Consider the following 144,179-nt stretch of genomic DNA (forward strand, 5'->3'; position numbering starts at 1 on the left):
TTATCCCAAGTTCACAGGAAACACAGATATAAACATACCCCTGACCAAAAATGGAACAAGAGAGAACAACACACCAAAGTACATACTAACGCACCACCACACCCGAGTGTGGGGAGACGCGCGTGCGAGGGAGGCGACTCTGGCGATGTGCTGAAGAGCCGCGCCCCTTCGCGACCGTCTGGGATTCCTCATGAACTCATCTCAGATAATGGATCTCATTTAAAGAAAGAGGTGATAACTCTTTGCCCAGAGTTCAAGATTAAGCATCACAAATCCTCACCCTATCGGCCGCAGACTATTGGAGCGGTAGAAGCTGCAAACAAAAATGCCAAGGCCATCATTAGCAAAATGTCAGAAACCTATAAGGATTGGTTGAATAAACTATTGTACGCCTTGTGAGCCTACATAACATCAATTAGAACTTCAACTGGGACAACTCCCTATTATCTTGTTTATGGGATGGTGGCAGTATTACCTGTTGAGATCCGTGTACCTTCGCTCCCAGTGTTGACTGAAGCAAAGTTGTCAGAAATTGAATGGGCAGACGCAAGATATAAAGAGTTGAACATGCTATATGAGAAAAAGGTTAAAGGCGCTTTACCATGTGCAGGGTTACCAGCGCAAAATAGCCCGGGCCTTCAATAAAAAGGTTAAGATCAGAGATTAAGAAGAAGGCAATCTTGTCCTGAAAGAGAACCGAGCACCAGTGTTTGACCCAAGGGGCAAGTTCAAACCAAATTGGTCAGGACCATACATTGTGGACCAAATCTTACCTGGTAAAGCCGTCAAGCTCCGTAATTTAAATGGAGAAATATTACCAGAACCAACAGACCTTGATCAACTCAAGAGGTTTTATGCTCGAATACTAGAAGGCCATCTTTTGGCCGAATAAATCCCAAATTCATAGCCCAAGATAAAAAAATAAATAACCTTTTGCGAACCCTTTTGAGCCTAAATAATATTTTTCCTTTGAAACCCAATATACTCGGGCATCCGCCCTGAACTACGCGAGACCTGATCCCTACACTGGGGTACGTAGGCAGCTCGGTCAAACCGAGTTCAGTCATTTCAAAAGAAAAACTTCAATTGTTCAAAAGAAAGAAAAAAAGAAAAGAAAAATCAATTTATCTTCAAACTATGGGCATTTGCCCTAAACTACACGCGACCTGATTCCTACACTACGATACGTAGGCAACCTGCTTACAGGTTCGGTCAAAAATTTTGCAAAACTTTAAGCCTTTTCTCTGAAAAGCCCTTCCCCACCTATAAAGTCCTTTTGGTGTTCAAGTAAAGAAAAAAATGAAAAAAGAAAAAGAAAAAAATAATGGAGCTTGAAGATCCACTAGACTGAAAACCTGAAAGGGCGGTCTAGGCAAAATTTAGGATCATTCCCCTGCTAAGTTGAAAACCCGAAAGGGTAGCTTATGCAAAAGTTAAGGGGGTGGTCTGCTGAGTTGAAAACCCGAAAGGGCAGCTTAGGCAAAAGTTAAGGTCAAGCGGTCTGCTAAGTTGCAAATCTGAAAAGGGGAACTTGGTCATGGTAAGATTGGGTTCACGCTAGAAGAGTTACACTGATTACTGAAATGCAGTAGATCAGGCAAAGCTAATATTGATTCCTGAAACTAGGGGCATTAATTTTAAGCAATCAGAAAGTTGATAAAACAAATACATGAAGTATTACTGTTTTAAATAATAAGTGAAGGTGTTTATTAATGGAGAAACAGTCTTTAAAAGAGGCAAGACTAACCCAAAAGAAAATGTTTATAAGTCAGAAGCATCACGAGATTACTTGAGTAATCTTTCTTATATTGTCATTTCATTTTAAATGTTTGTGTCTTTTAATTTTTTTGAAATGAAAAGTATGAAGATTGTTGTAGGGTGCAATCACTCTGAAGACAGGTTCATCAGCAGACTCTGAGAAACCTGAAAAAAGCAAGACCATCATTAATGACAAGGATTTTTTAAAAGAACCAATTTTCGGTAAACGGTCAGAAGAAGAGGTAACACTTCAGGTTTCGGTAGGTTGTCAATGAGGTAGTATCTCGAAATTGTGTCTTGAAAGTTCATTCTTATATGGCATTCTTAAGTCCTTTGTTTTCTAAAAATTAAGTCAGAATTTTGGTTTCTTATTCTGATATTAAATCACCTCGTTTCTTACTCCGATCAATCTTTGAAAGGGTTAATCAAAATGATAATTCAAGTCAAATTTCTTAAAATCAAAAATTTCTGAAAATATAATTAGCTTCGAGACCCGTACAACTATGGTGTCTCATTCTCTTCGAGTCCATACGACTATGGTCTCTTATCCTTTTGGGCCTGTATGACTACAGTATCCTATTTCCTTCGAGACCCATACAACTACGGTGTCTCATTCTCTTCGAGTCCATACGACTATAATATCTTATTCTTTTGGGCCTGTATGACTATAGTATCCAATTTCCCTCTTACCTTCTTTGGGCCCGTACGACTACGATTTTCCATTTCTTTTGAGTCCGTACAACTACGGTGTCTCATTCTCTTTAAGTCCATACGACTATGGACTGCGGTATCCCATTCCCTTCAAGTCCATACAAATACGGCCTCTTATCTTGATGTGACATTCTATTTAAAAGTGGAATCTCATTTTCTCAGTGCCTGTTGGAAAAAAGCACTGCATCATGATTATTTTTCTAAGCTGCGTGATTTTCGCTCTTAGATTGAATCCATTTCTCCGTTATTCTGAACTACCAGGTCATGGTGTTTAGAATAAATGATTTTTGATAAAATTTCAATTCTAGGACATCATCTAGGATCTCGCATTAAGTTATGTTGCATGTGTCTGTATTTAGGTTGCATTTCGTATAGAGTCGTTAGTGCTTTGTCGGCTAAAGCTACACAAAATGATGTTGTCTCTTTTGCTTTAGCATACGGTGACTATGTCACCTCTGCCAAAGAGGGGCATCTGTAGACACCCCATCTTGCTCCACTTTAGCTAACAAAGGCCTTCATTCTAGTCCGTGTGTTTTCCCATCACCTTCCCTCTATTTTTCCTCTCATGTCTTATTGTCTAAGGGTTCGTTCTTCATGGAGAATTAGAAAGAGTGTGAATATCTATCGATCTGTAATGGGGCTCACTAGTGCTTTAAAATCTTAATTTTGGGGAGTGGGTATTCAACCAATTTACGTTGTGATCCTCCAAATGAACAGTTAAGATCATCTTTGGGAAATCATTTGAGGGCACGGCCAATTGACATTGCTTCCCATCTTTTGAGCGGTTCGGATCACCCCACAAAAATTGGTTTGGGCCAAGTCCATCAAGACTCACTATTTGAATGGACCAGATCATCTCATTGGAACTGTTTAAGGGATGTGGTGCAATCAATTTATCTGCTGTAGATTCATAAAAATGAATGGCCTGGATCAATTTATGTAAATAATTGGAGGAACGATTATTTATGGCCCATTGAAATGAATGATTTGAATCATCCCTTAAATATAGAGAGTGGGCCCATTATTGCCCATTTTGAAAGATATGGACGTTTGTGCAAGGTGGGATTCGATTACTAATTCTTGTCTCTCAAATACATGATTTCCATGATAAAAATCCACTATTTTTGAGTGATAAATTGTCAAAATAGAAGGGATGATCGTGATGTCTGCAATTGGAAAGTGAATTTCACTGAAATAAGAAATAGAAGAGTATAAGGAAACAACTCTCATTCTCTCTCACCAAATATAAGAACAGCAAGGGTTATTGAAAGAAAGGATGGATAAAATAGGAAAGATGCCATTCATGGGAAGAAGAAAAAACAGCAACAAAACTCTTATATATATATATATATGGTTGTTCCTTCTCTCTTTTTTTGGCTTGACTCTCTTCTATTTTCACATGGCAACCCTCTCTCATTAGTCTCCTCGATCTCACACTCCTCTGGATCGAACTCTCTCATCTCTCATCACACATCCCTTTCCCCACAACAACAGCTCTTTATCGTTTTACTTAGAGAAAATTCCAGCAATGCTCTCCGGTCTCGCCTTCAAGTGATCGGGTTTCTCAACTCCAAGTAGGTTCACTATATTCTCTTTACTGCTAGTTCTAATGGCATGTTCTTGTTTTTTTTGTTTTTTTTTTTATTACTTTTATGGCATGTTTTAAACTCTAATAAAAAAACTTAACTAGGAAATCAGTTACGAGGGATTTTGAATTCAAAGTTGTAAGGATTTTTCCAAATCTTTGGGCAAAACCAATTTTTAAAAAAAAATACAACTCAATCACCCAATTTTGCAGCCATTAAAACCCTCTTCGCCGGTGCTTCCGGAACCCATCTTCATCTTCTTCCAACATCCAAACCCAAAATCCAAACTCCATTGCCACGCCCATTCACAACAGCCCATTCACGCCCAAAATTGGAATCTCATCTCTGCGGCAGATTCAACACCAAATCCAAATTTTGCAGCCACATCAATTCAGCCCCCAAAGCCCAATTTTGCAGCCCCAAAATCCCAATTTTGTAGCTCCAAACCCATTTCAATTTTGCAGTTCCAAACCCACTTCAATTTTGCAGCCCAAACCCATTTCAATTTCTTAGCTAAAACTCACCATCCCATAGCCTGCAATCCACAACATAGTGATCGCACTACCATCTTAAACTCATCTTCGAGCTCAAGGTGAGACTTCAAAACCCACTGTATTGGTCCCTCGCAGAAAGCCTAATTAAAACAAAACAGAGAATGAGTGTTAAATAAGGAAACAAGAACAAAAAATAATAGATGATAACTTAACCCCTTTTTCTTCTTTGAACCACCCTTTTTCATGTTTTATATGACTATTGTTCTTTTACACTATGAGGGATGGCCCGGGAAAGAAAAAGGGGTGGTATGTCATTCCCCTAGATAAATAAAAAGGCCACTAATATGTCAACCCAGCCATGTTTTGATAAATACACTCCCTACATAGCCATGTTTTGATAACTGCACTATCCCCTTTTAAATGGATATGATAATTGCGCAACCATGTTTATTAATTGTATGAACTCATATTGTCTTTTTCTTCTTTAACTGTGGTTGTTTTTTAGAAATTGTAATAATGTTGGATGGACTTACGAGTAATAAAAGACAGGATGAGTTAGTGCAATTATAAAAAACATGGTGGTGCCAATATCATTCCCGCCATAGTGTTAATTGTTCATCTTTGAACAGAAGTTTCGACCTCTAAATAGCAGAATCGTGGAAAATGGTTAACTACAAAGTCGTAGATATTTTTGTGCCGTTTCCAATGAGTATTCCTACTTGATCAGAAGATGAACAGTTAAAAAGTTATAGACAAAATGGTTGCAGCCTACCCTTAGGAGTTTCTAGTTTAATGTTGTTGTCCCCTTTTTTGTAACACAATTTTGAACCACTAAACCAAAGATTCACAGAAAATGGTGAACTATAAAGTTTTATCCCTTAAAAATATCTTTCCAACACATATTTTTCCTCTAAATTTGGCTAAGCGGTTAAACAATTATAACATTTTTAGTGGGCTGTATTCACTTAATCTTTAAATAGTCGAAGTTTTGCCGTACTTGTGCATTTGTTGAATTAACCAATCTAAAATACACTAATCCTAAAAGTCACAAATCTAAAACAAACCAAACCTAAAATCTGTTAATCTAAAATACACCTAACCTAAAAGTCACAAATCTAAAATTCACTCACTTAAAAAAATACTGATCTAAATCTGTTAAAAGCCATTAACCAAAACACCACTAAAAGTCTCAAGTGAAACCAAAACCTTTTAAATAAACGATTCAAAAGACACAACACACACTAAAGGCCTCAAGATAACTAAAAGCCTTCAAGAAAATTCATAAAAGTCTCAACAAACCCAGAAGAATTCGAAATTCCAAAGAGCTTTTAGATTCAAAATTTCTTTAGGAACCCTTAGAGCCATTTAGGAACCCCTAGTCAAGCCTTAGCTATAGGTCGCTTGCGAATCCTCAAATCCTCCAGGTCAAGCCTAGTTGCATCTAAAACGTTAGGTCCCTTGCATTAGTTACATGTAGAGATCCTAGATGGAATCCTTAAGCAGACATAGTTAATTATCCAATCCCAATCCTAATCTCATAAGTTAGGCATTTAAGCATGTAGTGTAGGCGACTTAAGACCGAACTACGTCGACTCTGATCCCAGTGAGGCTTGGGTACGTAGGGAACTTGGATGCTTGGATGGCATACCAAGCACGAGTCGGCCCTACACACTTCAGTAGGATTTTTAGGGTTTTATTTGGTTTATTTCTTTCTCACTTTTCAAACCCTAAATCAAATTGATCAAATCACTTAGGATTTTTTTCAAAATTAGATTATAGGATAACTTTCACATATATCGAATCAAACCAATTTAAGAGAATCAAAAGACGCATCTAGAAATCACATCGAGATTAGATTTTAGGGTGCATGTCACATAGTTCACATCAAAAGAGTTTAAATGAGCATTTTAAAAGAAATTCAAGAGAGTTAACCTTTTGGAATTAAAGACCGGATCATCAGGCAAGAATTGTGCATATGGTGGTAATCCGCCATACCTTCCATTCTCGTAATCAGGTAACGAATCTAGACTTTTGGGACCGCAGATCATTGCAGTGTCACTTATGGGTCTTAGGTCTCTTACCTAGGTGGCGACTCTGATTATCCTCTTTTGTGTGAAATTTGAATTTCGTTTGTGATCCCAAGTTCACGGAAAAGATGATTCACATCAATAAATAATAAAAAGCACACGTCATTTGCGTGGGTACGAAAGACCGAGAGAGGGAGGCGGGTCGCGCCCCCCATCGCGAGATCGGGTCCCACAAGATAAAGCCTTTGTTTCCAAACAAAACCCAAAAGTCATCTCCAAAGGAAAACTCATCACCCCTGCAGAGCTGATACAAGTCTATACCTAGAATCTCAAAACGGATTGCTCTCTCCCCACCAAAAACCCTATCCCCTATAAATCATAAAATTCCACAGCCAGTGTAACATTCAAAAGGAATATTTCATTCCTAATCCCCACAGATATATACTAGAAAACCATAAGATCTTTCTCAATCAAACTTTCTAATCTATCATCCCCAGTAGAAAACCATCTGATCTTTAAAAGATTTAAAATCCTCGGCATAATATCATCTCCAACTTTCGACAATCTGTCACTTCCTGCCTTCAAGGAATCAATCAAAATCCCTTGCACCGGGCGCCAGAAAGGCACCCCATGACCAAAAAAATCTTACATTGGGTGCTAAAAAGGCACCCCACAGTTCTAAACCTTTTGCATTAAGTGCTAGAAAGGCACCCCACCATCAAAATCTCTAGAATTTACTTAGATTTCCTGCCGGTTCCAAGTAGGCTGGTTGAAAAATCCCGTAACGACATGCCGACCTTAACTATTTGCTCAGATTTCCAGTTCGGTTTAAGGGAGAACAATAGTATGGATGAGAAATCCCACAACAACCTATTAACCTTAACCATTTCTAGATTCTAGTCCGGTTCAAGGTAGATGGTAAGCTGGGTGAAAAATCCTGTAATGCCTTATCGGCCTCAGTTATTTGCTCAAATTTGTAGACCAATTCAAGGTAACCAATAGTCAGGGTGAAAAATCCCATAATGACCTTTGGCCTTGGCTTTTTTCAAAATTTAATTTTCAATCTGATCAAATTTGTCAAAATCCTCAGCAATTACAAAATCGATCAAAATTCATTTCCCCAACAGATTCAAAACATTTCCTTGTTCTCAGTGACTCATCAAATGGCACTCAGTTCATATCTGTAAGTTCGATCATTGACAAGGTTCAAAGAAAGGGTGGGCCATTGATAAAGAATCGATTCCAAACCACAATGCTAGCAGATGCGGGCCTCCGCTTTTCTTTGAATTAATGAAACCTGCCAGCCTTTTATTATGGACTCCAATCAAAAGGACAAAAATGGAGGATTATGGAGGCCTTTGCCTCTTTGTTCACAATCCAAAATAGACGTGGGTTAGCTCTTTTATTCATTTCTGTATTCCCTATTCGTAGCACTTAAAAAAAATTTGAACGGTCGGTGATAGATTTCTGAATCAAGGACCCAATTAATTTCAGTATCCCCGGCGTACTAGAGTCGTAGAGAGGACACTCGAGGACCTGCCTCGTTGCTCTAGCCCTTCATAGATTTCGAAGTTTAAGTGGTTGGAGATAGATTCTAACTCAAGGACCTGACCCATCTTATTCTCCTCAGTAGGTCAGAGCAGGAGAGAGGTCTCTCTTGACTGCTTTGATCTTTAACAATTTCAAAAAAATTTAGTGGCTGGCAAGAAGTTTCCAGTTCAAGGACCCAACTTATCTCTTTCTCTGTAGAGATTTAGTTCCTGAGAGAGGTCTCTCGAGGACCCCCCCTGTCTGCTCTTGTTTTTAATATTTTCAAAAGTTTAAATGTCAGCGAGAAATTTCCAACTTGACGACTTGACAACATGAGTTCTTGGAGAGGAACCGAGTCATAGGACCCAAGAAGGCTTGCACCCCATCGCTAGCCCGACTTGGTAAAAATGTTGTTGTCTTTTGGCTTTGACATTCAGGAGCCGAGCACCTTCTGCCAAAGAGGGGCATCTGTAGACACCCCATTTTTCAAAATCAGACTAACAATCGGTTGCCATGAGGATGGTCTAATAAGGAATCCAAAAAGTTTCACTGCCTGAAGAATATGACTGATCGTTCTTTGTAGAAGAAAAAAGTTGTAGAATCGCTATACCCTTCATACCTTATGATGGTAAGATCTGACTCTCAATCAGAAACTTCAATTCTTTTAGTCTCACATCAAAATTTAATTAAAAATTTCCCATTTTTGGTGCATATAAAAGGGCCTTTAGCCAATGGACTTGGGCAGAAGAATTTCTAGCTCAAATTTTCTCCCCAAAGTCAAATTCCGTCGCCTTTTGAATTCTAGAGGTTGGAGTTTGCCATAGAAGATCAGAATTTGACCGGAATTCTAGCCAGAAAATTAGACTGGAATTTGCTTTCTGATTTGCATAATTAGAGAATAAATTACACTCAAAAATCAAAAAAGCCATGAACCAATTAATTAATTTCATACCCGAGCTGTGGGGTCAGTCCCATAAGGATCACAATCATATTTTTTTGATGGGTAAGCTGGTGTTAGGCAAGACCCCTACTAGATTTCATTTATAGAAGTGGGAAAGATATACATGAAGCTTGAAAGACAACCCCTTCGTATAGGGGGAACAAAAGATCCACAAAACATAAAACAAGAAAATAGAAATATAAAAAATGAAGAGAAGAATAGAAAAACAAACAACGCAAGAGAGCTATTGCCCCAACACAGGAGACAGACAGACGAAAAAAACCACAAATCATAAGAGCCAAGAGCCAGGGAAGCCACACAAGGCACACCAAGATAGAGCTCCCTCAACTGTTGCCACTAGCCAGCTTGGAGAATGGGATCTGACATGATGGAGATGCTAGAAAAAAAAGAGGAGAATTTTCTTTTTCTTTTCCTTACCAAACCAAACCCCTTCTTCATGACCCGAGGATGTGGTCTCTGTAAATCCTGAATTAATCTTCTCATTTTGCTCGGAGGTTTCTGTTGGAAATTTTTTTGAGGGTACTGTTGATGATAGAAAACAGAAACTTGTTGCTTCAAGGCGTGATATCACTTTCCTTAAGACAAGATTCGCCCCCACTAGTAGTGTGCAAAGGGGATCCGCGAATTGCCTCCAAGATACAATGAAGCCTAGTAGGGAAGCCCTACTAATGTTTGATGACGCGTAGCACTAGCGGAATCAAACCCGAAATGCCCTTCCGAAATTTCAAGCCTTAGAGAAATCTCTAGATTCTGTTTCTGCAGAAAAACAGTATCTAGAACAGTAAACAAAAGAAAAACAGTATGTAGAAATACTTGGGGATTTTTGTAGGAGTGTAGAAGAGAGTGTAAAGTCTGTCAGAATTGCCAATTCGATTTCTATATGAAATGACTGAAGTTTGCACATTTTTATAGACCATCTGGTGTCTTTTCAGTGTGAAAAATACCTCTACAGGGCACCTTTCCAGAATGTTTGAAATCTGACCGTTAGATCGCACCCATTGATATTGAATGGTCCTGATCGATTCTAGAGGTGACTGTTGGTTTGAGTAAAACCTCTCTCCAACCCACTCATCGTTAGATCAACCATCTATGGTGTGGATCGCACCCCCTTGGCACATGACCGTTGGGGGAAGGGACAGAACCCATTTGATCACACCCTTTGACCGTTGGAGTCATGGGCCCGTTGGGCCGACCGTTAGGCCCGAACCGAAACAGGCCCACCGTTAGGCCCGAACCGAAGCCCAACCCAACTGAACCATTCGGCTTGATGGGCCTGCGAACCATTTGACCCACCCATCCGACCGGTCCACCTTCATCTTGATCCAACGGTGCAGATCAAATCTGGAAAAATTAAAGGCTCCAATCGCTCCTCGCGACGTTGCGGACGTGCGAAGTGCAAAGTGCGCCTAAAAAAGCGCCAATAAAGCGCCACTATGCGCCCTATAGCCCATTGCCCACGCCGCGCGCGCGCGTGCGCGTTTGCGAACGGTGCGTTGCACCGTCCCGCGGGTCCAACCATGGGTTCAACCCAATGTGCAATCAACAAGAGTTAGAAAAGGTAGTGCTTTATAAGCCCTTCTCTTTCTTTTCTCTCATCCGGTACGGGACTATTTTTTAACTACACTTCTACATCCTTTTGTAAAAGCAAATATTTCCAAGAAAACATTTTCTTTTTCCCAAACGCTTTTGATAAAACATTTTCCAAAACACTAAAACATGTAATATACATGATTTTGAAAATGCAAAATCACTAACAATCCCCCACCATTTTCAAAATCAAAGAAAATTTTCTCATCAGGCTTGGAAATCTTATGCATAGATGAAGGTATCTCTCGATTTGAACCTTCACTTAGTGAGGACATATCAAAGTTAACCAGAATTGCATAGTAGACGTATCTTTGAACTAGCTATTCTATTTGGTTAACCGGATACGTCTCACACACAAGATTTCACCTCTTTGGGCAATTTCTAAAACCGACACATGTACTGGCCTTGTGTCTATATCTTGGTTTCATGAGCGCTCTAGAGACTAGCCAGGTCTCATAGGAAGCGGCACCACTTCCACACTCACATAGGTAGGCTTATCAAGAGTGCCCCTGTAACTATATCACTCCAACACTATGTTATAAGCCTATTAAGAGTTTAAATACTCAGCCTTCTCCTTTTAAACATTACAGGTACCAAGCACTTTACCTTGGGATGGCAAATAATACAGATTATAGTGCTTGCAATCACTCCATATGATGTACTTGGACTCATTGAACTCAAGACTTGATGTTTATTCAAGTGTTGAGTTGATGTTCCATCATTGGTGACTATTGGTTAATGGCTTTAACCCCATCCCTAATGATGTTTTACACACCAGATCTCTTGCAAGAGCTTTAGTGAATGGATCGGCCAAGTTTTGGCTCGATCTCACAAAATCAATAGTTACTACTCCATTAGTAAGTAACTCTCTTATAGCACTATGTCTAAGTCCTATATGTCTGGACTTACCATTGTAAACATGATTATATGCCCTTGATAGTGTGGCCTGACTATCACAATGGACATAAATCGATGGCATTGGTTTAGACCATAACGGAATTTCCAATAACAAATTTCGAAGCCATTCCGCCTCTTTACAGCATGCTGCCAGAGCTATAAACTCTGCTTCCATAGTTGAAGTTGTTATGCATCTCTGTTTCTTAGAGGCCCAGGAGACTGCTCCCCCACCAAGGGTGAAAATCCACCCACTGGTTGATAAATGGTCTATACGCTCAGTTATCCAACTAGCATCAGAGTATCCTTCTATTACAGTTGGATACCCACTATAACATAAACCATAGTCTAGAGTTTTCTTTAAATATTTTAAAATTTTATAGACTACATTCCAATGAGAAAAACTAGGATTACTGGTAAACCTACTAAGTTTACCTACAGCATATGCTATGTCTGGCCTAGTACAAGTCATAGCATACATAAGACTACCAATTACACTAGCATACCCTAGTTGAGAGATAGTCCTGCCAGTATTAAGATACAACTTTATATTTGGGTCAAAATGTGTTGAAATGGGTGAACATTCAAAATGGTTAAACTTTTTGAGAACTTTCTCAATATAATGTGATTGTGTTAGAATAAGACCATTATCATGTCTTATGATTCTAATACCCAAAATCACATCAGCTTCACCCATATCTTTCATATCAAAGTTTTGAGAAAGATATGATTTAGTACTTTGAATGCTTTCAATATCGGTACTAAAAATTAACATGTCATCAATATATAAACAAATAACAACACCTTTGCCACCCTTAAATTTACTGTATATACATTTATCTGACTCATGTATCTTATAACCATTTGACACTAAGACTTTATCAAATCTTTCATGTCATTGTTTAGGGGCTTGCTTAAGCCTATACAAAGATTTGATAAGCTTACATACTTTATGCTCTTGGCCTGACAGAATAAATCCCTCAGGTTGTTCCATCTACACTTCTTCATCAAGTTCACCATTTAAGAATGCGGTTTTAACATCCATCTGGTGAATGTGAAGTTTGCATATGGAAGCAAGGGCAATCAACACTCTAATGGTAGAAATCCTAGCAACAAATGCATATGTGTCAAAGTAATCAATACCGGGTTTTTGAGTAAACCCTTTGGCAACTAACCTTGCCTTAAACTTTTCTATGGTCCCATCTACTTTGATCTTCTTCTTGAAGATCCATTTACATCCTATCGGTTTAGACCCAGGTGGTAGATCAACCAAAATCCAAGTTTTATTACCCATGATAGAATCCATTTCGTCATTAATTGCTTCTTTCCAAAAAGCAGCATCTTGTGACTTTATGGCTTCTCCATAGGTTTGAGGGTCACTTTCTATGCTTAAGTTTAACAAGACAGAACCTTGGAGTTTTTCCCTTGTCCCTTCTACCAGGTAGGTTACAAAGTCAGGGCCAAAACTCCTATCCCTTCTATCTCTTGAACTTCTTCTTATTTTACTAGGTTGTACACTAGGTTCACCAACTTCTGTTTGTGATTCTAAAGGATGATCTACAGAAGTTGTAGGTTCAATTTCTTTAGGAATTGAAGTGAACCTATTTTCATAGAAAAATGCATCTCTAGATTCAATTATGGTATTGACATTTATGAAATCATTAGGTTCTATAACTAAGAACCTATAGGCCTTACTGTGACTAGCATATCCCAAAAAAATACACTCAATACCCTTTTCACCTAATTTTCTTAACTTAGGTTTAGGGACTTTAACTATAGATCTACAACCCCAAACTTTAAGGTAACTTAAGTTTGGTTTTCTTTTCTTCCACAATTCATAAGGGGTTATATTAGATTTCTTACTTGGTACCCTATTCAAAATGTGACAAGCTGTAAGTAAGGCTTCACCCCAAAAAATTTTATTTAAACCAGAATTAACAAGCATAGCATTAATCATTTCAGTAAGTGTCATATTCTTCATTTATGCTACACCATTTTGTTGTGGTGTATAAGGGGCAGAAGTTTCATGGACTATGCCTACTGATTCACATAAATGAGGAAAGTGATATTCACCACCTCTATCTGATCTGAGACATTTAATGCTTGTTATACATTGGTTTTCTACTTCAGTTTTATAAATCTTAAATTTTTCTAAAACCTCATCTTTATGACTAAGTAGATAAACATAACAGTACTTAGAATAATCATCAATAAATGTAACAAAGTACTTTTTACCTCCCTTTGTGGGAACACTATGTATGTCACATACATCACTATGAATTAAATCTAACAAGTTAGAAGTTCTATCTACTTTAGGAAATGACTTAGTGATTATCTTGGTTTGCGTGCATGTTTTACATCTATCTACTAAGTCATTTTCATATTTAGGAATTAAGGTTAACTTAACCATATCATTCATTTTCCTAGTATTTACATGTCCTAAACGATTATGCCATAAAGATAAAGAAGAATCCAAAACATAAGCAAAGACATTCACTTTATTGATATTAAGTTTGAACATTCCTTCATACATATATCCCTTCCCAACAAAAGTACCCCCCTTAGAAAGAATGAACTTGTCAGATTCAAATACAAGTTTGAAGCCATTCTTGTTGAGAATGCTTCCAGACACTAAGTTCTTTCTAACTTCTGGTACATGGTAGACACCGGTTAGAGTGAGTCGCTTGCCTGATGTGAACTCAAGTTCCACCTTGCCCTTCCCTTTGACTTCTGTTGTCGACGAATTTCCCATGTATAACACGCTTCCATCTTCAACTGTTTCATAAGTTGAAAACAGGTTCCTGTCTTTACAGACATGCATCGTCGCACCAGAGTCAATCCACCAATCATTGCCATCTTCAAGCATATTTGCCCTCTGAAATCATGGCGACAAACTTTTCTTTGTCTGTTGGTGCACCCGACTTCTTATCCTTAAGAAGTCGGCACTCACTCTTGTAATGGCCTGGTTTGCCACAGTTGAAACAAGCACCATTTTTTTTCTTATTCTTATTAGTCTTCTTTTCAGGGTGTTTGTTTCTCTTCCAATTGCCTTTTCCTTGTTGGTTCGAATTCTTGACATTTTCCACCAAATGGATCTTAGAGGATACAGTTTCATTTTCTTTCTTGTTTCTGATTCTTGACTCTTCCTCAATCCTGAGGCATTGAGCCAAGTCTTCAATAGACATTTCCTCTTTCTTGTGTTTTAGACTTTTTCTAAAGTCTTTCCAATTTGGTGGAAGTTTGTCAATAATTGACGGGACAATGAAGGAATCATCAAGAAGGATGCCTTGCAAATGAATTTGATTAATTACATGTTGTATTTCATGTAATTGATCAATAACAGACTTATCATCTACCATTTTAAAATTTAAAAATTGACTCACAGTGAATTTCTTGCTGCTGGCATCTTCCGCCAAGTATTTGGCTTCAAGTGCATTCCAGATTTCACTTGTTGATCCCATGCCTTGATATATGTCAAATAGTGTATCTGACATAGCATTTAGGATGTGCCCTTTGCAAATGTAGTCATCATGTTCCCACTTCATCCTTGCACGAGCCTCCGCCAAAGTTTCATTTTCATTTGCTGACGGCTTTAGAGTAGTGAGAACATGGACCACTTTGAGTGATGTCAAAATGAAGTGCAACTTCTTCTGCCAGCGCTTGAAATTTCCTTTGTCGAAACGTTCGAGTTTGACAAAGTCTTGGGTCATTTGACGAACTGAATAAAGTGCCATTAAAACAACAGTAGAAAATCTTGTCTTAAGATTGTTGGAAATTTTTTTGAGGGTACTGTTGATGATAGAAAACAGAAACTTGTTGCTTCAAGGCGTGATATCACTTTCCTTAAGACAAGATTCGCCCCCACTAGTAGTGTGCAAAGGGGATCCGCGAATTGCCTCCAAGATACAATGAAGCCTAGTAGGGAAGCCCTACTAATGTTTGATGACGCGTAGCACTAGCGGAATCAAACCCGAAATGCCCTTCCAAAATTTCAAGCCTTAGAGAAATCTCTAGATTCTGTTTCTGCAGAAAAACAGTATCTAGAACAGTAAACAAAAGAAAAACAGTATGTAGAAATACTTGGGGATTTTTGTAGGAGTGTAGAAGAGAGTGTAAAGTCTGTCAGAATTGCCAATTCGATTTCTATATGAAATGACTGAAGTTTGCACATTTTTATAGACCATCTGGTGTCTTTTCAGTGTGAAAAACACCTCTACAGGGCACCTTTCCAGAATGTTTGAAATCTGACCGTTAGATCGCACCCATTGATATTGAATGGTCCTGATCGATTCTAGAGGTGACTGTTGGTTTGAGTAAAACCTCTCTCCAACCCACTCATCGTTAGATCAACCATCTATGGTGTGGATCGCACCCCTTTGGCACATGACCGTTGGGGGAAGGGACACAACCCATTTGATCACACCCTTTGACCGTTGGAGTCATGGGCCCGTTGGGCCGACCGTTAGGCCCGAACTGAAACAGGCCCACCGTTAGGCCCGAACCGAAGCCCAACCCAACTGAACCATTCGGCTTGATGGGCCTGCGAACCATTTGACCCACCCATCCGACCGGTCCACCTTCATCTTGATCCAACGGTGCAGATCAAATCTGGAAAAATTAAAGGCTCCAATCGCTCCTCGCGACGTTGCGGACGTGCGAAGTGCAAAGTGCGCCTAAAAAAGCGCCAATAAAGCGCCACTATGCGCCCTATAGCCCATTGCCCACGCCGCGCGCGTGCGCGTGTGCGTGTGCGTTGCACCGTCCCGCGGGTCCAACCATGGGTTCAACCCAATGTGCAATCAACAAGAGTTAGAAAAGGTAGTGCTTTATAAGCCCTTCTCTTTCTTTTCTCCCATCCGGTACGGGACTATCTTTTCAACTACACTTCTACATTCTTTTGTAAAAGCAAATATTTCCAAGAAATCATTTTCTTTTTCCCAAACGCTTTTGATAAAACATTTTCCAAAACACTAAAACATGTAATATACATGATTTTGAAAATGCAAAATCACTAACAGTTTCCTCTAGATAGGGGCCATCATAAATTGGGTCTACAAGGACTGTAAATTGATTGCCTTGGGATTGGTATATGGGGGAAGGAACCATGGATGATTTTGATTTTCGAAAACTGGGCTTAAGGCACATTGGATTGAAGATTTTGGAGCAGAAACTTGAGTTTTCTTTAGCTGGATTGGATTCAACGGTATTATCTTCTCATTTTGCTTGGAGGTTTCCTCTAGACAGGGGCCATCATAAATTGGGTCAACAAGGACTGTAAATCGATTGCCTTGGGATTGGGATATGGGGGAAGTAACCATGGATGATTTTGATTTTCGAAAACTGGGGTTAAGGCACACTGGATTGAAGATTTTGGAGCAGAGACTTGAGTTTTCTTTAGCTGGATTGGATTCAACTGTATTATCTTGTCTCTGGATTGGTCTCCATTCCTTCTTATGAGCAACTGGGTATCTAGGATTGAGATGGCACTCCTCAGTACAATGGCTAAAGTCACAGCAGGTAGTGCATGCTATAGGTTTCCAATCATAAACAATTGGTTGGATAATCTCTCCCGAGGAAGTTTTGAGAGTGATGGAGTCAGGTGTTGGGCTTAAGTCCAACCCAATAAGGGCTTACTTGGAATTTGTTTGAACTAGAAATGCACTATGGTCTTTCTATACTTAAAGTATATCTCTAAGTGCAGCCCTAATCTTTAGAAACTAAAGAATAACACAAAATAGAGGGAAAAAGAGGAGAAATTCGCATGAAATAGGGGTTTCTGCACAGTAGTGATCAAACTAACAATCAAAGGTCGATCCGTAGTCTGATTGAGCTGGTTTTTGGACAGTAGGTTCGTGACTTCCTGATCTACATTCTGAGCGGTTGGATCATGATTTGGAGTTCTCTAAGACAGGTTTCTGAGTTTTTTACAGACTGCAGTTTTTTAGTGAGATCTTCACCATTTTCTTCATTTTTTCTTCTTTGTTGGAGTTGATATTGTTGCTCTATCTTTACTCATATTTGTGGATTCCATTGGAGTTGGAATGGAGGATGTTTATCCCATTGATGATGTTGAGAATTAGGTTTCATACCTAAAGTATTATAATGAAGATTTGGGTGGACTCCAAGAAAGGTCTCGTGGTTTTTATCCTTCACGTCGAAGGATTTTTCCATGTAAAAATTCTCTTGCGTTGATTGTGGTTGTTTGTTGGTACTTTATTTGTGGTTCATATATTTTCATTGTTTATGTTCAATCGTTTCTTCACAGGTTCGATCAACTCGGGAAAAGGGTTTTTCCCCAACATAGTGGTATCAGAGCATTTGAGTTTTTGCACTCAAGGTGTTTGTGATATTACTTGAGAAAAGCATGGTTGTTATTGACTTTGATTGAACGATGAAACCGAATTTGAATAGAATGATCATCTTGAATGGAAGGAATTATCATGTTTGGAGGGATAAAATGGAAGACCTTCTATATGTGAAGTGTTGGCATCTACCGGTGTTCGGCGATGCAAAACCTGACAACATGACCGGTGCCAATTGGACTCTTGAGCATAAAATTGTATGCGGGTTCATTCGACAATTTGTGGATGATAATGTTTTGATTCACATCAATAAAGAATCACATGCCAAGACTCTATGGAGCAAGCTTGAGTCGTTGTATGCGCCGAAAGACCGGCAACAACAAAATGTACTTGATAAAACAATTTATGGGGTTGAAATATAGATATGGCCAATCTATATCCGATCACTTGTATGAGTTTCAAGGAGTGATAGACCAACTTTCAGTCATGAATATTAAATTTGAAGATGAGTTACAAGGGCTTTGGTTGCTTGGTACTCTACCGGACTCATGGGAAACTTTTCATATGTCGTTGAGTAATTCTGCTCCTGATGGTATTGTCACCAGAGTAGCATTTTGATTGAGGAAATGAGAAGAAAAACCCAAGGTTTTTCGTCCCACTCTAAAGCTTTGGTTGCTGAAAGCAGGGGGAGAAGTCAAAGAAGAGGTCCAAAAGGTAAACACAAGAGCCGAAGTAAGTCACGATCATGGAAAAAGAATGCATAGTGCTGCTATGAGTGTGCAAGAGGGGGCCAAATTAAGAAAAATTGCTACCAGCTGAAAAGAGAGAAGAAAAATGGTAGTGACAACAATGAGAAGAAGGATCATAATGATGATGATCGGGTCGCCACCGCCACTGAGAAACTTGTCATTGTGTGTTATGCTAATAATGTGAATTTTGCATGCAATGAGACGAGTTGGGTCACTGATAGTGGAGCTTCACTTCATATCACATCAAAGAAGTTCTTTACTTCCTACATACCAGAAAATTTTGGCACATTGAAGATGGGCAATGATGGCTTGACCAAAGTTGTAGGTGTGGGTGATGTGTGTTTAGAGGCAAATTATGGAACAAAGCTGGTTCTCAGAGATGTCAGGCATGTACCAGATATTCGTTTGAATTTGATTTCAACTAGGAAACTCGATGATGAAGGGTTTTGCAATACCTTTGATAATGGACAATGGAACTCACCAAAGGCTCATTAGTTATGGCTAGAGAAAAGACCATTTTGATCGACTCGCTCTGATTGGCTCAACTATCTAATATCAATCAATCAATCACACATGCATAGCCAATCAAAGGGATCTGATCAAAATGGAACCATCTGCCATTGGATCTGCGTAAGAAGGATGGAAACGGGGGTTGCTCCTCACTTTCCATGACGTATCCACATAATTCTAGGGATTTCTCCCTTGAACTATCTGGATCGAGGATAGTGATAAGGAAGCCCTATTCTCATTCTTCTTTAGCTGAATATGGCATGGGGATGCAATCACATACATAAAATAAGATAAACCATCTAACCACATTCACATCTATGGAGGGTTGATATTAGCATCTTACAATCCAGGATCTCCCCCTTATAATACATCGCTCAAATAATAATCCTCACAATCTCTCAAGTTGATGGGGAGGCGGAAGATACTAATGCAACTCCAATGTTGCATGACCCTAATACCTGTCTCCAACTACTGGTAAACAAATATAATGCTAAGAATGCTGACAAAGTAATCGCAAGGTAAACATGCAACCAAGCAAGAGATAATGCTGAGAAGACAATAACCAACCACATGCTGAATAGGTAAGCATACAAGTAAACATCTAAGCAGAAGATAATGCTAAAAGATAAACACATGAACAAGTATATAACTAATCAACAGATAATGCTGAGTAAACAATCAACACAGGACGATTTGATGGTGACATCATCAAATCGTTGCAAACAAGAGAACGTGACACACAAGAAATGACGATAGAGCAGAGAAGAACAAAATGTAAAATAGGTACATATGCATTCCAAGACATCAAACTATACTCTGTTTCTTTTTCACATACGCAACAACTTATACGGGCCTGGTTGGTTAGTAGGGAAATGAAAGAAGAAGCCCTTACCTTGGCCACATCTGATTCGGGAGAAACGAGATCCAAAAACCCAAAAAAAAGGCAAACTAAAAACACAGAGAGTGAGATTGAAAATATGCTCAAACTCACAAGATAAGAAAACAATAGATCAATTTCTAATAAAATAAACATGCAAAAGACACAGAGAGACTATCTGAGATCCTAAAAATACTCACTCTTAAATCACATTCAAAAAATAACCTGCATAAAAATAAAAAAGAATCCACTAAACCCAAATGAATAAACTAGGAAATGTTATACGCTACATTTTATCATCGAATTAAAGATTAGATGTAGAGATGAAAATAACGTGATTTTATGATGAACCTAAGGCACATTTTGCCAAATATGCTGTCTATATACTTATATTGGCAGCTTCAAGTAGCACATTTATTCTCTATAGACATCTTTCAAGTTACCAGTAAAAGCTAAATCCACATACATACATAGCAAATGAGCCTTAGAAAACATAAAAATTCCCTATCTTGAGTTGTAAACAAATGACACATTAAGCCTTAGAAAACATAAATAGGACACATTAAGGCCACTTTGGAAGAGTCTAACTGTAGTATAACCATTGTTTGCAAATAATCATATTTAACTTCAAAACCATTTGCAATTTTTTTTTAACATATACATTGAAGCCCTAAGTACCCTGTTGATGTTCCCATTAAAATGGAAAATTCTCAACATTTAATACAAATAGTATCCTGTAACCCAATAACAGTTGAAAACGAATGGCAATGTAGAGGTGACCAATGTTATTAAAATCGTACGATTTGCGATTATCGCAAATCGTACGATTCAAATCGAATCGTATGCAAAACGATTTGAATCGGTCATTTGAATCGGTTTTAGATTCAATCGTACGATTCAAGTGAATCGTGCAATTCAAATTAAGCGTGTATTTTTTGGGAAAAAAGTGGGCCCCACAGCCACAGCGCATATTAAAAACCCAAAACCGTATTTTTTTTCTCCCTCTTTCTTCTTCTTGACGAGGGTTTGCAGAAACCCTCTACGGCTCCTCCACGGCTCTACGCCTCCTCCACGGTACGGTCCTCCTCCACCGTCGACTACCCCTCCTCGGTACGGTCCTCCTCCACCGTACGGTCCTCCTCCACCGAAGAAGAAGGAGAAGAAGAAGACCAGCTGACCAGGTACGTTTTTTTTTTTTTTTTTCTCCTCTTCCTCTGCTCCTCATTTCTGCTTTTTCTCTTCTTTTCTTTTTCATTTTTGCTCCTCATTTTTTTTTTCTCCTCTTCCTCTGTACGGTCCTCCCTTCCCCTTCTTTTCTTTTTCATTTTTGCACCTTTTGTTTTGGATTTTGAGAACCGATTGGACTCCAATCAGCTCTTAAAATCCAAAAATGAAGAGGGCTGGCTGACCCTCTGTTTCTTTTATAAATGGAATGGGTTCTGTTTTTTTTTTTCTTTTTTTGGATTTTGAGAACTAATTTGGAGTCCAAAACTGATTATCAGACCCAAATTTACGTTTAATTTTGGGCCAAATAATCTGTTATAGACTCTCAATCTGTTTTCAAAATCCAAAACAAACATACCATTAATTTTGAGATCAAAATTATCATTTTTTGTAACTATTTTTGGGGCGATGTTTGTTTTGAATTTTGAGAACTGATTTTGTGTTATCAGACCCAAATTTTGAATTTATCATTTTTTGTAACTATTTTTGGGGCGATGTTTATACAAATTGCATCCAAAATGCAGATGGGTTGCACTCCTAAAGAACCTGGATCTCCCAAAACATTCAAGTTTTTCCTACATGCAATACATCATGGTGGAGCTTGGTTCATGCACATGCTATTTCTATGTGGAAACTGAGTTTTCTTATTTTCTAAATGAATAAAAATGTAACTAATATGAAGCAAGATGGGTAACATCATGGTGGAGCTTGGTTCATGCACATGCTATTTCTATGTGGAAACTAAGTTTTCTTATTTTCTAAATGAATAAAAAAATAACTAATATGAAGCAAGATGGGTAGGAAGAGCAAGTTTTGCATGGATCAAACAAGCCAAGGCATTAATGTCGTTTTTGAAATTTTTTGAGCATGCAAACAAGTGATTGAAATGCCAAATACCGTTTCTGATGGTGCTTTCCAAATATAAAAGTCCCATGCATTTTAAAAGGAAAACATTTTTGTAGAGAAACGTTATTGCCTTGCAAAACAAACAAACAAACACACAAAAAATAGAGAAACCATAACAGTGCATTCGAACCTAAAATGCTGGACACTTGAATAGGGCCAATGTACCATGTTCAACGAGAAAGGCACCAATATTAGTAGCAAATGCTACATAGATGTTCCTGCTCCTAGACCTGATGATCATGCTTTCCGCTATTAATCTAGAGACTAATAACGAGAAAGGAAGAAGAGAGATGAATTGAAGAAGAAAAGGATGAAGACATAAATGACTGAAACACTTCGTATAGGTGGTACTACTCTTCTACGCATTAAATAAAGAGCACAATGATCAAATTAACTCTCATGCCCCGTGCTTGTTAAATACACCCATTTTTCCACTTAATGGTCGTAAAATTTGTTTTACGCCCATTTTACATCTAAAGAAACAGAGCCTTTAAGAGACAACATTCAAGGGTCAACAAGACAATCGATAAGAACCAAGGAAAGAGGGGATTGAGCCTCTAGCTCAATGATTTATTCTTCCACCTAGAGGTCGGAGGTTCAATCTCAGCTTACCTACCAAAAAAGAACCAAAGAAAGAAAATAAATCATAATAACATGATGTAGAAAAGAGGTAATAATATAACTGTTGAATAACATGTGAGCATACCTCTGGTTAAAAGAGTTTATGGTAGGCTTGTATGGAAGATAGAGATGGATACTATACAGAAATTTTTGATTGCTCTTGGACCCACTTTTCATAATCTTCATATAGCTGCTGGACAAAGAGTTGAACCAACCTATCGACCAGTCCTTGGATGGCTCTGCATATAACAACAGAGGCCATACCCCACTTCTAAAAATTACAATAGGAGCTATGATGTAAACATAAAAAGGGAGTGCTCCCATTTTCAGTAAGATGATTTTTGTAAAATAAAAGAAACAAATAGAAAATTCCACCACAAATTCAGTAATTTCCCTTACTTACTCTATCTTTCAGTTAGCTAAGTTTTTCAAAAGCATCAGAAACATAGTTGTAAATTTCGTTTCGGTGGCCATTTTATTTTGGCCACCAAAACGAAATTTAGGAAAATTTCGGACAATTTCGTTCGAAACTTTTCGGTAAATTTCTATAAATTTCGGCCAATTTCGGTCAGTTTCAGTCAATTTCGGCCGAAATCCGGAGCGAAACGAAATTTTCGTCATTTCGTTCCGGTTTTCGTCTGAAACCGAAATTTTTCGTCCAGCCGAAATCCGGAACGAAACGAAATTTTCGTCATTTCGTTCCGGTTTTCAGCCGAAACCGAAACGTTTCGTCCATTTCGGATGAAACAAAACGAAGTTTCCAACTGTGAAACAATTTTTTAAAGAGGTCCTCATCTTTCATCACATAGCAATGCCATTATGAGGTTTGTTTTGAAATTACAGTAAAATTTGGCACCATGCAGGAAATATGATGGGCAATTTCTGAGTACGTGAAAATGAAATTATAACTGGATATAGATTTTGAGGGCTAGTTTCTAAGTTCCAGAAATTACATACAAAATTTGTAATTGCTTACAGATTTCCTGGGGTCTCAATAGCAGATATGGGAAGCAAAGTGAACGGACGTGTGAAAACCTGTATGAGGAAGATAGTTATAGAATTTAGATAGGTTTTATAACAAAACACACAAATTCAATTCAAAACATACTAAGGGCCAACATAATTTTAAGTATAAGAACAACATAGAACAACCTAGAAAGAACATCCTAGAAGGAACGGGTTAGATTTTCAGCATTTGGTTTGTGCCTATTGATCTTTTTTAGAATATAACCAAATGAATATTACAAGCATATAATGACATTTCTGACCTTTGGAAAGAAGTCGAATAACGAACCTCAAGAGTGACATACAACTTTACATCAACAGCCAAACATGGCTCATGACCAGTCACATCCCACGTTATATGGTTTCTCATAAGTGCTGTGAATGAAAAGCAAATGTGAAAATTCCATTACACTGCCAAAAATATAAGGACAAAGAATATGATGAAAAGAAAAAAGAAAAATATAATGGGACATGAAATGCTTAATTGTAAAGGAAACATTTTCCAAGGATTTCTCTATCTGGATGAGATATCCAATAGAGTTGAAATAAAGATGGTGTGAATCTCTAATCCAACATGGGTGGGTAGAAGCAAGGTGAGGTGGCAAAGCCACTCCATGCCCAAAGATGGAGCAGAAGGCAAGCCCAGTCTATGAGACTACTAAAAGATCAAATAGAAGATGTTGAAAAATAAAAAAAAAATGAAAGGGGCGACTCATAAGGCATACAAGAGGAACAAGAAAGCGTATTTCGTCCAAATTTGGAAAAAAGTCTATTATTGACCCACATATAAAAAGTATTTGTAGGAAATTTTCTACAGTTTTTGCAAAGTTTTAGTCAAACATATCAGGAAAAAAAAACATTTATAACAGAATTGTTAAAGTATAAAAGATAAATAACGCCTTTCTCCAACAGCTTAAACTTTTGGGGAAGTTGGTAAGTTAACATGGTATCAGAGCCAAAGGTCTCAAGTTCAAACCTCCCAGATAGCAAAAATCCACATGCAATGGTCGGCCCAAAGTGGGACCACATGTGCCACGTGTTTGCCAAGTGGGCCACACGTGCAGGGGAGTGTTAAAGTATAAAAGATAAATAACGCCTTTCTCCAACAGCTTAAGCTTTTGGAGAAGTTGGTGAGTTAACAAGAATGAACACATTCTAGCTTTAAAAGTTACTATCGAACACACCTAACAAATAAGAAGTGAGTTTAGAAAAATGTGCCCAAATCCTACTCCACTTTAATGCTCTCACAGATAAACAAAACACAAAAGAGATGGCATCAAGTTGAAAGTGATTGCATCCAAATGACTCAAAGTTAACCACCATCATCACTATTCTTGTTCATGTAAATCACTAGCATGCTCTTCAAAATATATGAACTCTTAATCTCAATTGCAGACTCAGAGCAAATCGAACTGAGCCACGTTGGTTTCACCAAGGTAGATTGTTACAGCTGTGGGTAAAAAAAATTGAGCTTGATAAGTCTTGAACACAAGATGTACAATAAATCTAAGGGAAGATTTTCTTTTTAATGATAAACTACCTAAGAGAAGCACTGGCAGTGATCGCCGAAAAATTTATAAAACTTAAACATAAACAATTTTAAATATATATTCATCTCCTATGCAGCTGCAAGTCAAACGAATCAAATCCGTGAATTCAGTGATGTGAGGACACGTACAGAACATATTAATGGCAAATTGAACCCATTGAAATGGGTTCACTAAGCACCTAGTAAACTACATATAATGAATCAAACCACAGAACTAGCAACATTGCTGAGAACTCTAATTAATTAATCAATTAATAGTTATTTAAAGTTGCAATATCTTTACTTTTTAATCCAATCCTCATGAGACCATCATCAAACATCCTAAAACAGATTAGTTTTAGTCATTTCAATCTTAAAAGTTTCATTTAGGAGAATAACATTAAGAATTCAACATAAACTTAGGAAAACAAAAAAGAAATAACCACCATGCACAAAACATAAATGTACACCCCAAATTCTTATTACCAAACAGGTACATCAGGCCTCGATAACCGGTCTATCTCTTGAAACATTTGCTACCAGGGTGTAAAAACTCCTGCTGCCATGAGTTTCAATTTACCTATACTAAATTAATTATATTGGTATGGACCAACCAAAGGCTGAATAGAGGTAGCACTAAAGAGATTAAACTCTTAGAATGGTGAAATTCACCAATCCTCAAAAATATCCAAGGGCAAATAAAATGAAAGAATGCGAACTAAAGAAAAAATCAACTAAACCAAATAAAAAATTAGAAGGATGCTAATATCATTCATCCAAGGAGCTCAAGAGTATCCTTTGTTCCCCTTGGTTTTCCCAAAGAAGGGACCCACTCTTGCATGTCACAGGTTGTTAGGCACTTAGGTATAGGTCCAATCTAAGTTCCAAATAAGGGGGAGGATTATAGTCCTTTGCCCCTTGGGTGAATGATGTTAGCATTCCTCGATAAATTAATGGATGCACGAGAATGAACAAACAGAAAAAGTTCAGCAAAATTTGGTGCACTCATGGAGGACAGATCTACGGCACAAGTAGTTGTTTTATTTCTACCGAGATCAAATTTGTTCCCAAGATCCATATTAGATAAATTGCATGATAAGAAGCCTGTAAATTATGTAGGTATTATCTTTAAGTGGCAACATACTCCTGGGCCACACCACTGGGAATCTAAATATGAAGCTGCTTGATAGAGCAATTGGTCCAGACACCCGATAAAAGCGGTGAAAGGTTTCCCTTGAAACATGAAATGGGTCTCCCAACAACTAGTGAATGCGCTCATCACCTAAAGCACTTATAAAGAGCTCGAGGTCATGTAACAAGTGATGAGTACCCGAGTTTGAGAAAATTAAAATGCGACAAAGGGGATTTATGTGATTGCATTCAAGATTATTATTTTCTTTTCCATAGACAATAATTTCAATTGTCCAACAGACATCGATATTACTTAGGCCCTGTTCGTTTGAGATCATGCCAACCGACTAGAGTCCAAAACCAATTATTGGACTCAAAATTTGAGTCCAATAATTGGTTTTGGACTCTAGTCGGTTGGCATGATCTCAAACGAGGGCCTTAATAATAACAGCTCCAAGATTGTACCTGAGAAATTTTCACTCTGACGTTCAAAGACCTTTGAACCCTCAAACTGTGAAAAGAAGGAAATAGAGAAGGAAAAATTAACAAAATATCTTCAAGGATCAAACATTTCCACAAACTTTCTGAAGCAATTCATAGGGAAACAAACCCCATGTAGAACTCTATAAAAAAACTGCATGTGCGAAATACGAAAAATGATGTAAATATCCAACACATGGACGCACAATTTTGTACAATATAGCCCTCGAACTGTGAGAAAGAATGAAATGGAGAAGGAAACTCGATAAAAACATCTACATGTGTGAAATACGAAAAATGATGCAAATATCCACTACATGAAGGCACAATTTTGTACCATATAAATAGATGCATATATGTATGTTTCGTGATATTCCATATTTTCCTTGTTTTACATTATTTTAATTGCTAATTTTGTAATGTCAGTTTTAAAATTGTCTGCAAAGAAGGCCGAAATATTATTACAAGAAACAGTTGATGAAAATTGCAAAAATGAAATAGAAGCATTTCCATAACCTTAATGAAGCAATTTCATGAGTCAAACCTCATGTAGAACTCAATCAAAGAAAAGCATCATATGTCAAGTACAAATATGGATGCCAAGAACTAATACATGAAGAGAGTTATGTAACATTTCTACATGTATGAACATATAATATTGATTAAGAATGCCATTGTGTTTTTTTTACATTCCATGTTTTACATTATTTTAATTACTAATATTGTAGCTTCAGTTTCTAAGTTGACTACGTAAGAGAAGATTGAAATTCTAGAACAAAACATAAATGCCGGAAACAAAGAATGTGTTCTCTTTATTGCAATGAGAAACTTTTACACTCGTACAGGTATATAAACTTGTACATACTACACTCAATACAAGGAGACTAATAAACATGTGGGAAGTAACCACTGCCTACACCTAAAAGTTATAATAAGTATGTGTTGTGGAACCATTATCTACGCCAAAGCTATGCCTAAGAAGTGACAACAAGTCTGTGGTACAAGTTTTGAGAGAAAACACGGGTTCACCCTCAAGAGACTCCTATAATTGCCCAAGTTTCCTACACTTTAATATGTGGAATATCTATATGTAGACACCCCATTTTGTCAAGGTCGTGCTAATGACATGTTGTCGCGAGGACGTTTCCTATGATGAGTCCCGGAGCTTCTCAGGTCTCTCTCTCTATTTTTCAGAGCAAAAATATTTCATTAAAACGAATTTCTGTTTCAAAACGTTGTTTAAACCAAAGCCCGTCTTTGCAATGCACCCGCCTTTCACGGCATCACCAAAAAGCCCGCTTTTACACGGCACTGAACCAAAAGCTAACTTTTAGAACAAAAAAACTGCTTTTCGGAGATCGAGAATCTCTTTTGGAAGCCGATAAGCACTTTTCGGGAACTCGGAGGCCAAAAACCAATTCCCCAAACCAAAAAACAAGTTTTTATATTAAAAAAACCTCCCCTGCGATTCCAAATTGCAGGCGAATCGCAGGCTGCGATTCCTAATCGCAGGCGAATCGCAGCCTGCGATTTGGCTGCTGACCTGACATTGTGTTAGGGGAAAATCGCAGGCCGCGATTTGAAATCACCGGCTGCCCCTGGTAAATTCTATAAATAGGAGGTTGATTTCAGTTAAAATTCAGAATTTCAAACCAGATCAACCTCAGAAACAGTTTTCCCGTTTAGATTTCAGTTTCTAAAGTTTTATTTTCTTAAAAATTAGTTTCTTTTCAGTTTCCTTTCCTTTAGGAGAGAGAGAGAGAGAGAGAGAGAGAGAGAGAGAGAGAGAGAGAGATATTAGAGGAGCTGTTAGAATTCCCCCAGAAATTGGTATACAGTCACCTCCAACTATCCAGTTTCTCCTGAAATCTCTTACAAACCCTGGGCGTCAGCATTCTGCAGAAATTCTGAGGATTCAGAGCGACACCCGTCTACTCTAAGCTTAAGGATGTCGGCACTCTGCCGAAATCCCGAAGGCCAACTATACTATACACACTCAAGGACACCGGCACTCTGCGGAAATTCCAAGGCAATACTATTCCTTTCTAGGTTTTGCTTTTTTCGTATTTCATTTACGAAACCCGGGAACGGGTAGTTACAGGGTTTGGGGATCCTCTGGGCCCAAACCCTTAACGTAAATCCCCTCCCTTCCCTTTTCTGAAGGTTATTTCCTTAAATCCGATTATTTGTACGTAACAAACAATATGATTAACTATGGATCATTCTCCTCGGTATTCGTAAGCGACAATGGGGAAATATGGGTCTCGAACCCCCCCCCCCACATGCCTGTAATCCGCAGGGAACCTAGATGGTAGCTTTGGTCACTGCTCTTCTTATGAAATTTGGATCTTTGTCTCTGGTTCACTAGAAACGCAGACACGGGTCCTAGGCCCTAACCTAAGTGGTGACTATGAGAATCTCTTTTATGTGAAATTCGGATTGTAACAATTGGAAATTTTTGGGGTTTTATTTAAAATATTTTCACCACAAAAGTTTATGATACTGAGTGTATTAAATTAACCTAGTTAATATGTTTCATAAAAAGGGTTTCAAGGGGTATTTTTGGCACTTTATAAAAAGTCAGTGGAGGCTTTAATTTTTTATTTTTGGTGGGACCCTACAATTTAACTATGTAAACCATATCCCTTCTTAACCGACCCTCTTGTTTATGTCTTGTAAAACAAAAAAATTGATATTTCCACCCCAAATTTAAATTAAAGTGGGTGTGTCAAGAATGCCCAAGCAAGATTTTTACGGTAGGCATAAGTGAAGGGGCATTCTTGGCATATAAAGTTAAGTTGAGAAATAACTTTTATGATTGGAAGCCTCAAAAAGTTTGCTGTAATTCAATCCCTTAAAAATAGCAAATCAAATCTTAGCCAAAATTGTTACGCCTCTAATATTGGGAAAATATTACTAATTTCCAAATATCATGGGACGTCCCTCCTTTTTCTCCTAATTAATTACCGCCCACTCCAAATTGGAGTGGGAACGGCAATTAAATTTACCATTTGGCGTCCCATTTGGCCCCTAGTTATATACATATTTAGATAACTATATTTCTTTTGCAAAGGTTTAAAAAAAAAAAAGGGACTAAAAGATCTAATCTTATAAAGAAGGAAAGCCCATAAGAGGAATTAAAGGAAGATTATAAAAGTGGAGAATTACAAATCTCTACAATCTATTTTGGGCGTGTATACTTTCCCAAGTGGGGACGTGTGCACTTATGCCATCCCATACTTCCTTAAATTATTTTATGTGCCACCTACAACTTGCAATCAAAGACTTTCTTTTGTTAACCTTTTTAATTTTCCTTGGTGGATCAATTGGAAGCATTGTAAGTAAAAATAGAAAACTTATATAAATAGGGATTTCTTGGGTAGGAAATCCAATTTCATAAATTAAGAAGTCTTCCTCTCTTTCTCTCCCTCTTATGAACGTGTATTGCATCCTTTTCTATTCCCAACAAAATTTTTGGAGAGAGAGAGAGAGAGAGAGAGAGAGAGAGAGGTGTTCGGCCATTAAAAGAAAGAAGAGGAGAAGAGAATTTAAGGGACGTTAATTTGATTCAATTTTCGTCTTCATCTGTGCCAAGCATAGAGCAAGTAAGTATCATCAACATCACTATAAGATTGTTAGTTATTTCGAAATGGCTCCAACAAATGGTTTTAATAATCGAATTTATGAAGAAAATAATACACAGAAATAAAGTTTAACATCAAGATGAACATATGCAGGATAGAAATATAATTATGTTGCTGAAATTATAGTTATGGGTGAATGTCAGTACTAGTTAAAAAAAAAAAAAAAATTATGTGAGAAATTGTGTGTGATGAAATTAATATCGGACTACTGTATTATATGTATATCTATTTAATTAATAACTAAGTATTCAAAAGAAATTGTGTTTATGCCTTATACCATTATACCTTAGTTACTTAAAGAAATTTCATCCAAACAGTACTTGACTTGAAGTAAAAGATTGTTAATAAAAAGGTTGGTAAGGTATAGTACCTTAAAAGCCATAAGTGGATTTCATATTATCTAATTAATTTCATGTCAATGGTATTAATATATTAGATAAATAGAATTTCAAAGTTTTCTTTATGACAGTATTGTTGTGTAAGAAGTAGGTACATAGAAATTTGAAAGTTTTTCATCTCAATATCATATTATATTAAGTTTATGAAAATCATGATATTTTCTTAAGTATACTGTATGTTATTAAGTATGAGATTTCAAACAAATTTTATATTACATTAAGATTAGTACTACCACTAAGTGTTTTAATTTTTGTAAACGTATGTGAGTCCAATAATTCAAAAGTTTAAATCAGTACTTTCATCTTAGATATAAGTAAGACCTCTTACAGATAAGTTTGGAAAAATAAATAAAAAGGGGGGGGGGGGAGATAACTATGTATAAGTAGGGGATGAACCTCACCTTGGGATAAAACTTAACATTCAAATGGAAAGCTTAGTTGTTTGTAATTCTATGATTTCAGGACTTGTTTCCATCTGATCCTTGTTAGAGGTACTTCGAATTTCCCAAGTTCAGGCATCAAGGCAAGTTCTGGTTACTCGCTTTATAATGTTTTTAATGTTGATGTGGTTTTATTATTCTATTTTCCATAATAATGAAATGAATAATTTAGTATGTGTAATAAGAGTGGATTGTTCTAGGCATGTTATTGCGATTTCAATTAATTAATGCTTGGAATTGGATAATGATTGGAAAATTGAGATATGGATTGTAAAATAAAGGCTTTATTGGAAAATAATTGTACACATATTTAGGATTGGGAATAATGGGAGGGAGGACTAAGGAGAACCCTTAGATCCAACCTTGGGCGGAAAGCCAAAAGCCAACCAGTCCGAGAGCGTACGACAGCTGGTGGGCGATGCATTGGGAGGAACCCTTGTGGTGAACCGATCGAAATCCTAAAGTGGATCACGTTCCATTAGAGAAAGGAGGGTCCTTGATGGTCAATGATCACCGGCCAGGCTAGAAAGCCACCGCAGTACATGAGGAGAAAATCAATGGGAACTGCCGCATGATCATTGGGGAAAAGGAGAGATCAGTTAAAGTTTCACACGTGCATTGCATTTTACAATTATTTGTTTTAGTTATAAGTTGATAATAAGACTGCTACAGTTCATGTTTTATTATTGTTCCATTGTTGTAGAAAATATTATGGTGAAATGCATGTCGCTTAATTTCATTATTCAGAGAGTTTCCTTTACTTGCTTCTAACCCTCATATCCTACAGGAATGGTAGGTGAAGAGGATGGAGCTTTTGCGAATGAAGACATTTGATGAGACCAATGCGGGCATTTGGGGTGCTAGAGTCATAGAGTGCGGATTGACATCATGATCACTTCCGTGGTTTTGGTTTATTTGGATTTAGGATTTATTATTTTGGTTATTCAGACTTTGGGTTTAATTATGTTAGTGGGTCTCAAATTTGGAGACATTTTTTTTATTGTTAGTTGTTCACGAGAATAATGATGATGGGAAGGTTTTAATTTATTTAGTTTTAATTAATCGCTTCCGCTATTTGTTATCTGTTTTTTTTTTTTTTTTTAAAGTTTCAGTGGTTTTGGTAGCGACCTCAGGCAATGGAAGCCGGGTCGTTACACGAATCTTTATCCCAAGTTCATAGGAAACACAGACATTTACAAACACCCCTTGACCAAAGAAAACAAAAAGGGATAACCAAAACAACAACAGCCAACAAAGCTTACACTCCCGGGTGGGGGAGATGGAAGGGGAAAAGCACGCTGCACGCGGTGGCCCCCCCGATCGTTCGGGATCCATGGAATGGCGACTCTGTTGGGGATACTCATGAATGTAACTCTGAAATGACTTGAAATGGAAGATTTTCGAAAACTTTGAAATTTTTAACCTTTGTTACAATTAAGCTTAACCTCGGATTGTGTTTAAGGGTAATTGTAATTCACGAATCATTCACAAGTTGCATCTACTCCTCACAAATGGAAAGAAGAAAAATATAAAGAAAGTGGGTCTTTAGAGGGATTCTTGCCAAAAAACACAAAGACACTTAAGTTCATGTTGAAAAAAACACCAAAACCTCTTTCTTTGCAGGTTTTGCATGAGCCAATGCTCAAAATTGCTGCCAAAATTGCACGAAAATGTCCCGGGAGGCACCTAGGGATTTCATTATCATAATTTATGGCACACTGCACACACCATATTATGCATACCCATTACCCTTCGGGAGCCAATAGCGCTTGGACTGGGCCCGTGGCTTACAGGAAGTGATGACCTGTTTGCCGTTGGTCGCAGTATTTGAGACCGTGAAAACACCACCCCTTCGCAAGTTACCTTCGAGTGCGTTAAAAAGAGTGTGTCTGACGTCTTGACGCGCAAGGGCCTACTGGTAAGAGATGGTCGCACCACGGTCTCAGCTTAGGGAGACTTCAAGCCTTCATCTCACTGCATCGCCCAGCATATGCACATAGTAGTATACCATGCCTGTAAAAGATATGCTGAGCTTACAGTTAGGTTGGCCAAAACCCATTATTTTTAAGAAATGTGAGCATTTTCACCAAATAGGGATACTCTAAACCACTAGCCCACATAGGGCATGTCTATTGGGATTTCACAAACGACCCTCCAGCTCAGCTCAGGTAATACTGGCCTTCATTAAAAAACTAATCGTTTCACATTTTATCATGAAAATCTTGATCCAAGTGGCCAGGGTCATCGTGGATGAAGTCTTTCCTGGAAATGCCGCCAGACTCCAAAAGAGAATCAAAGCCTTCAAACCCTAGTAAATTCAAAATCCAAACCTGAATACCAGAAGGCCATCATTGGCTGATCAGATTGAAAAAAAGTTCCAAAATCAAAAACCCCTCGAATACACTCTTGAGCCAGCAAAATAAAATTATTCTTTGAAAACCCTCCAAACCGGGGGCAAACCCCCTGAACTACGCCCGACCTAATCCCTACACTAGGGTACATAGGCAACCTGGTCAATCCAGGTTAGGTCATTCAAAAGAAAAATCAACAAAAGTTTATCATCCTTGAAACCAGGGGAGAAGCCCCTGAACTACGCTTGACCTAATCCTAACTTCATGGGGGTACGTAGGCAACCTGGTCAATCGAGGTTAAGTTGAATTTTGCAAATCAAGCCTAAACCTTTTCTTTCTGAGCCCTACCAAACTTACAAGTCCTTCCGGTATACAAGGCTAAGGTTCTAGGCAGAGAAAAAGAAATAGAGCAAAAGAAAAATGGAGACTGAAGACCTGCTAGGCTGAAAACCCAAACGAGCAGCCTAGGCAAAAGTTAGGATCATTCACCTGCTAAGTCATCATACCCAAAGACAATGACTTAGGCAAAAGTTAGGGTGCGAGCCTGCTGAATCGAGACCTTACAGGGCGATTCAGGCAAAAGATAAGGCAAGTGGTCCGGCAATTCAAAAACATGAAGAGGCGACTTGGTCAATGGCAATGATTTCCCACAAGGGTTAAAGGTAAGAAGAAACCTTTGAGTGCTAGGCAGTCCAGCCAGACTCACTCTGGACTCACATAAACCTGGGAGCATTAAGACCAAACAATCAGAGGTAGATGATAACCATGAATGAAATAGTAAAGTCCGAAGAGTGTCACTACGACGCGACCTCCAATATCTTCTAAAGAGCAGCCAAACCTTGAAAAGCATTAATTTCAGAAAGTTTGAGATCCTTATCCCAACTTTCTCTTTCTATTCCTTCAAAAGAGAATTTATGTGTCAATTTGATTCATTTCCCCCGAGCTAAGGTGGTCATACAATAGAAGGGCAGAGCAACACCCCTCTAGAAGGTCAAAGCATAGATTGCAAGATGTCACCATCACTCTGTCTCAGTAGAAATCAGGATCATCAAGTCTGAGAGATGGCCTAGAACATAGGACCCGATTCCTCTTCTGAGATATGGCCTAAAACAAAGGACTTGACTCCCCTTCTAGGCTCATTTCTTATCCCACCTTACCAATCTTTTATCATGTCTAGAGAAATACATACGCTAGGGGCATTTTGAGTGGTTAGTCACTACAAACGGTGACTAACGACGCAAAACGCTCGAACAATAATCAAGAGATCTACACTAGGGGCATTTTGCGTAACTGATCACCGGGAACGATGACCAGCTATGCAGAATGCACATCATCAAAGCAAAGATAAGACAAGCACATGCAAGGAAAAGCAATCGTCAAACAAGATGAAACCATCATTGATCCAAATCCCTTTTCAACCCAAGGTCACTCTCTCGCCTGGTTGATCCCTTTGGTCCTAACTCACTTGCTTTCCAGACCAAATCCCTTTTCGACCCAGGCTCACTCGCTTGCCTGGTCGATCCCTTTGGTCCTGGCTCACTTGCTCTCTAAGCGAAATCCCTTTTCGACCCAGGCTCGCTTGCTTGCTCGCTTGGTCGATCCCTTTGGTCATAGCTCACTCGCTCACCAGGCCAAATCCCTTTTCGACCCAGGCTCGCTCGCTCGCAAGGTAGATTCCTCTTAGCGCCGTCTCGCTTGCAAACAGGCTAAGCCCTCTAAGTCCGATAGCTTGGCAACCGCCTTCCAGCAAATCAGCTCCCGGATCTGATCCCAACGAACGGATCCATTCCTTTTAGCTTCTTAATCGAATCCCGTCACCACGAATCCTTTCTCTGAATCTGATCCCATCACCACAGATCCTTTTCTCCAAAAATCGGAATCGGATCGCGTCATCACAGACTCTTTTCTCCAAATCCACGATCGGATCCCGTCACCACAGATCCTTTTCCCCAAAAATCGGAATCGGATCCCGTCACCACCGGATCCTTTTCTCCAAATCCTTGAACAGATCTAGTCACCACAGATCCTTTTCTCCAAATGTCGAAATCAGATCCCTTCACCACAGATCCTTTTCTCCAAAGACCGGAATCGGATCCCATGACCACGGATACCTTTCTCCAACGGATCCCGTCACCACCGATCCTTTCTCTTAATCGAACCCCATCACCACAGATCCTTTTCTCCAAAGGTCGGAATCGGATCCCCTCACCACGGATCCTTTCTCTAAATCGAATCCCATCACCACGGATCCTTTTCTCCAAAAATCGAAATCGGATCCCGTCGCTACGGATTCTTTTCTCCAAATCCTCGATCGGATCCCGTCACCACAGATCCTTTTCTCCAAAAATCGGAATCGGATCCCATCACCATGGATCCCTTTCTCCAAATTCTCGATCGAATCCCGTCACCACGGATCCTTTCTCCAAAATTCGATAAGATCCCGTCTCCGCGGATCTTTTCTTCTTCCAAAATCTGGATCAGATCCCAACGAACAGATCCCTTCCCATTCAAGATTAAATCCCGGATCGGATCCCAACCAACGAATCCCTTCATTGAAATCTTAAATCGGATTACCAAACAAATCAATCCTTCCTATCAGGCCTTGCACTGGATGCTATGAAGGCACCCCGCTCATCGAGCAAGCAACTGATGTCGAAATGACATCCCCTCAATTGTCCCTCCTAAGCAAAACGATCTGTGGATCAAGTGCTCACACAAGCAGCACTACCATGGCCTAGATTAACTTCAGGCGACAGCCTGGCTCCTCATTAGTCCCTCCTTGACTTTTAAAGTGACGTCCACTCAAGGCTCGCTTAACAGTCGTACATTTTTCAAAAGAAAAACCGTCAACGAGAGGTTTTCCCTCAAGGACTTGACAACAAGACGTCTCAGTAAAGGTTGTGCACCTAAGGATCCAATAAGACTTGCAACCCTATCATTAGCCCTCAATTACAAAATGTTGTTGTCTCTTCTGGCTTTGGCATTCGCGTGCCGTGCAACCTCTGCCAAAGAGTGGCATATGTAGACACCTCATTTTGCCAAGACTATGCTAAGGATAGGTTGTCGCGATGACGAGTCTTATGATGAGTACCAGAGCTCCTTTAGTATTTCTCTCGATCTCTCTTTAGTTTCTAGAATGAAAATATTTACTTAAAACGAATTTTGTTCCGAGGTTAAACCAAAACCCGTCTCCGAACGACACTCACCTCTTATGGCACCACCAAAGAGCCCATTGTTACGCGGCACTAAACCAAAAACTAACTTTTGCAACAAAAAACCACTTTTCGGGTACCAAGAATCATTCTCGAAGGCCAAAAATCAATTTCGGGAACCAAAAAACAATGTTTTTAGAATATAAACCCCCCCCCTCCCCCGCGATTTCCCCAAATCACAGGTTACGATATAGGAATCGCAGCCTGCGATTTGGTTGCCGACCTGACATTGTGTCAGGGCTAAATCGTAGGCTGCGATTTGAAATCGCAACCTGCGATTTTCCTTGGTAAATCTATAAATATGGGGTTGAGGTGAGTTTAAAAATCAGTTTGAATTCAGATTAAAACCAGATCAAACCCAAAAACAATTTTCCCTTTGAGATTTCAGTTTCCAAACTTTTGTTTTCTTAGAAATTAGTTTCTTTTTCAGTTTTCTTTCCTTTAGAAAAGAGAGAGAGAGAGAGAGAGAGAGATAATAGAGTTGTTAGAATTCTCCCAGAAAATGGTACAATCATCCCCGACTATCCAGTTTCTCACGAATTTTTTCACAAACTCTGGGCGTCGGCACTCTGCTGAAATTCTAAGGATCCGAGCGACACTACACTGTTGTGAGCTCCAGAACGCCTGCACTCCGCCGAAATTCCGAGAGTAATATCATTTGCTTGCTAGGTATATTTACCAGCTTTCTGTATTTCATTTACAAAATTTGGAAGTGGGTAGCTATAGGGTTTGGGGATCCTCTGGCCCCAAACCCTTAATATAAATCCTCTTCCTTTTCCTTTCTTTATTAAAATGGAAGTTATTTCTTTCAAATCTGGTTATTTGTATACAACAAACGATATGATTAACGAAGGACCGTTCCTCTCGGTATTCGTAAGCGGCAACGGGGTAATATGGGCCTCACTCCCGCCCGATGTTCGGGATTCACATGGAAGTCTATTTCAACCATTTTAGCATTGTTGTTTATAAACGCACTAGAATAAAAGAAATTCTTTTCATTATTTAACAAAAAACCCTTTTCCTTCAAACACAAAGGTATCTTTTCAACTCAAGCCCTTCGACTTCGGTAATCGACTAGCCTGGGACCGCTTCCGCTTCTAGGTGCTCATCTGACCTGTTCAGGAGGGCTTACGCCTAAGATGTAGATTAGGAGCGATCCCAATCTTTTTAGCATTGCCATCCGCCAAAGATTGAATTGAAGAAAACCTTTTAATCTTTCGTTTTTATTTACGTTCTTTTTCAATAATAAAGCAAGAGATCCACTTCACTTACAATTTCCTTATTTCTGCTTAAAACCCAACTCCCAATAAGCTTAACCATAGCTAGGATTTAAAACCAAATTTTGCTAAGATTTCTCAAAACCATCAAGGCAAGTCTAAGAGACTGAGTTTACCTGGGCATGAGGGGTGCCTAATACCTTCGCCGAATGTAACCATATCCCTTACCCAGATTTCTGTCGAGACCACGCCTAAAACCAGAGTTAATTATGGGTTCTAGGCCCTAACCTAGATTGTAACTTTGGTCACTGCCTTCCTGTGAAATTCGGATCTTTATCCCTAGTTCATCACAAATGCATACCACGGGCCCTGGGCCATAACCCAGGTGGCGACTCTGAGAATCACTTTTCTGTGAAATTCAGATTTTTATCCCAAGCTCACAGGAAACGCAGACAACACACACTCGTAACCAGAGAAGAGACACTCACCCCGAGTGTGGGGAGGTGGCGGGGAGGCAAACCCCCTCCGGCCATCCGAGATCCACAGTCGTGTAGTCATTATTTATTTTCTTATGATGTTTTCTCTCATCAATGTTACATCATGTTAGTAATGATAAAAAAAGAGTTAAGTGTGAGAGGTCACATCATAACCTACTAGCACGGGTCAAGAGTAAGAGAATCTAAAGATCTCTAACCTTCTTGAGATGTGTAAGAAGGTGAAAATTAATCAGTCCACCATCATTTTAATCTCACAACAGTCCCTTCTCTCTTCGTCTTGTTTTCTCAAATGGAGTGAAAAATGCATACCCCCATATTTGATGTGTGCACAGTCCTTTTCTCATCTTGTTCAAAGTTTTGTCTTGTTGTTGCCGTCATTACATTAGTCGTTCGTTGTTGTTCATCTCATTTCTCTTTTCTTTCAAATCTTTGCTTTTCAAATCTCCATTTGTTATTTTAGTAGAGGTACCCCTTTGAGGTGTGTGCTTGAAATTGATAGCTCTACTCAGTTGGGGGGTCTTGATTCTTTGGGGTTTCATGCCTGAGTGTCAAATTCCATGAGGATCAGTACTTGCCGACCCATGATGTCTCGCCCATGAGGCTTCCGTTTGCCCAGCGAGAATTTGGTCCATTGTGACTCATTTTCAGAAGGTTGGGTATTCAAAACCAGCCTAAAGACTCACCCATTCGGGGAAGAGTCCAATCCAGTTCTTTGAAGCTCTTTGCGGCTCATCTTTCAGGACACATTCTACAACAACAGGCGGCCATCATCTTTGGCAATATTGGCAATATACATCAAGCGGACATCAATCGTGGCAGTGTGCATCAAAATTGGCAAATTTTTACATTTTCTTTCTGGGGATATCTATTGTAATCAAACGTATATCGATTTCCAATCCATAAATGTTTGAGGGGGGATGTTAGAATATATATGGATATTGTGAGATTAGATTTGATTTTATTATGAGATATTGTGAGATGAGATTTATTTGATTAGGTGTGGTAGATTAGGTAGTCTGGTTTATTGGGCAACTAAGGTAGATTTAGCAATTAGGATTTCTATCATTACCACTTTCCCAATTATGTTTATCTCTTGGTATCTTTATCCCTTTGAGTGTTACTATATAAACACTCACTAGTGCTCGATTGTAATCATTCAAGATTAGTGAAATTTCAACATGCAAAGTCATTTAAGTAAATTTCCATTTAGTTAAGATTTACATGTAAATAGGTAAATACCCCCATTTGGATTTACTAAAAATAGTTTCAAGACCCAAATCTAAAAGGATAAAAAGTCAACTTTCCAGTGATAGTACAAAATCTGACATTTTTTGGTTATTTTGGCCTGGGTCATAATCTTAACTTCCGAACGATGGGGTATTTTCCAATTTTAAAAATTGATAAATTCTATCATGTCCACACATTATTAAATCCCAAAAGTCAGGTAAAAAAATCATAATTTGGCCTCTAAAAAACTTTCATCTATTCAGGCACCTGTCAACATAGGCATTTCAGCAGAGAGTGATTTTCCCGCTTCAGGAGTAACTGGTAGTTTAACACCCTTAAGTACATGTTGGATCTTTACACAAAGGCCATGTTTGGCAAACATGAATTTTTTTCAGGGAATATAAGTTTGCCAAGTGAAGAGAAAGAGGTAGAAAGAGTGGGAAGAATTGAGAATTGAGAGGGCATGAGTGAGGAGTGATGCTAAAAATTAAGGAAAAGAAAAAAAATTATATTTTGAGTAGAGTTTATCTTTCCCCTTTTTTTTTAGCCAATTCTCAGCCCCTCCTCAATTGTTCCCTCTCAATTCTCTCCCTCTCCCACCCTCTTTGTCCTTCTCCCACCACAGGATAAACTAATATTTAGTGGAAAAAAATTTCATGGCTGCCAAACATGGTCTAACATTGTTCTTGGATTTGTATGTAATTTATGATGGTTGGATTCAAATTGCTTACATTAGTTGAAACTGTAATTCATTTGTTTTTAAATTTTATCATATTTTCAATTATTTCGTGATTCCCTGTCGCTTCCCTTCATGCTTCCCAGTTCCTGCCTTCCCGAGAGCCTTCACATCCCGCTTTCGCTTCCTGCACGCTTCCCTTCATGCTTCCCAGTTCTTGCCTTCCCGAGAGCCTTCACATCCCGCTTTCACTTCCTGCACTGGATACTATGGTCATGACTAACTTTACATGTATATACTAATACGTTTTTGTGTGTTTTTTAAATATAATAAATTATGTTAGATGTGTATTATGTGTGTATGTTGCCAAAGGGCATAGTGGTCATTTTATCTTCTCTTTATATAAATACATAAGTGAGGGGGAGAATACTCCAAGTCACTCTTTTTTAACTCTCTTCTCATCTTCCTCTTCTCAACATGGTCACAGAGCCCTAAGGTTGTGACCCCCTAGGGACCACCATTTTTCTCTTCTTCTCCTTCCTTTCCCCAAAACCCTAACCCTAACTTTGACGTAGCCCCAAAACCCTAACCCTCACAGCCAAAACTCTAACCCTCCTCTTCTCCATCCTTAGCTCCGCCCCCAGCCACCTTCCGCCGCCTTGCCCCACCTTCCCGAGACCCAGCAACCTTTCGCCTCCTCCCTGAGGCCCTCCAACCCCTCCCGTCGCCTCGCCTCGCTTCCCCTCCTAAAGGAGTCCCGCCCTCTTCCCCGAGACCCCCAACCCCACCTGGCACCTCGCCTCCCCTCTTCGAGTTCCCCGACCCCTCGTCCTCCTTCTTAACCTCCGACCAGCCCCTAACCTTCTCCTCTTGTTTCCCCAGCCCCCCTCCCCCTACCCTTTCTCTCCCTCCTCATCCTCCCTTCTTCTCTTCCCCCTTCTAAACCTCTAAACCTAACTTCTCCTCCCTCCTTCATCTAATGACCTAAATCCGCTCCGAAACCTTTTTTTTTCTTATGTAAGCGGCTCCGATTTCGGCCCCTTCTCTTCGATTCATCTCTCCCACTATGTCTCGGACGTATCTATCATGTTTCTTCGTCCCTCTCTATCAGAGCCGCGGACTCCTTTGCGGGCCTCTTGCATGATTCTTGTCTTGTCCTCATTTCTTGTTTATTTCTTGACGGTGTGGCTATGAGTCCCGCTCTTTCTTTTAGTTATCATGGATCCCCTTGTCAGCCCATCTCCTGCTTACAGCATTGCCACTCTACCTACGGCTCCTTCCTCGAGCTACTCCCCTTCCTCTTATCTCCCACCTTGGAGCAGTCTTTTCCTCAGATGACCTCTGAGAAATTGGATGTCTCCAATTTCTGAACTGGCGCCAGGCTGTTGAGACCTATCTTCTTGCCAAGGGTCGGGTGTCCCCCTTATTGAGTGCGATCCTCCTTCCTCTTCAGATCCATTCTATGACAGATGACGACAGGAAGATGCTATGATCTGCACCCTCCTCTGGCAGAGTATGGTTCATGTTGTTGCACGACCGATGATGAGCCTGCCCTCGGCCAAGGCTATTTGGGATCAAACGGCTCTACTTTACTCTGGGGCTGATAACCTCACACGTATCTTTGCTACTTATTCAGAGTGGATTCGACTTGAGCATGGGGATGACACTCTGTCCACCCACTACAGTTGCTTTGCCTCCCTTTGCCAGCAGTTGGATGCCTTCATGCTTCTTACCTCTGATCTCACGGTTCTCACTCGTCAGCAGGACCAACTCCTAGCTATTCATTACCTCCACTCCTTGGGACCAGACTTCTTGCCTTTTCATAAGCAGCTACTTGGATCAGGGTCTCTTCCCTCTCTTACTGAGATCTACTCACGAGCCCAGCAGTGCATCCTGGGTGGCTTTTCTACTGCTCTCCCTCCTAAGGGATCAGCCCTTGCTGCCTATGATGGTGGTTTCCGCTCTGGCCGTGGTGCTGGCCAAGTTGGCTGTGTTCGTGGGCTGCGATGGTCGTGGTGGCAATGACTGTGATCTTGGTAGCGGTAGAGGCTCTGGTGGCCGAGGTGGCTCTTACTGGATGCATTGTCGACGGGAAGGTCATCATGTTGATATTTGCTACGCACTTTATCCAGAGCTTCACCCCACCCAATCGGCACACCTTATTGCCTCTGATCCCATTGATGCGTCGCCGTCTCCCTCCATCCTTGGCAGTTGTTAGTGTATGTATATGCCTATGGGCATATTGTTCATATGTATGTTTCTCTCTTTATATATAAATACATAAGTGAGGGAGAGATTTTCCCAACTCACTATCTCTTCTCCTCATTCTTTCCTCAACATGGTATCAGAGCCCTAGGGTTTTTATTCCCTAGGGACCCCCATAGCAACTCCTCTCTTCTTCTCTCCCTTCTCTAACCCTAACCCTAACCCTAACTCTAACTCCACCCGCCCCACTCCTCCCTCTCCCACAGCCCCCCCATCTACCTCTCCACCGCCCCCCTCGCCCCACTCCCCCTTCTCCACCCCCTCCACACCTCCCCCGCCTCTCCAGACCTGCCTCTCCACCCACGAACCCCCCTCTGACCCCTCCTCCCTCTCCACCCACGACTCCCCCTCGCCCCCCTTTGCCTCTCCAGCCCCCCCGCCCGACACACCCCCCCCTCTTTTTTTTCCATTCCCCACCCTTATCCCCTCCTCTCACATCCTTTTTTTTAGAACACTAAAATAAACACACAGAAAACACAAACCCTAATCCCCCAACCTTACTTTCCCTTTTCTTTCTCCTTCTCATGGCTAAAATCTCTTTTATCTCCTTCCCTCTTCTCTTTGCGGCTCCTCCGATCTTATATCCCTATATCCGTTTGTCTTCTTCATGTCATCGAGGGTCTCTATCATGCCCTATTTCTCATTTGTCTCTTTCGGAGCCTCAATCTCCATTATTGATTTCTCTGATCTCTGCCTCAGAGTCATTTCTTCTCGTCAGCTGACGCTGTCTTTGCAATTATTCATTTATGGATACCCCCGTTATTGAGGATCCCTCTCTCGGGCAGCCCTCTGTGGCTACTGTTCCTACAACTCGCCCATCCTCTTCCTCTTATACTCCCTCATATTCTTCGATGGATGGTTCCTTCCCTCCCATGACCACAGTCAGGCTTGATGGTTCCAATTACCTAAATTGGAAAGTGTTTGTGGAGACCTATCTGATTGCTATGGGGAAGATCTCTATTATTCATCGTGATCCCCCTCCTTCCACCGATCCCACTTATGAGAAGTGGGAGCAGGATGATGCCCTTATTCGTACCCTCCTCTTGCAGAGTATGTCTCCTCAAATTGCCGGGACCATGATACACCTTCTGACTTCTCGTCAGGTCTGGGATCATACTGCTATTACCTTCTCCGGGGTGTGAAACCTCGTACGCATTTGTGCCACCTACTCTCAGTGGATGAACCTTCACCGCGGTGACACTCCTCTCTCCACCTACTACAGTCAGTTTGTTTCCCAGTGCCAACAGTTAGATGTTATTATGCCTCTTACCACTGATTTGACTACGGCAGCTCAGTAGCGTGATTAGATACTTGTCGTTCAGTTTCTCGAGACTTTGGGTCCTGAGTTCATGCACCTTCGTCAGCAGATATTTGGGTCTGGCACGATGCTCTCTTCAGGAGGTGTACTTCCGTGCCCAGCAGTGTGTTCTTGGTGACTCTGTGTTGGCTCCTTCTGTCTATATTATTGCGACTGCTGCCTATGGCGTAGGTGATCGTGCTACATGTGGTGGGGTTACCTTTGGCCATGGCTGTGAGTCTGACGGTGGTGGTTGTGTCTGTGGATGTGATCTTCCTATGGGGCGTGGTGGCCGACCACATCCATTCTGCTCCCACTGTCGTCGTGAGGGACACTATATGGAGACTTGCTTTGTTCTGCACCCTGAGCTTCGTCCCTTCTTATTGTTTGTTTCAGGATCTCTCGACTGGGAGCACAATTGGCTCGAGATGTGAGGTGGTGTACAGTCTCTATCAGCTTCAGTGCACACCACCGCCCACCATTTTGCATAGTTCGGTGGACGCCTATCAGTGGCATTGCCGTCTTGGTCATCCTTCTCTTCAACGACTCCAGCAGACTTCGGTTGTCTCTTCACTGCTTCAGCCCTTTCAGTGTGAGTCATGTGAACTCGGGAACACCATCGTGTGTCTATTCGCCCTCGAGCTATTAGTCGAGTGTCTAGCCCTTTGAGTTAGTTCATTCCAATGTATGGGGTCCCTAGAGGACCACCTCACTTATACAGATTCTTTATTGTTTTTGTTGATGATTATTCCTGAATGACATGGTTATTTTTATTAAAGGATAGATCTGAAGTCTTTACAGCTTTTCGCACTTTCTATGCGGAGATTGTTACTCAATACTCTTTTCCTCTTAAATGTTTACGCACAGATAATGCTAGGGAGTACACCTCCCATGTCTTTCAGGATTTCCTAGCCTCTCATGGCATTCTCCATCAGTCCTCTTGCACTTACATCTCCCAGCAGAATGGTGTAGCTGAGAGGAAGTTGAGGTCTTTACTCAATATGGCTCTCACCATGCTCTTTTAAATGCATGTTCCCAGATTGTATTGGAGCGACGTTATACTTACGGCTTGTTTCTTAGCCAATCGTCTCCCCTCTTCAGTTCTAGACGGTCATTCTCCCTTCTCCGTCATTCTTCCTTCCTTAGATGTCCCCGTCCCTCCATTTGTCTAGGACTCTCCTCCCCAGGTTTCGGCAATTCCTCCTCCTCCTACTACTACGAGAGTCTATCAGCAGCGTCAGCGAGCACATCCTCCTCCACCTCCTCTTGAGGCGTCGTCTCTTCAGCCAAAGATATTGGCTTCTACCTCTCAGGTTCCTTCTCCTTTTTTTGATTTAGCTGTAGATGCTCCTATTACCTCACGCACTATTGCTCATCCTATTTCATCTTATGTTTCTTATGATCATCTTACTCCGTCATTTTGTACTTTTGTCTCCTCTTTGTCTTCTGTTTCATTGCCGAAGTCTGTGCAGGACGCTCTTGCTCACCTTGGGTGGCGTGTTGCTATGGACAGCAAGATGACCGCTCTCCAAGCCAATCATACTTGGGATATAGTTTCCCCTCATCCTAGAGCTCATCCTGTTGGCTGTAGATGGTTCTATGCCATCAAATATTTTCCAGATGGGACGGTTGAGCGCCTTAAGGCGCGCTTGGTTGCCAAAGGATACACACAAACCTATGGGATTAACTACCATGAGACCTTCTCTCCTGTTGCCAAGATTCCATGAGTGCGCGTTTTTATTTCTCTTGCAGTCAATCATGGCTGGCCATTGTATCAGTTAGACGTCAAAAATGCCTTCCTCCACGGAGATTTGACTAAGGAGGTGTACATGGAGCAACCTCCGAGTTATGTTGCTCAGGGAGAGATGTCCTCCTCGGTATGTAGGCTTCGCAAATCATTGTATGGTCTCAAACAGTCCCCTCAAGCCTGGTTTGGAAGGTTCAGTGAGGCCCTAATGAGATACGGCATGAGGCAGTGTGCAGTTGACCATTCCGTTTTCAACCATCAGTAAGGTGTTGGTCATGTCCTCCTTATAGTGTATGTGGATGACATTATTATCACAGGGCATGACATAGCTGGCATTCAGTAGTTGAAGATTTTTCTGCAGAAAGAGTTCTCCACAAAAGATCTTGGCCACCTTCGATACTTTTTAGGGATTGGGGTAGCTAACTCAAGTACTAACCTCTCCCTCTCACAGAGGAAGTATGTGTTGGATCTTCTAGATGAGACAGGGTCATTGGGTATGAAACCAGCCACTACCCCCATGGACCCAAATACAAAGCTTCATCCAGAAGAAGGTGACTTGTTACATGACCCAGGTAGATACTAAAGACTTGTTGGGAAGCTCATATGCCTCACAGTGACTAGACGAGATATTTCTTATGCCGTGAGAGTTGTTACCAGTTCATGAGTGCTCCTCATACGTCCCACTTGGCAGCTGTGAGTCAGATTCTTCGATATTTGAAAAACGCCCCTGGGAAAGGGCTACTTTTCAAAAGACATGGCATTTGAGGGTAGAAGGATACAGTGATGTTGACTGGGCAGGTTCTCCAGCAGATAGACGCTCCACTACTGGTTATTGTACCTTTGTGGGAGGTAACTTAGTGTCCTAACGAAGTAAGAAGTAAAATATTATAGCCAAGTCTAGTGCTGAAGCCAAATATCGAGCCATGTCACATACTGGCAGTGAGCTTATCTGCCTACGATCACTTCTGTCTGAGATTGGATTTCCCTCATCATCCCCAGCTCAGCTATACTATGACAACAAGGCAGCTATTCACATTGCTACCAATCCGGTCTTCCATGAGCGTACGAAGCACATGGAGGTGGACTGTCACTTCATACGTCACAGGATTCAGCAGAGAGAGATGCACTACTTTCACTCGGTCGGCAGACCAACTTGCTGATGTTCTCACCAAGCCCCTAAGCAAGGTTAGACTTGGTGATATTTGTACCGAGCTTGGAATGCTCAATATTTACATTTCAGCTTGAGGGGGACTGTTAGATGTGTATTATGTGTGTGAGTTGCTTAAGGGCATAGCGGTCATTTTATCTTCTCTCTTTGTATAAATACATAAGTGAGGGGGAGAATACTCCAAGTCACTCTTTCTCAACTCTCTTCTCTTCTTCCTCTTCTCAACAAATTACATTTTTACTTTGTATAGAATAGAAAGAACAGAGCTCTTGACAGCTTCTATTATCATCCTGATTGATGTTCCATGTAAATAACACGCTTCACAATGCTTGGGTTTTACATTATCAGGAAAAAGCTCCCACTTCGAAAATGTGGCAAGTGCTTCCAATCCTTTTACGTCATCAAACACTATTTATAATTATAGTGGCTTCTTCTGAAATATAACAATTTGCATTTTTGAGTATTTTTATGGTTCTTTGCCTTCATGAAGAATTGTTGTAATCAGCGATATTTTTTGAGAAACCACGGGAAACTAAGATTCAAATGAAGCCTACCGGCCAATCTAATGACAAACCACTTTAAGGATGGCAGTTTCCAAAGGTAGCTGCAAACAAACCATCCATGCTAAACATCCCAACCCTCTTGAACACGAACATTTTGGTCAGACAGGCTTCCTTCAAGAGTCACTCTATCAAGATAACCAAACAGTCATTTCTACACCAATGCCCACAGGACTTAACTCCCTTATTGAGATCAGTAGCAAGTTGTAAATTAATTAGCCAATTTTTATTTTCCAGAATGCTCTTAGACTACTGTACTATTACCAGTCATCTCCTCAAAGTTGTGGCTTTGGCGTTCTGGCTCAGGCGCTCTACACTCACGTTCTTGAAAGCATCTCTAAATCAGTTAAATTCTTTTTTCTCGTTTCTTAAGAAAAAATCAGTTATAAATTCAACTAATGGTAGGGCAAGTAATATTCACCTTAGAGAGAAAAGGAAATGAAAAGTAGTCATCTAGATATGACTAGCCTTATTTTCCTTAACAGGCAAGCATACAATAATTACTCATATAAATAGGATTATGTAAGAACCGATTGAACTCTACTAATTTGTAGAATTCATTGCAAATGTTCCTATTTACTCATATCTAAATTGATGTCAACTTTCATGTTGTGATATGTAAAATAATGACACTGATGAGAAAATCTCCCCGATGTATTTTGATGTATCAACTAGTTGTAATACTCTAAGCAGCTTTTGAGTGAGCCACAGATTGAACAGAGGACTTCCTTGACGATGTTAATCAGCTATCAATTTATTTACTTCTATATTTATTTATTAATTGTAATACTTGTACTTTTTTTTTAACAAAATAGCCACATGACAAGAATCTTAGTCAAGAAAAACAAATCACACCTTGCAGGACAGCATCTCAACTGTGCAGTCTTCACTTGTTGTGGTCACTCGTAAGACCAAAACAGGGGATACTTCAAAGCTCAAAAATTGAAGTTTTGGCAGAGTGCACCTGCATACAGTAGCAAGCTGGATCCAGTTAAAAATAATTTTTGAGGCATAATTAGCAAATGATACGGTCTTAAAGATACACCACGAAAAGTAATCAATGATTAGCTTTCCTCGGAAAGAATATTGATCATAACCACAAGTGCTTCTACATAATCTTCACAAGATAACCCATTTTCTTCTTCAAGAGGTCCCTCATCTTCACAAGTGTGAAACAACCAATAACTCCCAAAGCTTAAGCTGTTGGAAATGGCATTATTTAATCATTTATACTTTACCACTCCCCCTCACAGGTGGCCCCTCTTTTTAGGGTTGGCCTATGAGTGGCACATCTGGCCCCTCTTTTGGGTTGGCCATTTATGTGGATTTTTATCATCAAGGAGTTTTGAACCGAAGACCTTTGCTCTGATACCATGTGAAACAACCAATTACTCCAAAGCTTAAGCTGTTGGAGATGGGGTTAATTAATCTTTTATACTTTAACAATAAGCATTGAATATGTCCTTGTATTCGCTTCCTCTTCATTATTGGAAGCATGATTTTAAATTCACTGAAATAGACACAAAACGACTAAAATGTTTCTATTTTCATCCCCACCAAAATGCATTCCGAAACCAAAATCATAAGTGTATTAGTAGTACACTTTATTAGTATGTGTTGCATAATTATATTTATATGAACTGCATATGAATTATCGTGTATGTATTCTGCAAAAATATTTATATGAATTACATGTTAAATGTGGTATTACTTGATCATAAAAAATGTTTGACATTGCATGTCACTAGGTGTTTGTTGTTGTTAAACCATTGTGGATGGATGTCTTGCTTAAGTGATGTTTTCTAAGTGTGCATTTGCGCTTATTCCAGCATCTCTTGATGTTTGATCTTAAAATTGTATCACTTATATCTATGTTTCCGTACATTTCAGTTACTTTACAGGATTTCCACCAAAATCTCCAACCGAAATAAAAAAGTTTCTGTTTATGTGGCGACTGAACCTGAATTTAACACGGAAATTGGAAACCCTGATTGGAAGCCATACCCTAAATATTCTTTAATGACATTGGGCTAGAGGGTTGGGGATTCTTGCTAACAGGCTGGTCCCAGAATTCTTGGGAAAACCTATATATAAACCATTAGGATTGGAGCACTTATCCTTATTGAGACTAATAATCAGTCACATGCATCTCTTCCTTGGAGGAAAGGGCTCCAAGATTCGCCATATAAGACTGGGAAAGAGAAGGATAGTCATCATAAATCCAAAGGCGAGAACCCACATCAGCTGAGAAGAGAGAGGATAAATAATTGATCACAGGCTCCTCCATCCATTTCCTAGTTTGGAAGGACTTGTTGCCTACTTTATTCTTTGAAATGAGCTTTTACCTGTGTTGATTTAGGGTCATTCATGATGGACCTCATCCAACCAATGTAAATAAGCATAAAACTTAAGCACGGAATTGCAACAAAACATAAATATAAATCTTACTAAACTACATTAACTCTTAACACCCTATTTTTTTTTTAAAAAGATAACAAAATTTATTAAACAAAGAAGAATACAAAGAAAAATTACAATAGGGAAAGAGATCGTCCCTCAATCTGAACATCATGAAAAACCCATTCCTAAGTAAGGCCATTGGCCAGTCATTTGAGAAAACAGGCTAGTTCAGAATATTTTGCATATACTTTATTGAGTTTCACATAATTTCAGTGGCGATGCTTTTTATTTGAGATTTGGGAGAATTCCACACACTAGAATGATTATTAGCAATAATAACAAAAATAATGGATAGCTTCACAGAATGATCAAAGGAAAAAAGAGAGGATAGTAACCTGTATGTATTAGAATCGAGGGATTGGAAACTTTGTAAGGCTCTTGTGTTCAATATTGATTCCATCCCTAATGGATGACTAAGAAATTCTTTGAATGGATAGACCCTGCCACAGCCATCACTATAATTTGGCAGCTTAATTATTTTCTTCCGTTCAGCAAACAAATTTGCTTTTTTCGAGGTTGACTCTTGAGATTCTGCCTTTGATATTTGCATCGCTCCAGTTCTCCTAAAGCCAAATATGCAATTGGAATGACTTATTCAATATAAGAATAAATAATAACTAATGACATCATGAGAAGACTCTTAATTCTCAAAATGGAATAAGATAATCCGAGCAGTTGGAAGAAAGGTGTATCTTGATTTTGTGAAAAATCATGTTTGTTGATTGCAAACATTATTTATAGTATCTGATATCCACTATCCAATTAAAGAAGATCTTAGGGAAAACATGATTACTTCTCAATGAATATATACTGAGGTGCTATCAAAAGTAACAATCAAGACACACGGAAAGTGGGAAAATTTAGAGAGTTTGTCTTTTAAACTCATCAACAACTGTAAATACATATGCATATATCCATTGGCACTGGAATGCGAGAAACTATAAGCTGCTCCATTCAACAGTTAAAATTAATAAGAAAAAACAACTAATTAAAATCGCTTTTTTATTCATTTTTATAAATATTAATAATATTCATTTTCAATAATATGAATTGAAATTCATATTATTGAAAATGAAAATATTCTTTCATTTTTTTTTTCATATACATCAGTCCAGGGATCTGACCAGCGCTGCAGTCTTTCTCTAGGAAGTCAGCAAAGTCACTCAAAACTATTTTAATATTTTATTCATCCCGGGAAAAACGAGATTATTTTCATAAATGTGTATAATCAAGAAAAGTTCGCAGCTTTTCCATAAATAATACAATTAAAGGTTTCAAGGAAGTTTACGATGTCCTGTAATTTGTAATGCTTCAAGTGAGATAAAATCGAATCTTATAACCAAACCTCATTTTACGAAAAACAGAGGCTGGAAAGCGTAGAATCTTGCTATTTCTGCATTTGGCCCCGAGTCTTGGAGATGTGGCTGTGTAGAGAAGCAGTCCCTTTACATATCAACAGTGGATCAGCAAACAAAACCTTGAATCACAAGATCCAGCTTCAAAGGAGAAAGTAAATTATTAAAACAAGAGAAGAAATGGAATTAAAACCTAAGTATACATCAGTCCAGAGATCTGACAAGCGCTGCATGCTAAGCTATGTCACAAATATCTCCGATATTTTCAAACTATAGCGATTTTATTGCTATTGAGAGAGATTTGGAGAAGAGAAAAACTGAGTTAGGGAAAACTCCCCCTCACTACTATATTCATATAAAGAGAAAGATAAGTACAATGACAACTATGCCGTTAGGCTTACTACATATATCCAACACTCCCCCTGAAGCTGAAGCTGGAATGTAGATATTATACATTCCCAGCTTGCTACAAATATCATTTAACTTCAACTTAGGCAAGGGTTTGGTGAAAATATCTGCTAACTGGTACACAGATCGAGTAAAGGAAACATGTATTCCCCTCACTACTATATTCATATAAAGAGAAAGATAAGTACAATGACAACTATGCCGTTAGGCTTACTACATATATCCAACACTCCCCCTGAAGCTGGAATGTAGATATTATACATTCCCAGCTTGCTACAAATATCATTTAACTTCAACTTAGGCAAGGGTTTGGTGAAAATATCTGCTAACTGGTACACAGATCGAGTAAAGGAAACATGTATCTCGCCCCTATGGATTCTCTAGCGAATAAAATGGCAATCAACCTCTATATGCTTGGTTCTCTCACGGAAGACGGGATTGGTGGCTATGTGAATCGTAGCTTTATTATCACAATAAAGATGAGTTGGAGAAGAAGAAGAAAAACCAATCTCTGTCATGAGGGAACGTAACCAAAGAAGCTCCCCACGCGTATAGGATATAGCTCGGTATTTTGCCTCGGCGCTAGACTTCGAAACTACCTCTTGTTTCTTACTTTTCCACGACACTAAATTGCCACCAACAAAGGTGCAGTAACCCGCGGTTGATGTCCTATCTGCTGAAGATCATGCCCAATCTGCATCACAATATCCTTCCACCCTGACATGTCCATTTTTCTTGAATAGCAATCCTTCCCCTGGTGCCCCTTTCAAATAGCGGAGAATCTGAATTACTGATGTCCAGTGAGAGGTACGAGGAGCACTCATAAACTGGCTAACTACTCCAACTGCATAAGAGATATCTGGGTGAGTAAAAGTGAGATATATGAGCTTACCAACCAATCTTCTATACCTGCCAAGGTCTTCTAACAGATCCCCTTCCTCTGGAATAAGCTTTACATTGGGATCCATAGGCGCAGATACAGGTTTTACTCCAAGATTCCCTGTTTCTTCCAGTAAGTTCAACACATACTTTCTCTGTGATAGAGATATCCCATGAGAGGAATATACCACCTCTATCCCAAGAAAGTATCTGAGGTGGCCCAAGTCCTTTGTAGCAAACTCTTTTTGTAAGAAAGTCTTCAATGAATGCCCGCTGAGTTACTACTTGTAATGATGATGTCATCATGGTTTTAAATTTCGGCCGAAATATTTCGGTTTCGGTGGAAAATGAAACGAATTTCACAGTGAGTCGGAAAAGTACCAAACTTCGCCGAAACGTTTCGGAAATTTCGGCAGAAATGTTTCGTTTCGGTAAAATTTCGGTGAAACGTTTCGGTGAAGTACAAAATTTCACCCGAAATTTCGGAAATTTCGATGAAACGTTTCGGAAATTTCGGTGTAATTTTTACAAGATTTCGTCCGAAATTTCGTACCGAAACCGAAACGTTTCGGTTTCGGTGATGACCGAAACCGAGATTTAAAACCTTGGATGTCATCAACATACACAATTAACAGAATACACCCTGCAGAAGATTGATGACTGAACACTGAATGGTCTACTACACACTGCCTAAGTCCAAAGCGTATGACAGCCTCACTGAATCTACCAAACCATACTCGTGGAGATTGTTTCAAGCCATACAATGATTTCTTAAGGCGACAAACAGAGGAGGACATCTCCCCCTGAGCAGCATAGCCTGGAGGTTGCTCCATATAAACTTCCTCCTGGAGGTCGCCATGTAAAAAAGCATTCTTGACGTCTAACTGATGTAGGGCCCAACCATTATTAACTGCCATGGAGAGTATCACTCGAACTGAAGGAATCTTCACAACTGGTGAGAATGTCTCATGGTAGTCAACCCCAAAGGTTTGAGTATAACCCTTGGCAACCAGACGGGCCTTCAACCTCTCAACTATCCCATCAGGTAAATACTTGATTGAGAATACCCAACGACAACCTACTGGCAGAGCACCATTAGGAAGAGGAACAAGATCCCATATCTGGTTTGATCGAAGTGCACCTATTTCCAGATCCATAGCAACGTACCAGTCTGGCTGTTGGAGAGCCTCCTATAATGACTGTGGTAACACAACAGAAGATAAGGATGAAACAAAGGCTTGCAAAGAAGTCAGACGATCATAAAAAAACAAAATGAGATATTGGATGTGCAGTAGAATGAGATCAAGTGCGAGATGTAATAGGAGAGTCAGAAGCAATGACAAAGGAGGGGAAAGAAGATACCTGAGTAGGCAAGGCAGGGACCTTGACAGATGAAGGCGATGGTTCGAGTGAAGGAGGTGGAGGTCCATCTTTCTGCAGCCGTCGCCGATATTGTTTGGTAACAGGTGGTGGAGCCACTGGTATTGATGAAGATGGAGACGGATCTGGTATCGTAGCAGGCTGTGAGGGTATCTGAACCGAGTCAAGAATTGAAGGAAGAGATAATCGGACCTCATTCTCCAAGGGACTTGTAATATGAGCAGATGAAGGGCTAAAGAATGCCTCAGATTCAAAGAAGGTAACATCAGCTGACACAAACCATCGACGTAGTCGAGGACTATAACAACGATAGCCTTTTTGAGTTCTGGAATAACCTAAAAAGACACACCGTTCCGACCGAGGATCGAGTTATCCCAACAAGGACCAAGAAGGTGGACGAAGCAGACACACCCAAATACCCGGGGGGTGAGAGGGAATGGATCCTGCTGAGGGTATAAAACCTGAAAGGGAGAAGAGCCACGAAGGACAGAAGAGGGAAGGCGATTCGCAAGAAAACAGGATGTTAACACGGCCTCCCCCCAAAATGACTTAGTGACTCGCATTTGAAACATGATGGTTAGAGTAACTTCAAGCAAATACCTTAATTTCCTTTCAGCGACACCATTCTGCTGTGACGTGTAGGCACAAGAGGATTGGTGAAGAATTTCATCAGATGAAAGATAATCCTGAAATCCATGTGGAAGAGAAAAATTCGCGAGCATTATCAGTGCAAAGACATTTAATATTGCAATTAAACTAATTCTTTATTTCAACATGGAAATTCTGAAAAGCAGTGAAGACCTGAGAGTGGTCTTTCAACAAATACACCCATGTCAAACGCAGATAGTCATCAATAAAAACTACGAAATACCTAAATCCATTATTTGATGCGACCCTAGAGGACCCCCATACATCAGAATGAACTAAAAGAAAATGACTATCAACTCGACTAATGACTTGGGAAGGAAAGGACACCTGGTGGTGCTTTCCGAGTTCACAAGAGTCACACTGGAACGAAGAGACAGAAGAAGGAGCAAAGGACGCCTGCTAAAGGCGCTGAAGAGAAGGGTGACCAAGACGGCAGTGCCACTGATAGGCGTCAACAGAGATATGCAAAGTGGTAGGAGAACAGTTGCAGTCGAGGCGATAAAGTCCATCCACCTCACGACCCGATCCAATCGTCTTCCCAGTCGAAAGATCTTGAAACAAACAATAAGAGGGATAAAATGAGATGGAACACTGAAGATTTTTCATTAATTGACTGACAGAAAGTAAACTAAACGGAGATTTAGGGACACATAGTACAGATGATAATGAAATAGTAGGCGAGGGATATATTGTACCAATACCAATGATGGGGGAAGTCGACCCATCAGCAAGAGTAATGGTCTGAGAGCCAGAGGAAAAAGAGCGAAAAAGAGGATAGCTGAGATGAGTTACCAGTCATGTGATTGGAGGCTCCCGAGTCAATAATCCAGGACCCGGAGCTAGAGAGTAAGGTTGTAGATCAACTACCTGGCTGAGCAAACCCGGTAGTAGTCTGGGAAGCACTATGTCGAAAATGCTGTAGCTCCTCATAATCTGCCCTCGTAAAGGTAAAGGACTCATCAATAGAAGTAGAACCAGGCAAAGAAGTCACGCTGTCTGAGGGGCCAGGAGCAGTGAGATGAGCTGATCGAGGTGGACGAAGCTCCATGTCTCGATCTGGTGGCTATCACAATGGCAATGGGTACAGTAAGGACGACCACGTCCACCACCAACACGGCCACCTCCACAGCCACGACCACGAGCTCGGGGAAAGAGCCACCTCCTCCGGGTGGCTTGGAACCACCAATACCATCAGAAGCCACGAGAGCCGAACTATCAGATGGAAGGCTGGACGGTGACTCACCAAGGCACTGTTGCTCACGAGAATAGGCCTCTCATAATGATGGAATAGTGCTGGAACCAAGAATCTGATGACGAAGGTGCATAAACTCAGGACCCAGGCTCTTAAGATAGTGCACAACCCGAATTTGTTCTCGCTGGCGACGAAGCACATTGACATCAGAAGTGAGAGGTAAGATAATGTCAAGTTGCTAACATAATGAGATAACTGCCCATAATGAGTCTCAAGGGACATGTCACCACGTCGCAGACGCATCCACTCAGAGTAAGTGGCACATCAGAGTAAGTGGCACAGATACGTGTGAGGTTCTCAACCCCAGAGTAGATGACAGCTGTGTGATCCCAGATCTCCTTGGCAGTCGGGAGGAGGATCATGGTGGATAAAATGGCAGGGGTCATGCTCTGCCGGAGGAGACTACGAATCAAGGCATCTTCTTGTTCCCACCGAGTGTAGGAAGGGTCCTTGAGAGATGGGGGATCCTCCCGAAGAAAGCTGACTTTGCCTCGACCTAGGAGGTATGTCTCGACGGCAACTTTCCATGGTAAGTAGTTGGTTCCATCAAACTTTGCAATATTCAACTGTGGATAAGATCCATCCACAAGTGCATAGCTAGGAGAAGGTGAGGAAGACGGAGCCGAAGGAGGTGGGGTGGCACGAACTTCGGTAGTCATGCTGACAGAGAGAACCACAATGACAGGAGGATCCATAAGAAAGAGAAGGAGAATAGAACCCACAAGCAACGGCAAGATAAGAGATGAAAAAGGAAGAACCAACTACTCAAGGGAAAAGTAAATAGCGCGGCCTCACGAGAGAACGACACAGAATCGTGGTAGCCATATGAAAGACGGAAAGAGACCGCGAAGAGACAAGATGAAGAGGAACCTAACTACATCAGCGCATAATGATGGAGAAGTGGGAAAAAAAAGAATAAAAAAGAGGAAGGTGAGACGGGGGGACAAGAGGCGGAGAGGGGTTAAAGAAGGGTGAGAAAAGGGCGGATGGGGGGGCTGTAGTGGGAGGCGGGGGCGGGGGGGGGGGGGGGTTGGAAGGAGGGCGGGGGTCTGCTGGAGTGGGGGCGGAGCCTGAAGGAGGGGGGGAAGAGGGGCTGGTGGGGGGCGGGGCGTGTGGAGGAGGGGGCGGGGGCCTGTTAGAGGCGGGGCGGGGGGTTGGAGAGGGGCGGGAGGGGACTGAAGAGGGGGCGAGAGACGTGGGGCGTGGGGGGGTGGTGAGAGAGAGAGATGGGGCATGGGTTAGGGTTAGGGTTTGGGTGTGGGGTGAGAGAGAGAGAGAGAGAGAGAGAGAGAGAGAGAGAGAGAGAGAAAGAGAGAGAGATGGAGGGGTGGGTTAGGGTTAGGGTTAGAGATGAGAGAGATGAGGTGAGGGAGAGACGAGGGTTAGGGTTAGGGTTGTGGGACGGAGAAGATGGAGGCCAAAGGTAATCCCTAGGGATCAAAAACCCTAGAGCTCTGATACCATATTGAGAGAGATTTGGAGAAGAGAAAAAGTGAGTTAGGGAAAACTCCCCCTCACTAATGCATTTATATAAAGAGAAAAAGTACAATGACAACTATGCCCTCAGGCTTATTACATATATCCAACAATTGCGATATTTTGATAAAACGACAAAATCCTGAAATAATCCCGAGAATTAAAAAAAATATAGCGATCCTTTCATTAGCCATGATAATATCACTATAATATCATGATATCTTCATGATATTTTTAATTTTATATTTTTCTTAATTTACATATTATTAAATAATTCTATTTATCATTTTTCCTCGATAGAACCCCGTAAAAAATAAAAAACATAATATGTCCCGAGATATTCGCTTGCCGAGAAATTTCGATGACCATATTTGTGACATAGATGCTAAGAAACACTATATTTACAAACAATGAAACAGGAGAAGTTCCAAGCATTCTTTCAACACTCAGTACTTCCTAATTCACTGGTAGGCGAGTAGCTGCTTATTGGGCTCAAACACTGTTGAATTGGAAAATGGAAGTTCATTCATGCAATAAGCATCAAAATGACTGATCCTTCGTTGTTGTCTCGTCTTGGCTATAAAATGCCAACTCCTGATCAGACATTGTTCGAAACAGAGATCCTTTTAAGGTTTTCCTCTGAAAGTCGCAGCTCAAGAAAGACTCTTTTCATTAAGATCTTAATCAAGGGGTTATGATCATAATTGTCAACCTGTGACTCGACTCATGACTTGATTTCTTAATTTTATGACTCGTGACTCGTAAGAGTTTTTGACAAGAACAGAAATTTAGTTGAAAAATATAATTATATATCAAAAGATGAAGTGTGTAAAAAATATAACCCAATAACACATAGATAAAGAACTAAACTCGATTTCTTAATTTTATGACTCGTTACTCGTAAGACTTTTTGACAAGAACAGAAATTTAGTTGAAAAAATATAATTATATATCAAAAGATGAAGTGTGTAAAAAATATAACCCAATAGCACATAGATAAAGAACTAAGCCAAAAATATTTATCTATAATATATACTAAGCACGTAACTTTCCAAATGTTATTCGCCTTTTCAAGATGAGAGTGAGACAAGCAAAATTTGATGGTTTGGTGGTGGTGCACCAGATGAACAGACCCGACCACCATACAAGTGTGCCATGAGGATGGGAATCTCTCATCATATCATTATTAATATAAAAACTATGTGTATTTATGTTGAATAGTGGATGTATCCGGTCACATAGCTGGACAGTATTTCTTCTATTTTTTTTCCCTTTTATGCACGTATGCGATTTTTCCTATCTTACACTTGATTAGTTGACTAATCATGGACAGTCAAGTAATTTTGCATCTTTATTAATAAAGTTAGAGATGTGAACGGTAATTCAAACCCTGCAACCAATTCATCATCTTCTGTCCGGATAACATGGTAAATGAGCAGCCCTGAATGAATTCATAGATCTAAAAGCTTTTGTTTTTCAAACCAATTGATCATCACAAGAATCACGACCACAACACAGAGGTTGTCAATGCCAATCCCATGTTTTTTTGTGGCACTTTCTTGAGATGGACCAATGGGGGCGCCCTTGTAGGTGGTTTTTGCAAGGGCTCCCTTGAGTCTATCATTCCTCATTATATATATATATATATATCAGGAAAAGGATTGTACGCTCGAGCGTACCAAGCTTATGGTACGCTCGAGTGCCCAATCACATGGGTCCCACATTTTTTGTGCTGATCCAAAGCATGCATTTGCAAGGCCGTATCATAGATAGGGTGTGTACCAAAAATCAGCTCCATTGAATCATCCTAACCTCTCCAAAAGTGGAGGGCCAAAATGGGCTGATTTGTGGACAAACAGTGTCTGTCCATTTTGACCTCCACAAATGGATGGGTTAGGATGATCCTATGGAGCTGATTTTTTGTACACATCCCATCTATGTAAGGGCCTTTCAAATGAATGCTTTGGATCATCCTAACAAAGTGGGCCCACATGTGATTGGGCACTTGAGCGTACCATAAGCTTGGTACACTCGAGCGTACAATCATTTTCCTCTATATATATATATGGAAAGTGTTCCTGAGCTCGAGCTCAGATAAGCTTATCTGAGCTCAAGCTCAAGAACACATGTGGCCCCATATTTTTTGGGGCATCCAAAGCATTCATTTGGAAGCCCCTTGCATGGATAGGGTGTGTACCAAAAATCAGATCAAAAGGATGATCATAACCCAATCAAAGGTGAAGAGGAAAATGGACAGAAAGTGTGTGTCCATGTTTCTGCCCATTTTTTTCCTCTACAAATGGCAGGGTTAGGATGATCCTATTGATCTGATTTTTGGCACACACCCTATCCATGGAAGGGCCTTCCAAATGAATGCTTTGGAACACCCCAAAAATGTGGGGCCACATGTGTTCTTGAGCTCGGGCTCAGATAAGCTTATCTGAGCTCGAGCTCAGGAACACTTTCCTCTCACTCTCTCTCTCTCTCTATACATATATACACACACACAAACACACACACACACACATATATATATATAGAGTAAATAGTTCCTGCACTCGAGCTCAGATAGCTTATCTACGCTCGAGTGTAGGAAACAACGGTGGGCCCACAATTTTTGGGTGATCCTAAGCATTCATTTGAAAGGCCCCATCATGGATGGGGTGTGTAACAAAGCTCAACTCCATTGGATCATCTTAGGGTGTCCATTTGTGGGTGAGAAAATGGACAAAAACTGTTTGTCCACAAATTTGCCCATTTTTTCACCCCACAAATGGAAGGGTTAGGTTGATCCAATGGAGCTGATTTTTGGTACACACCCCATACATGACGAGGCCTTTCAAATGAATGCTTAGGATCACCCAAAAAATGTGGGCCCACCATGTTTCCTGCTCTCGAGCGCAGATAAGCTTATCTGCGCTCGAGCGTAGGAACTGTTTCTTCACACACACACACACACACACACACACACACACACACACTAGTATTCCTGGCCCATGCTATGCATGGGTGAAATAGTAGGCCCATCCCATCAAAACCTTATAAAATGGTGGGCACCATCCTATTCATGGGATTGAGTATGAATCGGTGGGATCTACCTCAATTAAAACATGAGGTAAATTTGTGGGTCCCGCTCGGTGGATGGGTGAGTGGAGCTAGTGAGACCCACCCTCTCAAAAAAAGGTGTAAAACGGTGGGTCCCACTCTATTGATGGACTTCAGTGGAGACGGAGGGCTGCATGAAACGCCAGAGAGGGGGGGTGTGGTGGGTTTTGCAGAGCTAAAACTGGTATTATGTCTATTGAATGACAATCTAAAATCCCATAGGATGCAACAGAGGAAAGGCCAAGAGAAAAAGTCATAAAATAAGAATACAAATCCTGTACATAAATTTATTGGCAAAAATCTATCAGATTAAAAGGAAACCCATATTCAAGAGAGAAAAAAACTGAAGCAATAGTTGATAGTTTCTGAGATGACAAAAGCAAAATTGATTAAATATCCACTCCAAATCAAAAACCCGCAATACCAATATCGAAAGAGAAAATTTTCAGCATCTGAGATGGCAAAGTTACTTGCTTCTTTAAAGTGTTTGGGAAAGAATCAAAGCTGAGAAATCCAAACGGAATCAAGGCACTGCAAATCAAAAAACCCATACTACAAAGTTGAATTGCTTCTTTGCACTGTTTGGCAAGGAATCAACGCTGATGAATTTTTCTCAAACCAGATTAATACCCAAATCTGTAGGAATCAGAGCTTCTTGAGCATGAACTGTTATTGCCTTAGCCTAGAAAGAAGAGATGAATGGTTCTTAGAACTGATCGGCCAAACCTAAGAAGGGTTGATGTGGAAACGGTAAGAGAGAGAGAGAGAGGATATGCCATAATTGGCGATAAATCCGGCAATAAATTGTAAGAGATATCATCAAATAATGGCAATATATATGATCAAATATGAATAGAATTGAGGATATGCCATAATCGGCAATAAATCCTCCAATTAACGGAATATGAAACGTATGAGTTGGTTTCCACTCTCGTTTTCATTTGAATTATAGGCGGGAAATTAACACGTAGGGGAAAACGGAATTAGTAAATGCTAAAAACTGATTTGGTAGTGGCAACTTTGTAGGGGAAATTTTTTTCCCAAAAAATATTCTTGGAAAAAAAGCGAATGACACTTGGAAACTTAGCTGCTTAGTATATATATATATATAATGAGGAATGATAAAATGAAGGGCTCCCTTGCAAAAACTAGCCACAAGGGCCCTCCCATTGTTCGGTTTCAAGTTAAACAAAGTGCATTTATGTTTCTTTACTTTTATATTTGTCAAAGCCATTTCCATAATTTTCTGTGCCATCATAAATGCACTTTGTTGAAACCAAGCAATGAGAGGGCCCGTGTAGCTGGTTTTTGCAAGGTCGCTCTTCAATCTATCATTCCTCATATCAAGTACTATCCATATTTCAGTAGGATCTAAAGCCAAAATGAATGAAGAAATAGGATTAATCAAGGCGATCTTTTCGTAGGTGTTTGCCCCCAATTAGATCGGGGGATCGAATTGATTATAGAAATATGAGTTTCAGGGGGGGGGGGGGTTGTGCGACGGCTATTCTCTTGAGTTGGACTCATGAGAATTTGACTCTACGAGAAATTATGGTTCTCTCTTTACCACTAATAGAAAGCTGAAAATTCAGTTTTCTCAGTTTTTATCCCTACCTTCTATTTTATTTGATCCGTATCTTTCAATTAATTCCATATGTGCAAGTTCCTAACAAACACTATGAATTGTCCACTGACATTCTTTTATACCAGTTGCGTTTTCTATGATTTGAAGATTGGAAAGAAGATCAATGAGGGTCGTGAGTCTAGTGCCCACTAATTGTTTTTCCTATAGTTACCAGGTTGGGAAATGAATTCGAGAAGCGAAAAGTGAAATGGAAACGGGAAACACGGAGAAAAAATAGAGGACAAACGAGAAATGATAGAAAATCGTATGAGAAACACATTGAGAAATGTCTTTGACCTGCATTAGAAACTTTTCAGAAACTATAGAGAAACATTGAAACACATGAAACACAAGGAATACACGAATTATATATTTTCATAGATTTAAAATTTGTTAATTTTAAAATTTATACGGGATTTTACACAAAAATACATACATTTATAAATTTTTCATAATTTGTATTTAAGTTAGAGACATACATAAATGATTTATGTATGTTTTTTATTTATTTTATTTTTAGCATACTTTTCTACTTATTTGTATTGTTATCACAATATATGCTATTGTTTTTCTTTTTAATATCTATTCCCAAAAAAAAATTAGCATATTTTTTGAAAAAAGTAAAAAAATCGCAAGTTTCATACATGCTTCACATAAGTTTTCCACGCATTTCCCATGCATCTCTCACGTGTTTCACACATGTTTCCCATTCGTTTCTCATATGTTTCCCGTGCATCTCGGAAATGTTCATATTTGGGAGCGTTTCCGAAGTACAAGGAGTTTTCGGCTACTACGGTTTTCCCCCAAAAAACTCCAGTTGCTGCTATTTCTGCTTCTACCTTGAGTTGGTCTGGCGACTCTAGTTATAATCTTTGCCAGATTTCAATGCATTGAAGATCTGTTAATCTAGTCAAGCGAAGTGAAAAATCAATAAATAAATAATAGTACGCTGCACAATTATCCCAGAAAACTTCAAATTCATTTGCCATTTTGCCGCTTCTTCAAAACCCTAGCAGAAAACAAACGGAGAATTCCATCAAAACCCTAGAATCGAGTTGCAGAGACGCATAAATACCTTGTTAAGCGAAAATCGAGATGGAGAAGAAGAAGAAGAGCGACAACTAGAGGCCGAGAAACCCATCTTGAGATAGCAATCCCCTGTACAAGCCATCAATTACACAATATCACTCCCCCTCTCGAGAAATGAGAATTTAGTTCTCAAGTTGGGAGAGGAAATGTGGAACAGAAAAGCGTGGATTTGAAAGAAAGAAAGGAGAGGGAGTGTGTATTATTTGTGTGGGGTTAGTTAGTTGAGGATCGACACGTAAGACGTGTGTCTCCTTTACCCTCAATGTTAGTATTGCCACCCTATATCAGTTGATATCACAGGAAAAGTGCCGTTGGTGGAAATCCTAATTTTTGAGTGGGCATTAGCATTTACGACTCCCACCTTTGATTGATCTGAACCGTTCATTTGTAGGACTTGTTTTGGATCTCCCATTGCTCAAAAATCACACCAGTAATCAATGATATGAACAAATAGCCTTTTCCCATGTTTGTGTATTTTTGCTGTTGATTATGAACGGTTGCTAGTCGGAAAAGTGCCGTTGGTGGAAATCCTAATGAAATCGGGCTGGATTAGGGTTGAGTAGTCAACAACCCGACAACCCAAATACCCAAGCCACTGATTCAGTTTTTATGATGGATCTTTCTAACAGCTCTAAAAAAATGAAAAGCTGAAAGTTGTTCAGTTTTTTCCTATTTATAAGGTTTGAAAAAAACAAAAAAGCAAAACCCGAAAGTTGGTAGCTGTGCCTCTTCTTAAAAAAAAAAAAATCAAAGCCCCCAAACCCTCCTAACTTCGTCTAAAGTTGCCAGCTGTCCCCCTTCTTTAAAAAAATGCAAAACCAAAAGAAAACCTAAGGATAATAGACTCACTAGTTGAGTAAAAATTCTAAAATTTGTGATGGGGGCATAAAAAATCAAGGTGATTGAAAAGTGGCATAGAATGACATTCTCTAATTTTTTTCATTTTTTCATCTCTGCAACTCCAGATAAGAGGAGGAGAAATTTATTTATTTTTTTAAAAAAGAGGAAGAAGAGGAAAAAGATGATGAAGAAGAAAAAAGAAAAATCGGCATCGAAAAAAATGAACGGTGCCAAAAACTGAAAAGGAAGATGAAGAAGAAGGAAAACAAGGAATAATCGAAGCCAAAAATAATGGAAAGTGCTGGAAAATTAGTAGGCACCAGAAAAAATGGAAAAGAAGACGAAAAAGAAGAATCAATGCTGGAAAGAATGGAAGGCGTCGGAAAAAAGGAAACAAAGGGGAAAAAGAAGAATCGACATTGGAAAAATGGAAGGCATCGGAAAAATAAATAAAAAAATAGAGGAAAAAGAAGAATTGACACCGAAAAAAATAGAAGACACCTAGAATCAACCAAACTCGGGGTCATCTTGGGATCATCATAGTCTAACTCGAGGTCATCTTGGGATCATCGTAGTCTAACTCGGGGTCATCGTTCATCTCAGACTGACTTAGCTGAGCCAGATTAAGATGACATCGGGTCGATTCTTCTTTTCTCCTTTCTTCTCCCTCTTCTTTTCCATATTTCCGGCGCCTTCCATTTGGGCATCGATTATTCTTTTTGCCTTCTTCGTTTTTTTCCTTTTCATTTTTCCGGCGCCTTTCATTGTTTTCTACGCTAATTGTTCTTTTTCCTTCTTTTTCGTCCTCTTTTCTTCCTCTTCCTATGCCTCTTCTTTTTCTTCTTATTGTTCCTCCTCTTCTTCCTCTTCAGTGGAGTTTGCAAAGATGAAAAGATGGAAAAATTAGAGAATGAGAAACTTTATTTGCATGTGAGAATATAATTATCTTTTGGATTGTATGACAATTGTCTTTTGGACTATACGACGCCACTTTTCAATCACGTTGATTTTCGATACCACCCACAACAAATTTCAAAATTTTTATGTAACCACCGAATCTTTTATCCAAAACCAAAAAACTCGCTCCATTTTCCACCCAAACTTCTGGCAGACAACAATGGCATTTTCAAAACCCTCTAACCCTAAAACTGTCTGAGGATGGGGAAGAAGAAGAAGAAGAAGAAAATAGGAAGAAGGAAGAAAACATAGGTTGTAGTCAGTATCTGTTTTTTCCTCCTTTTCAAGGATTTTTTTCTATTTTCCCCGAATTTCGTTTTCTTTCCTTTGCTATGTGCCGTGGCAAAACCTAACCTGCAGGGAACGGCAATAATAATATGCATCATCAAGTTAAAGGGCATCACCGGATTCTCTCTTCTACTTCTACCAGTAACCATTTTTAAAATCCACCAACCACCCCCCCCCCCCCCCCCCCCCACACCCCCTCTGCGGTTTTTGCTACATCCATCTTAATCTCTTCTTCCTCTTCATTTTCTCAGGTCGGGTTAAGGTTTGGGTTAACGTTCCTCGGGTGGCCTCAACCCAACCCAACCCAACCCAACCCAATCCGGCCCGAGTTGCACCCCTAACTCAACCACCCGAGTTGCAACCATAGTGTCACGGGAAAACAGTTCGGGGACGCAATCGGTATTAAAATTCAAACTCGTCTTGTCTCATTGCGTCTCGCAAAGTAGTTGCTAAGAGAACATTTGGTGGGCACCCCTGGCTAAGCTAGCTGGTTGGCTAATCCCTTATAGGGGCAGTTGGGCCCGTGACATGTTGACTCCTCTCCCGATAGGCCTAGCAGGGGTAGGCCAGAACCTTGGTGGTTTGCTTATGGGTTGCAAGAGGACTTGCTTGTGCATTTAGGCACACAGTAGGAAATCATACTACAACTCATGTGCGTGCCCTAAGGCAGCTTTGGGTGCGGACTACGAGTTATCCACAGGGATGCTCCAGTTTCTTTGGTTGAGGATAGGGACCAAAGATAGTGCATGTTGGGTTGGGTTCCCACATGCATTGCGCATAAGGACCGGTGAAGGGGGCTCACTATACTATTTGCCTCCTGCACCGCAGTATGTCTTGTGGGTAGGCCAATCTCTAGGTCTTCCATGAGTTCGTGCCGGGGCGACCTCGGTTGCCCTCGCGAGGTGTACACCTTGCAGATCAGTCCATGGGGCATCTTGCTCCTTGGATGACCAAGCTTTTCTGTGCTTGGCGGATTTGTGTGTGGCATCGTCATGCCTCGTACTGGATGGACTTTGCATTGGGTTTGAAGGCCAATGGCTGGCTGATCACGAGAGTAGACTCAGAATTGGTCTCGGCATGTCTAAGCTCAGTAGCCTGTAGAAAGGTTTGGTGGCCCTGAACAAAGTATCTAGAGGTGTATTGCAAGTTCTTAGCTAAGTAGCCTATTGACAAGCTTTGAGTTTGTATGCACATGCGAAGCATCAAGAGTTGTCGGCGTGTAGGGCCTTCAGAGCCTTGCACGGGTTGAAAGCTTGCCCAAGCATACGCACATGTTGGGGCGCCACACAGGCTATTATGTTGCTAAAACAATAGGCCTGTGACACTAGTTAGTTGCTTTCACAGCACAATCTTGCACTGAGATGAAGAGGTTATAAAAGGACAAAGCTTCTGAGTAGATAGTAGTAAACTACAGAGAGAAATTATATGGTGCCCGACCGTCAAGTCCTGTGAAGGTGGTACCTTAAAAGTACCACCTGTAGACACCCAATTTTGTCAAGGTGGAACTAATGATAGGTTGTCGCGATGAAGAGTCTCACGCCGTATCCCAGAACACTATCATTTTCTCTCAATCTCTCTCTAGGTTATTGAAACAGGAAAATACTTTTCAAAAAATAATTTTATCCCGGAGATGCAACAAAAGCCCGTCTTTACACCTCACCGGCCTTTCACGGAATAGCCAAAAAGCCCGTTTTCACGCCGCATTTTCAAAGAAGAAGTTAACTTTGAGTCTAAAACATCCGTTTTTACCAAAAAACACTTCGCGTCCCGAAAGCTAGCGATATTAGACTCATTGGAATATCCTCGGAATAAGGAATCCAACAAATCCAGCCACGTATGATTCGGGGTCCGAACGGAGGAGTTACGGTCCACCAAAACTCCCCGAAAATCCATCAAAAGAGACGAAAAACACTTTTTTCGAGTACAAAAAAATCACATTTTTCAAAATGTTGCCGACCTGACATTGACAGTGTCAGGTCCAATTTTCAGATTTTAACCTTCAGAGGTTATTTTCAAAAGATTTTATTTGGTTTTTCTACTTTAAAAACCCATTCTTATTTTCTAAAAACCCTAGTTTCTATACTTTAGAAGAGAGAAAGTAGAGAAATTCTTAGGTAGCTCATACTGGACGTCGGCACTCTGCCGAATTTCTGAAGACTCAGAATGACATCCTTCAAATAGCGTCGTTATTCTATCAAATTTCGCAAAACTTCGAGCTATTTTTCCATAATAGCGCTGTTGTTTTGCCGAAATCTCGACAAACTCGAGGCCCTTTAGTCCAGATAGCGACGTTGTTCTGCCGAAATCTCGACAAACTCGACGTCCCTTCGTCCATATAGCGTCGTTGGTCTACCGAAATCTCGACAAACTCGAGGCCCCTTCGTCCAAATAGCGTCGTTATTCTGCCGAAATCTCGGCAAGCTCGAGGTCCCTTCGTCTAGATAACGCTGTTGTTCTCCCAAAATCTTGACAAACTCGAGGCCCCTTTGTCCAACTAGTGCCGTTACGCTGCCGATTTCTTGAAAGAAATCCCCACATCCTTTCTGGTAAAATTACAATTATTTCCCTGCTTTCTGCACTTCTGTTACAAAAAACCGGTGCAGGATAGTTATGGGATTTAGGGTACCTATTACCCTAGATCCTGTAACGTAAACCCCTTTTCTCTCAATGTAAATAGGGCTACGTTCCCTCTCCTTATCCCACCACTCTGTCTCCGGTTCTACCATAGACAAAAGAGACAGAAACGAGAGCCCTGGTGCTCCACGGTGTTGGACAAACGTAGGGAATCATAAACCCAGAGTTTTCTTTCCCTTATGTATTATCTTTTCTGTTTGATTTAGTTACCCTGATTGTTGTCATCTGCGAGATCCTTCCAGGACTTATACTTATACTACAGCATACGACTTCAATCAGGATAACGATCTAAACCGCTTTTTTTTTTTTTTTTTTTTTTGTAAATTCATTTTATTTACATTTCAGCATTAAGCCTAATCCAAATATAAAAAGAGAAGTTTTCTGATCAAATTCTTCAAAAATGCCAAATCAAGTTAAGAGACCGGGCTTACATGGGCATGAAGGGTGCCTAATACCTTCCCTGAATGTAACCATAACCCTTACCCAGATATCTCTAAGAACTATGCCTTAACAAACAGAGCAAAATTACAGGTTCTAGGCCCTGAACAAGAGAACCCCTTCGGTCACTGCTCCCCAAATGAAACTCGTGTATCCATCCCTGTTTCATCGGAAGAGCAGACACAGGTCCAAGGCCCTAACCTAAATGGCGACTCTGAGTTTATCTTTCCTGTGAAATCCGAACCACGATCCCGAGTTCACAAGAAACGTAGATCAACAAACACTCCCAGAAGACCCAACGTGGTGATCCCCTGCTACCCCAGCGCGCTTGGGGAAAAAGACCGGCTCCCACACCACCCTTGATATTTGATCCAAGGGTGGTGTGGGAGCCGGTAAAAAAGCAGGCTGCTATTGGATCAAATATCAAGGGTCGTACAGTTTTGACGGTACTTTACGGTCAGGCATCATATAAAAACTCTGAACTACAAACAGTGCAACTTGGACCAGGTTGGGTTGAACTTCTGCTAAAAAAATGAGTTGAATCCAACTCTAACTCAACTGCAATTCAAGGTGACGCTCAACCCAACTTTCTAAAAATCAACTGAAATATATTTTGGGAAGAGTACTGTGGATGTCAAAAGGTAAACTACCAACCATGTACTTCAGTGTACCACCATTTTCAGACTACTGCAACCTTGGAAGCCATAAACAGCAAAAATATATGCACATCACTCTGCTTAAGCCGGTCTCATTTCTGTTGGCAAAAATCAACTAAAATGCATGAAAGACTTCCAACTAGAGATTAACTTGCTTTCTTTATGCATGTTGGATTCTCTTCTCTCTGTTATGTCATAGGCAGAAAAACAATTTGATTTACCAATTTTCTTTAGCAGATACCTGTTTCATGGCTTTAATTTGAGCTGCAGATGATAACCTGGAGACGGAAATAACAACATTAATTGAATAGTTTTAGCTCAAATGGATTTGTAGGTAAACCCTACATTCTCTGATCCATTTGACACGTGCATCTTCTTTTCCGCCGATACACCCTGCAATCTGCAGTTGAATTCCTTTTGAATCAGCTTGTTCATTTAATTCAAATGGCTTTTTTAATTGCCTTTTGAAACAAAACTCTATTCTTTAATCGTAGAGCTATTCATCCTGCAAGAATATTAGGTGTTCCATAAGATTTTGCAACTCTTTTGAAAGCAATATCAAGTCTCTGATTCACAGAATGGAACCCTTTCTATGCATTGACCTATAATTGTTCAATTCCTCTTTTTCGACTCTCTACTAACAAATTTGGGAATCCAATATAAATTATGACCTGGATCAGATCGAGCTCTGCCTGCATGGAATTTTGGATCCCCATATAGAAGTATTATGGAGTATGGACTAATTCTCAGATAATATAGAAGATATACCTCTTGAGTTTTTCTTTTTCTCTAATGTTCAACTGCAAACAGCAACAGTTATTTTACATTCTTATTTTATCCTATTATCATGTCATTTTCTGCTGGATATTACTTCCTTTGCAGTTAGATGCATCCCTTGGTTATCTAAGTTCAAGTAGAACAGCACCCTAAAATCTAATGTTTGCAATTCACCTTTTACATAAAAAAAAAACTTGTGAAAGGACGGGAATCACATATTCCACAGGCAATGTACCTATGCACCCTCTCAACTTGCAAATATAATTTGTAAGAAAACAGATGAGTACTGCTAATGGATCTTCAGCTGGAAGGTTCATTTTTTTTTTTTTTTTTTGAATAATTTCAGCTGGAAGGTTCATATGCCGCTATTTTTCTTAAAAGTGCATAGGGTTAATGAATGTCAAGGAGGCTGAAAAGCTTGCCCCGAAAACATGGAAACCTTTTTTCCCTGCAATAAGTACTTTGAGAGTTGGAGCACATTCTACCCTCACGAATTCTAAGAAGTCCACAGCTGTATGGCTGAATTTTAGCTCTTTGAGATGGAATTCAATTTACCTAGAGATAGGACTCTCAAGTTGTGTTTAAATTCTACTAGAACAATATCTCTAGGTAGAAGTTATGTTTAAATTCTACCTAGAGATAGGACTCTCAAGTTGGCAACTTCGGTCATCTCTGATAAAGCTGTAAGAATGATCTCTTCCACCTTCAGGTTTGTGACTGGGAAAATTAGCCAGCAGATTGGCTTTCAAAAGAGGGCTTGATTTCCAAAGTACACAGTGCTGGTTCTGAAACCCCTGTGAAGGATCTTGAAGAGATTATGTTCGCTGCTGATAATGCTGCTGAGCAGTTGTTTTTGGCTCTATCATGGTTTAGCCTTGGAACTTGTTAATATTTTGTACCACCAAAAAAATCCGTCTCTAAGTGAGACCTCCACAAGTCGCGGCTCACCCAATGTCCACAACTATATGGTACAACTGCAGACTACAGTGATTGGAACCGGCCCAGAGGTTGACCAGAGATTCACCAGAGGCTAAAACTACACTGATCAAACAAACCATGTAATTGGTGCCTGAAAAGTGAATGTCCAAGTTTTCAAGTTTATAGAGTTGAGTTCTTAATTGGTAATTGGGTTCAGTTCAGGTCAAATCCAAATCACTTCTGATCAAAAGTTTAACATAACTTGACCTAAGCTGCAATTCTACTGGCAAATGGATGGCTAAACAGAAATGGCCAATGGTTCACATTCAACAGGAAAAGGTTCATGAACAAATGGTTAGGACTGTCTAATTTATGGAATTTCTGTCTTGCATCTCATCTACAACTCACCCACCTCTAGAATATCAGTCTGTCCCCATACACATGCCCTTGTGTGCAATGAAGATTTATGGTTTAGACAACTAGTATAGGCTGACTGTACCTAGCAAGTATTTTCTTTTTTCTTTTTTTCTTGTTAACATTTTTGGGATAAGAGCATGCAAGTAATTGTTTCAACTGAGCCAATCCCAAGATCACGAAAAGTGAAATGGTATTGTGATGGGTGTGTTGGGAATAGCCATCACGGAGCCATTGTTAGGACACTTGGTGGTGTTTAAGTATGAAAGTCACAGAAGGCATAAATCATAAAAAAATGTTAAAATCATGTAATAAATATTTAAAAAGAAATGCAATTTTCATAAAACAAGAGGAATAATATGGTGCTCAGCAATAAAGAATACCAGATAAATGCAAAGTTACATGTGGGAAACACCCATTCAATTGTCTAAACAATCTAATTGTAATTGTTGGGGCCCATTGTGAATGGGCCATTTTTGAATGCCTCCCCTTTTGAACAATCCTAACCCCTCAATTGGCGGCTTGTAAATGATTGGTTCATGAAAAACAATAATAAATCCAATTTGTCAATACAGTGAGACAAATTTCCATTGATCAGAGGGTCAAATTATCTTATGAGATGGACTTTGGCAAAGCCTGGCCTCAGATGCAATTTCTGGGTCATTAATATTTAATAGGGTGGTCGAGTCTACTCATATTCTTTGGAATAACACTCTTAAAATAAATACTAGAGAGATAAAACAAATAGAATTCCTATGAATAATAGCCATTTTTAAGAGTTAAGTTAGTTTACGTTGATTTAAGAGAACTTCACTACTGTATAAAGCATGTGGATCATAAGTTTGGACTTAAACCACCACAAATTCTTTTCCTCTATTTTTTCTTCCTTGTTCTTTTCTCTTTCTCCCTTCATACTAATTGCATGTGAATGGAGGATGTTACGAGACTAACAAAAATAAATTATACTCATCTGTTGTGAAAGTAAACGCACAATGAAATCTGCAGCTCATTTTTTGAGTAGAAGTACATTACTTTTAAGATTATCATTTGATAAAGTAAATTATAAGATGCGGTAAATAATTCTATTTGTCATATTCTAATAGTGCAAGAAAATGAAAAAATTAGACTGCAAGTCCAGACGATGAAACAACAGGATTGTTCATGAAAAACAGTGATGTTCTTGACCTTCGAAAAGCAATAGAAAAAATTGTAAGGTTAAGGATCCTCACAACGTCACGAAAGCAATGAAATCTACATCACATTCATTCATAAATAGATGTACAACTACAAATACATTTGCATGTATGAACTTCTCACATGTAAACCAACATGCATACCATTTCAAAAAAAAAGGTATGCACATAGCTTATCAACATATAAAAAAATGACGGTATTTAAGACATGCACAAATCTGTGTGTGCATGTCTACATGTGCCTGTTCACACCCACACAAACATGGATATGTGATTTGATATATTTCATGTGTACAATGTAGCAGCCTCCAATGTGTTAAGTTGTTGGTATCTTTGCACAGTTCCTTATCCCACAAACAAATCCAGTTCTCTAAAGATTAGTAATCCTATTAAGACAACAAAGTTAGTCAAAGAAGTGTGAGGAAGTATGTGCTAGATCTGTTGGATGAGAAAGGTTCAATGGGGGTACGCAAGGTTTTAAATTTTGGCCGAAATGTTTCGTTTCGGCCAAAATATTTCGGTTTCGGCACAATACGAAAATTCACATATCGTTTCTTTACAAGATTTCGCTGGAATGTCGCCGAAATGTTGTTTGAAATTTCATTTTTGGACCTTTTTACAAAATTTCAACCAAAATTTTAAAAATGCACAACGAAATGTTATAATTTCCACCAAAATAGCCGAAATTTTAGACATTTCGGTCGAAATTAAAAAAAATAAACGAAATCATAATCATATTTTTACATGATTTCGGCCTGAAACCGAAACATTTCGGTTTCGGTGGTGGCCGAAACCCACACCGAAACCGAAATTTAAAACCTTGGGGGTATGAAACCAGCTGCTTTTCCCAAGGACCCAAATACAAAGCTGCTTTCAGATGAGGGAGACTTGTTTGATGACTCTGGCAGGTACCAAAGACTAGTTGGGAAGCACATTTATCTCACAATTACTTGCCCAGACATCTCATATGCAATGGGCGTGGTTAGCCGGTTTTTTAGTAAGCTACGTACCTCCCATTGAGCAGCTGTGATTCATATTCTTCACTACCTAAAAAGCGCGCCAGGAAATGCCTGCTATTCAAGAAGCATGAGCATGAGAAGTTGGAAGGATTTTGTGATGCAGATTGGGCAGAGTCACTAGCAGATAGGAGATCCACCACTGGATATTGTACCTTTGTTGAGGCTAACTTAGTGTCGTGGCGAAGAAACAAGATAAAGTTTCTAAGTCAAGCGCAGAAGCAGAATATTGAGCCATGTCACATACGAGTGGAGAGCTTATCTGGTTGCGCTCTCTCCTATTTGAGATTGGCTTCTCCTCATCATTCCCAGCTAGCTTTATTGTGACAATAAGGCTGCTATTCACATTGCTACCAATCTTATATTTCATGAGAGAACCCCGCACATAGAGGTAGACTGTAATTTCATACGTCAGAGAACACAAAAGGGCAAAATATGTGTTTCCTTTACTCGATCAGTGGATGGATCACCTAGCTGATGTTATTACCAAGTCCTTGATTAAAGCTACGCGAAATGATATTTGTAACAAGCTAGGAATGTATGATATCTACATTGCAGCTTGAGAGGGAGTGTTAGAAGTGTATATGTGCCTAAGGCAAATATGGTCTTTGTACTCTTGTTCTCTTTTATATAAATACATAAGTGAGGGGGAGCTCATCTCCAACTCACTCATTCTCTCACTCTCATCTCCTCTTCTCCTCTTTAACAGAATCAAGCCAATACAAGCCATATTGATGACATCAGCAGAAGGTTTACAAGGTCCGTCTGCCACGGTATTTTGGACCTCTGTATATAATAATGTGTATGGAGTACACAATAATCCTCAGATAATATAGAAGATGTAACTTTGTAGTTTCTGATGTTCCCTGTGAGTTTTTCCTGTTCTCTATCGTACAAACAGTAACAGGTATTTTGCATATTTATTTTATCCTATTATCCTGTCATTTTCTGATGGATATTACTTCCCTTGCAGTTAGCTGCATCACTAGGTTATCTAAGTTCAAGGAGAAGAGCACCCACAAAATCTAATGTTAATAATTCACCTTCTACATAAAAGAACTTGTGAAAGGAGAGGAATCACAGATTCCACAGACAATGTATCTATGCACTTTCTCAACTTGGTAAAATAATCTGCTAATGGAGCTTCAGCTGGAAGTTTTAAATGCTGCTATTTTGATTAAAAGTGCATAGGGTTAATGAATATAAAGGAGGTTGAGAATCTTGCCTGTAAAACATGGAAACCTTTTTTCCCCTACAATAAGTACTTTGAGAGTAGGAGCAGATTCTACCCTCATGAAAGAGTAAGGCCACAGCTGTATGGCTGATTTTAGCTCTTTGGGAAGGAATTCAATTGGGTGAACAGATTGTTATACAAGGTTTTACCTAGAGATAGGACTCTCAAGTTGTGTTTGAATTCCATTCGAACAATATGTCATTGGCAACTTTGGTCGCCTCTGATAAAACTGTAAGAATGCTCTCTTCCACCTTCAGGTTTGCGATTCTCAGATAATTAGCCAGCAGATTGGTTTTCAAAAGAGGCCTTAATTTCCAAAGCACGCAGTGGTGGTTCTGAAACCCCTGTAGGAACTTGAAGAGATTATGTTTGCTGCTGCTGCTGCTGAGCAGTTGTTTTTGGGTCTATCCTCATTTAGCTTTGGGGCTTCTAAATATTTTTTACCACAAAAAAATAAATTCAACTCTAAGTGAAACCTACACAAGCTGTGGCTCGCCGAACGTCCACAACTACATGGTAAAAGTGCAGATTGCAGTGATTGGAACCGGTCCAGAGGTTGACCAGAGATTCACCAGAGGCTAAAACTACACGGATTGAACAAACCATGCAATTGGGTGCCTCGAAAATGAATGTCCAACTTTTCAAGTTTATAGAGTTGAGGTTGTAATTGGTAATTGAGTTTAATTCAGGTCAAATCCAAATCATTGCTTCTCAAAAGTTTAACCTAACTTGACCTAAGTCACAATTCTACTCGCAAATGAATGGTTAAACAGAAATGGCCAACGGTTCACAGTCCACAGGAAAAGGATCATGATCAAAATGGTTAGGACAGTATAATTTATGGAATTTCTGTCTTGCATCTCATCTACAACTCACCCACCTCTAGAATACCAATCTGTCACCATATGCATGCCTTGTTTGCAATGAAGATTTGTGGCTTAGACACAACTAATTTGAACAATCCTAACGCTTCAGTTGGTGGCTTGTAAATGATGGTTGGCGAAAAACATTAATAAATCCAACTTGTCCATACAGTAAGAAAATTTATATCGGAAGGTCAAAATTATCTAACGGGATGGACTTTGGCAAAGCCTGGTCTCGGATGAATTGCCTGGGTCATTAATATTTAATAGGGAGGTCAAGCCTACTCGTATTCTTTGGAATAATACTCCTAAAATAAGTACTGAAGAGATGACAACAAAAAGAAGTCCTATGAATAAATAGCCATTGTTAAGAGTTAAGTTAGTTTCCGTTGATTTAAGAGAACTTCACTACTATGTAAAGCATGTTGATCATGGGGTTGAACTTCAACCATCACGTATTCTTCTCTCTATTATTTCTTCGTTGTTTTCTTCTCTTTCCCCTTTCCTCCATACGAATTGAATGTGAATGGGCAGGTATAAGGCTAACAAACATAAATTATACTCATATGCTTTTTTCATAAAACTATGGATTTTTGTGAAAGTAAAAGCATAATGAAATCTGCAACTCAGATTGAGTAGTAGTGCATTACTTGTAGGAAAATCATTTGATGAAGTAAATTATAAGATGTGATGAGTAATTCTAATTGTCTTTTTAATGGATAAATAATTCTATTTGTGACATTCTAATTCTGAAAGAAAATGAAAAATTGAGACAGCAAGTTCGACAGATGAAACGACAGCATTGTTCATGAAACTCAGTGATGTTCTTGACCTTCGAAAAGCAACACAAATTAGTTATTCCCAAAAACATTAGAAAATCTGGAAAGGTTAAGGATCCTCACAACACCATGAGAGCAATGAAATCTACATCACATTCATTTATAAATGGATGTACAACTACAAATACATTTGTATGTATGAACTTCTCTACATGTAAAAAATGACGGCATTTAAGATATGCCCAAATCTGTGTGTGCATGTCTGCATGTGTATCTATTCATACCCACACAAACATGGATTTGTGATTTGATATATTTCATGTGTACAATGTAGCAACCTCCAATGTGTTAAGTTCTTGGTATCTTTGCACAGTTCCTTATCCCACAAACAAATCCAATTTCCCCCGGATGAGTAACCCTAGTAAGACAACAAAGGTAGTCATAGAAGTGTGAGAACAAACAAAGTAAAATAGAAAAGAAAGGCATTGAATTTTGTACAAGGTTTCACCTGCATAGTGAGCAGCGAGTGAAGCAACCTTGACATGAAGTACAACAGATCCTGATGAGGCATGGAGATGTTGGCAGGTTAAGTTATATTACATCATCTTAGGTTGAACCAACAGTGTCACTCAGTTCACGGCCCTTGGTTTCAAATGGGAAGAGTGAAACTGCAAGACCCGAAAGGGCAAGTACAAATTCAAATAGCAAAATTGCCGTAGTTTGATGACAGCCATGTACCAAGCCGACTGCCACAAGAGGGCATAAAATCCCACCAATTCTTCCCACTGCACTTGCAACTCCAACACCAGTTGTCCTGACTGAGGTAGGGTATATCTATAGTGATAGAATAACAGAAAACAAAAATCCAATAAAAATGCTTGCACATAGATTAGAAAAACACAAAAGAGAAAGAACATGCAACAACTGAACACATGAAAGCTCCTTGGCACTGGCCTAATGGAATTGGGTATGAGAAATAAAGGAAAAAAGGGTGGCCCAGTGCACGAGGCTCCGCCATTGCGGGCACTCATCTAAAAACAAAAAATAATAATTGTAGCCCATTTTTCTTCAAGGTATAACAACCTTCCCGAGATATTATCAGCTTTTCTAAAATTCCAGAAAATCCACATCTCCATGTCATTAACTGAGATAAATAGTGTCTGCGACTCTTTATTCATATCAATGCCTTCATTCATAGTTTAGTTGTAGCATATCATAGCCCTTTTTATCTTTCTAATGAGTCCAAAATTTCCCACATACCTTGCCACTTTCATCTACTTCAGTTTCAGGTTGTGATGTATTACTACCGAAAACAATACTAATATATATATATATATATATATATATATATAAGCATTATAAATTCCAGGGGCCTAATGAAGGATACAACTAAATTACTAATAAAATGCCTTGAAATAAAAGAAGATTCTCAAGGAAGGTAACATCATATGAAGTCTAATGAACTCAACAACTAACCTCTGGGGCATAAATATATACAACTGTGAAGGTTCCTGTAATACATATGCGTGCTCCAAACAGAAGAGCAGTTGTCATACCCGCCGGCTGATGGAATACAAGAGGCAGAAGGAAAATGCATCCTAAAATAAACATAGTTGACATTGAAAGCTTGCGACCCACCCTGTCCACAACTGCTGCTGATAACAGAAGCCCGGGAATCTCTGGAAACAAGTACAAATCAAACAGTTCTTGGCTTTATTCAAATAGAGAGAGAAAGAGGGACAAAAACATCCTTCTGGCAGAAACAAATTCTCATAAGTTCATAGTTTGAAAAGCACATATTTACATAAGCCTACCTCCAAAACTAGTGATAAAAACATCCCTGTAGAGATTGGCATCCTTGGAGTATTCCGATTGCAAGGAATTTGATGTACATTGACTATTCCTATTGCTTAGCTCAGATGTCAGCAAGACAAGGCCATAATATGAAAATGCGTTCCCAAAGAATACAACCCATAGGAGGAGAGTTGATCTAATTAATTTTGGTGAAAAGAGCATAAACAATGAAGTAAAGCCTCTCGTGTCAGATTCAATATTCTCCAAAGCGGTGGTTTCATGGCTTTCTATGGAGAGTAAATGAGTATCTTCCAATGAAATAGATTTTCCATCAAGTTCCATTCTGTGATCAGAAACAAGCAAGCCAGGAGGGAGGCTCCTTCTGTTCACTTTAGCTATTTTCTCCAAGACATGTATTGCATCAGTTGTTCTGCCTTTCGTGCATAGGTACCTTGGCGACTCAGGCACAACATGATAAAATAGGAGGAGGACCAGTGCAGGTAGAGAAGACAGGGCAAGTAACCATCTCCAACCCATTGTCGGCATGACAATCTGCAGAGTAACATAGCAAAAGAATGGTTTCTTCAAAATGATTCAAATATATTTTCCCAGCTTTAAAAAAGTAAATCATAGGGTTAGTAACCTATGATTTGGCCGAAACTTTGAATTTATTGCCGACACACGTGTCGTATCAGGTCCGACACGACACCCGTGTCCACATGTGTCGACACTACTTTAGACACTTTTAAATGTACTGCTAGCCGTGTTAGTAACTTTATATGCATGTATGTGTATGAGTGTGACACTATTTCTAGATTTTTAGGGGTTGCCATGTCAGATACCTCTTATTCGTGTCGACACTCGGTACACAAATCCGTGCCCATAACTCATAATTATATGCACTTTCTATTTTAGCCGTGTCCCCGTTTCTAACTTTTTGGAGTTTACCGTGTCCGACACTCGTGTCTGTGTCCACAAATCATAGTTAGTAACTTAGTATTGAAAAAATATGATGCAAACCTAACTCTGATAGGAGCAAAGTAATGGTTTCCAGTTCAAGTTAATAGTAATAGCAATCCTAAATGAAAAATAATAATTAAATCAGCCTAAGGTTTTCATAAACAATCATAGCCTTTGAAATCTTTCATTAAATTAACAAAACTAATTCAGCCAAGTAGGTTGCAAACAATATAATCAAAATAAAAGAAAGCAGATCTATAATCAATAATAACTAGGGTCTAGCAAATCCGTCCAACAAACTGATCTATCATAAATTGCCTACCTATAGCCCAAAAAGCTAGGGGTAATGGAATAAATGTAGATAAGTAAAACGGTACGGTGATAGGGAAATGAAGATGGAATGGTCATGATGAATAGTGCCGTAAATCTAATGGTTGAAGCTCAAATAGGGCAATAAATCAAGTTGTGATGAAGTACGGGTGTGAGGAAACCTTTACCTTTGTTGTGCAGGGCTTCGGCCTTGATATTCGTGTAGGAGTCTCCAAGAAGTGCTAGAGCAATAGCCACATCATTGATCAATAAAGGGGTTGTTCCAGCCACAAGGAGAGTGAGAAATGGAGGGGAGGGGTTGGGAAGAGGGGATAACTTCAGTAGGCAACAGCAAGGGAAAGTAGACTGTTGTAACAGTAGTTAGATCCAGAGAAAGAAAGCACAGGAAGGTTGTAAAAACACAACAGATTTAAGCAACAAGAAAGGGGAAAATAAGGGGGGCTGAAGATACATCTTTGATGATACAGCTGTGGTTAGCTGTATGAGGGAGCTGAGAAAAGAAAGGAAGAGACAGTAGCTGAAATAGCAATAGGAAGTATCAAGAATAGGCGAAAATAGTTGTAGCAAGAGCAACAACAATGGGCAAGGAGGGGATCGAGGGGTGGAGGGAGAAGGGAGAAAGAGGGAAGGAAGAGAGAACTTAGAGAGGTGTCAGTTGCAGCCTTGGGCTCCTGGTCGGCCAAGAGAAAGAGCAGGGAGGGGGAAGAATGGGAAAGAGGAGGACGAGAAGAGGGAGGAAAGGAGAGAGAACCATGGGCGGAGAGAATATGGAGCGAACCCAGGGGTTCTAGGCTAAGTTGTAAATTCCATTCCGTTCAGGCCGGAATTCCTGTTCCGGTTCAAAAGTCGGGATGGAACGACCAAATATTCCGTTCCGGTCTAGATTCCGATCGTTCCAGCCGGAATTCCCCCGAAATCCGGAATTCAGGACGAAACAAGCGGAATGCCCTGTTTTGTCCGGAATTCCCCACTTTTTTTTTTTTTTTTGGTCTTTTCTCGTTTCCTCTTCTTGCTTCTCTTTTCTACTTCCCTTTTCTTCTTAGTATTTACATGTAAAGTCATTTAAGTAAATGTCTTTACTATTTATTGTCCATTTTTACATGTAAATAAGGGAATACCCCAATTTGGATCTATTAAAAATAGTTTCAAGACCCAAATCTAAAAGGATAAAAAGTCAACTTTCCAGTTCTAGTACAAAATTCAAAAAAAATGGGTCAAGTCAAAATCTTACCTTCCAAGCGATGGGGTATTTTTCCAATTTTAAAAATTCATAAATTCTATCATGTACATAAATTATAAAATCCCAAAAGTCCGATAAAAAAATTACATAATTTGGTCTCTAAAATTTTCCCATCTCGTCAGGCACTGGTTAACACAAGCATTTTAGCTTATAGTGATTTTTATTTAAGTAAATGTTGGATCTTTGACATATTTTGTTGATTTAATTGTTTCTTATATTTTTCTAACAATTTCTGTTTTTTTCACATTTTTAACTATTAAAAAAATTTCTCTTGTCATAGCATAATGAAAAGTTTCGAACGAAACACCGCAACGTTCCATTCCGGTCACCAAAACGAAATGGCTAACAAAACGGAATTTATAACTTAGGTTCCAGGTAATTTCAAAGAACCTTAGGAGTGTAATGAGTTAATCTTGCAATTAAAGTAGCCCAAACCAGTTCCAAAAGTCAGATTAGAAGGTTCAGACATAATCAAATCTGCCTATAATGCTTACTTTATGTTAGTTGTTAAGATGACTCAATAATGGGCTTAAAATCATTCTCAAGCATGCATTAATAATAGCAATTCACATCGGAGACAAACAATGTATATCTATGGCTACAATGAATATAGGTCTGAATGCAAGACAAAAATCAAATTAAAGGTATCACTAAGGCCCACAAATCATCTAGCAAATGGGATAACGAGGCTAGAGTAGTTAGAGGGATTCAAAGCAATAGGTAACTCAAGATGGGATCTATAAGACTGAAAATGGTAAGAGAAAAGATCTCACTCGATAAAAATTCAGCTTATCGGTCCGAATGTAACATGTCAGAGGTCGAAGAGGATGGGGGAGAAGCCTGAAAGCCTCAATCTGTCCAAGGGCAGAAATTACAAGCGATAGGTCTACCCAGGGTGGAGAAAGATCCTCGTGTACAACTTGGACAGTGATGTTGTAAAGATCTGAAGTAGCAGTAAGGTGAAGGGTTGTAACCAACACGGTTATCAGCCAAATAATGGTAAAGAGAAAGAAGAGAGTGGATGAGCCGTGAAAAGGGAATAAGCCGAATGATGGTATAGAGAAATGAGAGAGTGGAGGCGCCACGAAAAGGAAAAGGCGGCTGTTGGGAGAAGAACATCATGTAGATCGCCGAAACAATCCTATAAATAGCAAAGAACAGCAAGGAGGAAGAGGGAAAGCTCACAAAGGGAAGGGGGCTGGGCAGTCGTCGTGATGTGCTGCCTAGTCACACGGTTATATGAGGGGGGGAAACCGTGGGATGATAGGGAAAGAAAAGGATACAGAGAAAAGAAGAGGAGAAAGAATAAAGATATTGAGAGGAAAGGTAAGGAGGACACATGACAGGGGAAAGGTAAGGAGGAGAAAGAAGGGATAAAAAAGAAAGATAAAGAGAAGAAGAGAAAGGATAGAAGGGAGGAAGAAGGCCTATGTTGTGCCGGGGGTTCCCCTTTTGTGTCAAAGTGGGGAAAATTCCCCTCTTGCGACTGATATTAAATTTTTTCTTTATTTATTTTTATTTTGTTTTAATATTATTATTATTATTTTTGGTGGGGGTGGATTGGGGGGGGGGGGGGGGGGGGGGGGGTGCTTCCTAACAACCAATAAGAAAGAAATACTACTCAGCCAAGGGTATGGCACATGATGAGATGATGTGGGTACTAGGACAACCCCCATATCTAGGATCCAAAAATAGAAAGTGTTAACACACAAATAGAAACTAAATAAATGGAATGTGAATGAAAATGGCATGTCATCAAGACTTGATAACATCAGCTCTCCCTAGGTGGGAATAACTCGATTCAGTCGAGTAAACATCTGTAACGTGCTGGAATAAGTCCTCAGAGTCGGCACAACTCAGCCTCATCGATCCAGGTGCACTTTGTCAACAGACGGTCTCATCAATGAAAAGGATATTGTGGATGTGATCTGCGAAAGTGTCTATTGTCCTGATGTCCATAATGTCCCCGATCTCGTTCCTGATGGATGGGCTAGCTCGGAAAGGTATCATAGCAATGTCAATTGGCTTTTGCAGATCCCGGTCAAATAGGCAGAGATCAGCAACGTTGAAGATAGAAGAAGTCAAGACATCCTCAGGGATGTTCAATAGATAAGCGTTAGGACCCAACCACTTCAGGATATGGCACGTACTTCTTCTTCTTCAACTTGTCGTCGACTCCAACTAGATATCGCTTATGTATGATGTAAGTTGTCACAAAGTCTCCTACACTAAAGGTATGCGCTTTGAAGTTGATCTGCAACCATGGTCTCCTATACAAAGTTCAAAATTTTGGATTCGTCCGGGACCGAAATTTAAAACCAAAACTGAAATTATAAGACTTACACCGAAATTGCCACCAAAATTTCGTTTTCGACAGAGGAAACCTTGTCTACAACTCCCTTGTACTTTTCATCAATGTTGCCAAGGCAGGAAGCAGGAAGCACGAAGCGGAAGCGAAGGCTCTTAGGAAGGTGGGAAGCGGGAAGGGTCCGAGAATTTTTTTAATAGTCAATTTTTTTTTAAAATATTAAAAAAATATAAAAATATTATAGATAATTATATGAACCAAATATTAACAAAACATTTTATATTAAACGATCCAATATTTAGCTCATCCTTGTACTGACCATCTCGGTCTTCTCTGATAATATTTGTTACAATTTTTCAAAAATTAAACGATCCAACATTTACTTAAAGGAAAATCACTATCAGCTGAAATGCTTGCGTTGACCAGTGCCTGACAAGATAAAAAAAATTTAGAGACCAAATTATGAGATTTTTTACTGGACTTTTGGGATTTAATAAGGTTTGGACATGATAGAAATTATGAATTTTTCAAATTGGAAAAATACCCCATCCTTTGGAAGTAAAGATTTTGATCCGACCCGTATTTTTCGAATTTTGTACTAGAACTGGGAAGTTGGCTTTTATCATTTTAGATTTGGGTCTTGAAACTATTTTTAATAGATTCGAATGGGGGGGGGGGTATTCTCTTATTTACATGTTAATCTTACGTAAATGGACAATAAAAATGACTTTACATGTAATTACTAAGGAGGAAAGAGGAAGAGAAGACAACCAACAAGAGACAAGGAGGGTAGAAGATTCCCAAGAAATACAAAACGTGATTCCCGTTAATTCAAAATGTGTTTCCCCTAAACACCTAAACACCAAAACGCACTTCCCATTTCCAGGAAATGCATTTCCCACGAATCGGATACCGGTTTCCCAAAAATTGAGGAATCAAAACGTTTCCTGCTTCGGAATCGCGTCTCGGGAAATGTGATTCCCCATTTTGAGTAGTGTTTCCTGCTTCCTTGCTTTTCATTACTTGCGAGCAACTACTCCAACACCTCTTGTTGTACTTGCTTTATAAGATGAACGAGATCCTCGGCCTCAACATTGCTCTGACCGGAGTAAGATATATGGGTGCGGTCAAATAAATGGGGTATGGGAAATCCATAGATGGTTTCAAAGGGTGACTTTCCAGTGGAACCACTGACGGAACTGTTATAGGAAAATTCCGTTTGAGGCATAGCCAAGTCCCATTGGTGAGGTCTCTCACCCACTAAACATCTTAGTAAGCTTCCCAAGCTATGATTGACCACCTCCGTTTGCCCATCTATTTGGGGATGGTAGGAACTACTAAATTGAAGTGTGGTCTCATCTTAGTAAGTTTCCCAAGCTATGATTGACCACCTCCGTTTGCCCATCTATTTGGGGATGGTAGGAACTACTAAATTGAAGTGTGGTCTCCATTTTTCTCCATAAGGTTCTTCAAAAATGACCTATGAACCTAGTGTCCCTATCAGGAATGAACGACCTAGGAATTCCATGTAGACGGACGAACGTTCTAAGGAATTACTCTGCCACGTGTGACGCATCGAACGTTTTCTAACATGGAATAAAGTGAGATATTTTGGAGAATCTCTCAACTACATCAAAGACAAATTCAAATTTCCTAGTAGTTTAGGGTAAACCTATAACAAAGTCCATACCAACATCCACCCAAGGTCTACTAGGAATTGGCAACGAGGACTACAAACCTGTGTTTTTGGCCTGTCTTTGAAAGACTGACACGTCCTGCATTGTATCACGTCACATTTTTTAACCATGGTCAAAAGTATCGTTGCTCAACCAGAGCAAGGGACTTCGCTTGACCAAAATGGCCTCTCAACCCTCCATTATGGATCTCCTGAATAAGGCTCTCACATAACGATCCATAAGGAATGCACAAGCGAGTGTTGTGAAATAGAAAACTATCATGGACAACAAAAGTTGAGCTAGGATCGACACATGTCGACTGACATGACTCCTAAATAGGACCGAAAAATGGATCAGTCTAATATTGATCTCTAAAGGAGTTGAATGAGACAACTATTGGCCTTACAATCACAAGCGAATACATCATCCTACTCAAGGCATCTGTCGCGCAATTCTGAACCCCTGCTTTGTGTAGTTGGTTGACTGTACACTCTACAAGAAGGTGAACCACTTAGCATGATGCTTATTTAAAGTATTTAGTGCAATGCTTCATGGTCGGAGTTAAGCACGAACATTCATTGAATCTAGGTAGTGTTTCTCATTCTTGCGAGCTTGAACAACTGCATAAAATTCAGCATCGAGTACCTCAACTGAGCGTCATTCAGCTTCTCGCTAAAGAAACCCACAGGGCACCCCTCTTGACTAAGGACAACTCCAATGCCTACCTCAGAGGTGTCACAATCGACCTCGAAGACCTTACTTAAATCCGAGCGTTCATCATCTTGGTCTTAATGAGGTCAGCCTCCGGAGTCCAATGGAACTTTAGTGCCCTGTGCCGACACAATATATCCCAAGAAGGTTAGGCTATCTATCGTAAATACGCATTTCTTGATATTAGCGAACAATTTATTCTCCCTTAAGACTTTGAAGACTTTCTACATGTGGGGTATATACTCATTAGGATCCTTACTATAAATGATCATCAAAATACACGACGACGAACTTGCCTATGAATGGTCATACTTATTGATTTATCACACGCATAAAGGTACTGGGTACATCAAATAAACCAAAGGGCATGATCAACCACTAATATAGACCCTCACGAGTTAAAGGCAATCCTCCATTCGTCGCAAGGCCTTATTCTAATCCGATGATCCTAACCATTGAGATCGATCTTGGAGAACAAGCAGGCGCCATTCAACACCTCTAAAATGTAATCGAGTCTAGGTATGAGAAACCTATTGTTGACAATTATTTTGTTGATGGCACGCCCATCAATGCACATTCTTCACGCCCCATCTTTCTTAGGAGTTAGAAAGGCTCGTGCTTTGTTGAATGTATCCCTTCTTCAACAAGTCTAAAACCTGTCAATGTAAGTCCTTGTACCCAGTAGAGCTCACATGATAGCGAGGTAAATGTGGTCAACTTGAAGCAACGTTGAATATCATGTAGTAGAAGGAGTCGAGATAGATTGCCAGGAACGAGGTCACTGAACTCCAATAACAGCTGTATTTGGGGAGGTACAGGCTTGTACCTCCAGACTCTTCTTTACCTTTGAGTACTAAGACAGTTTTTGTCTTTACATGCATCCTCGAAGTGATTGAGGTATAGTGCCAACTCCTTACCTTTGGATGTAGCACCCTTGATGCAGGACAATACCTAAACGAGGGAAAATCCTACATTCCTAATGAGATAATGGGTTCTAGGAAAGTTTAGGGCTAACTCTTAAGAGGCTAAAGACACCTACTGGTTAACTAGGGTTGATTTAAGGCAGAATTAATTGGCGGACAACAGCAATATTGAGGCTTAACTTTCCATTAAATAATGAGAAAAAACACAATTAGCATGAAATAAACCTTAAACAAATTAGTCGACAGTTAAAGGGTCCTTTGGGTAACTAGCTAAGGGTAAAATTAGCCCAAAACAGAGTTTTAAACGTGCGACCAAGTAGAATAATTAAACAGTACCAAAACCTATGAATTAAACCTTATTTTGATGAGAAATCAGTAATAATCCTATGAAAAAAAAGTAATGAATTTCAGCAGCAACAAAACGGGGTCAAATCGGTCCAATTTAGGCCAAAAGGGTATTTTGGTAGTTTGGAAAGATCTGTAATTTTGGGATTTAGGGCTGATTGCTCGTAGGGTATGATCTAAAAGATGAAAAGAAACCAGTTTCAGACCTGGTGTTCAATTTTGATGGCCGTTGCACCATTAATTTCCAAGAAGACGTGTTCAAGAGTTGAAAAGGGTTCGAATTTTCAATTGACTGCAAAAGGGGTTTAAAACTATGGATCTTTGATGTTTTGGCTGAGGTTTAGTCCCAAATAAAGTCCTTCAAAGTTCCAAGATGAGATCTTAAACAATGTAGGAGACATTTGGATTTTGGGTTCTTGTATTTTAGGGTTCAAGAACACACAAAAAATTGAAGAACTAATGACTTGTTTATGGCTGATTTGAGAGAAGAATAGAAGTGAGAAGATGAGAGGGGATTGAGAAGAATGGCTCTAAGCCACCAAGAAGAGAGAAGAGAAGGAGTTTCATGCTTCAATTGCTTCTTTTGCAAAAACGTTAATTCCTTATTCAATATTCAAAAGTCTCTGGCATTGCTTTCATATTTATAAGAAAAGAAACCCTAGAAAATAACTTAAAACCTAAGCAACTAATCTCAACCATTCATCAAATCCAAAGTAAACTAAATAAAGTTAAAACTTACCTAAAATGGTAATCCCGTAATAAACCTATATCACTTCTTAAAAACACTCATAACTTGCTCAAATCACATACAAATCATGTGATCTTGGGCCCATTAGATAGGTAATTGAAAAAACCGTTCTAATAATACCAAAAACACACCAAACGAATGAGATTTGATGCCTAAAAAGTAGGCTACGAATAAAATGACGAAAATAACAAACAACTAAAAGAAAAACATCAACATAGAGTGGACGCCCAATACGCATGTCGTGTGGCATGTGGCACATGTGGCACAACACATGTGGTATATGTAGCATGTGTGAACGTCTATCTCTCATGCAAAAATCAGTCCTCCTTCCCACGATTCTTTCTTTGCTTGTAAACTTCGAATCCTCCTCCTTCGTTGATGTCCCCATCAACCCCCTTTTACTGGAACACGAGGTGTCGCATATCCCTAGGCAACCTAAGAGGATCCTTTACAAGATTCATATTTATGCGAATGTGGTCCTTCACAAAGGAGTGCGTGTTTTTATCCCCGTCATGGGTAGTCTTTCGATAATACAGTCAGGAGCAGCCCAGCAAGATATGTGAAATCCCAACTATGGAAACCAAGAGGGGTGAATTGGTTGTCATCTAAAATTTTACCTTTTAAAAACTTGTGCTATTAAGATTTATAGTGTTGCTTTTAAGAACTTAAACAATGGTAGATTAATTAGCAACACTTGGCACTCAACACTAATTAGTCCATTTTTAATCCCTAGTTACTATTTGTTTACTTAATCAAGGTAAATTGATTGACTTTAAGACAATAACAATGGTAATCATTAAATCCCTAGTTAATGCTTGATTAAGAAATTATTTGGCTAACTTGCAAGATGTATATGCCCAAATTAAAGTGATGCAAGTAAATCACTCAAGAATAAGATAATCTCAATCACAAAGAAAGCACAAATAAAAGAGTAGGGATAGAGAGAGTGCACCAAGAAGGAGAAGATCATTGCATGCAAGATTTAAAGTGGTTCAGCCTTCAAACCCAAGGCCTACTCCACTCTTCTCAAATTTGGCTCCTTGAGGCAATACACTAAATGTGATTATTGATACAATGAATATGGCACTGCATCTTTAACACTCGCCCACGAAGATGGCTCCGCGTCTCCGAGCACTTGCCAACTCCAATGGATTTTAAATTGGTGCCCTTTCCACCTTTACAATGTTGTAGAATGACGAAGAACAGTACAATAGTTTAGCCTCTTGAAGGGATTGATGGCACAACAAAGCACAAATGAGAATCTCTAAAAGATTACAAGATAAAGCCTAAACCAAACTCTCAAAGATGTTTCTCCAAATTGAGGCACAAGAGGTTTGGGTGAGATTTGAATGCCAAAATTATGTTCTCAAGTGTAAATCATAGCTTAGGGAAGATATTTGGTCATTAAGAGTTATGTTAAAATCATATCAAGCTCATATATATAGCTAAGACCCAGAACTAGCCGTTATTGGGTCCCCAACGGCTAGTAAAGATGCTACCTGTGAAGTTCCGCGGTAGCCGTTGGCCTTTTTTTATTTTCAAACAGAAGCCTCCACGAAGCTCTGTGAGATCCCACGGAGTTCCGAAAATCATATCTCTCTCATTTCTTGTCGGATTTCAACGTTCTTGTGCTCTACGGACAAGAGAAGAACGAGATCTATCTGATAAAAACATTTTCAAAAATATTTGAAATTTTTTTGTACTGATTATCATAGTATTTTGTCCAATGGTCATCCATGTAAGTGCCAACTTGATGCTTTTTCATGTTTGAGCTCACTTCGGCACTTGGGCTTTGGGTCCACTTGGTTTTTGGGTCTTTTTTTTTTCTTTTTTTAAGAATGACGTATTTCATTAATATTAAGATGGCATTCGAGACCAGGAGTCCCACCCTGCTTTACAAAACATTAAAGAGTAAAGGCACGGGCATACCCGAGGCCAATTCGAAGATACAAAAGTAAGGAAAAGTACAATATCGTAAACTACTCCTTTCTTCCTTTCAGCAACCTGAAGCGGGCTTACAGAAAGGATGCTATTTCTATTTCTTCCCTTTGGGCTCCAGCCTTTGCTAGGCTATCAACTACCTCATTCGTCGATAGCTTACGATGTTCAATCCTCGGATCAAGCACCCTTATCAGATCCAATATTTCCCCAACCAGTTCCTACAATTTCCAAAGTCCCTTAGAGGAACCAGAGGCCCAGGCTACGCCATTGGTAGAGTCACCTTCAACAATTAAGGGGCGTTGGTCATTCTCGAAAGCCCATCGCAATCCGAAGGGGAGAGCCCTGATTCCGCTTTGTTTGCATCACAGATACCAGCCGGTCCAAAAAAAGTCATAACCATCGAAGTGCTAGAATTTCTAATGACTCCCCCTATACAAGCCTTCCCTGGATTACCGAGGGAGCAACCGTCAAAGTTAAGTTCCAACCACCCCAGTGGTGGTGGTACCCATTTAGGTTTAGGCTTGGTTCTAACTGTTCTGTCCCATATAACTTACCACCAATTCCTTATAAGATCTCCCATCCCATATGGAATTCGTTTCTTAGCCTTTGTCCATGAGACTAATTCCACTTTAATGTCTGAGGCCAGGTGACCAGAAGTTTTGCTTTTTTCCTCAAATATCTGTCTGTTACGTTCCTTCCAGATGTTCCAAGTTATGGCGTAAGGAACGGTCGACCATAATGCTCCACCTGTGTCACTGAAGGGACCGGATTGCAACCCAAGGAGAAGAGAGCTAATAGATTCGGGACATACCCAGGATATACCGAAAACTCCTACCACTCTCATCCACAGGCGGTATGAATATGGGCAATGCAGGATAAGATGATGCAACATTTCCTCATGTTGCTGACAGAGAACGCACATACTTGCTAGGCTGAAGTGTCTTTTCTACAAGCGATCACAGGTATTTATTTTCCTATGGACTAATGTCCACCCAAAAGCATCCACCCTCGGAGAGGCTAGAGATTTCCAAATTCGCCCGATTGGTGATGGTTGTCCAGCATTTAAAACTATGAAAAAGGATTTTTCTGTGAAATCTCCGTTGGAAGCCGGCATCCATATCCGCTCATCTTCCTTAAACTTTGAGTAGTATGTCGACTCCAAAACAGATAGAGCCTCTATAAGTCATGGATTTCCTCCTCCTTGAGGTTATGGCGTAAACGTATATCCCAGAAGCCTTTGCCTCCCTGACCTTCTCTTACTAAATAATCTGAAACCATTGCATCAAGACTTACTACAATTCTGAATAATCTTGGGAATTCCGTACTCAGAAGTGATTTACCACACCAGAGGTCTAACCAGAATCTTACATTCGTGCCGTTACCCACTTTGTAGCGTATTTCCTGTTCGAAGCCTTCCCTAATAGAACATATGGATTTCCATGCTCCTGATCCCTTCCCTCCCAGTGGTTTTTTAATGTTCCAATCTCCTCATTCAGATCCATATTTCAATCCAACTACCCGGTGCCACAGTGCCATTTTCTCCACACCATACCTCCATAACCATTTTCCGACTAATGATTTATTTCGCAGTCTGAGCTTCCCAATCCCCAGGCCTCCTTGTCTTTTGGATTGGGTCACCTTCTCCCAATTAATTAGATGTTTCAGCTTCTTTGACTCACTATCTCCATCCCCATAAGAAATTCCGCTGTAATCTTTCAATCATCAATGCTACCTTGACCGGTATTTTGAAGAGAGACATGAAGTAAACCGGCATGTTAGAGAGTGCCGCTTTTATTAATGGTAATTCTTCCCCCAATAGAGATATACCTTTTCTTCCACGTAGCTAACTTCCTCTCTATTCTTTCCACCACCAAATCCCATTGAGCAGTCGATGGAATTCCAAACCCTAAAGGTAAGCCCAAGTAGGACACGGGGAAGGCCCCAGCACCGCACCCAATTGTCCTTGCCAGCCTTTGAACCTCTCGTTGATCCATGTTGATTCCCAAGAGCATGCTTTTGCTGAAGTTAATTTTAAGGCCAGAGCTGACCACAAACCATTTAAATATCTTCATGGTGTTAGGGATGGCTTGGGAGTTATTTTGCAAGAACACTAGCGTATCGTCCGCAAATTGGAGGAGAGTGATTTCTTCAACAAAAGGTCCAACTTGCAGCCCACGAATCAGGCCCAATCTATTTGCTTTCGTCATCATCTGACTGAGGGCCTCCACCACCATTATAAATAGGGGTATGGAGCTAAAGGATCCCCAGGCGGATACCCCTTGATGCCTTGAAAAAGCCCTCCGCTGAACCATTAATGATTACCGAGAAAGAGTTAAATGATATGAGTGACTTGACCCACATCTTCCATTTTGGACTGTTAACTTACCAACTTCTCCAAAAGCTTAAGCTATTGGAGAAAGGCAGTATTTATCTTTTATACTTTAACACTCCCCCGCACGTGTGGCCCACTTGGCAAACACGTGGCACATGTGGTCCCACTTTAGGTCGACCATCACACGTGGATTTTTGCTATCCGGGACGTTTGATCTCGAGACCTTTGGCTTTGATACCATGTTAACTTACCAACTTCTCCAAAAGCTTAAGCTATTGGAGAAAGGCAGTATTTATCTTTTATACTTTAACATGGACCAAAGCCCATCCTTTCTTGTATAAAATCAAGGACGTCCCAGTCTACATGATCATAGGCTTTCTCAATGTCTATCTTAAACACTAGGCCCAAGCGTCCACTTCTCTTCACCGAGTCAATCAGTTCATTGGCAATGAGGACCCCATCCAAGATTTGCCTTGATTCAACGAAAGCTCCTTGGAACTGGGATATGATACCCCCTATGGTATTTTTCACTCTTCTTGCTAGTAGCTTAGCTATGATTTTGGGGATGCTATGCATCAGACAAATAGGTCGGAAATCCTTAATCCCAATAACTCCTTTTTTAGGGATTAAAGCAATGAAGGTTGCTTTTGCTGCCTCGCTGATGATTTCCCTTTGCTGGAATTCTTGGAAGAAAGCCATAATGTCTCCCTTTAGTATGCTCCAAAATTGTTGAAAGAAGGCCATTGTAAAGCCATCCGAACCCGGAGCCTTATCCCCGGCCATTGAGAGAATGGTCTGTTCAACCTCCTCTTCGGAAAAATTCTGATCCAGCATTAGTCTATGATCAGGAGTAATACTTTTGAATTGAACTCCCACCAGCTTTGGTCGCCACTCCGAAGACCTAGAATATAACATCGAGTAATATTCCACAATTTTTGCTTTGATGAGAGTTTGGTCTTCGATTATTGAATCCCCATCCTTCAAGCAGTTGATTGAGTTGATTCGCCTTCGTGAGTTTGCAATACTATGAAAAAAATTCGAGTTCATATCCCCAGCTTTAAGCCACAAGGCTCGGGATTTTTGCCACCACCGGATCTCCTCTTAGTAATATAGCCTCATTTTCCTCCAGGAGTTTTCGACGATCCATTTTTTCCTCCATTAATAACGGGCTGTCCCCCTCTCTGCTTTCTAAGATGACCAAATTGTTAGAGATCTCCTCCTTTGTTTAGTTTCTTCATCGACGATCTTTTGCCATTCTTTAATTTTCAGTTTTAGCCCCTTCAATTTTTGGCAGAGGATATATCTTTTCCAGCCTCTGATTTCGATTTCTTCCCACCACTGCTTGACCTTGTCTTCAAAACCCATTATCTCCAATACGTCCAAATCAAACCTAAACGGCCGGGGTCCCCTAGAGAAGTTAGAGATTTCCAGTATAACCGCGTTGTGATCAAACACAAACCTTGGGAGCGCCTTCTGAGAAATTAGAGGGAAGCACTCCTCCCATTCTCATGTGATAAGAACCCGGTCGATTATGCTCATTATCAGCCGATCCTGATTATTTGACCAGGTAAACCTTGCTCCATTTAGTGGGAGATCTATCAATTCATGGTCTTGGATAAAGTTTGAGAAATTTCTCATGCTAATTGTGATTCTGGTGTGTGTTCTTTTCTGAGGGGAAATGGATCGTGTTAAAGTCACCACCGAGGATCCACGCACCCTGCCAAGCTTCTCGAATACTCATCAAGTCACACCATAGTTCTCGTCTCTCTGAGGCCCTGACTGGTCCATAAATAACCGTAAGCATCAATTTTTCATTCCAATCAAAAGAGGAGAAGATGATCGAAATCGAGAACCTCCCCATGCGAACTTCCTCCCGATGGAATCTTCCTTCTTTCTAGATTACAATAATCCCTCCTGTTGTACCCACTGCATCTTTTACGACCCATTCTCGTTGATTTCTGCCTCATGTCTTATTCATGATGGTGTCTGTTACCCCTATTAGCTTGGATTCAATGACAGACACCAAGTATAGCCTTCTTTGATAAATAAAATCCTTCACCGCCTATGTCTTCCTATCTTCCCTTACTCCCCTAATATTCCAAAAACTTAGCTTCATTGGGAGCGGGGATTGGGTCTCCCAACAGCTTCTCAGTCCTCTCAGACGAGGACTCCTCATTGACAGTGGTTTGTGTGAGGAGGGCCCGCCTCCCCAAAGCTGAAAACAGCATTGTTCAATTTCCATGGTGTGATCAACCTGTCTTCGTAACAAGGGATCTTAGATTGGTTATCTTTTCTCCCAAGAACCTCCTTAAAGAGTCCCTCCCCAAGGGCTTGACTAAGAATCGTCCCTTTTTTTTCCACACTCCACTGGAGGTTTCATTCCTTTGCGATTACTCCTGAAGTTCCAGATTGTTTCGACCCTTGTTTTAGGACTCGTAGAGCCTGGGCGACCTTTTCCTGTAAACTTGGCGAGTGGAAGGGCAAGTGGGTCTTTTTTGGTCCCTTTACATTACTCATTGAGTCATCACATGTTTTAGCAATGACGTACGGTCTAGTGACCACTTGAGGTGGGCTTATCAGAGGCTTTTGAAATTTGAAGTTTGAAATCTCCCTCTGGATCCAATTTTGAGTCTTGGGACCAGTGTCGCCCGTTTTCGGGACACGAGGCTGCCACATGGCAGCGGGGCCAATGGTCATCTTTCCAGCAATCGTTGAGTCGCCGGAACATGCCAATCCAAGTTCCGGTGTCTTCCCTCGTCTCCTTCGGCCCAGAATTTGATCAGAGAGAAAGTCCTCCGGCCGACGAACAGTTTGCCGATGTCTTTCCGGTGAAGGAAGTGGAGATTTGGGGTACTTCTTCTCGGGGTTCTAATAGCCCTGCAATCCTCCTCCATACCCACTGACTGAGGATCAAAAACTTCGAACACCTATTTTGAAGAAGCTATTTTGGACCCGCAGGTCTTTTGAGTGCCTTAATGTTGGAGAAAGACTAGAGAGTCAGGATGTACATTCTAAACCTCCCCCCCCCTTGCCCCCCACCCACGCACCCACACACACACACTTTGCCTTCAAGTTTGAATCTTCATGAATTTTGCCTAGCTTCAGCTTTTTTCAAACTCAAGCATTCCATGGAACTTTAACCCTTGCTTCTTTGGTCTTCAATTACTTGCATTTGCTTCGGCTAGATTCCTTGATCATGCTCTTTGATATGGGCCTTCATTTTGATCTTGAACTTAAACTTTTGCCTTTGCTAGTAGGAACTTGAGTTTGAGCTCTTCTAATTGACATCTTCTATGAATAAATGTCTTCCTTTTAGGTCCAGGTCCTTGACATTGTCCATGATTGTTCTTCAAGCTTTGGCAATGGTGTAGTGCAAGATGATGCCCACATCCCGCATTGGATTCGCCAATAGATTGTCTCGTGACCGTACTCTTAGGTGGAAAAGTCGATAAGGGTCGATTGACCATGGCCCCTCTATTGGATGAGGTAGGAGGGGATTGTTCCTCGTCTCGCCTTTGAGATCACTGGGTTAGCTTCTCGGCTTTCAATGCCAGTCGAAATGCATCGTCCGCCGTAAGCAATGTACTCTAGAATCTGTTATCGAAACCCATGAATATATCGAGCAGTAGCTTGATCATTATCCTCAACAATGTCATTACGGACTCTCAGAAGGTGGAATTCTTCTGTATATTCTCACATATTTTGCACCTAATTGAAGGCACTAGAAATCTCTGGTATAGATTGGCCCTAAAGTCAGCTGGAAGGTTTTTGCTTTTCATTTTTCCCTTCAATTTAGCCCAACTCTCTATCTTGGGCTTACCTCGTTGAACTCTCCTGGTTTGCTTTTGTTTCCACCAAACTAGGGCACAGCCCGGATAGCGATATCTCTGTAAAAATATGAAGTGGCAGCAAGATAAAAGCCGGTAACCAACATGGTTATCAGCCGAATAATGGTAAAGAGAAAGGTGAGAATGGAGGAGCGAAGAACAGGGAAGATGGGGGACTGTTGGGAGATGATGAACCAGTAGATGGCTGCAACAATCCCAATAATAGTAAAGGATAACGAGGAAGAGGGAAATAGGAGAAAGGGGCAATGACGGATAGCTAACAAAGGGAAGAATGGATTGGGCAATCACGATGTGATGCCTAGTCGCACAGTTAAATGAGGGGAGAAAACTGTTGGATGGTAGGCAAAGAAAAGAATAGAGAGAAAAGATGAGGAGAAAGAAGAAAGAGATGAGAGAGGAAAGAAAAGGAGAGGAGAAAGAAAAAGGTGGAGAGAGAAAGACAGAAGAGAGGGAGAGAAGGATGGAAGAAGGCCTATCTTGAGGAAGTAGCCTTTCTCTTATCTTGAAGTAGGTGCAATTAAGGCATTCATTAATGACTTAAGTCCCTTTATATCTTACTGGTTGTTAGGGAGGGGCCAGTGCAGTCTTTCACTTAATCTTACATGAGAGAATCAAGAACATTGGAGAAACCCCAATATTTGGAGAATATGCAATCCCCACGCCACCCACAGACACACACACACACACACACACACACACACACACACACACACACACACAAAAATACCGACTCTCATTAAGAAAGGAGTGGCTGATTCTGCCCTTGTCATGATCACTCTTAATGGACTTGGTGAAGACTCTCGAATTTTATCACTTCTCTGGAATTTCAAGTACAGAAAAGGTTTCTGCCCTGCACGAGCTTGCCATATCTAGAATAATACCAATCCAACCCATTTCATGAATAAAATGCGAAGGTATTATGGTCAAATATGAGGATAGAATATGATGAGATAATGTGGACCCTAGGGGATGTGGACAACCCACACATCTCAACTCAACTCAACAAAGCCTTTGTCCAAAACTAGGTTGGGTCAGCTAAATGAATCCTTTAGAAAAATTTCACGAAGAAGGTGAAAGGAATCTACTCGGCTCCAATCCTGGCTCTAGATCGGTTCGTCTACGTGAATCATTTTCTTCCATTCTATCCTATCCAAGGTCATGTTCTCTGTAATGTTCCTAGCTATCAAGTCTTTCCTCACTGTTTCTACCCAAGTTGTTTTCGGTCTGCCCCTACCTCTTTTTACTCCATCAACTTGGCACGAGTCGCCTCTTCTCACTGGAGCATCCAAAGGCCTACGTTGGATGTGTCCAAACCATCTTAAGCGGCGCTCTCTCATCTTCTCCTCAATTGGTGCCACCCCCACCTTTTTACGAATGTCTTCATTTTTAATTCTATCTAACCTTGTGTGGCCGCACATCCATCTAAGCATTCGCATCTCCGCTACAATCATCTTATGCACATGCTGCTTCTTGGTAGCCCAACATTCTGAGCTGTACAGCATGGCTGGCCTCACAGCTGTCTTATAAAACTTTCCCTTCAACTTGGTAGGGATTTTACGAAAATAGAAATTGTCAATACAAAAATAGAAATTAAAAAAATGGAATGTGGATAAAATAGCATGTCTTTGAGGATGGATTACATCAGACTACCTTATTGTGGGCTCCTTGGGCTTTCTCCAAATCGTCCATTAGGGTGGAGGAGGGGAGGGTAAGGGGTATTTATAAAGAGACCATGGGTTGTCCCCTAAGAGGGTTACAATGAAAAAAAAGAAGGGTTCTTAAGGGGCTTTACGTAAAAAAGTGGAGGCCTCTCATATAAGAACCAATAAGAAATAAAGAGGTATTAAGTGGGCTTTAAGTGGATGTGGGCCATGGTGTGGGATGTGGATAACAGGGAAAATAAAAGGGGAATAAAAGTGGGCCATAGGTGATGTCGACGGCCCCACATCTAGGATATATATGCATCCTAAAATAGCTATAAATCCTACTAAAATGCAACTAAAAATTGAAATAAATCCTAAACCAATTGAGTCTCTCCAACAAAACTAAATCAACTAATCAGTGGGCTGGATCAAATCAGAATTGAAGCAACCTTCCAAAACTGAAACTCTTTCTATACTTCAATGTGACAAATTGCAAAATCCAATGGATCTTTATAAGCACTGCTGGTATCATTCAGGAAGATTATAATCTTTACCACTTTCCAGCTGTTGCACATGTGGCACGTATGAATGATGATCAGAAGTGCTGATCTTGTGGCTCACCACGTGACCAGTGAACCCTTTTATCAAGGCTGTCTTTAGCTGTTCCAGAAATTATTAACCATTGAAGTTTCCAGTCCTTGATCAGGTAGATAAATTTTCCATTGAGAGTGAGACTAGACACCCTGAATAATCTCACAGTAGCCCACAAGATCAATGTTTACAATTACATCTCATGTGCATGGAAGGTCTGGAGAATGATAAAAGATCTCACTAGCACCATTTCTATCAGCATTTCTTTTAGAAATAACCTATAAACAACCAAAACAGATGCGCGAAAGAAGACGATTCCTGAAAATATCCAAAATTTATGTAGTCGTGGGCCTTATGGCAAATGGCAATTATGCTATGATTTGTGGACACGGACACGAGTGTCGCGTGTCGACACGGACACGGCAAACTCCTAAAATTTAGAAATGGGGACACTCCGTTTCAATAAGGATATGAGGTATCTGACATGGTTTGTGGACATAGATTTGTGTGCCGAGTTTCGATAAGGATATGAGGTATCTGACATGGAATCCCCTAAAAATCTAGAAATAGTGGCACTCATAAACGAACATACATACAAAGTTACTGACACTTCTAGTAGTACACTTAGAAGTGTCTATAAGAGTGTCGACACGTGTGGACACGACACGACACGTGTATCAGCAATAAATTCAAAGTGTCCGCCAAATCATAGCAATTATGCAAACCTTAAAGTTGTTGAAAAAGTAGAGTAAATTGGATACAAGTAATCAGGTGCATCTAATGGTAATGAATAAGTTATGACGAATCATTATAGTAAAGAGGTTATATGAATCTACATCTAAAGTCTACAAAGATAGTGAATTAACCCCATAGATGAAATTTAAAATTACAATGCAAAGGTTTTTCAAAACAAGAAATATCTTATTTTTTATATTCCTGCTCTTAAAATAGCTTACTTGAAAAAAGAAAAGAAGAAAGGTAAAGTAGTATCTACACGCAAGAAGAGTGCAGATTGTGGTATGATAAATGGACATACCCATGCCAGTGAAGCCTCCAAAATTGTGCCAATAGTCCAGAAAGCCTGAAAAACTACCATCCAAATGCCTCTGTTTGGAGCAGGAATAAACTCTAAGAACCATGATGCAAGCACATGGCCACCTCCCAACCCAACACCAACCAAACAACGAAGAATAACCAATGAAATATAATTTGGGGCAATAGCACTTAGAAAACCAGCTCCACCAGTAACCAGCGCCGTAATGAAAAACCCCTTCCTGAAAGTAAGATGGAAGAAGAAATCCATAAATACTACAGGAGAAACAGAGTTTCAGAAGCATTCTACTATAGAAATGAAATAGGCAAATAAATGGTAAAATATTAATCAAAAGAATTCAGGTCTGCTCTTAGCTTGTTTGAATTGACTGAATCAGGAACTAGCCTAAAGGGTGCATTCCTGAGAAGCGTAGGCTCGGTGCTTCACTCGATAGAAGCGCGGAGAAAGGCCACTCAGCGAGCAGCGCGCGCAATCTCGAATGTTATCAGTTCTGGTACGTAGACCAAATAAGACAATGCGAGCAAAAGTTCCTAGATTCATGGAGATATAGAACAGCATATAAGTTATCATGCTTGCATATCCATCATTTGAGTCTCCAACAATTATTCCAATAATTACATATCCGATTTGACCTAAATTAGTCAGGCATAGTCGCTCCCCTCTCACACCCCATTAATGCCACTCTCAAGTAAGTTTAAGTTAGCTTTCTGCTCCATAATCGCGCTCCTCCTTACTACATTTAGCCCTTCTTAGCATAGTTTAAAACTCCCCACGTCATCTTAGACTCCTCCAAGTCGACTCCATTTTACCATGACCGCGTTCCGCGTTTTGCCCTACACAGTCAATAAAAACTCCTTTGACTCTCCCGAAGCGTCAACCGAATACTCAGCCGAATCAACCGTGTACTCAACCGCGTCGTGCTGAGTCGATATTTTCTTGGCCACGTTCTGCGCTGCATCTGTGTTTTTAGACAATGCTTCTTCCCTCTCACACCCTTCTTAGTATAGATTCGTAGAACCCCACAAAACAATCAGTACAGAACTCTAGAAGTGGAAAAACTCTAAGTAAAGAATGATATTATAAACTGGGAATCCTGTGCAAGGAGTCAATCAAATGAAAATTTCGATATATATATATATATATATATATATATATATGGCGCACCTCTTAGTTCTTATTTCACGTTATAGATGGTCTCTTTCAAAAACATGCAAACCATACTTAGAAATTCAGGAAGTCAGCTTGGACAGGAGCTCACCTTTCTATCATTCAAAAACAAGATAGGAGCTTACCTTTTCTTGTCCAAGCTCAGCATCCAACTGAGTAATAAGATGATCCCATCTCAGTTCATTCACCAAGATATGGCCAACTGTACAATGACTTGACGAACTTAGTCACGAGTCAAACAAGGTCTTGCCTACTTTCGATTTTTTTTTCCTTGCCCACTTTCGAAATATTTGGTTCATCAAAAGTGCCTAAAATACAGGTGTGACAACCCAAGAGGGGGGGTGAATTGGCTAATTAAAAATTCTTGGCTCAATTAGGTGGATTAATAAAATTAATTTTCTAATCAAGCAAATATGGTCTAACCCTTGTTCAAATAATTAGGATGATGAAAGCTAGGGTTTAGATCTTACTTTAGCATACATTCACTAACCCTTGTTAAGTTAAAACATAAACACAAATAGGGTTAGAGATTACCAATCACCAACCACAAAGAGAAGGAGAAAGCAATCACAAGCTATCACAAGGAACACACGATTTTTATAGTGGTTCGGTCTATCACAAGACCTACTCCACTCTTCCAAGTATTCCTCCTTGGATGCTCCGCTAAGATTGGGATTCTTCAATGGCGAATCACCAAGCCTTACATTCAACTTCTCCTTCGAACTCCAAAGGGCACCAACCCTTTCTTCACGAAGCCTTACGAGGAACCCTTCATCTTACAAATGATTTACCTTTGTTAACGGGCCAAATCGGAGACCCTCAAGAATAAAATGAAGAACTCTCTTTGCCTCTTAATAGGCGGATTACAAACTTTGTATAGCTCACAATCTCTCCAAGGAATGAATGCAAATGTAAAGCTTATGGAGATCCTCTTGAAAGAATGTAAAAATACAAGTTAAAAGAGATTTAACCTTTCATATAAAAGTTTTAAGTTCAAGGAGATAAGATTTGATCTTTCAAAAGGTTATTTAGAAAGGTTTAGATAGTGTTTATATAGCCCACAAGGAAATATGACCGTTTGGGGGTAAAATTGTAAATACAGGGTTGAAAAAGTCAACATGCGCAAGCCCCAACGGCTCTATTTCCAGGTAGACCGAGGCATGGCGGTCGCCCGCCCTTGTCGGGCTCTCTTTATGAATTTCAAATTTCATACCGGCGCGGTCGCCCAGCGAGGGCAATCTGTTTGAATAAAAATTCGGCTCAAAAACACTATCACGGTCGACCGAACTATCGCGGTCGTCCGACAAGCCCAACCGGGATGTTTTCTGGATTTCCAGAAAACAAATCCACGGTCGACCGGATTAGCCCGGTCGACCAGCCCGATAAAATTCGAGATGTCCTGGAATTCTAGGTAGCATCCCGCGGTCGCCCGGCATAGCCCGCTTGACCGGCCCTGAGTAAAATTCCATTTTTAACTTTAAAATCCAGGGGCTTTGGGCCATGGTCTTTGGGCTTTAGTCCTAGGTTTTCAAACACATATTTGGGTGTGTGGTTTTCAAAGATATAAAAACTTAAGTATGAAAACCATTTGAAAACCTATTGAAAGTGCATTTAAACATAAAATCAAGAGGACTCCAAACTACATTCTAAAGTGAATACCATTGAGTCTTCTTGGAATGTCTTTGCTCTTTGCACTTCCTTGGACTTCTTCGGCTTGAGTGAACATCTTGAACGTTGTCTTGGCTCTTGTGACTTCCTCCAATCTTCAACGCATGTTGAGAGGTGCATGAGGATTCACCATTGCAAGTTCATCTTCAAGCTCCTTCTTGACACTTGATGAGAATTTGTAGGATCTTCATGTTGAGCTTCTTGACTTGAACATTTTCAAATGAGGATGCTTCCAATGTAGGTGCAAGCTCTTGGTTCCTTGCTTTCTTGATCCACAAGCTATGTGTTGAGAAGAGTTGTGTAATGGCTATTATGACATGAAAATCCTTTATACAACACAACACCTCAAAGCAACACATTAGACCATAAATGCTAATCAATTTGAGTTTGCTAATCATCAAAACAAGAAGGTAAGGTGAATGATTAACCCATGGGAACCCTTGGGCTTACAGTGCCTTTGTGACGCGGTCAAGTCCACCAGCAAGTGAACTTGTCTCACACCTTATCAATTACTCAAAACCCAAGTTTTGAGTTTCTCAAAAGTGAATGCAATATCAAAGTCCTCTACATCATGGTTTTAAATTTCGACCGAAATCCGAAATTTCAGACCGAAATCGACCGACACCGAAATCACTAATACCCGAAATGGTATTTTATTTCGTCCGAAATTTCGGTCGAAATTTCATTTTTCCCCGAAATTTCCCCCAAAAACTGTTTTTTTTTTAATTAATTTAATATTTTACCGAAATTTCGTCCGAAATTTGGTATAAAATAAAATAGGGTTTTTATTGTTTCATCAGATTTCGGTCGAAATTTCGATTTCGGTGGGGTCCGAAACCGGAACCAAAACCGAAATTTAAAACCATGCTCTACATTGATGATGGAATGTAAAAGCATATTTGCAAGTAGCAAATTTAGGAAATGAAGGAATATGTAAGAATAACGTAATCATGCAAAGTTCCACCAGAAAGTTACATAAAGCTAATCAAGGCCAAACAAAGAATGCCACTACACCATAATAAAAACACCAAAACTGTAAGACCTAACCCAATTGTTAAATCAACTAGTGATGTGCATATGGTGCTAACATCTCGAACAGAGCAAATGAAGGCCGCCCAAATCCATAAATGTCAAGCGTCATTCTAAGACAAACCTACAGTTACCAAGATATAGGTTGCATTAAGGATGCTTTAGAATCTACAGTGGATATGATTCGCAACTGTAATTGAATAATACAATTGCTCCAAATCAATTTTGCACAATACTATCTTTCCAAAAGATTCTCATTTTAAGAACTTTAGAACCTTGCTCAGCTTGTTATGTGGGCACTGCATATTCCCGACCAACATGTCTCATTGTCCATCACCATGCATGCTCCCACCCCAATCAAGGATCATTCTCTCAGGGTATGTGACCTCAAGAAGAACAAAGAGAATTCTAGGATGAACCATTTCATTTTGCTAGTCACCTAACGAGGCAGGGCATAATAATGGTTCTCACCTGTGACACAAGAACACATGCGTGTTGTTTCTTGCTGTTGTTGATATGTAGAACAGATATATCTGTTTCAATATGGGTAGAACTAGACGCAACTGAATGGCACACCATAGGATTCATACCTTAGAGAGCCTTGAGAATATATATATATATATATATATATATATATATATATATATAGAGAGAGAGAGAGAGAGAGAGATTGAGAGAGAGAGATTTTATATGGTGGCCGACCTTTACATGTAAAGGTCGGAGAGAGAAAAACCCCCACCCTTGATTTTTGATCCAACAAAAGCCCCCTTTTTTGACTTTTTGTTGAATCAAACATCAAGGGTGGGGAGTTTTCTCTCTCTCACCGCCCTTGTTTCCACTCGGTCGGTCACCATTTAATTTCTCATATATATATATATATATATATATATATATATATATATATATATGTGTGTGTGTGTGTGTGTGTGTGTGTGTAGAGAGAGGGCGAGCCTTGGCACAACGGTAAGGTTGCTCCATTGTGACCTGGTGGTCACGGATTCGAGTCACGGAAACAGCCTCTCTGCAAAGCAGGGGTACGGCTGCGTACATCTAGCCCTCCCCAGACCCCGCAATGATGGGAGCCTCGTGCACTGGGCCGCCCTTGTGTGGGATGGTTTTCAAATATCCGTCTATTACACTCTTTCCAAATGTTCCAGATAATGGAGTATGGGATAGTTTTCCATAGCGTCATCCCTAAATCACCAAAGGGACCTGTACTCCAATTGAGAAGTACTCTCCTGACAGATTTTGGACAAACCCATGACATTCCAAAAGTTTGAAACGCCTTAGTCCATAATCTAAATGAAAAAGGACAATGTAACATCTGGTGGTCTAAGGTCTCTTCTGCCTCCGGGCACAAGATACATCTACTGGCTAATTGGATCTTTCTTTATTTAAGCTGATCACAAGTGTTAATACTCTTATGAACCACTGTCCATGCAAAAGCCATCACTCCTAATGGTGCCAAGGATTTCCAGACTTTGCTACTTGAGGAGGCATGACCACTGTTAATAGAGGCAAAGAATGACCTAGCAGAGAAGTCCCCATCCGGTTCCGAGGTCTATATCCTCTCATCATCTTTAAAGTTTGAGCAGTACATGGAATTTAATTGTGCGAAGCAATTGAAGATCCGAGATTTCTTCATCCTTCAAATCCCTTCCCAGTCTTAAATCCCAAAAGCCCCGTCCCATATCATTGTCTCTTACCAAGTAATCCGCCACCGACGCTTTAGTATTCAATGCTACCCTGAAAAGTCTCAGGTAGGATTCACATAGTAATTTATCGCCACTCCATAAGTCTCGCGAGAATCTAATTTCATGTCCTTTCCCCACCTTATAACGCATTAGAGCTTCAAAATCTTCCTTTACTGAGCAAATGGATCTCCAGGCCCCTGATCCCTTACCTAGGCCCGGGGATTTAGCATTCCACTCTCCCCACTCCATTCCATATTTCCTCCCAACAGTCTTAAATTTTGGCCGAAACGTTTCGTTTCAGCCGAAATATTTCAGTTTCGGCACAAACCAAACGAAATTCACATGAAGTCGTTTCTTTACAAGATTTCGCCAAAATTTTACCGAAATTTCAATGAAATTCCGAAATGTCGTCAAAACCGAAATTTCATTTTTGGACTTTTGACAAAATTTCCACCGAAATTTGTGAAACTTACACAGAAATAACTGAAATTTCAACCGAAATTTATGAAATTTACACCGAAATAGCTGAAATTTCAACCGAAATCGCTGAAATTTTACACAGTTCGGTCGAAATTAAGAAAAAAAAACGAAATCATAATCATATTTTTACATGATTTCGGTCGAAATTTCGGCCCGAAACTGACACTGAGATTTAAAACCTTGCCTCCCAATTACTTTATGCCAAAGTGCAGATTTTTCATTCACATATCGCCACAACCATTTGCCCAATAAGGACGTGTTACGAGCTTTAATCTTGTCAATTCCAAGGCCTCCATTCTTCTTTAGTTTAGACACCTTCCAATTCATTAAATGTTTCAACTTCTTAGTATTACCATCCCCTTCCTATAAGAAATCCCTCTGGAGCTTTTCAATTCCCAAAGCCACCTTTATTGGGATTTTGTAGAGCGACCTGAAGTATACTAGCATTTTTGCTAAGGTAGCTTTAATCAATGTAATCCTTCCGCCCAATGAGATATATCTTCTCTTCCAAGTTGCTAACTTCCGTTCAATTCTTTCTATGACTGGGTCCCACTGAGATGCTGACGGGATTCCAAAACCCAAAGGTAAACCAAGATAAGTAATAGGTAGGGTACCCACTTCACAACCTATTGCCATAGCATAACTCCTGACTAAATCCTGGTCCACATTAATTCCCGTCAGCATGCTTTTGTGGAAGTTGATTTTCAGCCCTGATACCATTTCAAACCATCTAAAGATGCATCTCACATTAGCAACAGAGGATTCCTCATTTTTAATGAAAACCAAGGAATCATCCGCAAATTGCAAGTGATTGCTTCTCCATCCACACCGGTTTTCAGACCTTGAATGAACCCCAAATTTTTTGCCTTTATAAGCATTAAGCTCAGGGCTTCTACCAACAATATGAACAGATAGGGAGCCAAGGGATCCCCTTGGCGCAAGCCCCTAAAGCTTTTGAAATATTCTTCCGCCAAGCCATTAATTGGAATCGAGAAGATATTGGAAGATACCACAGCATTAGTCCATTTCCTCCATCTTTGCCCAAAACCCATGCATTGTTGCATATCTTCTAACACCGCCCAGTCAATATGATCATAGGCCTTCTCAATGTCAACTTTGAGCACCAGCCAGCCTTACCATCTCTTTTAACAGAATCCACCACCTCATTTGAAATTAACACCCCATCAAAAATCTTTCACGAATCAACAAAAGCTCCTTGAAATTGCGATATTACACCACCCATTACACCCTTTAATCTCGTTGCAAGGACTTTTGAAATGATCTTTGATACACTATAGATTAGGCTAATCGGACGAAAGTCTTTTATACCAATGATCCCTTCCTTCTTTGGGATAGGAGAAATAAAAGTTGCCTTGGCCGCTTCACTAAGAATGCCCCCTTTCCTGAAATTCGAAGATGAAATCCATCACAGCATCCTTGACAATACTCCAGTAGTTCTGGAAGAAGGACATAGGAAAACCATATGGCTCAGATGCTTTATCTTTTTTCATCGAGAAGATGGCATTTGCCACCTCATCTTCCGAGAAATCTCGATCCAAGGAGCTTCTCTAAACCAGACTAATGGTTTGGAATTGTAAACCATTAATTTTCGAACGCCAATCGATGATTTTAGTGTACAGAGAGGAATAGTATCGTATAATCCTATCCTTAATTTCATCCACGTTCTCCACTAGTTCCTCGCCTTCTTTAATACAATTTATAGCATTAACCCTCCTCCTAATGTTCGTCATTCGATGGAAAAAATTTATTTTTATCACCTTCCTTTAACCAAACAGCCCTAGACTTTTGTTGCCACTAGATTTCCTCCCTCCTGAGAATCTCATGTTCTTCAATCAGGCTCAGCCTCTCCATATACATACATAGATACATACATGTTAGAAAGGTTAAAAAAAACATAGCAAAATCGCTACGCATAGCGGAAGAATAAACTGTGTAGAAAAAAAAAATTGCTCTAACTCAAGATTCCTATGGACTAATTGATTTTATTGTGATTTAATAAACTCAAATATAAATACCTTTAGTTGCTGTAGAAAAGAACTCGTCCGCTTGATCTACTTCTCGAAAATTTGTCGGCGATCTAATCGACGCGAAACCGTAAGTTGAATCGAATGATTTCTTTTGTTGCGCAAAGGATCTTGTGTACAACTCTTTGTTGACTTAATAATCTGATCTAAATCACATTATAATATGAGAATATATGTTTAGATCAATGGAGCTTAGTTGGATGATTGTCTTTGACCTTCAAAAGACAACTAGTTGATGGAATTGAGAGAAGAAGAAAAGAAAGACTTTTGGGGTGTCTCTACCAATTCCCAGCACATGGAATTATGGAAGAGCTGTAGAAAACTCCAGCAATATGTCTTGTATTTATAGAGTTTTCAATTTCTATATGGCACAATCCAAAATTTCTAGAGAAATCCCAAAAACTAAGGAAACTAGTCACAATTGGAAGCTCCAATTGGGGAAACAAGCCACCCCACAATTGGAAACCCACATGGGGCATCCCAAGGTGGATTGCTTAATGCCCAAGCAACCTTGGGTTGCCTTGTGTGGTGTTCTCTGTTTCCAATTTTGTTTATTCAATGTTTCCTTCTTTCTCATTCTTATCAAAGTTTTAAATTTCGGTTTCGGTACCTATTTCAGACCCCACCAAAATCCGAAATTTTGGCGAAATCCGAAATTTTGGGCCGAAATTTGGTAAAACTAAAAAAAGAATATTTAATTCATTTCAAAATTTCGAACCGAAATTTGGTAACATTTCTTTTTTTTTTAAATTACATTTTCTCGAAATTTAGGACCGAAATTCCCGAAATTCTGAAATTTGGTAAAGTCGAAAATTCCGGATTTCGCCAAATTTCAGTTTCGGTCTCCACCGAAATCCAAAATTTCGGTCTAAAATTTCGGATTTCGGCTGAACTTTAAAACCATGATTCCTATATCATCACATGTGTTGCTTTAATTAGTCAAAACAAATCAAGCAATAAGAATTCAAATCTTATTTGAATTCCAAATTGATAATGGCACACCACATGGGGCGTGTGGGCATTGGTCCCACCCAAATTCATCCCATGTGGGTTCACTTATCCAATTCAATATTCCCATTGCATTTTGTAAGCCCAAGGGTTCCCATAGGTTAATCATTCACCTTACCTTCTTGTTTTGATGATAGCAAACTAAATTGATTAGCATTTATAGACTGATGTGTTGCTTTGAGGTGTTGTGCTGAGTACAGGAATTTCATGTCATAATCGCCATTACACAACTCTTCACAACACATGGCTTGTGAATCGAGGAGTAAAGGAACCAAGAGCTTGCACCTACAATGAAGGCATCCTCATTTGAAGATGTTCAAATCAAGAAGCTCATCATGAAGATCCCATAAGTTCCATAAATAAGTGTCAAGAAGGAGCTTAGAGTTGAACATGCCATGGTGACACCTCATGTACCTCAACATGCATTGAAGATTGAAGGACAAGTCACAAGAGCCAAACAAGGTCAAGAAGTTCACTCTCAAGCCGAAGAAGTCCAAGAAAGTGCAAAGGAGCCAAGACATTCCAAGAAGACTCAAGGTTCTTATTTTTAGAATGTATTTGGAGTCCCCTTGATTTTATGTAAAAATGCACTTTCAAAAGGTTTTCAAATGGTTTTTATACTTAACTTTTTACATCTTTGAAAACCATTAACACACCATAAAATGTGTTTGAAAACCTAGGACTTTGTCCCAAAGACAATAGCCCAAAAGCCCCTAAGCTTTAAAGTAAAAATGGAATTTTAACTAGGGCGGGTCGACCGGAGGTCCCCCGGGCGACCGCGGCAAGGTAGCTGGAAATCCAGCACTTGCCGAATATTGGCGGGCCGGTCAACCGAGTCAAGCCGGGCGACCGTGGAGGTGTCCCTGGACATCCAGGAACAATCCGTCATGGGTTTGGGCGGGCGACCGCCGTGGGTCGGTCGACCGGGATAGATTTTTGAGCCGAATTTTTGAGCTAACAGGTTAGCCTCGCCAGACGACCGCCATGTGGCCGGTCGACCGCGACGATAAGAAATTTGAAAATATAAAAGGGCGCCCTAGCTTTTTTCCAATCTTGTTGGTCTTATGTCAAATCCGACGTCCTTCGATTTTTCAAGGATTTTCATAGAGGTCTTTCTCTTGATAAAGGATCAGGTGCCTCTTTCATTGCCTTGATTCCTAAAGTAGGGGGTGCTTCGAAAGTTTCAGATTTCAGATCTATTAGTTTGGTGGGTTGCTTATACAAACTTTTAGCCAAAGTTTTGGCTGATCGTTTAAAAGTTGTTCTTCCTAGGGTGGTGTCCGATAGTCAAAGCGGTTTTGTAAGCAACAGACAAATCCTTGATTGTTCCCTGATCGCGAACGAAGCAATCAATTACTTTTCGAGAAGTGGTGGAAAGGGAGTGGTTTGTAAGTTGGATATGGAGAAGGCATATCACAAAGTTGAATGGGATTGTTTAGATTATATCCTTGGGAGAATGGGTTTCAGGAGTATTTGGAGAGGTTGGATCCGAAATTGTGTGTCTTCGGCTTGGTTCTCTATATTGGTTAATGGTTCTCCTAAAGGTTTTTTTAAATCATCCAGAGGCCTCAAGCAAGGTGATCCACTATCTCCTTTTCTTTTTGCTCTAGTCGCAGAAACTCTCAATAAATTGATCCAGAAAGGTTGCGAGAAGAGATAAATTGCAGGTTTTGAAGGTGGTAAGAATAAAGTGAAAGTGTCTATTTTGCAATTTGCAGATGACACCTTGCTTTTCTGTGTGCCGAAGAACAACAATCTTTTAAACCTCAAGGCGATCCTAAGATGCTATGAACTGATAACAGGGCAGAGGTCAAATCTGTTAAAGTCCAGAATCTTTGCTATTAATATTTCTTCTGCAGAAATAGGTTTGTTTGCAGAAAGCCTGGGGTGCAAGGTAGATTCTTTCCCATCTTCTTATCTTGGTCTGCCTTTGGGAGTTGGAAGACCAAAAAAAAGTCTTTGGGATCCAATTGTGGATAGAATTGAGAGGAGATTGGAAACTTGGAAGAGAAAATTAGTTTCAAGGGGGGGAAGATTAACTCTGATTAAATCGGTTCTTGCGAACATCCCAGTTTAATTTCATTCAGGTGCCCGGCTAGTGTGGTTTTGAGGATTGAGAAAATCCAACGTAGATTCTTTTGGGGCAGATCAAATCATCGGGGCAGAATTGCTTTAGTAAAATGGGATAAAGTTTGCCTTCCTCGTAAAAATGGAGGCCTAGGTATTCACAGAATTAAGCAATTCAACCTCGCTCTCATGAGCAAATGGTTGTGGAGATTTGGAGAAGAGAGGTCTGCTTTTTGGGTGAGAGTTATTGGGCGTAAATATGGTTTTCTTTCCGGAAATTGGGAGTCAGATGACTGGCTTGAAAAGAAAGGTACAACTACCTGGAGGGATATTATTATTTTGAGCCATGAATTCAGAAAAGGGTGTTGCTTCAAAGTCTACTCCGGAAATCGGATCAGATTTTGGATTGATGCTTGGTGTTCAAAGGACCCTCTGAATATTATTTACCCTGATCTTTTTATTGTAGCTGCAGAAAAGAATGTTCTTGTCTGCGACTGCTTTGAAAGAGTGGATCAGAAAGTGGTGTGGTGTCCAAAATTTCGCAGGAATTTTTTCGAAAGGGAATTATCTTCTCTCTCTTCATTATTTGATTTAATTGAAAATTGCTTTATAAAGAAGTCTGGTACGGATAAAAGAATTTGGATGTTGGGTTCGTCCGGATTCTTCTCGGTTAAGTCATTTTATGATCGGGGTGCTATTGGCTCTAAGGAATCCTTATCGGCTAAGGTTAGGAATTTCTATTGCCCTCCAAGAGTAAGTTTCTTTGGGTGGTAGTTGCTGTCACATTCAGACTATTGAATTCTTAAGAAAAAGAGGTACGTGGCTAGTTGATCATTGTTCTTTATGCTTAAAGGATGGAGAATCAATTGATCATATATTTATTCATTGTAGTTATGTTCGCGAAGTTTAGAGTTTGATTTTGGTGAGATTCGGTATTCAGTGGGTTTTTCTGTATTCTACTGTTCAAGTTCTTGAAAGATGAGATTTTGTTCCTTGGAAGAAAAAAGGCAAGGTTCTTTGGAAATTTTGTTTATTGGCAGTCTAGTGGTCCATTTGGAAATAGCGTAACTAGAGAATCTTTAATGGGAAGGCAAAATCTTCCTATGGTCGATATTTGAAGATTATTGCCCTAGCTATTCACTGGGCGAAAAGCTCTCTTCTGTACGGTTTCTGCCTATGATTTGTGGGAGGGTTGGCAGATCATCTGCAATGAGGCGTCTTCCAAATCTAAGGTGATTCAAAATTGGGCTCTTCCTCCCGTGGGTTTCTTCAAGCTTAATTTTGATGGTGCTTCTTTTGGGAATCCGGGTGCAGCTGGAATTGGTGGTCTTTTTAGGAATGATAGAGGTGAAGTGGTTTGGGCTTTTTCCGGTCCAATCGGTATAAGCGATTCTTCTGAAGCGGAAGTAAAAGCGGATTATTCCGGAATATTACATTTAGATAAACTCATCCTGGACAAGGTGATAGTAGAAGGGGACTCGGCAAATGTGGTAAAGTGGCTTTCAGGTTTTGCTCCGCCGCCGTGGAGATTCCTCAGTCTTATGGATGAGATCTCTGATTCTGCTGCAGTTTTCTCACATATTCGGAGATCGACAAATGGCGAATCTGATTCCTTTGCCAAATTTGGGGTTAGCAGGGCTAGTTTAGAGTGCTTTGATTATCTCCCTCCGTAAATTGTATTTTTCTGTTTCCTTTTCTTTGTATTTTGTGAACCTTCTCGGTTCCTTCCTTCAATATATTAATATTTAAAAAAAAAAAACATTATCGGGTCATTCGCCCCATCACATTGTCACATAACATCTTTAAAATTAGGTTCATCTTTACAAAAGGCCTTTAATGAAGTTGAACCCCACAACTTCGATAGAAAGAGTGCCCGACAAGGCTAACTGTCGGCACAATACATCTACTACACAATGTGACTCATATTGATGCCAGAGCCAGAACTTGTGCTCTGAAGGAACACAACCCATTTGGTGTGTAGAGGCTTGATCTTACTCCGAGAATTGAGGTCCTTAAGAGTCTCATAATTAAAATAAAATATGAACTCACGATGGATGAGATAGTGCCTCCAATATCTCAAAGCTTAAACAATGACATAGAGTTCCACATCATATGTTGAGTAAAGACAGCATGCGTCATTCAACTTCTCGTTGAAGTAAGTAATAGGGTGTCCCTCGCGACTTAGGATTGCACCAGCACCCACATGTGAAGTATATGAATCAACCTCAAACACCTTGTTGAAAGACAGCAAAGCGAGAACAAGACTTCATGTCATCATCTCTCTGATGTGTTTAAAACCTTTCTCGAAAGCAAGGTCCACTTGAACTGCTAGACTTTATGCAATTGGTGATTGGTGCCACCAATGTGCTGAAGTTCCTAATGGAACGCTCATAAAAGCAGCAAGTCAATGAAATCTCCTAACTTGCATAATGGTAATTGGTGGGGGCCATTCTACAGTAGCATTCACTTTTTTTTCATCTACTTTGATGCCATATGAAGACACGAGATAGCCTAGAAACACAATATTGTCATCAAGGATGGTGCACTTCTTGAGATTTAGGTACTTCTTTTGTTGTAACCCATCTAAGACAAGTCGCAAATGTCTCAAATGCTCCTCAGAGATATGACACAAAACTAGGCTATCATCGAAGACCACGACGAATATGCCAAGAAATGGACAGATAACCTAATCCGTGAGCCGTTTGAGAGAACAAATTGAATCAGCTAAATCAATCTTGTAGTGTTCCTTTAATGGGTTGATGCTTTACACATAGAATTGGAATGGGTTAATACTCGAATATGACCAACTTGTCAAGTAACATGGATGCATGATGATACGAAGCAAGGCCCTTTGTGAAGATGTAATGGAGAGAAGAACAAGAGGGAAAAAACACAAGAAAACTTGAGGAAGAATGAACAAACAATGGGAGCAATGCTCTACCACCAAAAAAGTTTCTTTATTTCATTCCAATATTTTCTTCAATGGCCCAAAATACATACTTCATTCCCTTTTTACATATTTTTCCACTACCTAAGTCATTTATTCCCATTACAACTTCCAACCTACTATTAAGTACCTAAGACTTTGACCCTACTTGGACACGAGAACAACAACTTTCAAAACCTCTTATAACTCTAAACTTCTTCATTCCAAGATAACAACTTCCAAAAAAGCGTTAACTACATGCAAAACTTGAGTCCCAAAGCTTCACAATACTTTGACCACCATTATCACACTAAAATCAAGGTCCACCATTCTAGGCATGCATGCATGCAGCCACATGTGCTACATCATCCTCCCCGGGTTGGAGGGAACTCGCCCTTGAGTTTGCGTCAATTTCACCATAATACTTTGATAAATTTTGAACATTGAAAGTGGGGTGAGTACATACACCCATTGGAAGTTCAACCTTGTAAGAGTTGTCATTGATTTTCTCCATGATTCGACATGGGCCAATCTTCTTCTCCTTGGGTTTGTTGTATGTACCAACCGGAAACCTTTCTTTCTTCAAGTATGCCCAAACAAGCTCTCCTTTTTTGAAAGTCTTGAAACGTCGATGTACATCGACCCATCGACCGCTTCTTTATATTTCACATTGCTTACTTGACGTTTTCGATAGACATCTTTATGAAGCCTTGCAATTGTTTTTGTATAGTCTTCAACTTCTTTGCTTGTTTTGGAAGAATTTGTCAAAGGCACAAGATCAAGATTATGCTTCACCACCTCCTTTGCAACTAATATGTACATATCACTGCTCTCCTTACTTTCTTGTATGAGTTTAGACAAAGTAAGAAAGTTACTACCCTCCTCTTTATGAGATTTGGGAGTACTTTCTTCCTTGCTAGGCAATAGAACAACCTCCACATTACCCATTCGAAAGGTATAGGTGTTCTTGCAGCCATCATGTATAACATTTCAATCAAATTGCCAAGACGTTCCTAAAAGTATATGACATACATCCATAGGGACGACATCATACCAAACTTCATCTTTATAATTTTTGCCAATTGAAAATGAAACTAAAGACCGCTTATCAATTTTACCTCATTTCCCTTTTTGAACCATGAGATACGATATTACTTTGGATGCGGTTAGGTCTTTAACTTGAGCTTGTCCATCATTTCTTGTGAGACAATGTTCTCACAACTTCCACCATTAATCACGATCGTGCAAGTCTTGCCTTGTGCCTTACATCTTGTCTTGAAAATATTAGATCGAAGTCAATCTTCAATAGGATCTGCTTTTGGAGTAGTCAATGCTCAGCGAATCACCAAACTATCTCCAACTTCGGGCTTGATTTCCTCTCGTTCCACTTCACCCTCATCATAGACGGGTTCAATGGAATCATCAAAAGCATCATGCTCATCTTCTTCATCAGCATAGTTCACACGAACATCGACTTGTCATTTTGGGCATTCATTTGCACGATGACCAAATTGGCCACATTTGAAACAAGTGAAAGGCCGAATTCCATGTCCCACACCCTCTCAACACGTGATGAATCACGGCCAACATTAGTATTAGGATGCCCACCTTTGGCAACAACATCATTTCGTGAAGATTCACCTCTTGGAGAAGGGTATAGGTTATGAACATTCATGAACTTCTTTGTGCCACTACGAGCAAGCTTAGCCTCAACTTTCAAGCCTAATTGATATGCATCATTAACTTTCCACAAACCTTGCATTTGGACTTCATCACGAATTACCATACGCAAGCCACCCACATACCTTGAGACAAGTTGTTCTTCGGTTTCTTGTATAACATTTCGTACAGAAAGTTTATAGAATTCTTCAGTGTACTCAACTACGCTTCTCGCCTATTGACGGAGATTGTTGAATTGAGAGAATGTGACTCGAGCATAATTAACATGAGAACAAGGTTTTAAATTTCGGTTTCAGTGTCGGTTTCGGCCACCACCGAAAGCAAAATGTTTCGGTTTCAGGCTGAAATTTCGGCCGAAATCATGTAAAAATATGATCATGATTTCGTTTATTTTTTTAATTTCGACTGAAATGCCTAAAATTTCAGTGTTAATTTCAGCTATTTCGGTGGAAATTTCAGCTATTTCGGTGGAAATTTCATAAATTCGATGGAAATTATAACATTTCGGTGTAAATTTTTAAAATTTAGGTGGAAATTTTGTAAAAAGTCCAAAAATAAAATTTCAACAGAAATTTCGGAATTTCGATGAAATTTCGGCGAAATCTTGTAAAGATATGACATCATGTGAATTTCATTTCGGTGTTTGCCGAAACCGAAATTTAAAACCATGCATGAGAAAACTTCTCCTTTAGTCTTGATTTCATCTTTTCCCATGACAAAATCTTAAGCTTTCCTTTCCGTAGCCACATTTATTGAACTTTGTCCCACCATACCGAAGAATAGCCAAGAAGCCTAGTCGCCACAAGTTTCACACAATGGCCTTCCGGCGTATCTTTGTAATCGAAAATTTTCTCAACGGCACTAATCAAATCAAGAAACTCTTCCGGATGTAGACGCCCATGGAACTCCAGAATATTGATCTTAAGGTCGTCCGAAGCACAAAAGAACATTGCTTCCAACGGCTCCTCACGCTGGGGTCAATTGGCAAATGGATTAACATCAAACTCATCACTTGAATGACAGTGGTCACTACGAGTTTCTTGACGCTCTAAGCGTAAAGCTAATTGCTCAACTTGCCTACAATGTTCTTGTATTTCGTCTTCTCTTGCATCCACTATCGGATTGTTGTCGCGCCTTCCTCTAGGTCTTCTCGCCGCCATGGAAGAAAGATCCACAAGAAAGAAGAAGCGGCGCCCAAGAGCCAATCTCAAGCTCGGATACCAAATAATGGAGAGAAGAACAAGAGGGGAAAAAACACAAGAAAACTTGTGGAAGAATGAACAAAAAATGCGAGCAATGCTATACCATCAAAAGGGTTTCTTTACTTCATTCCAATATTTTCTTCAATGGCACAAAATACATACTTCATCCCCTTTTTACATATTTTTCCACTACCCAAGTCATTTACTCCCATTACAACTTCCAACCTACTATTAATTACCTAAGACTTTGACCCTACTTGGAAACTAGAACAACAACTTTCAAAACCTCTTGTAACTCTAAACTTCTTCGTTCCAAGATAACAACTTCCAAAAATGCCTTAACTACATGCAAAACTTGAGTCCCAAAGCTTCACATGCATGCATGCAACCACATGTGCTACATCAAGATGTCTACTACTTGATCATGGCTCAGTATGTATCTAGGAACAAGCTCACCATTTACTAACTTTTTGGAAATAAGTGATAATCGATTTACATGTGATTGATACTTGCATGGAAATTTGGAATTTGAGACAGCTTGATTGTACATTTATTATCTAATAAAAGACGAGTTTGAACAAAGATGGTAGTTTATCTGGATACGATAGGATCACAATACTTAGAACTATAATTTCTGAGTTTAGCTCAGTAATTTTAGTTTTTAGTTGATGGTTGTATTAAGACAGCAATTAGGTGAAATTTTCATGTTTATGTAGGACGCTAGGAAGTTTTATAAATAAGGAGGGGGCAGTCACCCTAAACGGATGTCATTGAATTTATTTCTTATTTTTCTGGATTTTCCAATTTGGATATTCTTTTCAAGTTGATGAGATTTCAGAACATGACATATCTCTACTGCTCCTTGTTCCTCTTCAGCACATTTGTGTTGTTTACTTGTTATTGCATTCTTTTTTTTTCTTATTTGGCTGCTAATTTGAAGATACCTTAGACCATCGCATCACTCAAGCTTTGCAATCATGTTTGCTAGAGTTCCTTCTTGTTGTTTCTTTTATTAAGGATTTCAGCAAACAGAAAACAATCTTTGCTGTTGTTCTGTGAAGAGTTCAGTTCTTGAGAGCATGTTAAGATCGATTCTATCACTGAAATTTCAGTGTCCTGAACTCATATCTTGGTGTCATAGAATTATAGGGTTGTTGTTCCTGAAATTCTCAAAGATGTGAGATTTTCTAAAACTTAAAGATGATACTCACCAGGGAACCACTTGGAGCCAAAAAGCTCAAGTATTGGTGATAGGAATCTAAAGTAGCCCACCAAGGACTCAATTCCAAGGTCCCAGATTTATTTTGCCAAGAGAATGACGGAGGAGGGTCCACGTGGGAGATTCCGTAGCTAACGGGGGCTTTTGTCTTCAGTTTCTTGTCGTGAGGGTCGTTCGGTATTTTATCTCTAATTCACTCAAGTCATTTAAGTGAACTAAGAGGGCTCGCCATACACTTGCAACAAGACGGCAAGTCCACGTTTTTTTGTGAGAGTTGGCTCCTATTGTTACATGGAGTTTTTTTTTTTTTAATGTTATTGTTACATGGAGTTTAGTTAAGAGTTTTTATTTCACATGTATAGCCGATAATATCCAAGTCTACGCTTTCATCGACTACATCAAGGTGGTACACCGAGAGGTGTTAGAGATATTGTGACGGGTTTTGAGAAGAACGAGGTGGTCGATGATCAGCATCCAGTTCCACCACTTAACCAGAGTAAGTCCATTTCTATGCGGTAGCTCTCCAACATCAAGGTAAGTCCGTTTCTACACGGTAGCCCTCAAAACCCAAGTCCGTTTCTACGCGGTAGCTCTCTAACACTAGGGTAAGCCCGTTACTACACGGTAACCCTAAAAAAGCCATGCACTGGATACTAGAAAAGCATCCCATCCTTATAGGTGTTCGTATCCGTACGAACACTAGTCTTTTGGCTAACCCTCAAGGTAATCAACCCTAGATGCCAAAAAGGCATCTTCCATGCTCAAAACCCGTTAAAACACGGTACCACATCTAATCGAGTCATCCATTCAAATCCAAGAACAGATGATGATCATGCATCTGCCCTCAATCAAAACTCGTATACAACAAGATTGGCCAACAAGCGGTCTTTCCCGTTAACGTGAGAGAAGGCACACTTAGTGCCTCATAATCTTCCTAAAGTAGCATTGTAATCTGTAGGGAGAGGACTCCACGTTGAGCCAATGGATCGTGTTAAGCGAGTCGCCTTCCACCCCCATCTTAATCTGACCAGTTATGTAACTAGATATACATTGACCCCGATCAGTGGTGTAACTAGATATACATTGACCCTGACCAGTGGTGGAACTGGATACTTTGACCATATATAACTGGTCGGGTTCAATGTTTATCTAGTTACATAACTGATCAGGGACCATATTAATAAAAGACAAGCTTGCTAAGAATTGGATGAGATATAGTGTGTATATAAATATGTATGTATGTACTCGGCGGTGCTTCTTCATAATTGATGCCAATTCAAGATAAAAATACCTTTCTCTCTATCTATCATTCGCCATTTATTCTCCCAAAGAATCAATGCTTCTTCTTTTTAATTTGATGAGTCTTTATCTTTCTATTTGATATGTTTTTTCCATTTTTTCCCTTTTTATCTGTAATTCTTTTTTTGTTACAAATTTGAGAATTGATTAGTCGAAGTGTTTGTTGGCATGAATTGGAAACTTATCACTTCTACAGCATGGGGGTTCTAGTGATCACGTTCCCCTGATGTGATCGGTTCATGATTGGATTCACTCATCAAACACACCTGTGAGATATGCGAGAGCTTAACATCAACGCTTTATATTATCCTCTGGAGTTTAAGACATGGACACCCAAACACGGAGATGAACCATGGATTTCACTAAAGATACCTCGTTCGTTGGTGAGGCCTTTTATTAATCAATTGCTCGTGGATAGATGTAGTGCAGCTACGACGACTTCGCAATGATTCGTTTCAGCAGATGGCCGATTTCTGCTTGATGGAGTCGAGTTCTTATCACTTTTTTTTTTTTTTTTGGGGGCGGGGGGGGAGCTGATGTGATTTAGTCTTCTCAGCAATCGACCAATCGTTAGATTTATTTTTTATCCTATTAGATTATTGGACATGTAGACTTATTTTTTTTAGTAAGCATGGACTTTCTAATTTTAGTAAGTGCGGACTATTTTTAGTAAAGCCGCAAAAGACTCCTCAACCCTCCTTATAAAAGCCCTAAAGGAGGAAGCCTTAGGACGTCTTTGAAATCATGGAAAAATGTGAGAAGAAGCCCCTCTTGCGTCAAGGTATGCCGCCTCCCTCTCTCTTTCTCTTCCCTTTTTTCTCTCTTCTCTCTCACCCCTCTTTCCCCTCGCGGCGTGTATAGATGCCCCATTTATCTCCCTCCATCTCCCTTTTCCTCCTTCACAACCCCCCCCCCCCCCCCCCCAAAAAAAAAAAAATCTCTTCTTCCGCTCACTCTCACAGTTGGGTTCATAAGTCGTCCCTCTATTCCCTTTCTTTTCTCTCTCTTGAGCATGATTCCCCATCCTTCTTCTCCATCTCTCTTCATCTTGGTTGTGAACAGCCCTCTTTTCCCTCTCTCGGACACATCCTGCAACAGACGATCAAGGCTAGATATCCAACGCGTCATTCCCAAGTACAAAATACCTTCCCTTTCATTTTCAACAGCCAACCCATACTTTCCTCCCCCTTTGGACCGTTCCCACAGTCCTCACATCTTTATTTTACCCAAATCAACCATATCCTTGTCTTCCACAACCCTACCTTTTACCATTCACCCATAATATCATCATTCTTTGGGACATCTTATAGGCCATACTAGTTGGATTTCATAGATCAAATTATTGTGACAATTTATTGTTGAGGACTGATTTTTATTTCATATTGATTAGTTACTTCTTGTTGGGACATATAGTATGGGACAGGGTATGGGGTATGGATAATTTAATTTTATGGGTGATTTAAATTACCGACCAAGAACTTTTTAAAAATCCTTTGTTGATTTTGATTGTTCATGTTATGTTTATGCTGATTTGGGAATGCCTGTTGCTGATTTTATTGAGTTAGAACTCATTTATTGATCCTAAAATTCCAATAAGTCGCTTGCGAACCCTAAGTTCGCATCATGGCTCTAGTTGGGTTCTAACCCTAAAATTCCAATAAGCCAGGAATCTATCCGGCAATAATCCTGGCTCTAGTTGGGTTCTTCTACGTGGATCATTTTCTTCCGTTCTATCCTATCCAATGTCACGTTCTCTGTTATGTTCCTAGCTATCAAGTCTTTCCTCACTGTTTCTACCCAAGTTGTTTTCAGTTTGCCCCAACCTCTTTTTACTCCATCAATTTGGCATCAGTCGCCTCTTCTCACCAGAGCATCCAAAGGCCTACGTTGGATAAGTCCAAACCATCTTAAGCGGTGCTCTCTCATCTTCTCCTCAATTGGTGCCACCCCCACCTTTTTACGAATGTCTTCATTTTTAATTCTATCTAACCTTGTGTGGTCGCACATCTATCTAAGCATTCGCATCTTCGCTACTCTCATCTTATGCACATGCTGCTTCTTGGTGGCCCAACATTCTGAGCCGTACAGCATGGCTGGCCTCACAACTGTCTTATAAAACTTTCCCTTCAGCTTGGTAGGGATTTTACAATCGCACAGAACTTCTGAGGCAAGCTTCCGCTTCAACCAACCTGCTCTTATTCTATGGTTAACATCCTCTTCAATCTCTCCTTCCTTATGTAGAATTGATCAATTGTAGAAGCTTATTCTTATTATATTCATTGTGGTTATTGGTATGTATAAGGGTAGAGTATGCTTTTTTTCTTGTTTTTTCACTTAACAATGCCATTCATGTTAAATTCGTAAATGCGATGAAGACCATCAAAGAAAAAATAAAATGCACAACACAAGTGAAGGCTAAACAACATTTACAATATTTTGGTTCTCCAATGTAGTACAAGATAGATCTTCAAGTTTTAGAATAATTTTTCAAGAAATTCATAAAACCCTAGCAAACAAATGATAGTAGAAATCATGCTATGTAAGTCGAAAGTATGGATATGAAAAAAATGAAAAAAAAATAATTATGGAAAATTGGAAATCATAAATGTAGTTTGACAGAGTGGAAACTTTTTTTTTCTTGAAAGATGACATAAGAAAGATTGGAAACTAAAGGCAAAGAAATTGGGTAATTAGTCAAGATAAGACCATAAATGTATATGCATATGTATTTATATCATACAAAGAAGCTTGGAGAAACAGAAAAAGCCCTGCCTTCGCCCATAGTTATCTGAAATTATGCCCCATGAGTATGCTCCAATTAGCATACCAACAAAAACAGCACTGGTGATCAAGCTCTCTTCATGAGAAGAAAGCCCCCACTCAGACTGAACTGCTGGTCCTACAAAAGAGAGAAGCATCATTTCCATTGCTTCTCCAATCCAACCCATCCCGCCATAAGCAAGCACGAGGCCTTGGAATTTCCCAAAGCCCATGGCAATAAGTGCTTCATCCAAAGTATACATTGGACTCCCATTTCCCATCTGCAAAACCCCAAAAAAAAAAGTTCAAAGATCATGATTTCTTAAGTGCTTCATCCACAAGTATACATTGGACTCTAATTTCCCACATCTGCAAAACCGAGCAAATAATTTCTACTTTTCGGCAGCATGCACCAGATGGTGTCCAAAGGTTTTTCAAGAAACATGTGCTATCTCTGGATCTTCCAACAATCCCCATTTAATATATTAATGCCTCAAAGATTCTTTCAGTTGATGTAGCACAACAATATGGAATAATTCCTTTACAATCACATAAAATTCATAAATCTATGAAATCAGACTGAGACACAGTAAAAACGAACTAAAATCCAAAGAATTGCCAAGTCTTTTTTTATAACCAAATGCAATTTCACGAGATAAGAGGAATTGACATAGAATTAAATATCAAAAAATAGTATATAATGTCATTAAAAAATTGTATATAATACATGCATGAACTGTTGGTATGGCGGCCATATGGCCTCACCTGATATATAGGGAAACTAGCACACATATGGGTCAGTTAGGAGGGGGCACAGCTAAACAGGATATTATGGGCTTGAGATGGAGTTTGATACTCAAACAGAATATAAAAACAGAAAAGATTATTAGATCTGATCTGATCGGGAATGAAAGGACTCTTCCCACGGTGCAAGTGAAGCCCCTCCCATTGCCGCCTTCTTCATACTTACAGATCCAAGATTGGTATCAGAGCCATCAGTCGGAGCTTTTCTTTTCATGCAGTTCGTGCGGAAGTAGGGAGAGCAACAAGTGGATAAGTGTGTAAAAGGCCCTGTTGTGCAGACACTCCTTAACCTCAAGAGAGTATGCTTGTCATCTGCCATAGCAGCCGGCTTGGTTGATCCTTGCACTCACTGCTGCCAATCATGATCTGTCGTGCAACGGGTGAAAGAGTTGCTTCCCTTACTTTCTTAAAGTTGGGCGTATTACTTTCTCTTGAAGTTAGGAAGCATCGACACAGCGAGGTCTTTCACACACTTCTCCACTTGTTGCTCTCCATGTTGCCGCATGAAAGGAAAAACTCTGACTGATGGCTCTGATGCCAAAGTTCTCGTCAATGGTAATTGATGTTTTACCTGTTAATTCTCAAACTACACCATAAAAAAAAAACTCTTACTGATGGCTTTGATGCCAATGTTCTCGTCAATGGTATTTGATGTTTTATTTGTTAATTTTTGTTAAAGTATAAAAGATAAATAACGCCTTTCTCCAACAGCTTAAGCTTTTGGAGAAGTTGGTAAGTTAACATGGTGTTAGAGCCAAAGGTCTCTAGTTCAAACCTCCCAGATAGCAAAAATCCACATGCGATGGTCGGCCCAAAGTGGGACCACATGTACCACGTGTTTGCCAAGTGGGCCCACGTGCGGGGGAGTGTTAAAGTACAAAAGATAAATAACGCCTTTCTCCAATAGCTTAAGCTTTTGGAGAAGCTGGTAAGCTAACAATTTTCAAACTACGCCATGTGACTTTACTCTAACAAGATTAACTATTGTGTATAAGTCTGGAAAAGCGGGAGCAAGTTTACAATCTTGTCTTTGTATGTGGACCATAGTTTCAAAACTCTCCCATGTCATAGTTGACTCGCCAGAGTCAACTCCCTTTTACCTTGGCTGAGTTCTTGTCCGAGTCCACCTTTTGCCCAATAAAGTCAATCAAAACTCCTTTGACTCTCTCAGGTTATGACTGCATCAACCGAGTACTTGGCCGTGTCAACCGAGTATTGGGTTGTGCCACGTCGAGTCGACTGGGATTTTGTTTGGACACATTTAGCCCGTATCCGCATTTTGAAACAGGATGATATATTGGTTGTAGGAAATGGCTTGGAAATTATCAAAAGAACTAAGTCGGAACTTAGCTCAAGGTTTGACATATCTAATGGACTTAGTGAGTATATATCAATGCTATCTCAGTCCAGCTCATTGGGAAACGGTGAAAAGAATAATAAGATACATTAAAGGAACTAAGCACCTCAAATTGTTTTATTAAGCAGAAAAGATTGAAGTCCATGGTTAGTCCAATGCAAATTTTCGCAGATCACAGACAGAGATGACAGTTGTATTGCAAGATACACACAAGAAGCTAAGTATACAGCCTGTAGTATGGGGTATGGCAACTACTCATGCTGTCTAGACTAGACAATTTATAGTCGACTTGAATCTTAGTTTGGTTAATGGGCCAATAGAAATCTATTGTGACAATTAGGCAGGAATAAGCCCGACTAGAATCTTGGTTTGGTTAATGGGCCAATAGAAATCTATTGTGACAATTAGGCAGGAATAAGCCCAATATACAATGGGGCTATTGAAGTATAAAAGATTAAACAACGTCATCTCCATCAGCTTAAGCTTTTTTGGAGTAACTGGTTGTTTCACATGGTATCATAGCCAAAGGTCTCGAGTTCAAACCTCCCGGAAAGCAAAAATCCAGATGCAATGGCCAAACCCAAAAGAGGGGCCACGTGTGGGCCAACCCCAGAAAGAGGGGCCACAAGTGAGAGGGAGTGTTAAAGTATAAAAGATTAAATAACTCCATCTCCATCAGCTTAAGCTTTTGGAGTAACTAGTTGTTTCACAGGGGCAAATAGCTCCAAAATAAAAACATCGAATGTGTTGAATATCACTATATCAAGGATATATACTTACCATTGGCACGATTGTTGATCCTCTGATGAAAAGAATACGTACAGAAACTTTCATCAAGCATGCAAGTCTAATGGGACCTAGAAATATCTGGGTGAAGAAAAATGTTTAGGTTCCGTTCCTTTCGACGTAAAAATGGACGTAAAATTTGTTTTATCAACATAAAATAAATTTTACGTCGAAAGGAACGGAGGCCTTAGGGAAAATCCCAAACAGAAACTTTTAGGAGACGTTGAAAAAATCAAGGAATTAAATGAAAAAAAAAGGAATTCACTCTGCCAATGTCGCCAAGTGGGAGATATTGAGATAGTGGCCACATGACCTCTTCCTGTTGTACAGGAGAGGAACCAACCCATGCAAAAAAAATATAAAAACAGAACAAATGATAAGATCTGATCTAAAACAAAAGGACTCTCTCACAGTGCAAAGCAGAAAAAATCATTTGACAAATTGCTAATATTAAAGAAGAAAACACAAAGCAGAAAAATCATTCAAAATTCTCCAATTTAGAGCATTGAAATCAAGAAAAGAACCGATTTCCAAATAAAGTATAGAGCTCGAACGATCACATTAAAAAAAGAAAACGAACCATATACATAAATCAGAGATTGATGGGTACATAAATCAGATATTGAGAAATGCGTAAGAAAATAAAAGAGAGAGAGAGAGAGAGAGGGTACCTTTGTTCTTGGGAGGTGGGAAAGATTAGAGGGCGTGGAAAAGAAGTGGTATGAATAAAACGAGATGTTGTTGAACACTTTTCAGATCGCCATCGTAAAGAAAGAAACGTTTTCAGATAATTTTTTAGCACTTTCTGACTTTCGTGGCTCCACGCGACCGACGACTCCGTTTCCTTGCCTTCTCCCCCTCTCCTTGGAATTGAAAATAAGGTCTAAATGGAAGGTTACTGATATTGGCACTATTATGTTTTAATACTTGCACTGACTCAGCATGTCTTTTATTGTTTAAACAGCAGTTTGTTACAGTACCCAAAAAGCTGTCACAGGCCGATTAAATAGAAAAGATAGGCTGAGTTTGTTCGGCACAACCATGTCTTAATAATCGCCGGAGAAGGAGGAGGTGGAGTAGATCCCGCCGGAGAAGGAGGACGGCCTGAGAAGGAGGAGGATATCCCGCCTGACGGCCTGAGAAGGAGGAGGAGGAGGAGATCCCGCCTGATTCGTTTTTTTACCTTGAGGGGCCTTGATTCAATGATTCTCTTCTCAAATCTCAGCCTCTGAAAACCTAGAAAAGTAGAAAATGGAAACGAAAGGGGGTTTCCCTTGAGGCTTGAGGCTTGAGGCTTGAGGCTTATACGTTTTTAATCTATCTATTACTATATATTATAGCGGGGGTTTCACTGTTCATGCCCACGTGGACAGCCCATCCGGCTATTTATCTACGTGGCTATTCAACCGTTTAAATTAGACCTAGACTTTCCCGCTATAGTACAATAGATACGTAGACCTTCCCAAAGTGGGCCCATCTTAATCTCAAGAAATACTGGACTTCCTATTATCCGATTCTCTTATTGCCTAAAAAATTGGTAACTCCTAAAAAATTGTTAACTCAGTAGTTTCACCAAATCGCCTTGAAAATTGTTTTCTATTATCAGACTCTCTTATCGAATATAAAATTATTAACTCAGTAGCTTCTTTTCTTCCCCTATCTATAAATAAAAGAGGAAAATGATTAGAAGCTTGAAGCTCATATAGCTTATATGAGCTTGAGGGCCCAAACACATGTGGGCCCACATTGTTAGGATGATCCAAAGCATTCATTTGAAAGGCCCTTACATAGATAGGATGTGTACAAAAAATCAGCTGCATAGGATCATCCTAACCCATCCAAATGTGGAGGGCAAAATGGACAGACACCGTTTGCCACAAATCTGCCCATTTTTTCCCTCCCCTTTTGGAAGGGTTAGGATTATCCAAAGGATCTGATTTTTGGCACACACCTTATCTATGATGGAGCCTTGCAAATGAATGGTTTGGATCACCACAAGCAATGTGGGACCCATGTGTTTGGGCACTCAAGCTCATATAACCTATATGAGCTTCAAGCTCACAATCATTTTCCTCTAAATAAAATTGTTTCTTATTATCCTATTCTAAATTTAATAGAAGCTGCGGATTCTCCAAACATGGGCCAACAAAATCAGTTAAAATTTTTCTAAAGATGGAACCGTTTATATATTGACTCATATTTCTTCTCATAGTAGGAGTTTTGGTAAGCAAAACAAATTGGAGACTTTCCATTTATATATTCCCTTTACAATCCAAAACGTTTATTTTTTGAGCCACCCGGTAAATCATCCCTCTCGGATAATCCTAACCCTTGGATTGGTAGAGGGACAATCCTTTCCAATTTGCAAGGTGTAATTTTTAATTTTCTACTTTCCTTTTTTTATTTTCACAAAAATATGATATATATCGTTTCCGAACACCCAATTAAATTCTATATAAAAAACTCCATGAATAAGGGAAGTTACCACCGATGCTTCCCAATTAAATTCTATATAAAGAACTCCATGAAATATGGGACGTTACCACCGATGCTTTTACCAAAAGTTTAAAATCCTTTCCGACATTAATTTTCTTTTTCTCATGGTCCTCTCTTCCATGATAAATCCAAGCCCTGGAGCTATTAGGTCTTTCTTTTGTAGAAGTAATTTGTTTGATTAAAATAGTGGGGATAATCTGCTTGCAATAGAGATAGTAGTTCTTACCTTCGTTTGATTTAATAGTTTGTTTGGGTGTTTCTTTGTCAATTTCAGGGATGCATATGTGGTTTCGGGACAGAACTTTTTGAAAATGAAGTAGATTTTCAAAGGAGATGGAACCGAGAGAGGAAAAGTGTGCCATAGCAAAGAACTTTTTCTATTTGGCTTGACGTTCCACTGGTAAGCACCATGATTGTTTTTTCAATTGGTTTGGCTGTTTTTTTCAGGTATAATAATTCACATGCATTATTACTTATCTGATGTGCCCTATATTAGATCTCATATGGCCAAAAGATCATACGCTTCAACAACCCTCTCATCTAAGGGCCTGTTAATTTTCGATATTGGGAATTGATTTGAGTCCATCTGTTATTAATATGGATGATAAAAAGCTACATGTAGGACATACATACAGGATACAATCTCAATCTCAGTATTGAAATACTTATATCTTTTCTTTAACTTCTCCCTGCAGAAGGAGTGGTAGCGTAATTTCAGGTTCTATAAGACACAACATTGTTGAAATGAAGACAGGGCTGGTGGAGTTTCATGAAGATGAGAAAATGTTCTCTATTTCTTCTTCCTTCATTCACTAGTTTTACAGCCTCTAAGAAATTTTCACCTTTTGTTTGGGCCTTCTTATGTAAGGAACAACATTTGAAATCCTAAAAAAATATGAATACGAATTTGCTAAGGATCAAGTGTTTGAACCAGTAGACTCATTGTTGACTGGGATGGAATTTGAAAATTTAAAGATCGTATTTTTGTACTTTACTTAATTGTGCACTAGAATATTTAGAAAATATGAGGTTCTTTGAATTTAGTTGCATCCGTAGGGAATAGTCCCGCCCTAAAAATCGGGGTGGGAATATCGTACATCAAAAAAAAAAAGGGGGTGTTGACTTCGGGTTTTTGTAGACACCCTTCCAACCATCAAACATTGGTATGTATTTACGACAATAGCTAATATGTAGAAATGAAAATGGAATGATATCGATGCTTTAATTTTACCCTTTACATTTATTTTGATTTTGGTTGCATCTTTTTAGTAACAATCAGCCAATTAGAGGTCATTCATTTAGTTTACGACTTATGACTTTATTTGTCTCTGCATATTTTTTTCTGAGTTTATTACTGTTATCTTTTACTATGCAACGCTAGGTGGGTTTCTTTTTCCTTTGGAAGATGTAGGTAGGTTTATTATTACTCTCTTTCTAAGTTGGGTTTCCTCTTTTTTGGTTTTAATCAAATATTTGCTATTATCATAACATCATTAGTCTATGTACTATCGACTCTTGCTACCATTTTAAATTATTCTTAATAACTTTATATTTCTCACTCTTCTTTTCAATCATCTTTTATATCCCTTCCTCTCAAACTCTCATCTATATCTATAACTCCATTTTCTCCTCCCCCGTGCATCGCACGGGTTGCCCACTAGCTGTAGCTATTTTTAATCTCTTCATGCTGTTTTTTTGCTTCCTAGCTGTAGGTTTAGATCTTTAAAGAACAAATTTTAAAAGCTTTTAACTATAATGTTTAATGAAATAATTTTTGTTGGTTTTAGTTAATAGCTATAGGTTTAGGTCTTTAAAGAACAAATTTTAAAACCTTTTAACTATCGTGTTTTATGGAATAATTTTGGTTGTTTTTTGTCAATTTAGACTGTAGAGTCAACAGGTTTAGAACAGGTTTAAATTGTGGAGATACAATGTTTCATTCTCTTTTTTTTAGAGTCAACAAGTTTAGACCAATTTACCTTGGAACCCTATAAAGACACAATTTTTTTTTCCAATCTAAATTGTAGAGATACAACGTTGCATTCATTTTTTTTAATAAAGGGTTTTAAAAAATTTACACTTTTTAAATTGTACAAATTCTCCTCCAATATTTTTCCTAAGTCTCTCCTCAACATTCATAAACATGTTACAACCATAAAACATTATCACAACTTTCAAGGAAAAATTAAGTAATTCATCTTCAACTCTAATTGTTTAGTTTTAAGAGATACAATGTTTCATTCTCTCTCTTTTTAGAGTCAATAGTTTTAGACCTTTTTTTGAAATTGGAAAAAGCCACAAATTTGTAAGTTTTTTTTCCAATTTAAATTGTAGAGATACAATGTTACATTTAATTTTTTTTATTTTTTATTTTATAATGGGTTTTCAGAAATTTACACTTCTAAATTGTACTGATTCTCCTCCAAGGTAAATATAATATTTAGATAGTTCTTATTTCATCTTCAATTCTAATTGTTGAGTTTTAAGAGATACAATGTTTCATTCTTTTCTTATTTGAAGTTAAGAAGTTACCTCCCTTATGTTTAAGATATGAAAGAAGCTTGACTTTCCTTCAAGACATTACTGAGTCCAAGCACTTGAATCTGATATTAACTTCACTTTCGGTCAAGGTCTTCTATGACAGTTTAGCTTTTCTTAGTAGAATTATAGATCAACGGCCTATTAGCATTTCCTTGACATTTGGCATGGCTATCAAGCTCTTTTACTTGGCATTTTAGCATGGCTTACGGTTTCTACTGGGATTAACAGATCTGATTTTGTACACAAGACACAGGTTCCACCTAATAAGTATTTTTTGGCAAGGTGGTTAACAATCTGTCTTTTTATTGTTTCTCCAAATGTAAAACATATACGATCTAACATTCAAAAAGTTTACCTCTATAAGGGCCTGAATTGGGTTTGGTGGAGCTATAATGTCATAGCATGGACCAAGCATGTGCAACATCATAGAATTAGAACAAGATTAAACTATGAATTACCCTCTTTAATAAGAGTATCTTTCATAACAGTATCCACCGTCGATGTCTGCTCTTCCTTTTTATACTTCTCCTCTCATTTGTTGCTCCACCATCTATTAAGTTCTTAACTTTGTCCTACTTTGAATTGGTCATACATTTCTATTCTGTAGACAACTTTAATTTTCGTTGGGTTTATTTTAGATCTAAAATTACTTTCACCCTAGTTTTCTTAAAAAGTACAAAACCTCAAAACCCTAGTTGATCTTTAAGTGGGGAGTGTCTCTATCAAAATTAAGACTCAATGAATAGTCAAAATATTAAATACCCATTTTTCTGTAATATACGGTTATCAATAACCGAAACCGATAACCGATATAAGGATCCTATTTCGGTTATCGGTTTACCCGAAATTTTCAACATAGTAACCGAAACCGTTGACCGAATAGCCGAGTTTCCGGACACCGAAACCGAACTGAACCACCTACTACCCGAACCGAAAAAATCGAACTGCTTTGGTTCGGTTATTCGGTTTATACCGAATAATGAACAACCCTAGGTGTGAATATGAAATGTATTCGTCTTGGTTGGGGTTTTTACATAAGACAACATTTTGTATCACGAAACACCTAAAAACCTCTGGAGGTCACGAGGATATAAAAAAATCACTTTAGGGCATGTTTGGATCTACGGAAAAGAAAATTGTGGATAATAATCTTTTCTTGGAAATTTCTTTATGGGGTTTTATTTTTCTGGATTTTCATTTTCATTTTTGTACTGTTTGGATCATATCCATCAGTTTTCTGGAATTTTAAATTCTACCATTTGGGTGCGACCCAACAAAGTTGAACACGGATTCGAATGTGGGGTTGTCTCTTCCAAGCTTTTTGAGAAAACCGATCGTGTAGAAAGACAAGAGAGGGGATATACTCTCTGATTTTTTAATAGCCAAAATTGTACGACGAACGTTCTTGTTCAAAGCATACGACCCGAGTGACGATTGGAGTGCCCTATTAACAAGTATCTTCCTAGAAGCGCGCACTTTGGTGCCTAAATCTTGGCAATAACTCATTGCCATAAGTGAGACTCGTGAATCAGGAAGTGCGTACTGAATGTCGATCGTGAAACGACTGTAGCAGCTAGATGAAAGAAAGCTTCAACCATGAATTAACTCAAAATCGAAGAAAGACAGTAAGGGAGCATGGCTTAGAAGCGGTGAGTCGATTGAAAGAATTAAGCCCACTATTAGCTCTTATTGGTATAGTATGCTAAAAAAACCCTTCATACGGCCTTACGTGATAGGGGGCTTTGAAGCTGTTGCTTGCTTCACAGTACACCATGGTACTGAAGGTTCGCTTGCATTACACACTCGATGGTAGTTAGGCTGTTATGCTTTTTCTCTTGATTTGTTGGAGAGGACCATATACACAGCTAGAGGGAGGTTTTTTCACGGAGCCCAAAAAAGACAAAAACACTCGGTTAAGTTAAGGGATAGACTGAAACGAACCAGCTCACTAATGAAATTTCAGATCAGGAAATGTCACACGAAGCACACCTTATTCACCTGGTTGAAGTTGGACTTGAAGCACGCCCACTAGTGAATGATTGATCATGTTGCCATAAGCATTGAAAGCTATCAATGGGACAGAAGAATGGAGTGGTAGGAAAGATAATCTGCTGAGATGGACCAAGGGAATGCAACAATCCATCCGTTTCTCCATCTCCATATGCCGGAATGAAGGAAAGGTGGCTGGCCGCGTAGGCTCCACTGGACCTCAATGGGACTACTTTAGAAGAAGATTGCACCCCGGCCAGTGGTGGAAGAACAAGAGAACGTGGAGATTCAAAGGGACCATATTCAAAAGAATGAGTTTGAAGAGGAGATGGCTAGGCAGCCTAGTTCAAATAATTGATTGTTGGTGCTTCTCACTCTGATTGATCGCTCGTACTTCCTTTTCTCCGATTGCTCCGGTTTGACACCACCAAATGATGACTCGAGATCCGCTTATAATGGATAGTCATAGTAATGGGATTGGGAATCCATTTGAGACAGAGTTCTTGATATACTCCAGCACCTGATTCCTTTATATAAGGATTGACTTATGAATCAAGTCAATGCGCCATTGCCTGGGCCTAACAAGGCAGGTTCTTCAAAAATGACATCAATAAGAGGATTGGACCTGGAATCAAGGAATTGTCTCAATGGATCAAGTTAATGGGGTCTAGCTTGCCCTTTCTGTTGTTCGGATACAACTATTATGGATTGAGAGGCATCAGACCTACTTGGATGTTCTTACCCGCCGGTAGAGGCTTCAGAGACTGCTTTAGATCTTGGATGTTCTTTGTGATGATGAGTCGAGCGACGACCTGGGAGCAGATTCCCCACTGGCAAGGGGACAGAACACGGCCATCTCGAGCAGGGAAGCATCGATAGGTCCGCAACCTATGATGTGGTCGATGCCCCACCCGAGCTATAATTCCGTACTCGATTTGTCGGTTCCTCGTCCGAGCAGCCCCCTGAGGATGCAGGAAGCCATAGGAGTGGTTAACTGGACTCTCTTCGAAGGATTTCAACCTTGATGCTCTATCCATGGTGATGCCTAAGCCGCTTTAGTAGGGACGGACTGAAATATCCAATCATAGCACTCTAAAGGTTCAGCAGGGAACTATTGAAGCTTCCGGCTTTCCATTAAGAACCTTTCTTTTATAATAGTTGTACCATTGGAAGTGATGGCGTATGAATCCGGGTCTGCGATCGCGCGGTCGGTAGAGGGCCTCCGCGGGGTCTGCAATCACAAACAAAGGGGGTCAGGGGGTCCGGGGTGGGTCCCGGACGACCACTTCGACACCCAAGTCAAATCCTTCAACCAATCAATATAAAGGACAGCGAGAAGGGGAACGGGTTTTGATCAGGGTTACCAGGGCCAACGCGCGGGCTCCTTTCTGGGTGTGTGAATGAGTGGGTCGGAGGGGACTAGCAGGGAGAGTAGGATCAAGTTCCTAATCTCTTCTGTCGTTGCCTCGCCTCTTTTTCCGGTTGTTTTTGTGGAGCTGAGAATGGGGGAAGTTCTTTCCAAAAATCTGGATCCTCTCTCTTCTTCCTTTCCCTCCCTTTTAAAGGGAGGTGCGTGGCCCTTTTCATCATTATGGAGAGAAAGCCTTCCTTTGCAGGATTGGGCTGTCCCCCTGCCTCGCCGGCGCGCGTGGCTTTGCCGGCCGTTTCCTTCTATAATTTGTGATGATGAAGCCTGGACGGTGACACGTGTCATGTTTGCATGGTCTTTATCATTTTCCAACGTCTTTCTTCATGATGGCTAGGCTCTCCTTGTGCATGGAGAACACGTGGCGACATCTGAGAATGACGCCGTATTTGTGTCCCATCATAACTCCCCCTTACTCCTTTGGTCCATTGAATGGGCCAAGGGAGTAACGTTTTGTTCGAACGACGTCATGATGAGGGTATTTACGAGGACTTCGGGGTACGAGGAGGCGTGCCGTTCTATCCGGCGGCCGTCCTCGAGGAACTGTGGTGTCATTATTCGGTGCCGGTTGGCCATCCAATGGGCGATGGGCCTCGTAGGCGAGTCACTTTGATTTCCTACCCAAGGGTCTCCCCCAGGGTTTATAAGGAGCGAGTTCTTCTGCTTTGTATGCAAATCACCCTTCCGATTCTTTCCCTTTCTTTGCTTTCTTTCGGCCTTTCTTCGGACTCGTCGGAGATGTCGTCGTCTTTCCAAGGTCTCTCTATAAGTGGTGGGGCGAGAGTTGCTATCGAGGGGAGTCCTCCCAGCAGTCCCGAGATTAACCCCGATGGGTTGGGGCCCCGGCAAACGATTCCTGAGGGGAACCGGCCTCCAGGGCTTTCCCCGCGCTCTCCCCTTCCTCCCCTTTATGAGAGGGAGTCCCATGAAGCTTTTGTTTATCGCCACCGGTCGTTCTTCTCTCATGTCCATCGTAGGCAAATGGCGGTTTGTAGCCGGATGATCGACATGGATCGGGAGATTGCGGCCTTGCGGGCGGAGAATGATTTGTTGAGGAATCGGGTGCGGTGGCTGAATGACCAGACCCGATTTGCTGGGAGTCGGCGTTGGGGGAGCTCTTCGGAGGAGGAGCAGAGTGATAAGGAACTTTCCGATGCGGAAAATTCTTTCAGCGGCCAGTCGCTCTGAGTTGGAGGCGACGGGATGAGCAAGATTTTGGAGGAAGCCTCCCCCCCCCACTTTTTTTTTTTTTGTTGTTGCTGGGGGCCCGGGCCTACGTGCCTTTTTGTTTTTGCTTACTTCTCTTTGTAGGCCCGTAGGCCAGAATGAAGTAGTTTATGAATGGCTCTTTTTCGGTTTTTATTTTTTTAATTTTTATGACTTGTATCTTGTGTTTGCTTTCCCTTCGCATGTTTGCTTTCCCGCGCAATCCGAGCCCTTTCCGCGGTGCTTGGCATTTTTTCGTCTGGCGGCATTGTGTGTCGGGCCCTAGTGACTTGCTCTGAGCTTTTCTTGGATGTACACGGTATTTCCCGTCTTGCGGATTCGTATGCCGGGCCCTTGTCAAGGGTCCCGAGCCCTTTGCCATCGTACGTGGCCTTTTCTTGTGGATTTGTATGCCGGGCCATTATGATGGGTCCCGAGCTTTTTGCCATCGTATGTGGTGAGGGTTTAGGGATGGCTTGCTCTTGCAGTCCCAAAGCTATGCCAGGAGGATGGTGCAGTGCCTGCTCGAGGATGAGGCTGAGATAGGTGCTTTTGAGGAGCGAGTCCGGCAGCTGAGCGAGGACTTGGACAAAGCCCGGGTGGAGAAAGCGGCCTTTGATGATACGGTTGCTCAACTTCGGGAAGACCTCCGGACAACCATGGAAGGGAGAAGCTGTGCGGCGGACAAATTGGCAGTGGCTCGACGAACGCATGCCCGGGAACTGGCGAAGGCGCGGGAGGAATGGCGCGACTCTGAGGAGTTTCTCAAGGCCGCGGCCGCGTTCAGCGTGGATGTTGAGATAGACGCATTTGCTGAATGCCGGTGGCGTGTCCGCAAGGTCGATCCTTCCTTCCCCCATGACAAGATGATGCATGAGGCTGAGGGAGGCGCTCCGGAGGGTCTTTCGCCGGTACCGGTGGAAGTACCGGGGTCGGCCGAGGAGGAGGTGGCTGCCTTGGTAGATCCTGTAGTTGCCGAGACTTCTGAGGGGGCTCAGTAATGTTTGGATGCCTCGGGAAGTTTGCTCTCTCTCTTTTTTTGGTCTTATTGACGTATTTGGTCTATAATAACATTTGAACTATCTTTCTTTTCGTTATATATAATGTGCCGCGAGCTCTTTGAGTTTTCGGTATTGCTCTTCGGGCTATTTGAGTTGTGATCTTTGTTGGCGAGGGTACTCCCAGTGCACCCCGTAGGGCGTCTTTTTTATGGAAGGACTATCTTCCCCTCGAGTGATCAGTTCGGGGTTAATGGGTCCCGCCTGCCCTTAAAGGGGAGGTCTTTTTTTTCATGGGGAGAGTTTTAGGGTATTCTCGGGGGGATCGGCCCCGATGCTACCTCTGTCTCACTCCCTGTCTTTCATGGGGAGCGTTTTAGGGTATCTTCGGGGGGCGGCCCCTATGGTACCTCTGTCTCACTCCCTGTCTTCTTTCAGGTCCCTTATTTATCGTGGGCCGGAAAGTGGAGATGCGTATTGCTCAGGTAGAAACGCTATTCCATTGATTTGTTAAAGAGGAAAGTACTTCTTTGCTTCTAGAAGACACAAAAAGGAAACAAACAAAACATTCATCATACTTTTAAAGGAAAAACACAGAACTTACTCTATCTTTTTATTGGTAAAACTCTCGGAGGTTGTCCATGCTCCAACTTCGAGGGACTGGGGTCCCGTCGAGGCGTTCTAGTTGGTAAGCCCCGGGGCGGAGTGCCCGAACGATCCTGTATGGTCCTTCCCATTTAGTTGCGAGTTTCCCGGTGTTGCGGGGGTCGGATACCTCCGCCCGTCGTAGTACCAGGTCTCTGGGCTTTACCGAGCGCTTTTTTACTCGGGCGTTGTAGTGCCGTGCCACCCTTTGCTGGTAGGAGGCGGTTCGGAGGAGGGCCTGCTCTCTTTTTTTGAGCACGAGGTCGAGGGTGTTCCGTAGGAGTTCAGAGTTTCCCTTTTCGTCATAATTCTCCGTGTGGAAGCTGGAGAGGCCGATTTCTAGCGAAATGACCTCTTCGGCCCCGAAGGTTAAGCTAAAAGGGGATTCTCCAGTCGCGGTCCGCGGCGTCGTTCGATAGGCCCAGAGGACGCTAGGGAGCGCCTCCACCCAGTTTTTCCTGGCTTCTCCCAATCGCTTCTTGAGGCTCTGAAGCAAGATCCTGTTAGTTACCTCTACTTGCCCGTTGGCTTGCGGGTGTGCTACGGAGGCGAAACGGTGCTCGATGCTTAGGCTATCGTAGAATCTGCCGAATTCAGCACTTGCGAACTGGGGACCGTTGTCTGTTACAAGCGTCTTTGGGATGCCGAAACGGCAGACCACGTCGTGATAAAAGAAGTTCTCCGTCGCTTTTGAATTGGGCTTTGCTACGGCTTTAACCTCGACCCATTTGGTGAAGTAGTCGATGGCGACGTACAGCATTGTACGCCCCCCGGAGGCTTTCGGGAAAGGCCCGAGTAGATCCATGCCCCACATGGCGAAAGGCAGGGGTCCTGCTATCGCGGTGTAGGGTGTGGCCGGTTGACGGGGAGTGGTCGCGTACCTTTGGCAAGGGCTGCATTTTTTGACGAACTCCTTGGCGTCCCTGAGGATTGTAGGCCAGAAGTAGTCGTGCCTCACGATTTTCTGAGTCAGAGTACTGCCGCCTCCGTGATCTCCACAGATTCCTTCATGTACTTCTCGTAGCGCGTACTCTGATTCGGAGGGTACCAAGCATTAGAGATACGGCCATGTGTATGACCGTTTGTAGAGCCTGGGCCGGTGGACCACGTAGTGGGCGGCTCTTGCGGTTAGGCGCCGGGCTTCCAGCTTATCCGCGGGTAGTATTCTGTCTTTCAGGTATCGCATGATGGGGTCCATCCAGTTTGGTCCAGGTGGAATCTCCAAAACTTGCACCTCGTCAATGCTGGGGTGGGGCAGTATTTCATTGAGCACGGTGCCGAAGTCATGGGTCTCTTCGGCGGCCATCTTCGACAATGCATCTGCTCGATTGTTCATGTCTCGCGGTACCTGGAGGATTTCTACCTCTCCCATTCCCTGCAATTTTCCTTTTACCTTCTGGAGGTATCTCTTCATTCTGAAGCCCTTGGCTTCGTATGTTCCGTTTACCTGGTTGACGACGAGCTGGGAGTCGCTGTGGACTTTTAACTTTTCCGCACCGAGCTCTGCGGCTAGGCTTAGTCCTGCTAGCAAGGCTTCGTATTCAGCCTCGTTGTTGGAGGCTTTGAAATCTAGCCTGGGGGCGTATTCCAGTGTGAATCCTTCTGGGCCGCGGAGGACCACTCCTGCCCCGTGCCCTGTTTTGCCTGCTGAGCCATCAACGTGCAGGGTCCAGTGAGTCTCGTCGCTCCGTTCTTGTGAGCTCGACACCATGTCTTCGCAAGCCGTTTGTTCGGTGGAGTCCTTGCCATTCTCCAGTGTTGCTGGTTCCGCGGCTAGGGCTGTGGATTCCACTACAAAGTCAGCGAGGGCTTGGGATTTAATAGCTGGCCTCGGGCGGACTTGTATGTCGAACTCTCCTAACTCGACGGCCCAACTTACCATCCTGCCCGAGGTCTCTGGTTTTTGGAGAATTTTCCTCAGGGGTTGGTCGGTTAGCAGCACAATGGGGTGGGCTTGGAAGTAGGGGCGGAGCTTTCGGGCGGCGCAGACGACTGCGAGGGCGAATTTCTCTATGTTTAGGTACCGGACCTCTGCACCGTGGAGAGTCTTGCTCACGTAGTACACCAGATGTTCCCTCTTGTCGCTTTGCTTGGCCAATACCGCACTCACCGCCGTGGGGCTGATGGCCAGGTACAGAAATAGTTCCTCCCCGGGCTCGGGTTTGGCGAGTACGGGTGGTGTCTGAAGGTATTGTTTCAGGTCGTCGAATGCTTCTTGGCAGGCTGGGGTCCATTCGAATTCTTGTATAGTTTTCAGTTGTTTGAAGAAGGGTTGACATTTCTCTGCCGACTTTGGCATGAATCGGCCGAGGGCCGTGATTCGACCCGCGAGCCTTTGTACTTCTACCGCTGTTGTCGGGGGTTCCATGTCTAGGATGGCTTGGATCTTTTCAGGGTTGGCCTCGATCCCTCTGTGGCTAACCATGAACCCTAAGAACTTTCCAGAAGTTACTCCGAAGGCGCATTTGGCGGTGTTCAGCTTCATCCGGGCTCGCCGTAGAGTGCTGAAAGTTTCCTGAAGGTCGGAGATGTGCTTGGAGGCTTCCAGACTTTTTACCAGCATGTCGTCTACATACACTTCTACGTTCCTTCCGATTTGCGCCCGGAATAGCTTATTTACGAGCCGCTGGTAGGTGGCGCCCGCATTTTTTAACCCGAAGGGCATAACGGTGTAACAGTAGACGCCCTGATCGGTAATGAACGCTATTTTTGGGATGTCGAGCTCGTGCATTTTCACCTGATTGTAACCCGAGAATGCATCCAAGAAGGTGAGGAGTCCGTGTCCGGATGTGGCATCGATGAGTTGGTCTATGCGCGGGAGGGGGTAGGGGTCCTTTGGGCAGGCCCGGTTTAGGTCTGTGAAGTCTATACAGGCCTGCCAGCCTCCACTAGCTTTTTTGACCATGACGACGTTAGACAGCCACTCAGGGTATCGGATTTCTCTGATGAACCCGGCTTGTAGCAGCTTCTCCACTTCGGCCTTTATGTGGGTTTGACATTCTACCGCGAAGTTCCTCTTTTTTTGCCGGACAGGTTTAAGGGCTGGGTTCACGTTTAACTTGTGAACGGCCAACTCCTTAGGTATCCCGGGCATGTCCTTGGCGGACCATGCGAACATGTCTTTGTTTGCTCTGAGGAAGGTGATCATTTGGTCTCGCAGGGGGCCTTTCAGTAGGGAACTTATCCGGACTTGTCTCTCCGGCTGATCTTCGGCTATGGGGATGGAGTCTAGCTCCTCGGCGGGTTCTCCTCTGATTGTGCGGGCTCGCTGCCGGGGGTCTTCACTACCGATTGTGAAGTTTTCGGCCGGAGCATTGGTTCCTCTTAGGCTCGCTGCGTAGCACTGGCGTGCTATCATATGCTGCCCCCAAATCTCTTAGAGGTGGGCGCCCAATGATGGCGCTGTAAGTGAACGGTATGTCTACGACCATGAAGGTGGTTAGAATGGTCTTTTGGAGGGGGTACGTCCCAAAGGTCACGGGTAAGTCGATTTTGCCGTCGACCCATACGGACGCACCGGAGAACCCGTAGATGGAATACTCCGCGGGTCCCAGCCTCTCTTTACCTAGTTTCATCTCTTCAAAAGTTCCGAGGTGTAACACGTTGACGGAGCTTCCCGTGTCGACCAGAATCTTTCCTATGTCGAAGTTGGCGACGACTAGTTTGACGACCAATGCGTCGTCGTGCGGGACCTGTAGCCCGTCGAGGTCTTCGTTGGAAAAAGTAATGATCTGGTCTTGTCGGGGCGGATCCGTTTGGGCCTTTTTGGAAGGCATATCCATGGAGAACACCCGCTCTGTGTATGCCCGCCGACCAGCTGTTGTCGGTCCTCCCGCTGCCGGTCCTCCCGCGATGATATTGATTTTTCCTATGATGGTAGGCGGCTGTTCGCGGGGCTGCGGTTGCTCGGGGGGCTCGTCTTTCCGCGGGCACTGGTGGCGGTGTGCGTCGCGCCTGCTGCGGGATCGACGTCTGCTTTGGGAGCGATGCCTGCTCGGGGATCGGTGCCGGCTAGTGGATCGGCGGCGGCGGCTGGACCGGCGCCTATCGGGTGACCGACGCCTGCCTCTGGGCTTGTCGGGTGGATGCTGGACTTCGCGCGAGCTTTCGCCAGGGCTCCTGAGATATTGATTCAGGTGGCCCTCCTCGGCCAGCTTTTCCAGCTGGAGGCGGAGGTGGAAGCAATGGTCAGTTTCGTGGCCGTGATCCCCGTGGAATTCGCAGAATTTTTTGGCGGATCGCTTCTTTGGGTCTGTGGCCATTCGCTTGGGGGGGTCAGGAGACCCTGATCTCTGATGGCTAGTAGACATGGGAGAGGGGAACCTTTAGTGGGGCGCTTCCCAGTCTTTCGAAGACGGGGATGGGGTTCCGGCTCGCCTGTTTCTCCTCGGCCCTCGGCCTCAGGATCCTTCGGCCGTCGTTGTTTTTTCTTTCATCGGGGTCAGGCTGGTTCCGCTCTCGGGCGCAGGCTTCTTCTGCCCGTACGAACTTGTCAGCCTTGGATTCAAGTTCCTGTAGGTCCCGTGGTGGCTTAAGGGTGAGATGCAACTTGAGATTCGGATCGGTGGTGGCATGCTTTAGTGTGGTGACCGCTATTTGGACGTCCATGTTAGAAAGTTGGGCCAATTCGGCGTTGAATTTTAACATGAAGTCTCTTAGGGTCTCATTTCTTCCCTGCTGGAGGGCTAAGAGGGCGTCTGCTGGATCATGGCGGAGGCGGTTGTTGGCGAATCTTGCGCTAAACTTTCTCCCGAATTCGTGGAAGGATGTGATGGAGTCGGGCTCCAATCTCATGTACCAGTCGTTAGCGGTCTTTCTGAACAGGGAGGCGAAGGCTCTGCACATGAATCTGTCCGACGCGCCTCGGAGTGTCATTACCCTTTTGAAGGTTTGGAGGAACTCGAGGAGGTCAGTGCTTCCGTCGTACAGACCGAAACGGGAGAGGTCTATGTCTGCTTCTGCAGGGGTCTTTAAGACTTCCACGGTGAATGGGGATGCCGTTTCCCTTTTCCATTCGTCGAGGATGCCGTGGGCGTAGGGCTTTTTCATTTCCAGTTTTACCTCTCGGATTTGTCTCTGCAGGTCAGCTATCGGGTCCACGCTGGGCGGTTGCGCTGAGGTTGCTACTTCTTCCGCCCGAGCTAGGGGCGGTTCCTGGAGACGGGCAGCTTGGACAGGGGGAGCGCGGCTTAGCGTAGCCTGCTTCCCACTGTCTCCCTGGTGTCCTCTTGCTGCGGGGGGCAAAGGGCTATTCGTTGATGGGGACAGCGTCCGGCGAGTCGGTGCTCGCTTTCGCCGGGGATGACGCTCCCCTGGCTGTTCCTCGTTGCCTTCGTCATAGGCTTCTGTCTGGTCCTGCGTTGTCAGGGGCCTCTCTGGGGCCGAAAGAGGCAAGGGTTGGAGTAGTTCTTGGCGGAGTTCGTTGAACATCTCCATGGTGGGGACCATCTGCGGCGCGTTAGAGGAGGGCTGGTGTCGACCCGAGAGTGGTGACTTGGGCTCTCGGGAGCTTGAGGTGTTGGTTTGTGCGCGTTGAGCCTGGCTCCTAGTCATTACCCCTATTTCTTGCTGTTGGGTGTGGTTTCTCCTCGCCATAAGGCGTTCAGTACTCGATGAGTCCCACGGATGGCGCTAATATGATGGCGTCTGAATCCGGGTCTGCGATCGCGCGGTCGGTAGAGGGCCTCCGCGGGGTCTGCAATCACAAACAAAGGGGGTCAGGGGGTCCGGGGTGGGTCCCGGACGACCACTTCGACACCCAAGTCAGATCCTTCGACCAATCAATATAAAGGACAGCGAGAAGGGGAAGGGGTTTTGATCAGGGTTACCAGGGCCAACGCGCGGGCTCCTTTCTGGGTGTGTGAATGAGTGGGTCGGAGGGGACTAGCAGGGAGAGTAGGATCAAGTTCATAATCTCCTCTGTCGTTGCCTCGCCTCTTTTTCCGGTTGTTTTTGTGGAGCTGAGAATGGGGGAAGTTCTTTCCAAAAATCTGGATCCTCTCTCTTCTTCCTTTCCCTCCCTTTTAAAGGGAGGTGTGTGGCCCTTTTCATCATTATGGAGAGAAAGCCTTCCTTTGCAGGATTGGGTTGTCCCCCTGCCTCGCCGGCGCGCGTGGCTTTGCCGGCCGTTTCCTTCCATAATTTGTGATGATGAAGCCTGGACGGTGACACGTGTCATGTTTGCATGGTCTTTATCATTTTCCAACGTCTTTCTTCATGATGGCTAGGCTCTCCTTGTGCATGGAGAACACGTGGCGACATCTGAGAATGACGCCGTATTTGTGTCCCATCAGGGAGATTTGATTCATTCTGAATTCAAGGGCCCGCTTTGACCGTTAGGAGTAGTTCCCCTGTTCCCTAGTTGCTAGCAAATACCACTATTTTTGGTTTTGGATATTCCAAATCATTCCCGCAGGATATCCATACACTTTTGATTCGAATGCCGCTAATTGCTTTCTCCCTTTCTCAAGTTATCAGTTGTTTACCCCGCCTCGTTCTCCTACCTTTCAGGGTTCTAATGGTGTTTTCCGCTTCCTTCCCCATACCATAGAAAAAGGGCTTTCCTACTCTGCTTTTGATTTTGTAAATTATTAGGAAAGACTTGATATGAATGATTTTCATGCTTAGGGATCGAGATTTGCTTCTTCTTTAGGACCTGCTTCGGTTGGAGCTTAAGATTCTGCTCCTTCGAATGCCCCTCTTCCCATTTCTTTGGAATCGAATCATCGGTCCTTCCCCGCTTTTGAGAAGCGGGTTATCTTTGCGGAGCATATTCTAATTCTTGGACAGGAAAAGAAGCACTTTGATTTAGCTCATTAAAGTCCCAAGAGAATTGATACACTTAGTTAGGGAATTCCCCTAACCAGGTCTAGACATCGGAAATCAGTTTCACATCGTGAGTGAGAGAGGATTTGAGGCTGATCCAGCTAAGGTGAAAGCCATTGTGGATCTATGTCATCACCCCGTAACCCAAAACCGCTTTAGCAAACTCACCTGCTCTCATTAGCTATATTGTTATAGAAACGATTGAGGTTCAGAGTTCATAACTCTGTTTTAAGAAGTTACATTGCTCGGTTTTTATAAATTTTGCTTTGATATTAGGCATTTGGTTCATAATTCTTTTGATATTGGACTTTGAGTAAAGATAAATTGTTTGGAATCCTTGTTATGACATAGAATGCAGCCTTTGTTCAGCTCATCCATTTTTCAATTCAGATCATGTCTTATCTGTTACAAAATTAATTCATCCATTCCATATTTCAGCTCATGTTCTGTAAAAAACCAGCTCATCCATCTCTGTATTTCAGTTCAGCCATGCTTTGTTTATTTTTAGTTCAAAGTATGTTTTAGTTGAATATGTCTTTATATGTGTACATTTTATATTTTGGTGTAAATGTGTTTTTGTTCATGTGTTCAGTTCAAACACGATTTTATGTGTGAGTTGAAGATCTTGTTTTTGTAAGCTTATTCTAAAAGAAAAAGAACATCAGAACTTAATTTCAGTTAGGGCTTTTAAGCTTATTCATCTCATGCATCTCCCACTAGTTCAATTCTTTTAAAGATATTCTTCTTTTGCTAGTTATCTTTAATTCTTCCCATATGTATACATAGAATTGCATATATCAGGAATTTGATCCAGTCCTTCATTTTCTCTTGGGTGGATGGATAATTAATTGATTTTGAGTTTCAGCAGTACTTGGGTCAAGTTTTTTCTTTTTTTTTGAAGAAAAATGATAGTAAATAAAAGGGAAAGAAGGTATGAGTTTTTTTTTTTTCAAGTTTGAAACATGTGATTTTTTTTACCTTGTATGCCGTTTGATCTTTACTCTCTTTCTAGTGATTTGTATAGATTTATTGTGATCCCATTCTTTGTAATTTGGACAGGATTTGCTTTGTTAGCAAACTAATTTGTCTTGGATTTATGAATATAAAGCTATTCCAATGCAAAGACATGCTTATTATGAATGGTTTAATAGGACTATACGTTTTTTCAAAATCAGTTTCACAGAAATTCATATAATTAAGTTTCATATGCCATGTACAGATTGGGATAAGCCTTTACAAAGAAATATTTTATTATTGCTTGTTTGAATTTTTTTTGTTATGGTTGTCTTGTTGAGAAAAATAATGGTGGTCAGTTTTAGACGTTTTTCAAATTGATAACCTAAGATGTGAGTGAAGCATATGTAGTCTTAATTATATACTCATTCAGGCATATTCCAAGTGTGTTGCTATTACTAAAGGTCATATACTACAAATGACAGTTGTTTTGAAACATATCCTTAATGTTTAAGATAATATTCATGCGTGATGTTTTAGAGAGTATTTTAACTGTGTAGACCTGGCATCAGATACAATTTTGTTGATATTATTTCCATATACTATATAAAAGAATCCCTGCTGGTAGGTTTTGTTGTGGCATTGAAATTTAAGTAAGAAATTGCTCAAGTCATGTTTCATATCAGGTTCAGGGTTATCTGTTAAGAACTTCTACTCCCCATTGGTTCCTAGCTGTGAATACAGTTAGTTTGAGTTTAATTTTCTTCTTCTTCTAACCTCTTGGATGTTCTTATTGAAATGATTGATGATTACAATCTTCCCTTACTTTTTAGAGTGTTTCCATCAGCTTTTGTTAAGTACAGGGGAACGTTATGGATTTTGACTTAATTCTTATTTAGTCTAAAGTGTTCGTGTGGTAATTAGAGGGATTGTATAAGGTTGAGTTTATGTCTTTAGGCTTGATTTTGTTTTGACCTCAGAGATTGTGCTGCACATTTGGGTTGTAGAAGTATAAAAATTGCCCTTCTCTTGATCTCATTTATTTTATAATATTAGGCTCTTGTATTTGGATTTCGATGACAAAATTGATAATGTTCTTTGTGAACATAAATTTCAGATTTTAATACCCATTGATTACCAGGACAAATTCTTTAGCAGATCATTTTGATTGTCATATATATATATATATATATATATATAT

General features: G+C 40.5%; 2 protein-coding genes across 4 annotated transcripts; both read right to left on the bottom strand.

Annotated features, from left to right (window-relative positions):
- Nucleotides 1-22,439: 22,439 nt before the first annotated feature.
- On the bottom strand, nt 22,440-63,458 carry LOC143856216 (DUF1997 family protein, putative (DUF1997)). Of its 3 annotated transcripts, none has more exons than XM_077366362.1 (9): nt 63,243-63,458; nt 51,386-51,483; nt 50,376-50,603; nt 48,436-48,544; nt 26,867-26,912; nt 24,032-24,117; nt 23,714-23,772; nt 22,823-22,976; nt 22,440-22,728 (listed from the first exon to the last, which is right to left on the bottom strand). In XM_077366362.1, exons 1-8 carry the CDS (start codon nt 63,336-63,338, stop codon nt 22,874-22,876), a joined length of 825 nt encoding a protein of 274 aa, XP_077222477.1. In that variant the 5' UTR covers nt 63,339-63,458; the 3' UTR covers nt 22,440-22,728; nt 22,823-22,873. The 3 variants fall into 3 exon arrangements, with proteins under 3 accessions (XP_077222477.1, XP_077222476.1, XP_077222478.1); XM_077366361.1 differs by lacking the exon at nt 63,243-63,458 and adding an exon at nt 55,070-55,253; XM_077366363.1 differs by lacking the exons at nt 22,440-22,728; nt 63,243-63,458 and adding an exon at nt 55,070-55,260 and having other exon boundaries at nt 22,837-22,976; nt 24,006-24,117.
- Nucleotides 63,459-76,393: 12,935 nt separating this feature from the next.
- Nucleotides 76,394-125,208, bottom strand: NIAP (Major facilitator superfamily protein). Its single transcript, XM_077366364.1, has 7 exons — nt 124,570-125,208; nt 120,964-121,232; nt 98,690-98,927; nt 78,078-78,609; nt 77,740-77,942; nt 76,772-77,097; nt 76,394-76,681 (listed from the first exon to the last, which is right to left on the bottom strand). The coding sequence occupies exons 2-6, from the start codon at nt 121,230-121,232 to the stop codon at nt 76,870-76,872; spliced, it is 1,470 nt and encodes a 489-aa protein (XP_077222479.1). The 5' UTR covers nt 124,570-125,208; the 3' UTR covers nt 76,394-76,681; nt 76,772-76,869.
- Nucleotides 125,209-144,179: the final 18,971 nt, after the last annotated feature.

This window comes from Tasmannia lanceolata, unplaced genomic scaffold, assembly GCF_043159265.1.
Source record: "Tasmannia lanceolata isolate RefF3 unplaced genomic scaffold, GAP_Taslan_0.1 ptg000023l, whole genome shotgun sequence".
NCBI classification, from domain to species: domain Eukaryota; kingdom Viridiplantae; phylum Streptophyta; class Magnoliopsida; order Canellales; family Winteraceae; genus Tasmannia; species Tasmannia lanceolata.

What these genes read in the sequence shown, in the direction of transcription:
- LOC143856216 (XM_077366361.1), bottom strand. Translation starts at nt 55,219, where the DNA reads ATGGACTTTATCGCCTCGACTGCAACTGTTCTCCTACCACTTTGCATA. An exon ending in AGTTGTATGTCACTCTTGAG is followed by an intron (nt 23,773 to 24,031) that starts GTTCGTTATTCG and finishes TTCCTCATACAG; the next exon opens with GTTTTCACACGTCCGTTCAC. An exon ending in ATTGAGACCCCAGGAAATCT is followed by an intron (nt 22,977 to 23,713) that starts GTAAGCAATTAC and finishes TGTTATATGCAG; the next exon opens with AGCCATCCAAGGACTGGTCG.
- NIAP (XM_077366364.1), bottom strand. Translation starts at nt 121,232, where the DNA reads ATGGGAAATGGGAGTCCAATGTATACTTTGGATGAAGCACTTATTGCC. An exon ending in TCAGATAACTATGGGCGAAG is followed by an intron (nt 98,928 to 120,963) that starts GCAGGGCTTTTT and finishes TCTTACTTTCAG; the next exon opens with GAAGGGGTTTTTCATTACGG. An exon ending in TTTTATCACTAGTTTTGGAG is followed by an intron (nt 77,943 to 78,077) that starts GTAGGCTTATGT and finishes ACTTGTTTCCAG; the next exon opens with AGATTCCCGGGCTTCTGTTA.